Source organism: Bos javanicus, chromosome 5 (assembly GCF_032452875.1).
Source record: "Bos javanicus breed banteng chromosome 5, ARS-OSU_banteng_1.0, whole genome shotgun sequence".
Taxonomy (NCBI): Eukaryota; Metazoa; Chordata; class Mammalia; order Artiodactyla; family Bovidae; genus Bos; species Bos javanicus.
In genome coordinates, this window is record NC_083872.1 from 5580549 (window position 1) to 5724727 (window position 144179).

General features: G+C 40.6%; 1 long non-coding RNA gene across 1 annotated transcript; it reads left to right on the forward strand.

Annotated features, from left to right (window-relative positions):
• Positions 1 to 22913: 22913 nt before the first annotated feature.
• On the forward strand, positions 22914 to 118088 carry LOC133247139 (uncharacterized). Its single transcript, XR_009736274.1, has 3 exons — positions 22914 to 23916; positions 42133 to 42386; positions 116944 to 118088. It is a non-coding gene; the product is annotated as an uncharacterized LOC133247139 (long non-coding RNA).
• The last annotated feature ends 26091 nt before the right edge of the window (positions 118089 to 144179 follow it).

The window sequence follows — 144179 nt, forward strand, 5'->3', positions numbered from 1 at the left end:
TTTCAGTCTTTCTGCCTTTATTGTTGCTGAGAGCATTATGGCTATCAGTGTAAAAATTGTTTCGCTGTAGGTAATCTGTGCTTTTTCTCTGATTGTTTTTAACATTTTTTCTTTGTCTTTGGAAATTTGTAGTTTCATTGCAATGTATCTATATGGGAATTTTTTTCCTTTATTCTACTTAAGGCCTGTGTGTTTTCAGTCTGTAAACTCATATTTTCATTAATATTGACCTCTTCATCTATTTTCTCCTTAAATATGATTTCTTCCCCACTGCTCCTTTTCTCTTTCTTGAATTCCTATTAAGCGTTTTCTGGTTGTCATTCTGTTATCCATTTCTCTTAACTACTCTTTGATACTTGGCATCTCTATTTTAAGCCATTTCCTTAGAAATGTCTTCCAATTTACTATTTCCTTTTTTAGTTGTATTATTTTTATAAGTTTCATTTAGTTCTTTTTCATATTTGTCTCCTCTCTTTGCTTTTGGTTTCTAGGCTTTCTTTTATCTCTTAAATATCAATACATTAATTTATTTTACAGTCTTTTTAGATTGCTCTAATAGTTCAAATTCTTATGAAGTGTTAATCCTCTTAGTGTTTGTATCTACTAACTTTCCCTCATTACAAATGTCACTCGCATAGTTAGTAATTTTTTCCTACTGGGATTCATCTTCATTTGGGAATTTCTGTCTCTTCCAGGAGTCGTAAGTATTCTGTGGTTTTGAACTGTTGGTACAAGCAGTTTTCTATGTGTTCCTACTGGTTACCCCAAAGTGTTCTTTGGTCCAGAATCACATCATTATTATTTTTCAACCTAAAGGATCCTACACAAAGGTAGTAATATATATATTTGGATTCCATTTCTGTGTCTGACACAGGCTTTTCAGTTTTCCAATAGAGCTTTTTTTCCCACTCAGTTCAGTTCAGTTCAGTCGCTCAGTCATGTCCGACTCTCTGCAACCCCATGAATTGCAGCACGCCAGGCCTCCCTGTCCATCACCAACTCCCAGAGTTCACTCAGACTCACGTCCATCGAGTCAGCGATGCCATCAGCCATCTCATCCTCTGTCGTCCCCTTCTCCTCTTGCCCCCAATCCCTCAGCATCAGAGTCTTTTCCAATGAGTCAACTCTTCACATGAGGTGGCCAAAGTACTGGAGTTTCAGCTTCAGCATCATTCCTTCCAAAGAAATCCCAGGGCTGATCTCCTTCAGAATGGACTGCTTGGATCTCCTTGCAGTCCAAGGGACTCTCAAGAGTCTTCTCCAACACCACAGTTCCAAAGCATCAATTCTTCGGCGCTCAGCCTTCTTCACAGTCCAACTCTCACATCCATACATGACCACTGGAAAAACCATAGCCTTGACTAGACGGACCTTTGTTTCCCACTCAGCTTTAGGCCAAAACAAACTTTTCTGTCACCTGTTTAGCATCCTTTCCAATGTTCCATGTACGTGTCAAGGCATTTCAGTCACAGTATTGCAGTTCACAGCAAAGGACTAAACTTACTGTTTGTCTTAATGAAACATGATCCGTCCTAACTGCCGATCAGGATCCTCTGAGGCGTCCGATCACAAGGCTGTCACATTAGCTGTAAGTTTTCTCTTCTGATGACTTAGAATTTCCCTGTCAATTAAAAAATATCAGCGATTTATTCCTGTACATGCACAGGTGCATCCTTAGGCTGTATTTCATTTTGTTTAGCAGCTCCATCTATTTTTAACAAGGGAGGTTTCCATACTAGGTCAGTCTGCATGACTGACAGAAATTTTTAAAGATAGAGAAACTTAAGTTACCAAGAACATTCTGTATTCCGAAAATTTTTGTATTTCTTCCAAAGGGTAGGACAACTGGTATACACGAACAGTCTCAACCATGTACTTCGTGACTGTCCAGACCAATAGATTCACCTCTAAATCCTGGTCCTCAGATAAAAGAAAAAAGCTCAAATAGTCTTTATAGTGTGTTAGAAAGATCATTTATATATTATAATAACACAGTTTTGTCATACATTATAATAGCTATTCATCTTCAGAAGATGTTTGAAACAACAGTCTAAGGTCACTGGAAGTGAAATAAGTAAACCGATAAGAAGTGCTTCCAACATGTCATTATTTTGGGGAGAATAAATGGTTTTGGTTAAATATCATTTATAAATAAGAAACAGACAAGATCTTCTACTGCTTTCATTAACAAAGTATCTATCTCATTAAAACAAAAGTAATGAATGCTTTTTTTAAAAAAAAATCTGATTTCCACAATGATTTTGTGGAAGACTTCATCAGAATTGAAGGCTGATGAGTGAGGGATTAGTACCATTTAGTACTAATTCAGTACCATTTAGCCTAGAGTATGAAGTGGGGGATGGTAGAAAAGAGAGGCTGGGACATGGAGAATAACCTCGAATTCCATGTGAAAAACTTCACATTTTATCCTGGAGGTGGTGGAAAGCCATTGAAAAATTTTAGTGAGGGTAGTGATGTGGTTGAATTTCATTTTGGGTAGATGACAAATGTGAGAAGTCAGATTTAAGAATAAGGAGTCCAGTTAAGAGGCTATTGTAACATTTTAGGCAGGAATGTTCTCAGCCCAGGTAAAGGGCTATAGCAGTGAAGATAAAGGTGGAGAGAACAGAATTGATAAATATTTAAGAAGCAGAACTATCAGAACTTGGAGACTGATTAGATATAATCAAGAATGTGAGGGGAAAAAAGAATTCTCAAGCAACCCACAGACTTTTGGCTACGGGGATGTAATGGGTAGTGGTGTGATTAATCGATATTAGAAAATAGAAAAAGAAGCAGATGTGGGGAAAGTAATGACCATTAAGTACTTAGTAGACTCACGAGCTATACCCTTAGTGCATAGGGAGAAGGCAGGGCTAGACAATATGTGTTTTGCATCATTAATACATTAACCATTAATACGTTAAAACAACAAAGAAACTGAGTGTATCTGAAAGGAGCATGCAGAGTAGAAACGACCTGGGAGCTAGACCCTGGAAAACAGCAGTATTTGAGATCAAATGGATGATGAGATGAAAGGAAACTGTCAAGGGTATGGAAAGAAAGTCGTAGAGGCCAAAAACACAGAATTTCAGACTATGTGTGTGTGGGGATACCCGTACCTTTAATGCAAGTCCCATTTAGGTACTTCTAACATACATCTCAGAGAAGGCAATGGCACCCCACTCCAGTACTCTTGCCTGGAAAATCCCACGCATGAGGAGCCTGGTGGGCTGCAGTCCATGGGGTCGCTAAGAGTCGGACACGACTGAGCGACTTCCCTTTCACTTCTCACTTTCACGCATTGGAGAAGGAAATGGCAACCCACTCCAGTGTTCTTGCCTGGAGAATCCCAGGGACGGGGGAGCCTGGTGGGCTGCCGTCTATGGGGTCGCACAGAGTCGGACACGACTGAAGCGACTTAGCAGCAGCAGCAACATACATCTATTCACTGTCCTCACTCTTTCTAAGAACTCCTGATGGACAGCAGGGACTCTTTGTCTGGAAATGCAAATATTAAAAGTGAACAACTAAAACCGTGAAATTCTTGGGAATTAGAAAAGAATGAGAGTTCCATTCTGCAACTCACTTTCTTATCACCCAGCAGGAAACTACCATTATTATTCACAGTTATTGTTAACAGAATTAAAAAGCTGCGCCTGAAGGGAAAGACATCCCTTTATCTCTACAGTAAGTAAGTAAACATTCCTGCTATTACACAAATTGAAAACCAGTGGGCAAATTTTAATTAAAAATATTTATAGCAAGTAGAAGGGCTTCTCAGACAACTCAGTGGGTAAAGAATCCACCTGCAATGCAAGCGACGTAAGAGACGGGGGTTCCATCCCCCGGTGGGGAAAATCCTCGGAGGAGGAAATGGCAACTCACTCCAATATTCTTACCTGGAGAATCCCATGGACAGAAGAGCCTGGTGGGATACAGTCCATAGGAGTTGCAAAGGGTTGGACATGATTGCATACCAAGCGGAAAACCAGCTGCTAGTTCCTCTTATCACTCATGAAGAGTGTTTTATAGCTGGCCATAATTCTCTTACTTCAATCAGCTTAACCAATAATAACTATTAATTAGGCAAAGGACAGTTTATTATCACCCATGCAGTGGTAAAGAACCCTTTAACTGAATAGTTTTCAAAAGAACAACACTTTGAGGAATCATTGTCTTAAGGATTTTTGTTTCTTTGAAAGTAAAAGTCTCTCAGTGTTGTCTGATTCTTTGTGACCCCATGGAAATTCCCCTTACAGTCCATGGAATTCTCCAGGCCAGAATACTGGAACCGGTAGCCTTTCCCTTCTGCAGGAGATCTTCCCAACCCAGGGATTGAACCCAGGTCTCCCGCATTGCAGGTGGATTCTTTACCAGCTGAGCCACCAGGGAAGCTTTAAATAGGTAAAACGTTCCTTTGACTTCAAAAATGTCCCCGGTTGTCCTAAGGCTCAGATATTTCTACAGATTTCCTCATCGATTCATTTAAAACAGTAAGAAATCTTAAACCACATTAAACAAAAGCATAGCAGGAAAGGGGATCGGGAGGAGATGAAGTATGTATGAAGTGAAGTGTTAGTTGCTCAGTTCTGTCCGACTCTTGCGATTCCATGGACTGTAGCCCACCAGGCTCCTCTATCCACGGAATTCTCCAGGCAAGAATACTGGAGTGGGATGCCATTCCCTTCTCCAGGGGATCTTCCCGACCCAGGGATCAAACCTGGGTCTCCTGCATTGCAGGCAGTTTATTTACCATCTGAGTCACCAGGGAAGAATGTATACAAGAATGAATTTGATGCAATATTTGTGGTGTTTCTTAGGACCACGTTCCTAGAGATATTAGCAATCTTGTTCACGAATGCAAAACACCACTGAGTCAAGGCCTAATCACAGCTTTTTGCTTATTCACTTATTTGTTTTGTTTGTGAAGTTGCCAGGGTTTCTCTGCCTTGTAAGACATTCTATTCTAGTTCGTGGAAAACAGAAAAGACAGACAAGAATTCAATGAAATGAACAGAAATTGCTTAAACCAATGACACACATTACGAAAAGGAATTTAGCAGATCTAAGACATCAAAGAGAGGAAACTGATGACTCAGTAGCAGGGACCTATATTGGCCCTGCTGCTCAGAGCTTGCTGGGTGAGGGCACCACACCCTGGTATTTGCACAGATCTGGTTAGTATGACTTAATAATGGGAAGAAAAAATGTTTGTTTCAAGAAAAATACACATAAAAAACAGATCCTAACAGAGCTCGTGGTCCTGCTGTCAGGGGAGACAAGAAGCAAAAGCTGAATTGAAACTCTGTTCTCATAAACAGATCAAAGGTACCCGTAAGTGGGACACACAGGTGATTTTCAATGTGTTGAGAGGATTCCTGTGATATACTAGTTCTGAAAATATGTCCAGCTTCCACTTATTAGAAACCATTATTTATGGAATTCAACGAGATACAAGAGGTCAACTTAATCCTTTGTTGTATTTTCCAAATGTCTCACAAATTAAACTTCTTTTCTTCCTTGAAGCACTGAATTCTAAAAAGAACATCACCCAAAATGAATAAGTCATTTTTTTTCTGACTTACATGTTCCTTTTAGTTAAAACAGAAAACAATGAAGGATATTTTAAGATAGCTTTGTTTCCCTGCATATTTAAGTATGATGTTTCTTATGTATGAGCAACCTCCTTTTAAACTAAAGGAGGTATACTCTGAGGATGTGGAGGAGGATGAAACGGGTCAAGCCAGAAACAGGGGACTGAGAACTGAGCCCTCTGAGCCAGAAGCACAGACTTCTTACAGATGCTTTTTGGCTTTTTTACAAAGACCCCGCTCAAGCTTTGAGGTGGTCCGTTGCAAAATATCCGATTAAATTTGTAGCCAAGAGTCTTTCTTTTTGCCAGTTTTTATTTTAAGGGAGGGGAAAGAGACTTGCTTCATTTTCTATTTACCAGGAAAATGAAGGACTCTAGATGACTTTAAAGGATTCTTCCTATTCTCTGATTTTCTTCTAAAACATTGAGCACTTCCACTTGACTGCCTGTTCTAAATTTACATGGCAGGCACAGAAATAACCAATCAGTCACTAAGCCAAATTTGTTTCTAAATGGGCTAGAAACTTCATTTTAAAATAGATGATAATTGGAAGGAAATAGTGAAGTCAATGCAATTTATAAGGAAGGGCTTCTGATTTTTTTTTAAAGATGAAAGTGGAAAAACAAAATTAAGGGGAATGAGACAGAGGGAGAACTTGTAACAATGGGACGAAATGGATTACCATGGGGTGTGACAATGGAATAATGAAAGTTATTTCATTTATATGCTAAGAGTAACTGACTTGTTTGAAGCAATCTGACTATTTTTGGTGTCAAGCAAAAAATACAAATTTGGGAGAGCTTTGAGAGGGCAACTTAACAAGCAGAATTCTTGTTAAGAATTCATTTTTTCTATTACATTTCGCTGGCCCTCCCCATTGAGACTATCTACCAGCTGCTGTGTAATCCTCATGTTGATAAAAGAACATGCTCATGATTTGCTGATCCAATCAGGACAGAACAATAAAAGTCTGTAAGTACAAGTGGTTATCCCTGCTCTAATTCCATAAACACCAGGGGGATTATCAATTAAAGATGCCCTCTCAATCTGCTATGAAAAAAATGTATGTGCTGGAAGTCAGTTGAATTTTGATTATATCGAATGCCCTGTTTCTTACACTCCTTCACAAACTGATTTTCAATCTTGGATAAACCTTTATAAATGTGACACACATCTCGATTCATGAAGCAAGCCGCGTAAGCAAACCATGGTATATGTAGCGATGAGGGATATGACTGAATCATAACGCTATACATCTCCTGTTAGCACATTAGTGTTACACGACACTAAAGATCTGTTTTGTTTTGTTTTTTTTCCCTGTCCCTTTATATGTTTATTTTCTTTTAAACTAACTTGGACCTGTGTGACTTGTGTCTACTTGGCTGTGTCACATTCACTCTTTAACTCCATTGTTTCAGAAAATGTAAGCCATACTTTAAAAAGAGTACCATAGTACTTCAAGGATTGTTTTAAAGGTTTGGTAGAAAGAAAGAGGAGGGACAAAGTATTCAGTTAGAAAAAAAATTGCAAATACTCCCTGCTTTTCTTTGTTACTTCTGACTTTTCCTTCTGGCTGTCTTCAGATTGTGGGTGAAAAGACTGGCTACAAGGGGGAAAAAACCCAGTAGTGTAAATTAAACAGTACCTGTGGGGCCTGAAAAGTAGGTCAGCTAACAGAAAGTCAACCGAATAGCTATAACATTACAAATTGATTTATTAGTCTTGGTCTTAGATCTGTTTTTCATGTAATTTATTCTTCCTGAACCTTATATAAGCAGAGAGTATCTTTCACTAGTGGGAAAAATATCTTGATTGATGTTCTTTCATGAAGTATTTAGTGATTTTTATGTTATTTTAATCTATTTAATAACCAGAAGTTCATTGTTTTATATTAAATAAAAACTAAATATTTCTGGAATATTGAATTCCCAAACTGCAATTTTCCTCTCAAATCTATAAAAAGGGAAAGGAAAGAAAAAGGTAGTTAGGGAGGAAAAAACAAGCTGAATGTCACTACAGATCTCAGCATTTACTAAGTTCACGCTGTTTGCCGGGCACAGTGCTAAGCTCTGGGTGACGAGGAGCGAGTTACAGAAAATCGAACTATCAAGAAGTTGACTCTCCAGGTGATGAGATAAATATATCCACATTGATAGGCCGAAACACCAAGGCACTAATGAGAGGTGTTGTGAATAAGGACTTTAGGAATTGAAAGGTTGGGGAAATCAAGAGTTAATCTTGGTGGTATGAGAAGATCACCAAGAAGTATTGAAAAAAGAATGAATGACGGTGACGGAAAGATGATCATCATCTTCCTCTATGCAAAAGTGGAAAGGATGACATTTTGGGTGAAGAAAAGTTAAAATCAAGAGCAGGGCTGACAGGTAACTAATAAGAGCTGTGTATAGCTCAGGGGGACTCTCCTCAATGCTCTGTGGTGACCTATTAAATTCAAACAAAGAGGGGATATATACCTACATACATACAGTTGATCCCCTTTGCTGTACAGGAGAAACTACCCACACTGTTAAGCAATTATACACCAATAAAATTAATTTTTTTAAAAAGAATATGGCTGAATCAAAAAGTTATAAGGATCAGGCTTGGCTGGAGTGGAGAACTTGGGCTAGACCCTCAGAGTAGGTAAGAAAAAAGAGAGTGAAGAGGGATTTTGGAAGACTCTGAAGGTTAGGTAAAGAAAGGGAACCAGGAGAATAGAGTCTGAAACTTGTTTTTCTAGCTGGTGGGCAGTTGCTAAGGCGAAAAAAGTCTTCTGGAGACATGAGATTATTAAACTGGGAGACACGTTGTTTTATTCAGACAAAATTAAGTGAGTTACTCCAAAGAAATTTGGTCTTCTGATTTTCCTCCCTTGCATATATTGAGGCTCTTTTAATACTCAGTTGACCTAAATGTATTTAATCAATAAACATTAATTAGATTCCACAGTAAATTAACATGTGTTGAAGAATCTACTATATGTCAGGATCCTTCATATAGTCCTCCCAACACCCTGGGGCATGTTAGCAGTACACACCCATGTTGTGCTGGCTTTACAGATGCTTAACTGATTGCTGACCCAAGGTCTCAAACACTTAAGGGATGAGCAGTGCTTGGCCCCAAGTCTTCCAAATGAAAATCTCATTCTCCTTCCTCTATTACACTCCATTTCTAGCCTGTGCCAGGCACTGAGCTGGGTAATTTTTCATTTTAAAAACAAAGCAGCATCGATGCAGTTACATATTAATATTTTCATTTAGAAACTTCTCTGTGTACATGGAGACAAACAGTAGTAACTGCAGGATTTTTAGTAATTCCTCCAAATCAAGAATAGGTAAAATTTCAGATACTTAAAAAAATAACCAGAAGAAGTCAAAAGGTTTGATAAATTCACATCTATTGAAAAGTTTATTAAGTGTTTTATAGACATTATGTTTTCACGAAAAATGGGAATTCTGTTGTTTGGCACATTTTTTCACTTCATAAAAGAATTCTACTAGGGTATGCAGTACCCTAGTACTGACTCCTTTTTTTTTTCCTGACTCATTCCTAAGAGTTGGAGTCTACAAAGCATAAAAATGTTATCAGAATTACTTTTATATACACTCAGATAAAATTAATCCAATTTTTCCAAATGTAGAAGGAATATGTAAAATTATGGTAAGTATTTAGTGATTGGCTCCAGGAAAAACAATTACAGTATTTGCCTGTTTTTATAGGGCAATGGCCTGAAGCAGCCACTAGAGGGCTCTCTGTTTTCAAGCCACTAGAGGGACGTCGTTGAACACAAGCTGGGAAGGGTGCACTGATAGGCACCCTTGTTCAGAGTGTTTACCACACAGATGAGACAGACGTCAATAACCTCAGGAGTACAGTAACAGTAAAATTCAGTGAAACAATTATGAAGTATTGAATTTTGAGTATCAAGTTGAAACTTTGAGTATCCAACTTTTACATGTAATTTACTTAATCATATGTTCCTTTTCATCTGGTGGCTCAGATGGTGAAGTATCGGCCTGCAATGTAGGAGACCCAAGTTCGATCCCTGGGTCAGGAATATCCCCTGGAGACCCACTCCAGTATTCTTGCCTGGAGAATTCACAGAGGAGCCTGACAGGCCACAGTCCATGGGGTTGCAAAGAGTGAGACACGACTGAGCAACTGCCACTTTCCTTCTCATCTATTTTTTAATTATTCAGTTCAGTTCAGTTCAGTCGCTCAGTCGTGTCCAACTCTTTGCGACCCCATGAATCGCAGCACGCCAGGCCTCCCTGTCCATCACCAGCTCCGGGAGTTCACTCAGACTCACGTCCATCGAGTCAGTGATTCCATCCAGCCATCTCATCCTCTGTCGTCCCCTTCTCCTCCTGCCCCCAATCCCTCCCAGCATCAGAGTCTTTTCCAATGAGTCAGCTCTTCGCATGAGGTGGCCAAAGTACTGGAGTTTCAGCTTTAGCATCAGTCCTTCCATATTGGCACTATTTAAAAATCAGGTCTTAAAATCCCTAAAGATTTAACAGTTGACTCTTGCAAGCCAGTACAAGCTGGCTTCAACACACCACTGGGAGACCAGGAAAAAGAAAACAGGCATCAAAACACCCAAGAATATTTAGATAAAGACAAAAATTCCATGACTCTATGTGAGTCATGTGTATGGTGGGTCAACGAGACATCCATTAGTACTTACTGGGAACTTACTAAACAGCAGGCAGCTCTTTATGTATCATTTCTTCTTTATTCTTCACAACCATCTTATAAAGTTGTGTTTCTATCATTACTTTTTGACAGATGGGAAACAGGCATGGAGAAGGTTTTGACTCAAATGCCCCTGCTCTTAAATATGTATATAGCACCCTGATGCCCCAGTGAAAGATCTCACACCCTTCAAAGGTTTTCAACCAGGCTTTCAACCCTGAAAGCCACTCAGACCTCCGACTTAAAAGGGCAGTGGATTTGCTCCTCCATCAGGAAAGTCTCAATAAGCAAACATTAGGTGCAGCCTTCCCTGGTGGCTCAGTCAGTAAAGAATCCACATGCAATGCAGAGACCCGGGTTCGATCCCCAGGTCAGGAAGAGCCCCTGGAGGAAGGCATGGCAACCCACTCCAGTATTCTTGCCTGGAAAATCCCATGGACACAGAAGCCTGGTGAACTATAGTCCATAGGGTCCCAAAAAGTTGGACATGACTTAGTGGCTAAACCAATTACACCATGTGCAGGAAGCTGATTACCAAGCTGGAACAAAGTTCACTCTGATCCTCTTCCACCTAAATTCTAGGGGTGCACACACCGCTCATATCACTACATTGTTTACTTTCTGCATGCTTCTATTCACCTGAGATTTTCTTTCTTTTTAAGTTTTTGCCCAGGCCCAGCAGCATGTGGGATCCTAGTTCCCCAATCAGGAATAGAACCCAAGCCCCTTGCATTGGAAGCCTGGAGTCTTAACCACTGGATCCCCAGGGAATCCCCATGTGGGATTTTCAATTTCCAAAGAACTAAATACATTTTAGTAAACTAGATGCTTTTATTTTTTTCCATTTCCTAGATTTCCAACCATTATTCTGGGAACAGAGGGCTTAGTTCTTGTCTTCCTGTCAGGGTGATTAATTAGATTTAATTTCATGCTGTCTTCTCTGCCATCCTGTCCTGGCCCCTGGTGACTAATAACTCGTCTACAAAGTCCAAACAAATGGTCACAGTATCTACTTTTTATTTTTGGAAGTTTTCCCCAGCCAAAACGCATAGAACCTCTTCACAGGCAGCAGTTTAGAAATTCCTGGCCAGGATTCCTGCTCTTAACAGCCGCCCTTGATATGGCTAGATGGCTCGTTGACTGATACCCTAGGTGGCATCACGCCAGCTCAAGAGTTGTCAGGCTATTTGAATCAAGAAGCAGCACAGGGAGGTGATAAATATAGATGGGCAGCCTGCAAAACAGCTCCGCGAGGCGCCATATCTTCTTCAGGAAGTCCCTCTGTGCCAGTGCTAAAGCATTAACACCCCATGTCTTTTTCTACACTTGACGTCTGTGGACACTTAGAGTGTGTGACAAAAGGAGGAAGGAGAGTGGAAAGGGAGACAAGAGAGTCTGTAGGTAAAGCGAGCAAATCTGAGATGGGTGAACGGCATCAGAGGACCAGGAGCTGCCCCCACCGCCCGCCCCGCCTGGCTTTTTCAGTGTGAGGTGTGAGCGCTAACAAGAGGCGGCTTTTTAAAGGGGGGAGCTTAGCACGCCTGAAAGAAGGGGTCAGGAAGGAGCAGGTCACACCTCTCTTCTAGCCATGGCACCAGCCCCTCCCCCCACCCCGACTCACCCAGAAGGGCCCGTGAGTCTGACACACCACCTGGCCCCCAGGGGAAGCCTTAGGACAGGAAATAGCCCAGCCCGTGAGTTAAATCCTGTTATGAGCCCAGATCACTGGCCTCTCGAGGGGGCGAGGAAAGACGGCTGTTCAGACAATTCCAGACATTCAGACGAGCTTGACATAGCTTTAATAAATTCATCAGGGAGATGAAGATGTCTAGCAGCCTAAATATGTGTGTGAGTTTGGGAGAACTTGGGATTCGAGATCTGTGGGACTGAAACTCTGCCCTGTAGATTATTTAAGGCTCAAGAAGGTTAACAACTGGTCCAGTATTATTTTACAGATAATCCTCAATTTCCTCATCTGAAAACTGAGAATAACATTAAAATACACCCTGCCACACTGCTATGAGGCTCAAATGAGATGACTTATGCAAAGCACTTTTTGAATGGCAAAGTCCATATGAATATACCACTGGGTTAAGTTTTGGGAGCAGTTGTAAATGAGTTACAACACTAATCTCCATTATCAGTTGTTTTTAGAAATCATATAAAACACACTTTGGGTCGTGACTCTAGTATTAGTACTATAATTGTTTCTAAATTGGTAGCATTTTAAAAGCCAACTGGGGACCCTATATCTTCAGACTAACAAGGAAGTCACTGTACTTTCTAAAAAGTCACTCACTGAGTTACCTTCAGAACCTATATACAACTCAAAAAGTCAGTCTCAACAATGACTGCTCATTTATGACCCCATATAGTGTCAGACTTTATTTTGGGGGGCTCCAAAATCACTGCAGATGGTGATTGCAGCCATGAAATTAAAAGACACTTACTCCTTGGAAGGAAAGTTATGACCAACCTTGATAGCATATTCAAAAGCAGAGACATTGCTTTGCCAACAAAAATCCGTCTAGTCAAGGCTATGGTTTTTCCTGTGGTCATGTATGGATGTGAGAGTTGGACTGTGAAGAAGGCTGAGCACCGAAGAATTGATGCTTTTGAACTGTGGTGTTGGAGAAGACTCTTGTGAGTCCCTTGGACTGCAAGGACATCCAACCAGTCCATTCTAAAGGAGATCAGTCCTGGGTGTTCTTTGGAAGGACTGATGCTAAAGCTGAAACTCCAGTACTTTGGCCACCTCATGCGAAGAGTGGACTCATTGGAAAAGACTCTGATGCTGGGAGGGATTAGGGTAGGAGGAGAAGGGGACTACAGAGGATGAGATGGCTGGATGGCATCACCGACTCAATGGATGTGAGTTTGAGTGAACTCCGGGAATTGGTGATGGACAGGGAGGCCTGGCGTGCTGCAGTTCATGGGGTCGCAAAGAGTCGGACATGACTGAGCGACTGAACTGAACTGAACTGATAGTGTTTGCTCTATTTACCTAATATGCTTAGGCTCAGATATGAAATCAGGTTCATCCTAAGGAAGATATTTACATTATGCTTCATAGAAACAATGTCATATAACTTTAGAATTTGAATCTTCTTGGTTTTTTAGGTTAGGCGGGGACCATGTTCATAGACTTTCCTTGTTTATAAAGACATTGAGGGCCAGGGAGATGGAGTTCTGATACAAAATCTGGTTCTATCTTATTCTAGGGAGAAATTTTCCCCTATTCTCCGCACCGCCCCCCACCCTGATTCTTAAGGTTTGTTCTCACTGAAGTCCTCTAATCATTGAGTCAGTGACATAGTTGCAAAAAATAATTTAAACAATAGTAGCACTATTGGAATATATTATAAACACCATCCCTCAGAGTAGCCATATCGAATTACTAACATTTCACAAGTGTGTACTGATATATTCATTGAAAAATCAGTCTGTTGGCTTTTTAAAATCTATTTAATGTATTAATGTATTTATTTAGACTTGTTTAATTTAAACATAGATTTATTTAATCTATGAATTATCTACTTCTAAATCTCTCGTTTTTACTCAGAAGGTTTAAGGGTCTCAAAATATTCATTGATGTTTAGGCAACTCAGTATCAAATCATGGGAAAACACAATAAATCCCAATTGGTTTTTTAGAAAACAAAAACAACACAGTGGTTTTTTTAAAAATGCAGCTGTATGTATATGGCATTCTGAGTGTGAGATTATTTTCAAAATTTGAACTTATTTTCCAACATTGAAAATTCACTCTAGATTGAGAATTTCCATTTCTTCTTGACATGTCAACATGAATTCCTACCAACTCAATGTTGCCTCCTCAGGGAAGCCCTCATTCTCTCCTCGAGCCACCATAAATGTATTCTTTCTGTGTGTTCTGACAGCATTTCCAGTTTGCGGCTGTTTTAACATCGGCGTGTCGCCCTCATTGTTCTGTGTCAAACTCCAGTTTACTGGGAGCTTATAAAGAGCAGACATCCTTATCCGTTCCTCTCTCCCAACACCTAGCCTGATGCCTGGTACATAGTAAAGTGTAGAGTTCAATAAATTTTTGATGAATTAATGAATACAAAAAATTTAAACTAAAAGGCAGTGTAAATAAACAAAAAGAGTTTACACTCTGTTAACACAGAAGCAGCTTGGTCAAACGCTTGTCTATTTACTGCCGTCTCCTTATGTCTCAGGAGAGGATCAGGCTGTCTGATTCTGAGTATTCTGAAGAGCATGCAGTCATAGACACTGGAGGACCCAGGCTGCGGACACTGCCAGGAGAATTACGGGAATTATTTTTAGTACTTCTGTTTAGCTGAATGCATTCCTTTGCAGGGAATTTAAAGTGCTTCATTCAGCTGTCCTTTAATTGTCACAGTCCTGCGAGCTGGGGAGGCACAGAATTATCACCTCATTTCATGAATGAGGAGGCTGGAGAAGCTTGACTCATTCAAGGCCACTCAGGTGGCTTTTGGGAGGGAGATCAGAAAATGTTTCCTTATTCTTGATGTTTCTGTTGTGTGGCAGTGCCATTAGCTTCAGCAGGGGAGTAGCCGAGGCTTGGTTGCCCCTGAGGAACTCCAGCATTCACTTGGACGCTGACCTAGGCTGTGAGCAATTCAAAGCTGCCCCAGTCAGGAATATACTGTGTAGGGTTTGTTTTCCCTGACATGCAGGACCTGGAGGTGTTTCTGTAAGTTCCTTTTTCAGAACCAGCTATGGAATCTGTAGGGACTGCCACAAAATAAAAATGGGCTCCTTGCTCAGAAATTTCTAAGAATTTCAAGAATCCTGTAGAGCCTTTAGCCCTTCTGAGGCTGCACACTCATGAAAATTGCCATATCTGAATCTGGGATTGACATACAGTACACAAGACTGTATTCAGAATGGATAACCAAGATGTCCCTGGTGGCGCAGTGGGTAAGAATCTGCCTGCCAATGTAGGGCACATGGGTTCAACCCTGGTTTGGGAAGATTCCACACGCCACGAAGCAACTAAGCCTGTGTGCCACAGCCCCGGAGCCAGTGCTCTGGGGCCTCGTGAGCCGCAGCCCCGGAGCCTAAGTGTTGCAGCTACCGAAGCCATGTGCCTAGAGCCTGTGCTCTGCAAGAGAAGCCGCCACAGTGAGAAGCCCGCACTGCAATGGAGAGGCACCCCCACTCACCGCAACTGCGGAAAACCTGTGCAGCAGCAAAGACCGAGCAGGCACCTAAAAAAATGGAAAAAATGGATAGCAAACAAGGACCTACTCTATAGCACAGGGAATTCTGCGCAATGTTATGTGGCAGCCTGGATGGGAGATGAACCTAGGAGAGAAGGGATACCTGTATATCTGTGGTTGAATCTCTCTGCCGTCCACCTGAAATTATCACAGTATTGTTAATCGGCTATACACCAATATAAAATCAGGTTTAAAAAAATTACCCTATCTTTGCTCTTCTCCTCAGTTTAGTTCAGTCGCTCAGTCGTGTCCAGCTGTTTGCGAACTCCATGGACTGCAGCACGCCAGGGCTCCCTGTCCATCACCAACTCCCAGAGCTTGTTCAAACTCATGTCCATTGAGTTGATGATATCATCTAACCATTTCACCCTCTGTCGTCCCCTTCTCCTGCCTGCAATCTTTCCCAGCAGCAGGGTTTCTTCCAATGAGTCAGTTCTTCGCATCAGGTGGTTCCTATTTTCTTCCAAATCCTCTTAAAGTTTTTACCTTTATGCTGCTCCTAACATCTCCTATCTTCTCTACCTGTTTTCAGTAAGACCCAATTCAGAGTGCCCTCTATGTCTACATGGGGGTGAAATCTGTAAAATAAAACTCTGCTGAGGCCATTACCTTGTCTAAAATCTTCCAACAATTTCTTGCCATCTCCTGGGATAAACTTAACTTCCTGGCTTCCCTTTCAGATTTCTATCGCTGCATGAGGATCCACCCCAAAACCCAGTGCTTTAAAATAACAGCCACACACTTTCTCGTAACACTGGGTCTCCCGGTGGCATCTGCAAGGCTCACTCACGTGTTCTGTGTTTGTCGGGTGGCAGATCAGCTAAGAATTGGCAGGCCCCAGACGACGGTTGCCTGGGGATGCCAGCCAGCGTGCCTCCCTTCTCCTCTTCACAGGCTCTACAGTGCGACGAGGTTGGCTGGGAAATGCTCTAGAGGCAGCTGGATTCCAAGAGAGTCAAAGTCAAAGATGGAAATGCTTCCTGGGGCCTCAGTTCATCACACAGTCAGCCATTCTACACCCGATGGATCAACATAAGTCACTAGAGCAGCCCAGATTTGAGAGGTTGGAGAAAGAGTTTTCTCCTCCTGGTAAAACAGCAGCAGCAGCAGCCTAGAGGGGTATGAGGAATTTGTGGGCAGACAGTAAACCCCCTACACACGAAACTTGAGTTGTGAACTTTCAAAGATGCAAATGTGACCCTGGATGCCAACTATTGTATTGTACGACTGTGCCTTTCCAGGCACGGTACTATAAGATTAAGAATGCTGTCTTTGTTTTTAATGTGCACATTACTTGTGTGAAACCTATTATATTATAAAGTCTTTGTAGTACAGTACTGTATAGCCGATCGTGTAACTTGGGTACCCAGGCTAACTTTGTTGGCGTTATGAATAAATTGGACTTAAAAATGTGCCCTCCGACTTGCTCATATGTAGAAGACTTGCTGTATTTTGCAACTGACCATACCTTGTCATGTATCCTCCCTGACCTACACTTGCTGACCTCTCCTTCCTTGTCTCCATTACTCTCCCGAAACGATGCTCTAGACTTGGTCACATAATAGTGATGATAACCAGTACACAGATACAGTCTTTGAGTACTCTGTCTCAAGCACTGTAGCCAAAGTTCTGCATATGTCATTGTGTATTTCATCCTCCAGATTCCCTATCATGGAGGTATTTTTATTCCCATTTTAGGGTCAATGAAATTGAGACACTCAGGAGCTTAACAGGGCTCACAAGGAAGAACCTGAATTGGGATTCAAACTTAGATATACTTGATTCCAACATCCATCAAGTTTTTACTCTGCCACACAATCACACCAAAATGCTGGCCTTCTTTGTTGTGTACTCACATGCCTGCGTGACCCTCATAGGCCTTTCCCTTAGGCAGAAAAAGCCTCTCTCACTCTCTCTCCTCTTCCTTTTCCTTCCGTCTTCCTCTCCACTCACCATGGAAAAGCACACACACGACACTTCACAACAGTTCTCATTTCCCCAAGCCAAGTTATATGACCCACTTCAGGATCCTATAAAACCCATTTGCTTACTTTTCCCTTCTTCTTGACCATTTGCTCCTTATCTAATTTGCATCTCCCTGACCTAGTATAGTCCTCAGCTTATGACCACTGGTTGATAAGTGATTGTTGAATGGAATTTTCAAAAGCATACTAACTTTACACACTATTATATTTAAAATAAATAAACTGTTATATAAGGACCTACTGAATAGCACAGGGAACTATAGTCAACATCTTGTGATATCCTATAATGGAAACAAATCTGAATGAATACTTATCTGTCTATCTGAATTGTTCAGCTGTACACCTGAAACTAACCCAACATTGTAAACCAACTATACTTCATTTTTTCAAAATGCACAGCAAGCAGACTAGAAGGAAATGTAATTAAACTAGAGTTAATATATGAAGGGGGATTGAGGGACTAAGTCATTTTATTTTCTATGTCTACTTTATTTTTCAAATTTTCTATGATGAACATGTATTGCTTTTACAATGGCTAAATTAAATTTGATAAAGAGAAGAAAACATGCTAACTTTGTCAGTTAAGATGATATTCAGACATATTCATAATTTCCACTGAAAAAAGCAATCAAATGAGTCAAAGGGTCAAAGCAGTTGTTCATGTAGTTTCAGGAAACCTTTTGCAAGTGCCAGTCTCACCAGGCCGTTCATGCATCCAGTTATTGACTTATTCAGGTTCTTGTGACAGGACATTGTGTATTTTGACAAGACATGCATGCATTTAGTTACTTATTAAGAAAATTACCAGATGCAAAAATTAACCAGTCTTACGTTTAAATGTCACTCGACTCCATTATCTACTCTACAGGTTAGCTGGCTCGGCACCTTTCTTGATTACCTTCACCGTCAAGGCTGTGAATCCTATATACTTACTTCCTCAGTCTCTCCTGCAGATATGGGTAGTCATGTGACACAGTTCTGTTCAACGACACAAAATCTGAAGTATGCTAGTACAATTTTTGTGAAAAGTTTCTTATTTAAATAAATCTTAGACACAGCTGGCTTCATACCTGTCTCCCTTCTTGCTGCTGTGAGTAGAGACATAATGGCAGGAGCTCCGGCAACCGTCCTGAAACCATGAGACATGAGCATCATGCTAAGCATGGGAGAGCATGAAGAGAGAGAGAGCCTAAATCCTCCATGATATGTTTGAGCTACTGCATAAGCCTCCAGGCAATCTATATCCAGCCTCTTGCAAAGTACAAAAGAAAACACTATTTGTCTAAACCATTTTTGGTCAACTTTTCTTACTTGTAGCCAAATGTGTCCCTGTATAATACAAATAGAGTTTGACAATACAATGTGGAAATGGCTTAAAAGGAGAAGGGCTAATTATAGTTAAAGAACAATAACAACATTACTGCAACATCAAGTCTTAGAGGGCAGGGATGGTTGTTCATTTTCATTTTAGTCACTGTGGTATCTCCAAACTTTAGAATAGTGACTGGCATGTAGTAGGTATTCAATCAGTGTTTGCTGACTGAGCTGTAGCATTTATGTTTGGGGAGTTGCCCCTTAAATTCTGGGCCCTTCCTTCACTTCTGCAAGATGCATTTTCAGCTGCATGTCTTAATGATTCTCTGAAACCTGACTCAACCACGAAAAGTGTCCTGAAGCAAAAGTTTCAAGTGACCTCAGAAGGAGTCAAAGAAATGAGTCAAGAGGAACCCTCTAAATTTGGTGAAATCTTACATTCACTGTATTATAATATCACAAAGGTCAAAGGATACTGGAAAGGGGACCTGAACTCTCAGCTCTAAAGAGCCATGTCACATGTCTCACCTGGGCTCACCTGCTGCCTGACTGTGTCTGCTTGAATCGCTCATTCCATCTTTCAAACAGGATGGGATCAAATAAGAGGGCTGACCTCAAGCACCAAAATGTGGTCATAAAATTTGCAATTCATTGCCTCCAATCTACCTGTTATCATCAGGGAGATGTTGGAGGTTTGTGAGGCAGAAAAGTATTAGTTGTTGAGTTTTTGGCTTTTATGCATCTGTTCAAAGGTATTTTTCCATCTTTCACATCCAATAGTCCCCAAAGGACCAAAGAGATAAAATGACATTTGGGTGAATTTCCTTCTTAAATAATTAAACATGACTCATCATTCCTCCAGCCATGTGCAAGAGATATTTTAAAGGGAAATTCTTCCTCCTATCGATCTGCTCTAACAAGAACATCATTTTGACTTTTAGCACTCAGTTTATCTGTGAGAAAATACCTGTGGCATGTACAGTTAATCATAAGCTGTCACTGTGAGGATAACAATGCTGATGTAATCAGCTGATTTAAAAATAACTAGGCATGAAATTTGGAGAAGGCAATGGCACCCCACTCCAGTACTCCTGCCTGGAAAATCCCATGGATGGAGGAGCCTGGAAAGCTGCAGTCCATGGGGTCGCTGAGGGTTGAACACGACTGAGCAACTTCACTTTCACTTTTCACTTTCATGCATTGGAGAAGGAAATGGCAACCCACTCCAGTGTTCTTGCCTGGAAAATCCCAGGGACGGGGGAGCCTGGTGGGCTGCTATCTATGGGGTCGCACAGAGTCAGACACGACTCAAGTGACTTAGCAGTAGCAGTAGCAGGCATGAAATTCACTCTATCAATAATTAAGTTGTCACCCTCTGGAAAAATATTATCAGAATCATTACTATTACTATTTTTCCTGTTTAAAGATTTCTAGGATTTCCCTGATGGTCCAGTGGTTAAGAATCCGCCTGTCAATGCATAAGGCTCAGTCCCTGGTCTGCGAAGATTCCACATGCCTCGGGGCAGCTAAGCGCATGCACCACATCTACTGAGCTTGAGCTCTGGGGCCTGGGAGCTGCACCTTAAGCCCACGTGCAGCAACGACTGAAGCCCGTGCGCCCTAGAGACCATGCTCACCAACAAGAAAAGCCCCCAGAGTGAGAAGCCCCGCATCACAACTGATGAGGAGCCCCCACTCACCACGACTAGAGAAAGCCCGCACACAGCAACGGAGACCCTGACAGCCGAAAACAAATTAAAAGATTTCTAACGAAAGATTTACTGTGATTCTTTAAAACTGTACTTTGTTTCTCTTCTTAACTCCCGTTAGTCTACTGAAAGCGATACCAGATACGCGACTTCAAGTGGATTTCGGTGTTTAGGAGTCCTGCCTGTCATGTCCAAGGAAAGAAATCATTCTCTGGAGAACAGTCTAAACTAGTCCAACAATTTGCCTGAGGAAAGCCTGAAGAAATAGGCTACTTTCACTTTGTTTTTAAAAATAGAAACACATGAGGCTGAATGAGTTCAATGTCCCTGAACATGTCACATCTCGGCCAAAAGACATGAAGTCCTAAGTTCTTTCACAAGAATTAATTCCATCAGGCATATCTTACTTTGTTGCTCTGGGCTTTACTGTGTTTCACAGATACAATATTTTGTTACAAATTGAAGATTTGTGTCAACCCTGTATCAAGTAAGTCCTTTTTCCAGGGCATTTGCTCACTCTGTGTCACGCTTTTTAAAATATTATTATTGAGACTATTTTTAAAGAACAGTTTAGGGTTGACAGAAAAATTAGGGGGAAGGTACAAATTTTTCATATATTCACTGCTCTATGTCAGAGTTTGATAATTCTCAAAATAGTTCAACCCCTTTACCTCACTGAAGGCTCAGATAATGGCTTACATTTTTTTTAGCAATAAAGGATTTTTAACAAAAGTGTATATACTTTTTTTAAACATAATACTATTGCATACTCAATACACTATAGTATAGTGCAAAACATAACTTTTGCAAGCACTAGAAAACCAGAAAATTCATGTGACTCACTTTATTGCATTATCCACTTTATTGCAATGGTCTGGAACCCAACCCACAATATCTCTGAGGTATGCCTGTTTGGGGAAGAATTTTTAGTTCTCCATTTCCTTTTCTCTTTGGAGCTCAGGAACTCTCAGAAGTACAACAGCGTGCGTTGACCTTTTTCCGAATAGTGCCAGACTGTTAGTTTTGAGAACCAGATCTGGAAGATGTTTGCCTCATTGAGTCCTTTCCTTTGTCTTCCATCTGGGATTCTCACCACCTTGCACACCAGGCAGATACCTGACTTTGGAGAATTCACACTGGATTTGCTTCTGCAGAGAAGTAATTGGATTCCTATGTTGACTTTTAAACCCTGTTCTAACCTCAACCATCATCCCTTGTCTAGCCCAACGGATGTCTGAGCTTTGTTTATGAAGGAAAAAATGAGGGAGTCAACTGACAGGTCAGGGTCAGGAGGTCATGAGCCACTGGGATCAGGTGGTGGCAGCCTGAGCATTTTTCATAGGACACTGAGCAAGAATGAAGACTCAAGGGCATCTTTCAGCAAGTGCAGAGCTGAGGACTAAATCCAGGGCTTGGCCACTCAGAAGCCTCAGGGGCCATCGTTGTCTTGCAGAAAACGTTCCCAGCTGGGCAACTGGCCTGGTTTATGGAAGGATGAAACTGTTTATGGTAGAGAAGTGCTGAAGATTATTTTATACCCTTGAAAAGGGCATTAGACATAATCTAAGAGGCAATGAAAAGTATGACTATTTCAGAGATTATCTCCCAAGCTTGGCATCACAAGAGTGCCCCCTTTTACAAGCCTGTGGCTTCTGCTCCTGTGGATGTGGAGGTTGGAACACTATTCTGGGAACTGCCAGCAGCAACAGTCAGCTTGGTTAAGTTCATGCTCTTGAGTGTATGGAAGCAGTCATACAATTTGGCTTCTTGCTGTGAAATGACACCTGATCTGGAACTGTCCCCTAAGGAGGTGTCGAACATAAAAATCCAATGGAGAGGAAGAAGTATGAGTCCAGCTGAGTACACACACCAAACTGGAACTGGCAAAAGAGAACTCGTTAATGACCTCTAAATAGTGTCCCTCATGCTCTGCCGGGAAACTGACTTAGAGCTTGGTTAGGGGATAAAGAGCTCTCTAGAGGTATGTCAACAACAACAACAAAAATAATGAAAGATATATAAAAGAATATGTGCGTGTATGCTAAGTCACTTCAGTCCGTATAAAAGAATACCTAATGTTTATTTAGTATTTGTAAAGAGCCAGGCCCTGGGTTAAGTATTTTTCAAGCATCATCTGATAAATAGGTTCACGATTAAATCCTTGGAGGAAGACACAGTTATGAACCCCATTTTATAGTGGAGGAAACTGAGATTTTAAAAAGCCAACTCGCCAATAAATGGCTCACCCAGTTCTGTCTGATTCTAGTGCCCCCAAACCTGAACCTGTTAGACTGTGTTGGATATTCACTTATAATTTCAAAGTCAGTCATTATATTAAATAAAATGAAAGAAAAATAATGTGGAAAATGCAGATAATCATTGAATTCCAAAGGGCAGTAGTTTATAAACACAAATCCTGAGCTATCACATTAGTCATCCAGGAAGACTTCAGTTGCACATATATTCAAAGAAATGTAAATGTTTGTTCCACACAGCAACTCATTTCAGAATAAATAGCAAGTTTGTCAACACGATAGTCAAGTACTGATTTTTAGAAATGCAGGCATTGTGCTCGCTCCATTGTTTTGCACTTTACCAGATGCTCAACGGACCTGTGCTGGGGCACAAGCCCCCTTCTCCCGTCTATTCAGCTGTTTGGATGAGCTGGTACAGACAAAGACACACTTTCTGTCAGAACTTTTCTTACTAAGAGTTATTTTAATTCATGTGAGTAAACGGGTCAAAAATGTCTCCCAGGAAAAGTCCAGGGTGGTTTGGTGGAAGGCAGTTTGCAAATGGTAGATCTTAGCTCAGTTCAGTTGCTCAGCTGTGTCCAACTCTTTGCGACCCCATGGACTGCAGCACACCAGGCTTCCCTGTCCCTCACCAACTCCCAGAGCTTGCTCAAACTCATGTCCATCGAGTTGGTGATGCCATCCAACCATCTCATCCTCTGTCATCCCCTTCTCCTCCTGCCCTCAGTCTTTCCCAGCATCAGGGTTTTTTCCAGGGAGTCAGTTCTTCGCATCAGGTGACTGAAGTATTGGAGCTTCAGCTTCAGCATCAGTCTCTCCAAATCCTAAAGTGTTGATATTTATTCTTCCCACTAGAGGGCAGTGCTTGAAAGGATTACAGTCCTTACCTCTGAAGTTAGTACAACGGACTGGAACAAACCCTAGTATTGTTACTTCCCCTAACCCACGCAGAGAGCACATAAAGATTTTATTTCTTTGAAGGAAAAAGGAGAAAGAAATATGTTTGCTCTAACATGACGCAGAAATCAATGATGATGCTGTCTTAACTTGCTGAGCTTGGAGAAAGAGAAACGCTAGTAAAATTTAATACTCTGAATCATCAAAGGATAAATGGAAGAAGACATCTTTATAAATGTAAGTGAAATCCTTTTATGATAAACTCTTAAAGACAGAATATTGCGACCAAATGCTCAGAAAGATAATCTCTGTTGCTTTGGTTTGATTATCATTAGAATTTACTGGAGTGAACAACTTATTTCAATAAGCATCTTTTCTCTTTTGTCAGTATAATGGTCACACAGGGTGTATGGTGCAAAATACAAGCTAAAAAAATACGTAATATTATGTAATGGTTAAGCTTTGCCCTTTGAAAAAAGGAGGAGTGTTGAAAGGGCAGAGTTGGTATTGAAGATGGATTTAAAAGCTGTAGAAATTTGCTGAGAACACCTTGGGTTACCTGCTTGAATCTTCCAGAGTGTCACTAATTAGAAAGGCTGCCAACGTGAAGCATTGTTTCCTTAAACCATAATTAAAGCCCACGGTTCTTGGGTCTTGACCTCTGCTTTAGCAAGGATGACTGGGACCCTGAGGGATTCACTGAGAATTCTTACTTTTCAAAACAGTCTAGTGGGGATGGGGGGCAGGAGGAATACCCTGAGAGACTAAATCAGCAGTTTATCAAGGGGTTCCCAGTCCAAACCTTCTCATGTTTTTTCTGGTCAGCCCAGGTGATTCACTATCAGCAAGCAGATACTGAGTGCTTACGGAGTCACAGATTGAGCAACTCTGTGGAGAGCCTGGAGCAGTGCTGGGTCCTATAGGAGGTTCCAGATTTTAAATCTTTTTCCTGCCCTGAAGGATAAATGAATATACTCACCTTCATTGTGAAAATGGAAAGAGTTCAGATGTGAGGGTGGGGCTGGAGGGCACTTCTTAATTCACCGAATTCAATAAAGCAGAAGCCCTCCCCTCTATGAGCTGCCAACCTAATGGAGAAGGCACCCTGACACCCGGTTTAACCTTCTGCTTCCCTAGCTGCTGTGTGGCCCTATCTGAAGAGTTTTTATTCAGAGAACACTATGTGTTCATTCTCATTGTTTGCCCTTGACTTAAAGGGAACAGTCCTGAAGACACCCCAAGGAAGATGGTTAACAAGAATCACCAGAGTCTGGAAGATGATTCTGATTCACCCTCCAGAGCTGTGTAGACTCTGATGGGCCTGCCCAAGGCAATAACTACTCTCTGCAACACCAACAGTTTTCCTCTTTGTAGAATGAAATTACAGAAACACCCACGTCACAGGATTCAGCATGTGGATGGACAGGAAATAAGGGTAGAAGCCACTCTGATGAGCCTCACAGAGGTCTTTCTGTTCGGGACACATTGCGATCTTAGAGACTTCACTCATTTCAAAGCAATAGGCTTTATTCAGCCTTCATTTTGGGTGTGCAAACATTTAGCCCCAGATAAATGGAGACCCTGTTATCCACATTTCAAAGGGTTTTTAACTTTAAAAGCCTTAAAGCAGATTTTTTTTCTGGAAATAGGCTTTTTTTTTTTTTTCCTTTTGAAATGAACTAGCTGCAATTGTAGAATGCTGGACCTGGAAGAGATTTCAGAGATCTTTTACATACACACACACTCCCGATTTACAGAAAAGGAAGGAAAAATCAGGCTGGTTTCCCTAAGTCAAGAGCAAATTTTTGGAAGGGCTGGAACCATGTTTTCTGATTCTCAGTCCTGAGGTTGGTCAGCTGAGAGCAACAAACACAAGATTTGAATCAGATACAAAGAGAAACTGACTTTAGGGCCATCACATTGTTCAGAGAGATCTGTTTGTTCATGATTTCTACATTGTATAACTAACTATTCAGAGATACAGCTACAAGAAATATTGAAGTATCAATATAAAGAGGAACGAAAAACCACGTGCATAATTATTCTGTGCAGTCACCAGCCCATCAGATATTTTCAGTCTTATCAAAATCAACATGGCAATAAAATGTCTCCTTGTCCTTCCAACTTCCTTATTAAAAGGCATTAAATTTGTTTTTCTCACACATAGAAAGATAAGGTTGTTAATTGCAGGAACTGCTTATCAGCAAAAATGTAAAATAGCAGGAGAGTCATTTGATGGTTTAGCTAAGAAGAAAAAGGAATGGAGGAAGAAAGGAATACAGAATACAGAAAGGCTCAAGGAATGAACATGAAATCAATGTTCATAATAAATTTAATATCTGTAAATGGAAATATTTCCTAGAAAGTATTCTTTGTATTTTGTAAAAAGGAGATAATGCAAAATATAGAAGTATATATTCTATAGTATATATTCTATTCAAAATATAGAAGTATGAACATATGGAAAACACCAATTAAAATTAAAGGAATAAACTGAGATAGCAAAGGACAGAGGAGCCTGGCATGCTGCAGTCCATGGGGTCACAAAGAGCTGGACATGACTTAGCAACTGAATAACAACAACTCTTGCTAGGACTATTACAAATGAAAAATACCACCCCAACTTCAGGACGATCCTGGCAAGGTTGTGCGTGACTGGAGTGAACACAAGGTATGAGGGAAAAGGGGCCTCAGAGTCTACTCCAAGCCTGAGTCTCATAAATCCTGTCAATAACTGGAGTTTGGAGATGTCTTGGGTTGTGAGAAGTTTATTTCACAGTGGTTAAAATAAAAAAGCTGCACTAGAAAGTGGGAGATTTATCTTCTCACAGAAAGAGACAAATGAGTCCATTTCTATCCACCTTCACCTGCATTAGAGCGCTGATGCTGAATGTGCAGTCAGCCCTTGGCTCTTGTGTTTTCTTCCCTGTCAATCAGAACGCTTGCAAAATGGATTTTCAGTATTAAGGTTTACTCCATAACCTCAGTCTTAGAAAAGACCGCATCAAGCTTGTGGCATTTCACTTCTATGAATTTACATGTCACAGTCCCAGGTTTTTGCTTCCTCCGTAAAATAAGTTAGTGTAAGTCACTGGTATGGATACAAAGACTTTCAGATTAATTCATCTAAAACATACACACGCATCTAATTAATTAATCGTCACTCCTAATTTAGAGGAACAGGTACGACGTTTGGGTATGTGGGGCCATTATTCTTTTACTGGGCTTTCCCGGTGGCTCAGGTGGTAAAGAATCCATCTGGAATGCAGGAGACTGCTAGCAATGCAGCAGACCTGGGTTTGATTCCTTTATAATTTAATTCTTTTACTTTTTTAAGCAGGAAGCAATATTTTAAATATAATTGGGTGTTGGTGAAGGGTTTAAATTCACAAAACCTTATGGCTGGAAGCAGCATTTTTTTAGGTAGAACTGCACTGTTATATGTACACCACCTGTCTAACTCTCCACTTACCAATCGGGAGTAGTTTTCCAAAACTCTTTCAGCTGTAGAATCCTTTAAAAACTCATGTCTAAAAATGTAACATTAAAAAAAAAAGACACTTTGGCTGTGACTGGGGAGAAACCCACATGGGGGCTCTCTGTACACCACCTGTTTGTCTAATTCTCTACTTACCAATCTGGAGTAGTTTCCCAAAACTTTTTCAGCTGTAGAATCTTTTAAGAAATCGTATCTGAAAATGTAACATGAAACAAAGACACTCTGGCCGTGACTGGGGAGAAACCTACTCGGGGCGGGTTCTGTCCCACTGTTTAGACAGAGGATGGTGGTGGCTGAAGGAATGTGTGACCCTGTGGCAGCTGCTTCCGGCAGTCTCAAGGGGAGGTGCTTGCAAGCCAGCCTGTGTGGCCGTCATCAAATAGGCTGCATCAGCCTTTGCCAAACCAGAGATCATTAATAATTCATTGTCATTGATTAATAAAATACATACTCCTCCTTTTTAATATGTACTGACCGGAAACACCGTAGCAAAATTAGCAGATACTCTAAATTATGAATCCTGTGTGTTAACCTCCAAATCATAGCTCATGCATAAAAAAGGACATCTTCTGAGTCCATGATGAGTAGAGAAGTTCAGGAAAAATCTATTGTTAGCTACTTATAAAGAAAGTATCTCGGTTTCTGTTCTATAGTGTGATGGGAGGGGATGGAGTACTCTTGCTTTATTTGCTTGCGTTTTTATTTCAATATAAAGAGCCATATTTTGATGGGTGAATATTCGTATAGTTGGCCTAGCGGTGTTGAATCATGTATTTGAGCCAGTGTTGGCCAGGGACTGTGAGCTCTCAGAGGATGAGACCCACAGCTGCTAGACATCAATTCTCAGCCAACTGCTGTGTGTTTCAGGCACCTAGGGATGAGATGGCCTCGGAGCCAGATCGCTTTCTATTACTTCCTGTTCTTCCTTGTTCTCCCTCCGGTCCCCATTCAGACTTTGTAATAAATGCAAACCGTAAACCTCCTTAAAAAAAAACTGCATCTGCAGAACTTGCCTCTTGAGCATCTGTCATGCAGGATTGAAAACTCCAGAAAATGCAGACGATATTTGGGTTTTAGCTAAAATAATTATAAGAGACTTGAAAGGCATAGGGGCCCCACTAGTTGAACTTCACTGACACAGTGTTGCTTTTTTAAAAAATATTGAACCCTAGAACTAGCTCATCAGATCCTTCGAGTAAGCTCAGCTGATCAGACTGCAGTTCCAATGACAGCATATTGTACTAAGTGCTGGAAACAGATGGGATAGTGGGTAGACAAATTATGATTCTCTATAAGAATGGAAGAGCCGGGGTGAGTCTTTGTAAACACAGGCTCGACCCTCCTCGGAAGCCCTTGAAGATTGCGTCCGATTCCTGGGTGCCTTCTAGATCAGAAAAATAAAACATCTATTCTTTAATTGCTATTTCAAGGTAAGGAGTCTTTGTGCTTTCAAAAAAAAAAAAAAAATCCCTTCTAATTCTCAGAAGAGAAGTTCTTTGAAATGTATATGTCTCTCAGTAAATTTGGATTGGTGCATCAGTCTCAGGCAATCTCGTAGTAATTTTCAGCTGTTGGACAATCAAATCAACCCTAAATGAATGAATCTTTTCACGTATCTGTATTGGAAAGAAAGGGGTAAAAGAGGGGAGAGGGGTCAGAGGCTATGGAAATTGAGTATCACTTATTGTCAGATTCAAAAGTCCTTACAGCTTTAAATGAGCATTTTGCTTGGAACAGTTGGCAGTCCATTCTCTCATTGGCCAGTTTATTCCATAAGTGTTTATTAGGTGCCTGGGATGTCCCGGGCACCGCGCCAGGTTTGGGTTACAACAAAGAGCATCTTCTTTCCTCAAGGGGGTTTAGGTTAGTGCTATAGACACAGGAATAAACAATGAGGACCAGTAATGGATTGACTGAAGACGCACAAGCTTGTAAGGGACCACAGAGAAGGGGGACCAGGACCAAACCAAGTCTTGCACGTGAGGGTGGCATTGAGGTGAGCTGGGCCGGAGAAGGTGGGTGTTAGTGAGTGGCGGGCAGGGATAATCAGGCCCTAGAGTTTGAAGAGCCTTGTGTACCAAATGAATTTATCTGACCTTCCTCTGCCTTTGTGTCTCTCGGGACTTTGATATCTTGGTATGGCCCATATCCCAAAACCACAGGATAAACAAGAAATGTCTTCCTGGAGCATTAGTTCTGCTTAATGGTGAGCACTTTAAAGTATATGTTACTAAAGGAGTAGAAGGCATGATCTACACACATGTGTAAGATGAATCAGGAGATGCTGAAGATATTTTGTGCTTGTGATGGGGAACCTGAGGCTGTACCTGCAGCCCCACTCTCCTCCCATTAGGGGACATTTATAGAAAAGTTTGCAAAGCACATTGTCATGGGAACTACTTAAGTTTAAGCCAACCAATGACAGGAGCCAAGCTGCAATTTGGAAAGACCCGCGGCTGCGAGGTAGATAATGATTCAGAGAAGGGTGATGGTGAAAGCAAGAAAAGCAGCTAGGAGGCTCTTACAGGCCCTAGTCTGAAACATCACTCTGACTCTGACTAGGGGAGTAGCAACAGGGATGAAAAAAAGTGGTTTGCAAGATCATTTCTTGAGTGGCTCTCATGTTCCAGGCATTATTCCAGGCAGGGAAGAACACAGAAAAGATAGATCCCTGCCTTCTTGAGCTTATAAGCTAGTGGAAGAGACAGAAAAAAAGCGGTAAATGAGAAATTAACTTCATTGTATAAATTAGTGATGAATTTTGTGAAGGAAATGAAAGTGGGAAATGTGATGTTGTCTTGGGGAGCGAACAGAGTGGTCGGGAAAGGACTGGGAGAGTGAGTGGGGAATGAAGGCAAAGGTGATGCTTGGATGACAGTGTCCTCCACTGAGACCGCGAACATAAGGAGAAAGGGAAGTTTAAGAGGAGATGATGTCGAGGGCAGTGTGGGAGATCCATGAGAATATGCCCAGAAGAGAACAAAGAAGATAGGAGTATCCACCTCTGCCACACCACACTGCAAACACACACATGCTCAGAGGCATACGTGCATGTGACACGTGAACACACATCCCATGGGATCAGTCCACACAGAGGTGGGGACGTGCCGAACCTGAGCATCAAAACAGCAACAGTGTGAAAATGAGGCCCCAGAGGCCTCCTGAGGGTTCCGATCAAAGATCGATGCTTCTTTATTCATTAAGGATCACCGTCGTGGAGGCACAAGTGGCGTGCTCCCTCCTGTGCAGCAGAGACAGTCAATGGTTTTTTTGTTTTTTTTTTTTGACAGCTTTAATTTTTCAGCACTTTATTATTTTTTTTTTATTTGATTATGGTTTTATTCAGCACATGTGCTAAGCTGCTCTGGTTGGTAAGCAAAAATGTTAAGTGCCTACCTGGGTTGCTCCACAGACTGCCTGAGATCTCCTTGCGGGTGTGCTCAAGACAGCTCTTCCTCACTGTCCACCTGAACTTCAAAAAGGCACCGGTGGGCCCCCCGGGAGACTGCAGGCTCTAATGAGGCCCCTGCCAGCGGCTCAGGAAGCCACGGAAATAATGAAGGAGCCTGCTGCTCTTCCCTGCAAGTTCCCTAGAGCCCCAATTACAGAATTTAAAACCCCAAATTCCAAGGCTGTGTTGACATTAAAAGAAAACCTCATTTTTTCCCTGCCCAGACAATGTGAGACAATAAAACCCCAATCTGAAAAAGAAGCAAGGCCAAGGAACTTTTTTCTGGGAAGAAGTGGAAGAACAGTACGTAAATCACTTTTTTTTTTTTTTTAAATCCTCTGCAGCCTTCCACTGCAGCTGAATGTCTTTCTTCAATAGCTATTGCTTTATAATGTGAGCATTTACATTGACATTTAAATTGGCCATTTGGCTGGAGATAGTTTTCTGTGAGGCAGATTAAACTAGGAAAGCATCCACTGGTTTATACTGAAATCCTTTATAATTATAAAAGTCACAGATCTCATTGGTTCCAACATCAACATTAACAAACACCCCACCTTCAAGAAAGAAAAAGACACGCCCACATGAAAGGGCACTTTGATTACATGGAACTTTCCGACATGCAGCTTTAAATACATCTTTTCACGGGTTATCCTATTACGGTAGAGGAAAATGAATGATATTTTCCCCATCATGGGGTTAGAGACTAAGAGTGAGCTTATAAACCAGAGGGTGCTGGCCAAAGCCTGGAATACAGGCGTTTTGGGAGGCTGTTGCTTGTGGTGATCTGGTAAAGGGTTATTCAGGGAATAGAACTGTAGAGGCTAGGTCTTGAAAAAGAGACCAGGGTATGAGATAGCACACGCTTATCCAAAAACCATATTTCAGAGTTGAACGTGGGCATGTAACTGTCCTTGTTTTTCTGCGTTTTCTTCTCACATGCTCCGAGTCTCAAAAGATTCCTGGCACGCGACCATGTTCGGAGACTGTTTCTGTACTCATACAGTCTGTGATGCCAGAGACACGAAAACACCCCTGATTTTCTAAGTCTAGACACGAGGGGATATCCAGTGACCAAATACACGCGCCCATTTGTTGTTTTTTTCCAGGAGAAAAATCAGCTGGGTTCCATGAATACACTTCTTTAATCAACTTTCCAAACCAAAGAACTGTGTGTATTTGGCAGCCATATTTTAAAGAATAGGCTGAAACCCAATCAGGTGAATTATTGAGGATTCCTGTGTGTTAGCATCATCTTTTCTGGCACTTTAGTTTTAAAAGAACTCCACAATATGACATTTTTGGTTTAAAGAGATGATGGAATTGAAATTAAGAAAAATCATGTCACTTAACACTGGCAAGAAGAATATTTCAACTTGAGGTTCTTTAAAGACTCTTTTGTTCTTACTAGGTTCTCCATCTCCTCAGAGAAAACCATAAAAGAAGATAAATTAGTTAAAAGAAGACCTACAGGAAGAGGGTGGTGTTCTGTGTTGGGAGGCCTGACCGCCGTCAGGAGCAGAAAGGAACCCACCCATGGGCTGGCTGTGGCCTCAGTGAGTTCTGAGCTGCTAGGGCCCTGGCTTCAATCTTGCAAGTTCAAAATTTAATCTGATCTTCATTCCCAAACTGATCCAGCTAGAGTATATTTTTCTCCCTCTCTCAAACATCACAAAAGTATATTTAAAATCACGACAATCTTTAAATTTATAGAATGAGAACTGTAACACCCAAGTGAAATGAACAATCACATTATCCTTCCTGCAATTCTCTTCCCAGAGATAAGCTTTATGAGATGCCAAATTATGACTGGAACCAGACAGCTTTTGTAGAGTATTCGAAAATCTACCACATCAGAGTCTGATAGCCATGCACACAGCTGGGGATCGATTCCTTGGGCCAGCTAATCAATTGGTCTTCATTATGGATCAACATCTCAGTCAGCCTTGAATATTCAGATTTAACTTTCCAATGTGTGTCTCTCCGTGCTCTCTTTTTCCCAAGACCTCTATGGCTCACTAATTTCTTTCTGATTTATTAAATTAGCACAATTAATTAGGCTATTGACAATCCTTGAGGCCAGGGACCCATTTTTATTTTTATTTCATTTTTAGGTCTCTTGAGATAGGTTTGTGTTTAGCCATTCAACAGACAAAGAGAAGCCATTAATTTTATTCAAATCTAGCTGCCTACCCCTATCTTTGGAGAAAAGAACCTTTTGAGAGTTTCAGCTGTATCTGGGACCAAAGGAAGTCCAGTTTTCACCAGGTTGACATAGTAAATCGTATAATAAGATAACAACGATTCTACACACAAAAGGTATAGCTCATTTGGCACAACTGTCCTTTAACCTGATGCCTCATTAGGAGATTTCAAGCAGCTCATTTGCAGCATAAAACCATCATTCTGGAGAAAATTTCTTCATGAGTAATTATACAAAAATTAAATAAACATGCTGCCACCAAGTAAATCCGTTAAATTGTACTCTCACTATATCAGGGCCTCGATTCCATTGTCATCTGTCTGTAAATACTAGGGAAGAATTGGCCATCACTTTCAGAAGATAATGACTGGCAGTTTTCCAGATGTAATTACTCAAAGACAGAACAGCATTGTGTGGACCGCAAATGCTGACACAAAGGCTATAGTCTGTGTCTGAGGTAAAGTAAGGGCATGGAAGAGGAAATACTACTTTTATGCCCATTACAAATATCAGGAAAAGATTGGGAAGAGACAGTGCCGTAGAGTTAATGAAGGTGACATTCCCACATGTAACTACAACCCCAGTTACAGAGAGAAACATCCTTCAGCTGCAAACATCATCAGAACCTATCAAATTTCAGTCAGGTTTATGCTATAAATATTGGAGAGGAAAGACCAGTGAGACATAATTACTTAGAGCAGATCAGTACTTTTCCAGAGATGAGACAAGGATGTCATGGAACCAAATATGGCAGTTTTTCAGTTCAGAAGAAATGGAAGCAGGACAGATTTAGCGTGAATGAATGGGGTGGCGACTCGGAGAGCTGGACTCACAGGTGGAGGAGGCCCTGGGTGTTGCAATCCAAGGAGCAGGAAGGAGCCCCTCCCCCAGAACGCTCTGCCCCTGCCTTGCTGCCAGGGAAATTCCCCCTGGAGTCTCTTCATACAGTGCTGGTTCTATTCACATTCCAAATGCCATTGAGAACGAAAGAACAGCAAGTGTCTGCCAGTTATTTACTTTTTAGTGGGAAATAATTTCACAACATTTATTGCACAAACGTTTATTTATATACCAGGCCCTCTAATAGATGTGAGGGATGCATGGTGGAAATAATATAAGTAATACAGACAGGATTCCTTGTCCAGTGGATCTTAGATTCTAGCTGAGAGGATGACCATTGACCAAATAGCCCCCAAATGAGTACTTAATTGCAGCTGGAGATAAGAGCTATGCAGGAAAGAAAGCTGAGCCCTGAAGTGCATATGACCTCATCTAAGCTGGGGTTTTGGGGGAGTTCCCTGAGGAAGTGTGATCACTGGGCTGACTACTGAAGGCTGGACAGAAGACAATCAGATGAAGAAAAGAGTAGAAAATAATTCTGGGCAAAACAACAGTATGTTCAATGCCCATAAATGGAATATCATTCAGCTATAAAAATGGATAAAGTGCTGATATATGCCAAAGTGAATGAACCTTGAAAACATTATGCTGAGTAAGAGAAGTCAGACACAAAGGCCATATATTGTATGATTCTATTTATATGAAATGTTCCCAATAAGCAGATTCAGAAACAGAAATCAGATTAGTGGCAGGCCGGGTCTGGGAGTAGGAAAGAATGAAGAATGTCTCTTTAATAGGCCTGGAGTCTCCTGTGGGGGTAATGGGATTGTTCTGGAACTTGACAGTGATGATGGTCATGCAATATTGTGAATCCACTAAAATGTCTCTGACTTATCTACTTTGAAATGGCTAAAATGATGAACTGAAGCTGGTGGTGGTTTAGTCGCTAAGTCATGTCCGACTCTTATAGCCCATGGACTGTAGCCCACCAGGCTCCTCTCTGTCCATGGGATTCTCCAGGCAAGAATACTGGAGTGGGTTGCCATTTCCTTCTCCAGTATAACAGCATATATAGCATATATTTATGATGTTAAAAAATGACAATGTTGGGAATTTTTACTGGATTGTTGTTGGTATTGTTTAGTTGCTAAGTAGTGTTCAACTTTTTTGTGACCCCCATGGACTGTAGCCTGCCAGACTCCTCTGTCCATGGGATTTTCCAGGCAAGAATACTGGAGTGGGTTGCCATTCCTTCTCTGGTGAACTGTAAGTTATGTGTATTTTACCACAATTAAAAAAAAAAAAAAAAAAAGAACTGTATGTTCAAAGGCTCTCCCCTGCAGGAATGAGCATAATCCCTTCCTGGCACTGAAAGATGAATGGTTGGCAGGAGTGAAAGCAAGGCCAAAGGGACAGGGGGCTGGAGAGTCAGGCTGGGGCCAGAGCATGCAGGGCATGGAGACCGTGTTAGACTTTGGCCTTTATCTTAGGGGGAATGGCGCTTAAAGTGGGGAAGGGCATTGTCAGACAGACAGACATTTTAGAAGATAATCATATATCCAATCAAGAGTGAGTTTCCACAGCTTGAAAGTAAGATGTGATCGAAGTCAGGACAGAGGAAGGGTACTCTACACAGGTCAAAGGGTGCCTCCTCCCCAGTTTCTATAGCATGGATTCCACCTGCTCCTGCTACATAGACCTGTAGAGAAGTTTCAGATTATCATAACAGCTAAGGACATTTTAGAGCAAGGTAAAGCAGAAAGTGATGCTGAGTGTAATTACTGGGTCTTCAGTGTCAATGCTCTTAATACGGGAAGGCAGAAGAGTAGACCAGCAGACATCTCATGGGGTTCTAAGATGAACAGCCTAGTTGGCGTTCAGTGTGGGCGTGTGTGCTCAGTTGCTTCAGTCAGGTCTGACTCTTTGTGAAACTACAGAACTGGAGCCTGCCACGTTCCTCTGTCCATGGGATTTCCCAAGCAAGAATGCTGGAGTGGGTCACCACGCCCTCCTCCAGGGAATCTTGCCCACCCAGGGATTGAACCAGGGTCTCCTGCGTCTTCTGCATCACAGGCAGATTCCTCACTGCCAAGCCACCAGGGAAGCCTGGTGCTCAGTAGAGGGAGAGGTTTATAGGGCTTCAGGATGAGGCAATGAAGAGGAGACCTCAGAGAGGTCGGGATCGTCAGTGACGGCGGTAATATGATTTCGGTTTTCTAGAGTTACTTAGGTCTCTTGAAGATGGGCCAGAACGTCTGCACTCCAGATCATTTGTGGAATGCTGTAGTCTGGCCAGATAATGAGCACTCTTAGCATCAACCATGGTATTGATTGTGATGGGAATGGTACTGATTGTGGCTAGGTCTCAGTATCAGAAAGGTGCTCTAAGAGTCAATCTGCTAACTGATTTTGAAATGGTAGGGTAGCTAAAAGGGCAAATACAACATTGTGAACATGTTTCACTCATTTGTTCCTTCTATTCCTTTCTCATTCAGCAGGGTTTTTGTTTCTTTGTTTAGTATTGCCTATGGTAGGGTGCTATGCTAGGCATAGATTTATAAGACTAATAAATAAGTTAGGTCATCTTATATGAAAACTAAGAAAATCTTTTTTTTTTTTTTAGTTCTACCAGTTTATTGCTACCAACCCATCACCACCCTCCACCCTCATGCACACATGCTCAGTCATGTAACCCCGGGGACTGCAGCCCGCCAGGCTCCTCTGTCCATGGACTTTTCCAGGCAAGAGTACTGGAGTGGGTTACCATTTCCTTCTCCAGGGTGAAATTATCAATAAAATATCACAGATAAGCTACATAAAAGAAGCTTTCCATTTAGATCAGAGTCCAGAGCCAAGGCCCCTTGTTTGCTTTCTTGTTTTCTATGTTACTGAGCCCATCTTTGCATAAAATGTTCCCTTGGTATCTCTAATCTTCTTGGAGATCTCATTCTATTGTTCTTTCCCATTCTGTTGTTTTCCTCTATTTCTTTGCACTGATCACTGAGGAAGGCTTTCTTATCGCTCCTTGCTGTTCTTTGGAACTCTGCATTCAAATGGGCATATCTTTCCTTTTCTCCTTTGCTTTTCGCGTCTCTTCCTTTCACAGCTATTTGTAAGGCCTCCTCCGACAGCCATTTTTCTTTTTTGCATTTCTTTTTCTTGAGGATGGTCTTGATCCCTGTCTCCTGTACAATGTCACGACCTCAGTCCACAGTTCATCAGGCACTCTATCAGATCTAGTCCCTTAAATCTATTTCTCACTTCCATTGTATAATCATAAGGGATTTGATTTAGGTCATACCTGAATGGTCTAGTGGTTTTCCTTACTTTCTTCAATTTAAGTCTGAATTTGGCAATAAGGAGTTCATGTTCTGAGCCACAGTCAGCTCCCGGTCTTGTCTTTGCTGACTGTATAGAGCTTCTCCATCTTTGGCTACAAAGAATATAATCAATCTGATTTCGGTATTGACCATCTGGTGATGTCCATGTGTAGAGTCTTCTCTTGTGTTGTAGGAAGAGGCTGTTTGCTATGACCAGTGCGTTCTTTTGGCAAAACTCTATTAGCCTTTGCCCTGCTTCATTCTGTACTCCAGGGCCAAATTTGCCTGTTACTCCAGGTATTTCTTGACTTCCTACTTTTGCATTCCAGTCCCCTATAATGAAAAGGACATCTTTTCGGGGTGTTAGTTCTAAAAGGTCTTGTAGGTCTTCATAGAAACATTCAACTTCAGCTTCTTCAGCATTACTGGTTGGGGCATAGACTTGGATTACCATGATATTGAATGGTTTGCCCTGAAAACGAACAGAGATCATTCTGTCGTTTTTGAGATTGCATCCAAGTAGTGCATTTCGGAATCTTTTGTTGACCATGATGGCCACTCCATTTCTTCTAAGGGATTCCTGCTCACAGTAGTATATATAATGGTCATCTGAGTTAAATTCACCCACTCCAGTCCATCTTAGTTCACTGATTCCTAGAATGTCTACGTTCAGTCTTGCCATCTCCTGTTTGACCACTTCCAATTTGCCTTGATTCATGGACCTAACATTCCAGGTACCTATGCAATATTGCTCTTTACAGCATCAGACGTTGCTTCTATCACCAGTCACATCCACAACTGAAATTAGAGATACGAAGGGAACATTTCACACAAAGATGGGCTCAGTAAAGGACAGAAAAGGTGTGGACCTAACAGAAGCAGAAGATATTAAGAAGAGGTGGCAAGAATACACAGAAGAACTATACAAAAAAGACCTTCATGATCCAGATAATCATGATGGTGTGATGATTCACCTAGAGCCAGACATCCTGGAATGTGAAGTCAAGTGGGTCTTAGGAAGTATCACTATGAACAAAGCTAGTGGAGGTGATGGAATTCCAGTTGAGCTATTTCAAATCCCAAAAGATGATGCTGGGAAAGTGCTGCATTCAATATGTCAGCAAATTTGGAAAACTCAGCAGTGGCCACAGGACTGGAAAAGGTCAGTTTTCATTCAAATCCCAAAGAAAGACAATACCAAAGAATGCTCAAACTACCACACAATTGCACTCATTTCACACACTAGTAAATTAATGCTTAAAATTCTCCAAGCCAGGCTTCAGCAATACTTTCAGATGTTCAAGCTGGATTTAGAAAAGGCAGAGGAACCAGAGATCAAATTGCCAACATTTGCTGGGTCATCAAAAAAGCAAGAGAGTTCCAGAAAAACATCTATTTCTGCTTTATTGACTATGCCAAAAGCTTTGACTATGTGGATCACAAAACTGTGGAAAATTCTGAAAGAGATGGGAGTACCAGACCACCTCATCTGCCTCTTGTGAAACCTGTATGCAGGTCAGGAAGCAACAGTTAGAACTGGACATGGAACAACAGACTGGTTCCAAATAGGAAAAGGAGTCTGTCAAGGCTGTATATTGTCTTCCTGCTTATTTAACTTATATTCAGAGTACCTCATGAGAAATGCTGGGCTGGATGAAGCATAAGCTGGAATCAAGATTGCTGGGAGAAATATCAATACCCTCAGATATGCAGATGACACCACCCTTATGGCAGAAAGTAAAGAAGAACTAAAGAACCTCTTGATGAAAATGAAAGAGGAGAGTGAAAAACTTGGCTTAAAACTCAACATTCATAAAACTAAGATCATGGCATCCAGTCCCATGACTTCATGGGAAATAGATGGGGAAACAGTGGAAACAGTGGTTGACTTTATTTTCTTGGGCTCCAAAATTACTGCAGATGGTGACTGCAGCCATAAAATTAAAAGACACTTACTCTTTGGAAGGAAAGTTATGACCAATCTAGACAGCATATTAAAAAAACCGAGACATTATCTTGTCAACAAAAGTCCATCTAGTCAAGGCTATGGTTTTTCCAGTAGTCATGTATGGTTGTGAGAGTTGGACTATAAAGAAAGCTGAGCACAGAAGAATTGATGCTTTTGAACTGTGGTGTTGGAGAAAACTCTTGAGAGTCCCTTGGACTGCAAGGAGATCCAACCAGTCCATCCTAAAGGAGATCAGTCCTGGGTGTTCATTGGAAGGACTGATGTTGAAGCTGAAACTCCAATATTTTGGCCACCTGATGCAAAGAGCTGACTCATTGGAAAAGACCCTGATGCTGGGAAAGATTGAAGGCAGGAAGAGAAGGGTATGACAGGAGGAGATGGTTGGATGGCATCACTGACTCAATGGACATGAGTTTGGGTGGACTCCGGGAGTTGGTGATAGACAGGGAGGCCTCGCGTGCTGCAGTTCATGGGGTCTCAAAGAGTCAGAAACAACTGAGCGACTGAACTGAACTTTCTATGTTATAGATGTATGGATGTGAGAGTTGGACCAGAAAGAAGGCTAAGCACCAAAGAATTGATGCTTTCGAACTGTAGTATTGGAGAAGACTCTTGGGAGTCCCTTGGACTGCAAGGTAATCAAACCAGTCAATCCTAAAGGAAATCAACCCTGAATCTTCACTGGAAGGACTGATGCTGAAGCTGAAGCTCCAATACTTTGGCCACCTGTTGTGAAGTGCCAACTCACTGGAAAAGACCGTGATGCTGTGAAAGATGGAGGGCAGGAGGAGAAGGGGACAACAGAGGATGAGATGAGGTGGTTGGATGTCATCGTTGATTCAATGGACATGAGTTTGAGTAAATTCTAGAGATAGTAAAGAACAGGGAAGCCTGGTGTACTGCAGTCCATGGGGTCAGAAAGAGTCAGACACAACTTAGTGACTGAACAACAATAATGTTATAAGAATTATTTCCCAATAGTCATAATCTTTGAATGACTAGATTTTGAAAAATAACTAAAATAACTTCTTACCCTGATGCCATCAATTGCTGATTTCTGCCCCCATCATAATGTTTTTAGAATACCAGGAAGTATGGACATCTCAGGTAAAAAACTAAAAATGGGTAAAGAGATGGGCTTCCCTGGTGGCTCAGTGGTAAAGAATCCACCTGCCAATGCAGGAGATGCAGCTTTCATCCCTGGGTTGGGAAGATCCCCTGGAGAAGGAAATGGTAACCCACTCCAGTATTCTTACCTGGGAAATCCCATGGAGAGAGGAGCTTTATGGGCTATATAGTTCATGGGGTTGCAAAAAAGTCAGATATGACTTAACCACTAAACAACAACAAGAGATAAAGATTTCTTTCTTTATTATTTATGTACATGTAAACTCGTGTCATCATAGTCCACTGTAAGATGTGAGATTCTCAGAACCAGCTGACAATGAAAATGGAAATGTTCAGTGAAATCTCACGAAGCAGTTTCTTTGTGAAAACAACTCTCAGAGAGTTATCCACGTTCCCATAGCAATAAAGCAGCACCGCATTAAACCCCCTACATCTTGCTGTTATTGTCTAGCTCTGTAACAGACAGCCTTTCCACTGAGCAGTGAGCAGATCAGAAGGGGCTGCTTCCTTTCCTTTTTGTGGAGCTGAACATTGGTCAAAAGATCAAGAGACCATCTAATTAAAATGTTTCCTATTGACTCAAAACCAAGATGCAAGGGTAGGCATGAAGAGGCACCCAATAGTTAAGAAGTTGAAAAATCCAGAAAGAATAACAGTATCTTCCACAATCCTATGGCTTAAAAATATCAGAAACATTAGATATCAAAGAAAAAAATTTATTTTTTTCTCATTTATTTTATATAATTAATTTTATTATACTCATTTATTTTATATAATTAATTTTAACTAACGTCCATGGCACATATAATAAACCTGTAATAATATGTGCATGTGCTTAAAAAATTGGAAAACAAAGCTTACATTTGAAAAAGAACAACCATTTTTAAGAATGTGACTGTTTAGTATCAAAGAGGAGACTAGCAAACTTCTAAAAATTCTTGCTCTGGGATAAAGAGAAAATTATAAAGGCAACAAATATGATACACCCTTTGAGTTATTAAAACTTATTGACACTGATAAGCCTAAATTTGAATGGCAGTGTTTTCTTAATTGAGTCATTGATACAATTCATATTATCATGTACAACTAAGAAAGGGATTTGTAGTAATCCAGGATTTTTATAGCACATAGGCTATCTGTCAATGGGCTTTCAGGCATCTGTGAACTCCCCATCCCACCAAATTTTATGATGAATAGTATGTGATTGTTCTGTATGATGTCAACTTGGCTACATTGGAACTATGTTTTCCAGAATTCCCTTCTCTACCCACGGAGTTAGGCCTCAAGAGAGATTTTGCATGAGATTAAGAAAGTAGAAGAGGAGCAGTGGCCGACTGGTTTCCTTTATGCTTGAAAGGTGGGCACAGGACAAAAATGTGGAAACAATGACAGATTTTATTTTCTTAGACTCCAAAATCACTACAGGTGGTGACTGCAGCCTTGAAGTTAAAAGACACTTGCTCCTTGGAAGAAAAGCTATGACAAACTTAGACAGTGTATTAAAAAGCAGAGACATTGCTTTGCTGACAAAAGTCCATATACTCAAAGCTATGGTTTTTCCAGTAGTCATGTATGGGTGTGAGAGTTGGACTGTAAAGAAGGCTAAGCACCAAAGAATTGATGCTTTTGAACTGTGGTGTTGGAGAAGAGTCCTGAGAGTCCCTTGGACTGTAAGGAGATCCAACCAGTCCATCCTAAAGGAAATAATCCTGAATATTCATTGGAAGGACTGATGCTGAAGCTCCAATACTTTGGCCACTTGATATGAAGAGCCAACTCACTGGAAAAGACCTTGATGCTGGGAAAGACTGAGGACAGGATGAGAAGGGATGACAGAGAATGAGGTGGTTGGATGGCATCACCAACTCAATGGGCATGAGTTTGAGCAAACTCTGGAAGATAGTGAAGGACAGGGAAGCCTAGTGTGCTGCAGTTCATGGGGTTGCAAAGAGTTGGACACAACTGAGCAACTGAACAGCAGCAACTACACCAACAGGGCACCAAGAGCTGTTGGCACTAAAGTGTGTTGTTACTTATCTACAGGCTCACCATGTTGGCCTGGGACAGCAGCTGGGCCCCTGCCAGATCCTTCTGCTGGCAGCTTCCCTGATTCCTGGACCAGATGCATAGTTAGCTCCATGATGGAAGACACCAGCTTCACCTTCATCCAGCCTGTCTGTTCTGACCCTGCTTCACATCCTTCTTTTCCCAACTGCCTGTGGAGTCAGGTGCCAGAAGCAGACACAGAAGCAAGTGTGCACTCTTACCTAGACCTCTTAACCGGCTCCCAGAGTACAGTAAGTTTAAGTCCTTGTAATTAATATATTATTAATAAACATATTTAAATAAATGTACATGTGGTTTTGCTTAAACCCTAACTAATACATTGTATGCAAAAGCATAATTTTTGAAAAGCTGCAACTATAATTCAATGCAAATACATAGCAAGCATGGGAAAGATTAATTTATGAGGAACCCAGCAAGGTTTCATATATAGTTCAAAGAAAGATACTAAACATTGATGTCAGTCAAAGAAAAAATTCTGGAATATGATTGGCTAAATTAGACTCAAAACTGGTTAATATATTGCATGACAATCAGAGCATAATCTTTGGGATTATCTTCTCTTTTGGAGAGAAATCCCTGCACAATAAGCATTTGTACAACTTAGTACACATTTTTCACTTAAATAGAAATTTTAAGGAAAAACTTTTAATGCTACAAAATAAAAAAACCCTAGAAATCAGTATCACTTGCTTTAAATAGAAGTAAGCCTTATAAATTATAATTATTAACATAAGTATTACATATCAGTTCAGTTCAGTTGCTCAGTCATGTCTGACTCTTTGCGACACCATGGACTGCAGCACGCCACGCTTCCCTGTCCATCACCAACTCCCGGAATTTACTCAAACTCATGTCCATTGAGTTGGTGATGCCACCCAACCATCTCATCCTCTGTCGTCCCCTTCTCCTCCCACCTTCATTCTTTCCCAGCACCAGGGTCTATTCAAAACAGTTCTTCCCATGAGGTGGCCTAAGTATTGGAGTTTCAGCTTCAGCATCATCCTTCCAATGAATATTCATGATTGATTGCCTTTAGGATGGACTGGTTGGATCTCCTTGCTGTCGAAGGGACTCTCAAGAGTCTTCCCCAACACCACAGTTCAAAAGCATCAATTCTTCAGTGCTCAGCTTTCTGTATAGTCCAACTCTCACATCCATATATGACTACTGGAAAAACCATAGCTTTGACTAGATGGACCTTTGTTGGCAAAATAATGCCTCTGCTTTTTAATATGCTATCTAGTTTGGTCATAACTTGTCTTCCAAGGAGCAAGCATCTCTTAATTTCATGGCTGCAGTCACCATCTGCAGTCATTTTGGAGCCCAAGAAAATAAAGTCTCTCACTGTTTCCATTGTTTCCCCATCTATTTGTCAAGAAGTGATGGGACCAGATGCCATGATCTTTTTTTCTGAATGTTGAGGTTTTTTTTTTTCTTTTTTTTTTTTTAATTTCTCATGTGTTCCCCATCCTGAACCCTCCTCCCTCCTCCCTCCCCATACCATCCCTCTGGGTCGTCCCAGTGCAGTATACCCCAAGCATCCAGTATCGTGCATTGAACCTGGACTGGCATCTCATTTCATACATGACATTTCACATGTTTCAATGCCATTCTCCCAAATCTTCCCACCCTCTCCCTCTCCCACAGAGTCCATAAGCCTGTTCTATACATCAGTGTCTCTTTTGCTGTCTGGTATACAGGGTTATCGTTACCATCTTTCTAAATTCCATATATATGCATTAGTATACTGTATTGGTGTTTTTCCTTCTGGCTTACTTCACTCTGTATAATAGGCTCCAGTTTCATCCACCTCATTAGAACTGATTCAAATGTATTCTTTTTAATGGCTGAGTAATACTCCACTGTGTATATGTACCATAGCTTTCTTATCCATTCATCTCCTGATGGACATCTAGGTTGCTTCCATGTCCTGGCTATTATAAACAGTGCTGCGATGAACATTGGGGTACACGTGTCTCTTTCCCTTCTGGTTTCCTCAGTGTGTATGCCCAGCAGTGGGATTGCTGGATCATAAGGCAGTTCTATTTCCAGTGTTTTAAGGAATCTCCACACTGTTCTCCATAGTGGCTGTACTAGTTTGCATTCCCACCAACAGTGTAAGAGGGTTCCCTTTTCTCCACACCCTCTCCAGCATTTATTATTTGTAGACTTTTGGATCGCAGCCATTCTGACTGGTGTGAAATGGTACCTCATAGTGGTTTTGATTTGCATTTCTCTGATAATGAGTGATGTTGAGCATCTTTTCATGTGTTTGTTAGCCATCTGTATGTCTTCTTTGGAGAAATGTCTATTTAGATCTTTGGCCCATTTTTTGATTGGGTCATTTATTTTTCTGGAGTTGAGCTGTAGGAGTTGCTTGTATATTTTTGAGATTAGTTGTTTGTCGGTTGCTTCATTTGCTATTATTTTCTCCCATTCTGAAGGCTGTCTTTTCACCTTGCTAATAGTTTCCTTTGATGTGCAGAAGCTTTTAAGTTTAATTAGGTCCCATTTGTTTATTTTTGCTTTTATTTCCAATATTCTGGGAGGTGGGTCATAGAGGATCCTGCTGTGATGTATGTCAGAGAGTGTTTTGCCTATGTTCTCCTCTAGGAGTTTTATAGTTTCTGGTCTTACGTTGAGATCTTTAATCCATTTTGAGTTTATTTTTGTATATGGTGTTAGAAAGTGTTCTAGTTTCATTCTTTTACAAGTGGTTGACCAGATTTCCCAGCACCACTTGTTAAAGAGATTGTCTTTAATCCATTGTATATTCTTGCCTCCTTTGTCAAAGATAAGGTGTCCATATGTGCGTGGATTTATCTCTGGGCTTTCTATTTTGTTCCATTGATCTATATTTCTGTCTTTGTGCCAGTACCATACTGACATGGTACTGAATGTTGAGTTTTAAGCCGACTTTTTCACTCTCCTCTTTCACTTTCATCAAGAGGCTCTTTAGTTCTACTTCACTTTCTGCCACAAGGCTGGTGTCATCTGCATATCTGAGGGTATTGATATTTCTCCCAGTAATCTTGATTCCAACTTGTGCTTCATCCAGCCCAGCGTTTCTCATGATAGACTCTGCATATAAGTTAAATAAGCAGGGTGACAATATACAGCCTTGACGTACTCCTTTCCCGATTTGGAACCAGTCTGTTGTTCCATGTCCAGTTCTAACTGTTGCTTCTTGACCTGCATACAGATTTCTCAGGAGTCAGGTGGTCTCGTATTCCCAACTCTTGAATAATTTTCTACAGTTTGTAGTGATCCACACAGTCAAAGGCTTTGGCATAGTCAATAAAGCAGAGGTAGATGCTTTTCCAGAACTCTCTAGCTTTTTCAGTGATCCAATGGATGTTGGCAATTTGATCTCTGGTTCCTCTGCCTTTTCTAAAACCAGATTGAACATCTGGAAGTTCATGGTTCATGTATTGTTGAAGCCTGGCTTAGAGAATTTTGAGCATTACTTAACTAGTGTGTGAGAGGAGTGCAATTGTGCGGTAGGTTGAGCATTCTTTGGCATTGCCTTTCTTTGGAATTGGAATGAAAACTGACCTTTCCCAGTCCTGTGACCACTGCTGAGTTTTCCAAATTTGCTGGCATACTGAGTGTGGCACTTTCCCAGCATCATCTTTTAGGATTTGAAATAGCTCAACTGGAGTTCCATCACCTCCACTAGCTTTGTTTATAGTGATGCTTCCTAAGGCCCACCTGACTTCACATTCCAGGATGTCTGGCTCTAGGTGAGTGAACACACCATTGTGATTATCTGGGTCATGAAGATCTTTTTTCTACAGTTCTTCTGTGTATTCTTGCCACCTCTTCTTTATATCTTCTGCTTCTGTTAGGTCCAAACCACTTCTGTCCTTTATTGAGCCCATCTTTGCATGAAATGTTCCCTTGGTATCTCTAATTTTCTTGAAGAGATCCCTAGTCTTTCCCATTCTATTGTTTTCCTCTATTTCTTTGCATTGATCACTGAAGAAGGCTTTCTTATTTCTCCTTGCCATTCTTTAGTATAAATATTACATATATACCACTTGAAATACATATTCCACTGGTAGCAAAAACTGTTCCATACTTTGGGAAATATTAGTCTAAGATATTTATGAAGATTCTAGATTACAGATTCAGTTCAGTTCAGTTCAGCCACTCAGTCATGTCTGACTCTGTGACCGCATGAATTGCAGCACGCCAGGCCTCCCTGTCCATCACCAACTTCCGGAGTTCACCCAAACTCATGTCGATTGAGTCAGTGATGCCATCCAGCCATCTCATCCCCTCTTGTCCCCTTCTCCTCTTGCCCCCAATCCCTCCCAGCATCCGAGTCTTTTCCAATGAGTCAACTCTTCGTATGAGGTGGCCAAAGTACTGGAGTTTCAGCTTTAGCATCAGTCCTTCCAAAGAACGCCCAGGACTGATCTCCTTTAGAATGGACTGGTTGGATCTCCTTGAAGTCCAAGGGACTCTCAAGAGTCTTCTCCAACACCACAGTTCAAAAGCATCAATTCTGTGGCACTCAGCTTTCTTCACAGTCCAACTCTCACATCCATACATGACCACTGGAAAAACCATAGCCTTGACTAGACAGACCTTTGTTAGCAAAGTAATGTCTCTGCTTTTGAATATGCTATCTAGGTTGGTCATAACTTTCCTCCAAGGAGTAATCATCTTTTAATTTCATGGCTGCAGTCACCATCTGCAGTGATTTTACCCACCCCTAAACTCAGAAGGGACTGTAGAAACTAGCTCATTTTAGACATGAAAAAATGGAAAGAGAAAAGGTTTTAAGTGACATTCCCAGCCATTCAGTGATGACTATGGTCCTCCTCCACCCTACTGCATAGCTCTCCATGACATATATCTGCTTATCTCTATCTGCCGTTTGCAATTAAGTAAATCTTCTCTAAGCATTTACCTAACTCTGAACATTTCCTTTTGCTTTTCTGGCCCACCCATCAGATTCATCTTGAGTGCTACCTCCTCCATGAACGCTTTGTTTGTATTTCTCTTTTAGCATTTATTTGTCCCCTTTTTTTTTCATTCAACTGCTCTCTTTTTGCACTTGCTTTGTGTTTTCTACTTTTCTTGAACCTCAGTACAGAGCTCGTACCTTCCTCTCATGGTGCCAGCATTATACCTGTAAGAGTTCGTGCTCCATAGGCTGCTTGCAATGAACTGTCTATTGAATCTCACTACTATTTGGGAACAAAGCAGTGGAAAATGTGATGCTGGTGGTCTTTCTATATTATGGGGCCCATCTGTTTGCTATTACCTGTTTCCCACCTGCTGTTCTTACCAGCATAAAACTCCATCTGCTACTTTCTCTTCGCTTCCAAGCCTGACTTGGCACTAAATCTATCAGACTCTGCTTTAGGTGTGCCTAGTCAGCATTACTTTTCCTTAATGATTTTTTACTAATTAATATTAAAGGTCTGCTTTATTTTATTCGCCTCTTGAGAGTATTTAAGATGTGAGCAAGGTAAGCAATACTGAATTCAAGACAATCTGTCTAAACTATTTGTAAAAATAGTACTAAGCAAAGCCAAAGGAGGGGGGAAGTATTAAGCAAGCATCCAGATTTGGAACTGAAGAAAGGGTTACAGATGAGAGCGAGTGACCTTGGGAAATAAATTAATGTTCTTTAAGATGAGAGAATTAGGTTCAAAGTCTCTAAGGTCTTTTCTGAATGAAACATTTTCGATGGCAAATATTCATCCTTTAGGACAGCTTTAATTCCGTCTCAATTCCATTTCCTTTATGAATCTTTCCTGACCTCTATCTTGATAAAAATGCATCCCTTCTTTTAACTCCTACATGGCTTAGTTCTCAACTATGTTACAGAAATACCTTACCCTGAATCGTGGTCAAGTTAGCTCTTCAACTTGACTTTGTTTTACTCCATTACACTGACCCTTCCCTTAAGCTGTGGGTTCTTTAATGTATTCATAGAGACTTTGTAACTCTCCCAAATGCCTAGCCAAGTGGATTATAGCTAGTACCTTACAGTGCAGGCTGGATCACTATTTATTGAATAAATTAATGAATGAACTTGAAAATGACTGAATAAGTGAATGAATGAATAACATCATAATAGTTCTGTTCTGAAGGAAATAAAAACCAAAAATGCTACTGAACTAACTGAATAATGAAAGAAATTAATGCCAGAGCTATGAATTTTGGTCACCATGGAAAGAAACTCCAGAAGGTAAATATAATAATTATTTAATGGCAACATCTAGTGTGGGTAAATTGTAAATACAGTAGTGTATGTAGAAGGAGAGGCCATGCTACAGAGTGACTGGGAGCACAGATTCTAGAGATAGATAGTGGCTTTTGTTCTGGCTATTAGATCTGGAATGACCTTGGGAAAGGTACGCATGTAACTCTGTCTCAGCTTTATGATCATCTGTAACATGGGAGTAATTACTTCATAGAGTTATTGTGAAAATTAGATGACTACCTGGCAACCTGGCACATATTAAGTGCTCAATAAATGTTAACTTATTGTACAATTAGTACTGATATATTTCAATATGTCTGTTCTTTAGTACATAAAATGAAAGTAATAATGAAAGCTTTCTCCAGGAAGATTGTGAGGATTTTTTTTTTTTTTTTTTGCTCTTATGGCCATTGAATATGTTCTACTTACATCCTTATATTGAACAAAAATAACTTAAAAATACCTAGAAAGCACAGAGGTATTATTAAGGTGATCTGGATTCTTACTCATCTCCGGACAGTTTATTTTTCCAATCTAAGAATCCTACAATGTGTTCTTGTTACAAAACCAGCATAACATAAACTGCATTCTGTACTTATCTTATTATATACACATCAGGCACAAAACTAACAAGCATGAATATTTCCCCTTAATGCTTCAGAAGAAAATTCTACAACATTCTTGAAAGCTACCAGAACCCTTTGGGGTCCTCCCAGGCACAAACCCTTTCTGTGTCCCCCATTTCCTGTTTGTAGGAAAATAAGGTTTCAGCCTCCTAGATCTTCCCTGAGTTCCAAACAGCAGATTCAAACAGTTACTAACTAGGGACAGGAGGTAATGCAGAAACAAAGGAGAAACAGTCAAGAAAAAGGAGTGCAGGATGGGGCAGAGTCCTGGGTCCCCCTCAAGGGATATACAGAGCAATATTTTCGAGATTTTCTGCTGGAACTCTGCCCCACCCTCCAGGTAGAGGATGGTACATTCAGGCTGAACACAAGATTCCTGGAACACGCCCTGTTACCTCACCACAAAGCCATCAGAAGAAAGTTAGACTCCCTGCAGCCCTCAACCCAAATTTTGCCTATAAGAACTTTACCCTGAAAACCATAGCAAGCCCAGGGTTTCTAAGCACAGGTCACGCATCTCCTCGTATAGCCCTGAAATAAACCTTTCTCTCTGCTCCAGGTGGTGCAGTGGTAAAGAATCTGCCTGCCAAGGCAGGAGACATGGTTCAATGCCTGGGTAGGGAAAATCCCCCGAAGAAGGAAATGGCGACCCACTCCAGTATTCTTGTCTGGAAAATCCCATGGACAGAGAAGCCTGGTGGGCTACAGTCCGTGGGGCCGCAAAAGAGTTGACACTAGTGAGCAACTAACCGTTTCACTTTCTGCTCCAAACACTGATGATTCTGTCTGTTTGGCCTCACTATGTATTGGTCCATGAACTTGCATTTGATAACATTCTTACTTCAAAAACATCTTCCTCTTGGAAGCAACCAAATGCCTTCCCCAAATTTGTCAGTTAATGTTAATTCTGTGAGGATGAAATTTGTAATTAGGGCCCAGATGCCAGTTTCCATTCTGGCTTTACCAACTTCCTAGCCATATAAATGTGTTATTGCATGCTCTCTAAACCTCAGCTTCTCTATCTGTAATACAAGAGTAATAGCAATCTGTACTTAGAGGGTTATTGTAAGGATGAAGTAAGATTGCATAGAAGATACTAAGCTCTGAGTGTGTGGTAGATAATAACTGATCAATCCGTGGGACTGATACTTTTTTTGGATGAAATACACTTGCAATTATACCAACAAAACAGTAAAGTAAGTCCATTTAGGTATACTGCATTTCATAAAGAGGTTCCAGGTTTCTACAATACCAACTGATTGAACAATTAGAGGAATTTTATTTTATTTTATTATTTTTTTTTTAATAATTATTATTCTTTTTGTTGTTGTTGTTGATATACCCTTTTATTTATTTATTTATTTATTTATTTTGCTTTTGTCTTTTTTTTTTTTTTAATTTTTTATAACTTTAAAAATCATGTGTTCCCCATCCTGAACCCTCCTCCCTCCTCCCTCTCCACACCATCCCTCTGGGTCGTCCCAGTGCACCAGCCCCAAGCATCCAGCATCATGCATTGAACCTGGATTGGCATCTCGTTTCATACATGACGTTTCACATGTTTCAATGCCATTCTCCCAAATCTTCCCACCCTCTCCCTCTCCCACAGAGTCCATAAGACTGTTCTATACATCAGTGTCTCTTTTGCTGTCTCGTATACAGGGTTATCGTTACCATCTTTCTAAATTCCATATATATGCGTTAGTATACTGTATTGGTGTTTTTCCTTCTGGCTTACTTCACTCTGTATAATAGGCTCCAGTTTCATCCACCTCATTAGAACTGATTCAAATGTATTCTTTTTAATGGCTGAGTAATACTCCATTGTGTATATGTGCAACCGACAAACAACTAATCTCAAAAATATACAAGCAACTCCTACAGCTCAACTCCAGAAAAATAAATGACCCAATCAAAAAATGGGCCAAAGATCTAAATAGACATTTCTCCAAAGAAGACATACAGATGGCTAATAAACACATGAAAAGATGCTCAACATCACTCATTATCAGAGAAATGCAAATCAAAACCACTATGAGGTACCATTTCACACCAGTCAGAATGGCTGCGATCCAAAAGTCTACAAATAATAAATGCTGGAGAGGGTGTGGAGAAAAGGGAACCCTCTTACACTGTTGGTGGGAATGCAAACTAGTACAGCCACTATGGAGAACAGTGTGGAGATTCCTTAAAACACTGGAAATAGAACTGCCTTATGATCCAGCAATCCCACTGCTGGGCATACACACTGAGGAAACCAGAAGGGAAAGAGACACGTGTACCCCAATGTTCATCGCAGCACTGTTTATAATAGCCAGGACATGGAAGCAACCTAGATGTCCATCAGCAGATGAATGGATATTTTTTTTTTTTTAATGAGAGGCAAAACTTTGCTTGAGCTGTGAATACTTTTTTTTTTTTTTAACAAGGCCTTCCAGATCCTGGGATGACGTCTTGCTATCATCTCTCTCATTGCTGAAAGACTGACAGTCCACAGAATTGTTTCCCTAAGTGTAGGCGGTGAGTAACAGGGAGGAGAGAGAGGTGTTAGAGCAGGGATATAGGAGTGTTTTGAAGCCGTAGGATCTCTCGCATCTTGCCCAGTGGAAGAGACATAAGCCCCCGTAACATCCCCACCTGACAGCACCCAGAACTGAAGGGCTGTCTCACGGTCAGCACATGCATTTACATCTACCTTTTCTGCCCCCATTCTCCTGACTTCTCACTTCAGTGACCACAGTAGGAGCACGTATAGGAAAGCACATGAAAAATTCAACAACACAGCAGAATTCAGTGATACAACAAGGTGACTTTTCAGGAAGCTTTAAACCATAAGAAATGTCTCTTGGGAAAACAGAAAAAGGAGTTAAAACCTAAGCAGTTTGACACAAAATATTTCTCTAAGATATTTCAGATCAATTGGTGATTTAAGATGATACAGTGCCAAGGTGACAAACAACCCCAGATTTAGTGATGAGCAGAGAAATGCCCTCTAATTTCCATGACCTTCTTGAGCTCTGCTCTAATTCACAGCATCTCCACTGACAGCTCGCTGAGCTATGTATGTACATCTTTTTATTTCCACACAGGAACCATGCTCAGAAGCCCATGAGCTGTTCAAAAATGCCAGGCTCCTAGCTGCCATTCTCCTAAGACACAGAAGATCCATAATTTCTTCGTGTATTTTTATAAATGACTCCGATGTGTGGGGAAGACTTTATGAGGCCATCCTAAACTTCTGATTTGAAACAACCCATTACCTATTACCATCCTCTGTCACCGGTCTGAGCATAGAGAAGGCAAGCCCATAGAAATGTCATAAAAGAAAAATGAAATAGTTCAAAAAGATGAGGTGAAAGACAATTGCCTAGCTCTAAAAATGCAAGTACTGGGTATAACTGTATATCATCCATATTAGGTCATTAAACCAGGGGACGCAGAGAAGGACTGAAAACCCTGGTACTGAAAATACTATAACCATTTGATTCTTTCTCATCCCCTTCTCCCTCTCTCCTTCCCTCCATATCTCTCAGTCTTCCTCTGTCCCTCATGTGAAAACCCTATTATTCAAAGAACAAAAGCAAACCTGTTTGAGGAAACAAAAAAAAAACACTAATATTTCTCTCTTCTTTCAATCCATTATTCTTCTACAACTGTGAAAGCTATTAAGTGATCCTTGCACCACAGAATACCATTGAATAATCTGAGCACTCTAATGAGGACATTTCATCAAATAGTTGCTTCAATTATAAAAATTACCTAGATTGGATAATTAGATCTTTACTGAGAAGCTGTTTCTAACCCTCTTGTACAAGAAGGTATGAAAATGGATAGATTTGAAACTGCGTTTATTCCAGAACTTGTTTATCCTCAGCTCGAAATGTTGAGATCTGGGGTCAGCTGGTCAGAATCCTTTTTATCAAAGAACAGAGGAATCATGGAGAATGAGCTCATTCTAAGAAGAGAAGCTGGGACACGAGGTAACTTCCAGGAAAATGGACCAGAGTGTCAGGGGGAAGATGATTCTGGGGAAGTCGGTGCTAGATTTTTAGCCTATCATTTTCCAACCACTCACTGACTCTCTTCCTGAAAGCAGCTTTCTTGAGTCCACAGCAAAGACTGTACTTCCATTATCATTCCCCCTCACAGCATCTGTAGTCTTCCTCCTAATAAAATTACATATTTGTTGTTATGTTTACCAGCTCAATGCCTGTTCTTTCTACTTCATTGGAGGCTCCATGAGGCCAGGGATCATTACTGTTTTGTTTCCTATCTCCTTATTGTTCCGGGTTTCCCAAGTGGCACCAGTGGTAAAGAATCTGCCTTCCAATGTGGGAGATGCGGGAGACTGGGCTTTGATCCTGGGGTCAGGAAGATCCCCTGGAGGAGGAAATGGCTGGCTGAACAACTGAGCATGTATTGCTCTGCTCTGATGCTCTCAGTTGCTTGGTCATTTCCGACTCTTTGCAAATCCATGGACTGCAGCCCACTAGGCTCCTCTGTCCATGGGATTTTCCAGGCAAGAATACTGGAGTGGGTTGCCATTTCCTCTTCCAGGGGATCTTCCCAACCCAGGGATTGAAACCACATCTCCTGTGATTCCTGCACTGGCGGGCAGAGTCTTTACCACTGAGTCAGCTGGGAAGCCCTGTCCCCCTATTACTCAGCCTATGTACTTATTGAATGAATGAGCAGATGAATGCATGAGTACCAGGAGAAAGAGGGAGAGCTTTGATATAAAGAGAGAATAATGAACAAAAAACCAGATACACTAAGAACAGAAATCACATCGCCATTAGCTTCGATTACATTCATAGGGGTAGGACATGGCACACATAGTGCAGATCTTCGACATCAAGCATTGGCATCTTTCTCCCAGACACTAGATCACTAGATGCCACAACCAGTAGCAAAGACGCTGTCTCTAGGAAGGGAAGGGGAACACAGTTACACTGTGCCCTAAACAGCACTAAGAACAGGCCATGAAGGAGAGAAGTTGACGCTTTATAGAGAGAAAAATAGCCCAGAAGATTATTTTTAGGGTCCACACAAGTTACCTCAGGAAATTCTCTGGATTATTTGGGGAATATTTGAGAAAAGCTCAAAATTTACATTTATAAATTGATTTTGAGATGTTATAATCACACTTATAAACATTAATGGAGGTACTGCTAAGAGAAGAAAGCAGTCTGTAGATGAACATTATAAAGTCATGTTCCTATATGCATGCATATGTTGGAAAGGACAGGAAATTTATTTACAATACATTCATAGTGTATTATATAGTATATATTATTTTGAAAAGTGACATAGATAGTTCTATTTATCTTTTTTTTAAGGTTTGTCTTTAGTTTGTTAAGTGAAAAATCATTGTGCAATCTTAATGAGTCTTTAACATATTACATTACACTTGAAGTATATTGTAGTGTGCAGCCCCAGGGAACATGGTGCAGTGGGAGTTACGTGCCACAGAGAGACACACTGATCTGTGAGTTCATAGTGCTGCAAAATTAGCATTTATTTGTATTTCTAATTTAAGAGTTTTAAAGATGTGCTTTTTTTTTTTTGAAAACTAGTAAGAAAGGAGAAACAAACTGCTCATTTCAGCGTGCTAACTTGAGAACAGAGAAAAAAAGGTAAACGGGTACAGGGTCACTTATGGAAGCAGGGACACGATGACCCCGCCAGATAACGCGATGGTGCAGCTCCTCTTTCTTACACTCTTTTCTGCAAGTGATCACTTCCACTCTTAGACCATCTATGAGAAAATAAAGGTGTTTTGGAGGGAACAGAAAGAGTGAATATGATAGTAGACAATGGGATCAGAGAGTGAATAATATGAAGTTCTTATGTAGATCAGGTAGGAATAACCGTATTAACCGCCGCCCCCCCCCCGCCCCGCCCCCCCGCCCCGCCGCCCCCAGACACACGCTGGGCAAGATGGGACACGGCCCACAGGCACCTCTGTGTCTTTGCACAGAGCAGCTCCTCTGCCTGGAAGATGCTCTCTGCAGTTTTCCTCCTTGCTCCTTCTCATCTATCCAAGAGGAGTCAATATCTGATAGCTTTTGATTATGCCCTGAGGAATCTGTTACCATCAAGTGGGATAACAATTTGAAGGGTTGAAAAATTAAGAAAGCTACTCAATGGCTGTTTTCAGTACAAGCAAAGCCAAAGATGGATTGCTGTTCCCCACTCCACCTCTGGTTTTGGCTTTCCATCCAGTTGTTTCAGCTTCACTGGCACAATTAAACAACAGCAGTGACCACAACAGGACCTACTGACCCAAAGAAACAAACAGCGCACCTTCTCAAGTGCCCGTTTGTTACTGCACCGGGCTCTGGAGAGATGACTAGTTTGGGATTGTGATGGCAGAGACTTGGGTCTTTTAAAATGCAAAGTGAGAGTCACAGGAAGAAATGAAGTTGGCTTTAGCCCAAGTAGTTTCCACATCTGACACTCCGGTTTCTCACTGTGCCCTATGGCCTTATTCAGAGTATTTCCTCCGCCCACAAAGCGGCTCAACATCCCTGCACATGTCAGTGTGCCATCTGTTGATTATTTCTTAACAATATCTCCCCTTAATAATGGCTGAAGACCTAAAAAATTGTTCTTAAAGCCACCAGTCTCTGTGGAGAAGAGGATAGGGAAAATTTTAAAGTACACAAACATGGTAGAGAGCACACCAACCACATGTGCTTGTCATGCAGAGGGGCTTTGTAACAAAGACCAAATCTCTCTTCTACCTGAAGGTTAAGTACTTCACCAAACAAGTTTCCCAGCCCACTGCAACCATCCCAGGCAGACACCATCACCCCAATTATAGAACTCCCATAATACTTTGGTTTGCACCAAAAACAACAATGAAAGTTAAACCTCAATATGAAAGTTAGATGTGGTCTTGCTATGACTCCAGGTAAGGTGCAAGCTTCTCCACTAGGGGAATGTCTCATACATCTTGGTCTTCAGAGCTTCTAACTTAATTTTTGGTACTTGGGAAGTTTTGATAAACAATTACAGATAAGATAATCCAAAGAGAACTTTAGTACCTCTTACTTTATAGAGATATATATTATTATATAGCTGAATAACAATGTTTGAATTAAGACGAAGGACCCACATCTCTAATTCTTTCATACACAATTTCATGGATACCTATTGTCTCACTGAAGTATAATTCTAGTCATGCCATTTTCCTGCTCAAAAAAAAAAAACACATAAAACTTAAATAAGCTGCTCCCCATTACCTGGAGAAATGTGGGTTCCCCTTAAAATCATCTCATCCCCAGTCTTCTCCATCTTTACCCAGTCATCCAACACCTGGGAGCCATTCTTGATGTCTCTCTTTCCCTCTGATCTCATGATCAACTCCTATCAAATCTGCCTCCAAAATACACCTAAAATCTGTCCACTTTACCTCCTCTGTGACTTTCCTAATCTCAAGGTACCAGTACCCCTTACTCAATTCTCAAAATAGCTTTACTAGTCAGTAAAACTGGTCTCCCTGTTCCTAGTCTTGCCCATCTCTAATCCACTTTTTACATAAAAGGGCAGTGGAATGAACTTTAAAAAACTGTGCATTCATACTTCAATGCATTCTAACTCAAACATTTTATTACCTTCCATTGTACTTAGGGAAATACAGAAACTCCTTACCATCACCTTGACAGTGCTCTTTGACCCAGCCCTCCCTATGTTCACCTCACTTGACCACATCATCCATGACTGCTCCTGTTCCTTGACCATTACTTTTCAGCCATACTACTAATTTCAACCTGAAGCCTGTCCCCTCCCCGCCCCGCAGACAATTCTTCTCAAGGACCTTCTCATGCATGCTTCCTTCTTGTCTCAGCCTTAATGTCACTTCCTTAGGTCTTCCTGGACGACCTAATGGCTGCCCCATCCACGCTGTCATCTCACTGTCCATTGCACTTTCTTCCCAGCACTTATCACCACTTGATATTGCCTTGTTTGTTTTCTTGATTTTTTGGGGCTCCCCTGATGGCATCTGGTCCCATCACTTCATGTGAAATAGATGGGAAACAGTGGAAACAGTGTCAGACTTTATTTTTGGGGGCTCCAAAATCACTGCAGATGGTGATTGCAGCCATGAAATTAAAAGACGCTTACTCCCTGGAAGGAAAGTTATGACCAATCTAGATAGTATATTGAAAACCAGAGACATTACTTTGCCAACAAAGGTCCGTCTAGTCAAGGCTATGGTTTTTCCTGTGGTCATGTATGGATGGGAGAGTTGGACTATAAAGAAAGCTGAGCGCCGAAGAATTGATGCTTTTGAACTGTGGTGTTGGAGAAGACTCTTGAGAGTCCCTTGAACTGCAAGGAGATACAACCAGTCCATTCTAAAGGAGATCAGTCCTGGGTGTTCATTGGAAGGACTGATGCTAAAGTTGAAACTGCAAAACTTTGGCCACCTCATGCGAAGAGTTGACTCATTGGAAAAGACTCTGATGCTGGGAGGGATTGCAGAGGATGAGATGGCTAGATGGCATCACCGACTTGATGGATGTGAGTTTGAGTGAACTCCGGGAGTTGGTGATGGACAGGGAGGCCTGGCGTGCTGCGATTCATGGGGTCACAAAGAGTCGGACACGACTGAGTGACTGAACTGAACTAAACTGGTGGCTCAGATGGTAAAGAAACCGCCTGCAGTGTGGGAGACCTGGGTTCAATCCCTGGGGAGGGAAGATCCCCTGGAGGAGGGCATGGCTATCCACTCCAGTATTCTTGCCTGGAGAATCCCATGAACAGAGAAGCTGGCAGGCTACAGTCCACAGGGATTGCAAAGAGTCGGACATAACTGAGTGACTAAGCACAACATCCACTTCCAGTGAAATAGAATGTTGGACCCTCTTCCATCTTGCTTGGAAGATGGAATCACACTGAACTGCATTGCCTGGAACAACTCCTGACACATGGTGGATGCTCCATAAATATTCATTGAGTGAATAAAAGAATGTGGTCCAAATAACTGGACAGGCCATTCAGAACCCTGCTGTTAAGATACCACATTATTCTTCCAGCCACTGCTCCTGCTGTGTTTCTAACCAAACACAACAGTTTGTTCCCTCTACACACTTAGGATTTCCCTGAACTGTTCAAGGATGGAAGGGTATTCAGGATGAATTCATGACCAAACCCAGCTAAATGTGTCGAGTCAGTCACATTTGTCTTTTGATCCTTCCAGCCCTCTGCTTAGATTTCTCCCTTTGCCTTGCTCACTATGCAGTGTTACTACTTTGAGGGGAATTCTGTAAACTTATTCGCCGTGATGTGAAGGGCTATAGATAACCAGATGGGTTCATACAGTTTTATCTACATTTCACTCAGGTTGACCAAGTGCCTCAAAATGATCTGGATAATTGAGGGTAGAAGTTTCTGCTCAGGAAACAAACAAACAAACAAATGTTCTATGAAATTTTGATTTCCTAATTAAGCAAATTGTACTGTTATTACTATCTGACATGCCTCAGGGACAGATATTTCATAGGAGAGGCTCCACACTTACTGTCTAGGCCTGCACCGCACATTCCAGGGCCAATGTGCTCTTTATGTTAGCCTGGTATCTCAATCCAGGTGTCTCTGTGCAGAACAGCCTGGAAAGACATATTCCCAATTCTTAGGACTGCAGGGTGGTGCTAAGCTGTTCTAGTTCATTGACACATAATTCAGGATAGTGTTATCTCATTTAAAAAAAAAATTTCAGAAAATATAATATAGGCAGTTGGGCAGTTTTATCAAAAACCTTACAAATAAAATCTTCAGTCTTAAATTCTCACTTAGTTTGATATCTCTATTTTCCCTTTGCCTCTTTTTTCTGATATATACATATATAGTTTCTATAAGAGTGTCTGGCACATTATAGACACTTTAAAAAAGCATTTGTTGGGTTTCCCTAGTGATTCAGTGGCAAAGAACCCTCCCTCTCGCAGGAGACACGGGTTTGACCCCGATCCAGAAGGGCCCCACATGCTACAGACCCACTAAGCCCATCTGCTGCGACTATTGAGCCTGTGCTCTTGAGCCCAGGAGCTCCACAACTGAAGGGCACGCCGTAGAGCCCTTGCCCTGCAACAAGAGAGGCCGCGGCAATGAGAAACCCAGGCACCACACTAGAGGGTCGCCCCAGCTCACCACAACTAGACAAAAGCCTGCTCAGCAACAAAGACCAATCAGAGCCATAAAGCAAAAGTAAGTAAATAGAATTTTAAAAAATAAATAAGAAACACTTGTTGAGTAAATTTTCTTTTCAAAATATTTTGAAAAAAGGAATTGATAAAAAGATTGTCACTATAAAAATGTATTCCTGCGTCACAGAAAGACTACTTAGAGGTTCTAATGTCTGAAGTGCTGAATGTATAGAGGTCCTCAAATAGCCAGAGAACTTTCCGACTGAAAATTTCCTTGTAATATCCTGATTTGGGCTTATCCTGAGAACTCTGAAGAATCACTACTCTTGGCCAGACACAGAGAATACATCACCTCTCTTCACTGCTTCAAAGTTAGTCAAGCATCATGTCTATACTTATGTACATTAAGTAAGCCCTCCAAGAGCCCACAGCCAAATCTGGATGATTTTGTCCTTTGCTAGATATGTGCTTCCTTGTATGAAATGTTCATTTCCCCTGAGGTAGGAGCACATCTTGATAATTCATCATAAGTTTCCCCCATGCCTACCCCCATCCCCAGCAAAGACACTATCTCTCTAACATTCTGTGTCAGTTTGGGGAAAAATGCTGGAATGAAGGGAACAGATTGTAACCTGAGTAGTTCATCTCTCGATGACTTCAGCAGATTAAGTTTTGATTCAGTAAGAAGGGAATTTTTTTGATTTTTAAAAATTTACTTTGAAAAAAAACTTTTAGTTGATAAATGTTATATAGTCTAGTATAAACTGCAAAATACAGTGTAGATGATTGTCAAGATTTCAACATTGTATGTATGTTTTTCTGCACATTTTAATTTTATGTCCAAGGTTTTCATTGAGACCATCTGGCAACATTCATTTCCTCTTGCTTTTACTCCATGCTAAATTATACTGCTTCCCATGTCCTGGGCCATGTGCCCCTTAATGTACTAATTTAAGGTCTCAGGGCTTAACGTGATGCTGCTCCTAGATTACACTTGTGTTTGACACAGTTGACTTTGGTGCTACAAAAACTTCCGTGCTTCTGATTAATCAGAAGAGGAAATTACCCACAAAACCTGATATCACTCGGGAAAGTGTTTCCTGGGGCCTCTCAATTCCACCAAGATAGATAAATGGAGAAGACATTTGTTTTTTGTTTTTTTTTTAAACACACTGTATGTGTGTGGAAAAGCCATGAGAGAAAAGTTGAGTTCCATGGAGTATACACGCCATCCCTATCAGTTGTAACCCTGATGCTCTCACTAACATGTAATAGACTAAGGAGGGGGGAATACAAATTAAGCTTTTCTGAGTTACTATACACAATTTTAAGAAAAATGTCCCCTGAGGATGTGTTTATACACACACACGATCTTGAACACAGATTCCCTAAAAAGGTTTCAGAGTAACACCACCAGATGGTGGTGAGAGGGGGAGACTATTCAACACAACCACAGGGAAAGCAGTTCAAAGCTGAGGTCAGGTTGGCCTTCTGGTCAACAGATGCATAGTTTAAATGATTGCTATGTTTGTAAAGGAGAAGAAGGAAGGAAGGGGGACAGTAGAAAGGAATGAAGGAAGAAAAAAGAAAGGAAAAGGAAAAAAAAAGGCTATCTCCCATTATAGAGCATGTCTCCTACTGGTAATTTAATGTTTTAAACATGCATTATTGTAACAACCTCTTAAAGGGAAAAAACAACACATATGAGGCGTTACCCAAAGTAATAAACTCAATAATGACTTCAACAGATTGGGTTCCTGTGACCCCCTTTGAAGTTCAGTTCAATTCAGTTCAGTTCAGTCACTCAGTCGTGTCTGACTCTCTGAGACCCCATGAACCGCAGCATGCCAGGCCTCCCTGTCCATCACCAACTCCCGGAGTCCACCCAAACCCATGTCCATCGAGACGGTGATGCCATCCAGCCATCTCATCCTCCATCATCCCCTTCTCCTCCCGCCCTCAATCTTTCCCAGCATCAGGGTCTTTTCAAATGAATCAGCTCTTCACATCAGGTGGCCGAAGTATTGGAGTTTCAGCTTCAACATCAGTCTTTCCAATGAACACCCAGGGCTGATCTCCTTTAGTATGGACTGGTTGGATTGCCTTGCAATCCAAGGGACTCTCAAGTCTTCTCCAACACCACAGTTCAAAAGCATCAATTCTTTGGCGCTCAGCTTTCTTCACAGTCCAACTCTCACATCCATACATGACTACTGGAAAAACCAAAGCCTTGACTAGATGGACCTTTGTTGGCAAAGTAATGTCTCTGCTTTTTAATATGTTATCTAGGTTGGTCATAACCTTTCTTCCAAGGAGCAAGCGTCTTTAAATTTCATGGCTGCATTCACCATCTGCAGTGATTTTGAAGCCCAGAAAAATAAAGTCAGCTACTGTTTCCACATCTATTTCCCATGAAGTGATGGGACTGGATGCCATGATCTTAGTTTTCTGAATGTTGAGCTTTAAGCCAACTTTTTCACTCTCTTCTTTCACTTTCATCAAGAGGCTCTTTAGTTCTTCTTCACTTTCTGCCATAAGGGTGGTGTCATCTGCATATGAAGTCACAAAACATACAGCAAACTCTGAAATTTTAAAAACAAAATGGCTGAATGAACTGAGCTTTACAGCCTGTGGCTTGGTCAGCGTCTCACTCTCCTCACATCTGAACATTGTTAACGTTCCTTTACCAAGTTCTCACCCATTTACATATGTACTTTTTCTTAATTTTTTCCCCCAAACTAACAGATCATTGACATTCCAAATTCATACTGATACAATTAGATTATTAACCCAGTGAAATGTTTTTGTCACAGATGTAAGTACACAGATGAGCCAATGAGAATTGTGTGCTTGAGTTGCTTAAGGACCGGTGGGAAATACATGATACATTCACACCCACATATACAGGCCGAGGTGCCACGTATGGTTGGTTAAGTTGTGCAGTGTACAAGCTGCATGGTCGACTAGGCAGTCTGTAAGTAAAGTGATAGACTGTGGGAGTACAAAGGGGAGAGGCTTCCTTCGTCTGAAACATTAGGAAAGGCTTCCTAGAAGAGATGATATCTAAGGGGCACATTGATGGAAAGGGTTTAGACCAACACACATGCTGTAATGCTGGTGAGAGAAATTTAGCTAGGAGGAACTGGCTGCTTCGGACCCCGTGGCCCAGAAGCCGCTCACTGGCCTTGGTCCCCTGTGCTGTGATCAGTGTGTATCACTCTGGCCTGACTTCTTCATAGGACTCCTTCATGGGGATTCTTTCTATACCTGCTGAGGCCTTTGCTTCATGCCTCCCACCCTTTTTCCTGCTTTGCTAACTCCCCTGCCGATCTGAGGTTAGGCTTTACTGTCCATCACCCACTCTCCATCCCAGTCTAGACTAGGCCCTCTCCCTGGAACTCTGGACAGATCTGTCATCAAACTTATATATGTTCTGAATAGAGTCTCTGCAAAACTACAGGCTCTTTAAGTGCACAGACTATGCTTACCTTGTTCACAACTAATTCTCCAGTGACAAACATAGTCACTGATACTGACGAGCTCAGTAAACAATTTTTGAATTGCTAACAAAGCAATACTTTGCTACATCAAATTAAAATAGGCTTTGTGAGAAAGGGAGACTGAAAATACTAGGTTTTCTGTACAATTCAACTTCTTTCAAAAGTACCTGGAGATTTATAAAATTAATTTAAGGTAATAAGATTCCATATTTCTTTAATTTTTAAAACTCTGCTCTATGAACATTTAGAATTGTTATCCGACTGAATAAATAAGTCCTATCCATTTGGAGGCAAAGGAGAAAGGGAAAGATATATCCATATGAACGCAGAGTTCCAGACAATAGCAAGGAGAGATAAGAAAGCCTTCTTAAGTGAACAATGCAAAGAAAGAGAGGAAAACAATAGAATGGGAAAGACTGAGATTTCTTGAAGAAAACTGGAGATATCAAGGGAACATTTCATGCAAAGATGGGCTCAATAAAGGACAGAAACAGTGTGGACCAGAAACAGAAGAGATTAAGATTGCAATGGACTGGTTCCAAACTGGGAAAGCAGTACGTCAAGGCCGTGTATTGTCACCCTGCTTAGTTAACTTCTATGCATAGTACATCATGTGATGCTAGTCTGGGTGAATCACAAGGTGGAATCAAGATAGCCAGGAGAAATATCAACAACCTCATATATGCAGATGATACTACTCTAATGGCAGAAAGTGAAGAGGAACTAAAAGAGCCTCTTGATGAGGGTTAAAGAGGAGAGTGAAAAAGCTGGCTTAAAACTCAACATTCAAAACACTAAGATCACGGCACCAGGTCCTATCACTTCATGGCAAATAGATGGGGAAACATTGGAAATAATGACAGGTTTTATTTTCTTGGGCTCCAAAATCACTGTGGATGGTTACTGCTGCCATGAAATTAAAAGATGCTTGCTCTTTGGAAGAAAAGCTGTGACACACCTAGACAGCATATTAAAAAGCAGAGACATCACTTTGCTGACAAAGGTCCATATAGTCCAAGCTATGGTTTTTCCAGTAGTCATGTATGGATGTGCGATTTGGACCAGAAAGAAAACTGAGTGCTGAAGAACTGATACTTTTGGAATTTTGTGCTGGAGAAGACTCCTGAAAGTCCCCTGGACAGCAGAGAGATCCAACCAGTCCATCCTAAAGGAGATCAGTCCTGGGTGTTCACTGGAAGGACTGATGTTGAAGATGAAACTCCAATACTTTGGCCACCTGATGCGAAGAGCTGACTCATTGGAAAAGACCCTGATGCTGGGAAAGGTTGAGGGGAGGAGGAGAAGGGACGACAGAGGATGAGATGGTTGGATGGCATCACCAACTCAATGGACATGAGTTTGGGTAAACTCCAGGAGATAGTAAAGGACAGGGAAGCCTGGTGTGCTGCAGTCCACGGGGTCTGTCCAAAGAGGTGGACTCGACTTAGCAACTGAACAACAACGATCCACATGGCACTAATCTCCACATGGCAAGAATATTAAAACACATGAATTTCAGTTCTTTTGAAAGTATAGAACATATATGACAAGCTAAGGATAGATTTCATCCACTGATTCATTCATCCAATAAAACATTCACTCAATGCCAGAGCTATTCTAAGCATCGAGGATACAGTTAGAAATAAGACAGAAAAGACTGCATGGGGGTGCTGGGTGGAGGAGATAAACGTGTAACCCAACAAATAATAAAAAACACTTGGAGATGATGAGTGCTACCTGAGAAAATAAAAAGGAGCTTGTGCCAAGAGATGGGAACGTGAAATCACTTACTTTATAGATGATCAGAGACGGCATCTCTGAGGCGGGAGTATTTAGGCTGAGACGAGAAGGAAGCAGGCCTGAGAAGAATTGGGGAAGAATGTACTGAGGTCTGTTATAGGAAGTTGTAAAGGACGCAGTTCAGATATTTCACTGTAACGAAAGGTGAATCCATTGAGGGCCGGTGATGAGTACTGTCCAGGCTTCTGCAGAGATCTTCTTGCTCCCCGACCCCACTCCTCCCCCACCCCCAGTAGAATTACCTTTCATGGTCAGAGGAGCAAGTCTTTGAAATGTGGGAGGTGAGAGAGAATTTTTTATTTTTATTTCAAATGCCATTCTCCATTTTCTATTTAAATAACTCTGAGGAGGTATCTTCGCCTTCCAGCCCTGAACTGGTTAGGCTTCTTACTTGTACACCACTGACACTAACCCGACTGACTTAAGATGAAAAGGAGTCATTGGAAGGATATGAGGATTTTATTCATCCAATGAAAATGCTGGAGAGTCAGCTTAAAAAGCTGTCGGGAAACAAAGGTCCTAATCAGCAAAGAACAGGGCCAATTCCCTGAGAAAAGCATCTGCTTGGAACCCGGAGCCTGGCCCTGCCCCTACTCGATCCACACTGCCAGCCCTGCCCCTACTCGATCCACACTGCTGGCCCTGCTCCCACTCGATCCAGTGCAGGCTCCACTGTCGGTGGGAGCTGGCCATGCAGTTCCCTATTCACTCCATCCCCACTGCTTCCAAAATCATCTCTCAATAGCCTTTTATCTTTGCAGTTGTCCCTCCAGCTTCAGAGTCCTTGGCAGACACCAAGGAACCCAGGTGGCCAAATTCAATATGCTTACACCTTGGTTTTCTCATCTCAAAAATGGGTACGCTTGTATCATATCCATTTCATAATGTCATAATTGTCAGGATTAAATTAGACAATATGACAGTAGCTGTGCTTTGTGTTATTTTCATGCCTATTTGGACAGATTCTTTGGGATAAGCAAAGTAGCTACATAGGCCTTTATTCTAACTGTTTTTTATTTCTTTTATTTTGTTTTTGGTCATATGCAGCATGTGGGATCTTAGTTCCCTAATCAGGGATTGAACCCACGCCCCCTGCATTGGAAGAGTCTTAACCACTGGACCACCAGTGTTGCTCTTTCCATTTTTGGTTTCTATTCCCTCTTCCCTTGTTATTTCATCACTCTTTTTTTCCCCTTGATTTTCTCTTTTGTCTCGCATTTCATCTTCCTTAATGAATCTCAGTTTTCAGAATTATACATTGGTCTTTCATTGCTATCACTGGCCAATCAGAGAATGTCTCTCATTTTATGAAGGAAAAGAATGTTTCAAGCAGGACCGACAGGACTTTGATTCTTCTCCATATTTTAAAATGATGTCTTTGGTTGTTGAGGACAAAGAGGTATTGTATTCTTGCTTTTCTTTTCTAAGTCCAGGGTCAGCCTAAAAACTGGAGGCTGCAAAATGTTATTCTCTAGAGCAGAGTTTTCAGTCTTAGCACTCTTGACGTTGTGGGTTGAGCAGTTCTTTGTTGTGGGGTCTGTCTTGCATATTGAAGTATATTTAGCAGTGTTTCTGGAAGCCAGTATCTATCCTCTCCCCTATTTCAGTGTCACAATAAAAAAAATGCCTCCTGGAGGTTAAAACCATCCTGGTTGAGAATATCTGCCAGGCATGCAATTAGGTGATTTAGATCTATGTTACTCTTGACTTCACCAGGGGGCTTTTTTCTAAACAGTATTTAAATATTTTGCCCCAACTTAGATGACCTGGACCACTTCTTGAATAAACTGACTGACTTTTTCCAGTCCTAACCATAAGTTGTGTCTTGAACTTCCCACCTTGGCAATAAGAGTGACTTCATTCAGAGGGTACATATGGATCATGACTGTATGGTCCATCAAGAATATTCATAAAGCAACTCAAAAGTGTCTTTTTTTCCTACATGACTTATAAGCTCACTGTTGCTGAAATATAGTTGTTTCATTGTCAAATGCCATTGATTGTAGGATTCACCATTATCGTTTTCTTCTCACTTAAAATACATTATGTTAAAAGTTCACATCTTATTTTTAGCTTAATTAACCACAAATGTTACATATATTTGCATTCCACTTTATTTCTCAGGATTATAGTCAAACTATGAGTCTAAGGATAGTTTTAAATGGTAAGGTACATCAGAATTATCTTGGGACTCTGTTAAAATGTATCTTATTTCTGTCCCTGCCCTTCATATTATAACTTTGAGGATGAGCGGCAGAGTCTAAGGACGCTCTAAACAAGCATCTCGGCGAATTCTGATGCCAATAGCCAACCAACACACATTGAAAAAGGTTGGTTTAAGTTTTCTTCCCTGTTAGAGTATAAATGTTTTTCTAAATCACTGTCGGACCTCAGCAGTCATGTGTACCATCACAATAACACACTGTTTCATAGGCTCGCTTGTGATCTTAGGAGATGTTCTAAATAGTACCAAGGGTTCGTTTGAACTTTCTATTTTGCTAAATTTGCAGTTTTGCTTTTAGTAATTCAGGGATGTACCACTGGGAGTTGAATAGCTTGTTTTATAAGCCAGCTGGGACCTTTCAACAGATGAATGTTTAATCCGTGATACCCCACTTTCCTGATGCTTATGTTGGCTACACTAATCTTTGCTGTCTTAGAAAATCCTCTAACTATTCCCCAAATTTTGGCACTTTCTACTGTTTTTCCCTTGGGACAAAACAGATGGTCTTCTGGATATAAAATAATTTTTATTTCAAGACTGCATAATAACATCAATTTTACAAGAAATGTTAAGTGATGGTTAAGGATTGGAGTTGAATTTAAAATTCACCAGAATGCTTTGTTACTAATGCAAAGCTGTTAATTGGGGTGACACCTGAGTGATCAGCACCTTGTCCACGTGTTACATCTGTCTGTGTCCAGTCACTGACAACTACTTATCAACTCGCCTTCTCCCTGGCGGCTGGCGATTTTTATTTGTCATTTATTACATGTTCAGGTTTTAGAAGCAATCAACTATGATAAAAGGTATTTCACAATAAAAAATGAAAATTTTTAAGGCTAAGTTTTGCATTTGCTAATCATCATACTTTTCAATAATATTGATTAGGCAGACTTATCCAAATAGGGGAATTGTGTCCTACATAGAATTTTTAAAACAAGAAATTTTACTATTGCCCAAAATAAGAAGCACAATATTTGAGTCAATGGGGCTCCTTTTTTATATCACACATACTAGTATTCATAAATAATTAGCAGGTTCTTAGTAAATGTGCTTTTTCCCAATTAAAAAAAAAAAAAGCATAAGCTAATTCAGCAGTTAAGGCTTAAACTCCTTTTCCCAGACAAACTACAGAATTAGAAGATGTGGAAACAGGTTTATCAGACAGAAAACTACAGGATTAAGTCTTTAAACAGAGTTAATACAGAAATGTTTTGGCTCCATTTAATTTCAGAAGGCCATGGTCCACATGAACGACCCTAGAACACGCTCCAAAATTGGCTGTTTCTATCCGTAAAATGTGCTAGTTAGTCATTCAGTCATGCCTGATTCTTTGCAACCCCATGTACTGTAGCCCATCAGGCTCCTCTATCCATGGGATTCTCCAAGCAAGAATACTGGAGTGGGTTGCCATGCCCTTCTCCAGGGACCTTTCCAATCCAAGGATTGAACCTGGATCTACTACATTGCAGGCAGATTCTTTACCATCTGAGCCACGAATGAAGCCATAATATGTGCTGGGATCCGTTTTATTTGATGGGTTAGAAACCACTTGACGAATTCTGCTTACTCTACACAGACTACACAAAGCAGAGAAGTGAACGGAAGTCCTAAAGGTTCCTTACTGGGGGCTACTCATTGTGTAAACAATCATCGTTTACTCACCAAAGCTCTCTAATAGAGTTACTACAAAACACAGGTAGATGGGAGAGCTGAAAGCAACACTCCGTACTAAGAGAGTGCTAACAGGGCATCTCTGAAGGCTGTCAAGAAACTGGTATCTTAGCTTCATTAAAAACTCCCCCTCTACATTGGACTTTTATTTTGATATGGCCAAATTACAAGAAGACGGCCGGACCTCTGCCTTGAAGAACACCAGCAACACCAAGAAATCCTTCCTGTTGTTTTAACAGTCAGTCTGGCTTCTGAGATGTTAGGACAAAGTAAACATGGGATTGGGAGAAGACGATGGCACCCCACTCCAGTACTCTTGCCTGGAAAATCCCATGGACGGAGGAGGCTGGTGGGCTACAGTCCATGGCGTCGCTAAGAGTCGGACACGACTGAGCGGCTTCACTTTCACTTTTCACTTTCATGCATTGGAGAAGGAAATGGCAACCCACTCCAGTGTTCTTGCCTGCAGAATCCCAGGGATGGGGAGCCTGGTGGGCTGCCGTCTATGGGGTCACACAAAGTTGGACACGACTGAAGTGACTTGGCGGCAGCAGCAGCAAACATGGGATTTTGTCAAGATCAAAGTCTCCTAAGATTTATTCCCTGGAAATAGAAAGCTTTGGTGCATCTTCACTGACTGAATCATGGAAATGAGAGCCATGGTAATCAAGGTGAACTGTCAGCCTTAGCCTCCACAACAGCAGTGAACATCCCCCAACAACTTGCTTAGTCTAAACATAAGCTAATGACGGCCAAAATTATGGTGGTAAAAACTGCATTAAAAGATGGAACAAATGAGGACTGAATTGCCAAGAAAGGCTAGGCAAACCTTGTCAGTTTTTTAAAATGGGAAGGGAAAGAGAAGGCAAAATAAAAAGCCACTTCCATTTTTAAAACCCAGAAGACTGAATACAGCAGTGCCATTAATAGCACTTGCAAAATCAGGATAAATATTTGAGGGTTCAAAGATGTGTGAGGTTTGCAATTTATTAAATTTGAAAGACCAATCCAGTTGCAACTGTCCAGTTGGCATGTAGAGGAATCGAAACAAAATTCAAGAGGGGATTTGGGAAATTGCACAAAGATGTCAGCGGACATGAAGTAGTATATAGGAACTAAGGAAGAAGTGGCTGAAGATACATGTCTTCAAAATATTTACAGTTAGCAGATAGGGGAGGGCAAACCGGCAGCTGAGAAGACAAAATTCTGAAAGTGTGCTCAGAAAGCTCTGTGTCAGAGAGGCACATCTCAGGGAAAGGGCTGATCAGCTGCAGAGATGGAGAAGCCTGAGCCAGGTTACAGGACGGTGAGCACAGCAGAAGAGGAACTGAAGCAGCCTGGGACACGTTGCGGCCACACTGGAAGGAAGTGCTGTAGAGACTGCGCCCATGACACCTGATATTTCATCTCCAGCTCAGCCTGAACAGATGGCACAGATGACACTCTCTTCATGTGAGAGTTCATCTGGATTTATAATCTAGTCAGTCCCATTTCCTTATTCGCCTCCAGAAGGACTGGAAGCAAAGCCCCATCTGTATTCCCAGAGGACGCAGAATAAGGCTCATTAACAAGATGTTTGAGACAGCTCTGCTTGCAGTTTTATGAAGAAACTTTATGAATTAGCACATAATATGTAATATAGTGTACACTCTCACCATTGCAGACCAAGATTTCAGTGCCTTATATTACAGCTATATTTTCAATGAAATGTAATCGGTTTCTTAACTGACAGATTTTAGCATCTTAAAGTTAGTATTAAAAGTAAGATTGATAAAGTTATTTTCATGTAAAATATTAAGAGCTGGATTCCTGTGAGAAATAGAAATATGGCACTTTCTTAATTTCCAAATTTAGCAAATCCCAAGCCGAACCTTTTCAGAATAATAAATCTTTGTTGTATTACACTGAAATCCCCTCAAGTCTATCCCAGAAGTGGGAAATAAAGTATGAAATTAACACTTGTTTCATTTCTGCAAAATACTTCAAGTTTCCTTTTTGGTATACAGTACTTGTTCAGATTTTATGCATATGTTTTGAATTTCACTAATGCCATTTCAAATACTTTATCATATTTTGCTATACTGGATGATGTATTAGGAGTTTAGTGAAGAAATAAAGCCACAATTTGATTAATTACAGTCCAGTGGTTATAATTCTGCCTTTCAAGTAATTGAAGTAATTTCTTTTGTCGTAACATAAGTAGTCCTTTTACGGACATAATTTTTCACCGACCACTAATAACTACATTTTATGGAGTTACATCTGGTTGTAAACAGCAGAACACTTCCTTGAGCTAACTTCAATATTGTCATAATAACAAAGGCCAGTAACCAGACAAAGCACCAGAGCGTAGCTGGGCTCCGAGAGTGATCTAGACTCAGCTTTGTGCTCCGTCTGCTCTTCTGCTTCAGTTTTCCTCCAAGGACTAGCTGTGTCTGCTCCTTTGTCAACAGATAGAACATGGGGACCAAAAGCTGATTTATAGGTCATAATTCAGTCATCCATGGGGAGACTGATCCTCTCTCTCTCGTTTCAAATTTTAAAATTCAGGGACAAGAAAATGACTAGTTTTCATCAGCTATCCATTCTTAAATGAATCAACTCTGGCTAAAAAGTGGTGTCTCCAGAGAGGAGAAGGGGATTTTTTTGACCCAGCCCATCAACTGTGGACAGGAGCCATGGACATGTCAGACAAAAAGGCTGCCCAGAATTTCCAACCATTGTGATGAAAGGAGAGGTGAAAAGTGGCAGGAGCTACAGAGGCTCTTCTTCTTCTTCTCTCTCTCTCTCTCTTTTTTTTTTTTTAAATACAAGAGGCTCTTCTTAAGCGTTGAGATAACATATTGATTCCATCACTTACATTTTTTTTTTAATTGACTGATTTGCATAGAAAACTACAATCATAACTATTGTTTGGGTCTGTTTAAGTAACTTTATTGAAAAATATTTGGTCTGGGTGCATGTGTAAACACTGTTTATTTTTAGTTGCCTACTGGGGACTCTGGTGGAAAACTGGGTGAGCAGGAGAACATACTTCAAATAACACAAGACAGCTGGTTTTATCCAGTCACTGATTGGTTAGGTGTGGGGGCGGAGGAACATAGAGGCTTGGAATTCCCCTTGGTTAATAGAGACAATACTCAGGTTGCTGACTCAACTCCCTTCATGCTTGCTTTCCTCCAGTGCAGAGATCAAATGGTGAAAATTCATCTTCCCAGCCTCCCGGGAAGGGGGGCCTTGCTAGTCAGTTCCCATGATCAGGACACAAGTGGAAGTCCGTTAGTGCTGCCCCTTCTGCTTTCCTCCCAGCCTGGAAAGCGGGGAGGACACCTGAGGCTCATGTTACCCCTAAGGATGACAGAGCAAGAAAACAGGAAGAAGACAAGAAACCATGAAGTGCCCATGTCTGAACTTCCTGTTGCCAGGAAGATAAACTTCCTGAAACAGATAAACCCCCTGCCTTATAGAAGCTCTCTGCAGAATTTTTCTTTGACTCAGAGCTGACACAACCTAATGGATGTAGCTATTACATCAAGAAGTAGAAAATAGTACGAGTCTGACCTTGGTAGCCAAAGGTCGCCAATTTTTTCTGCAAATCATGTTGCCCTTTCAGGAGGCATAGAAGCATCAATATTGATCCCTCAAAGCTGTTCACATCCTATCTCCAGAACCTGTGAATTGGATATCTGTGAACATGATATCTTTCCTAATAAAAGAGAGCTTGTGTTATGATTAAGTTAAGGATCTTGAGCTATGAAGGTGAGCCTCGATTATCTAGGTGGGGCTAGTAGTAGTTACTATGTTTTTTTGTAGTTACAAGGGTTTTTATATAAGGGAGACAGGAGTGTCAGAGATGTGAGGACGTAAGCAGAGGTTACGAAAGAAGATACTACGCCACTGGCTTTGTAGACAGAGGAAGGGATCACAAGTCAAGGTTTGCAGATGACCCCTAAAGACTGGAAAAGGCAAGAAAATGGATTCTCCCCTAACACTCCCAGAAGTAATGCCACTCTGTGGACCCACTTTAAACATCTGACCTCCAAAATTGTAAAATAATAAACTTTTGTAGTGATAATACTTAGTTTATGGCAATTTGATACAGAAGCAGTAGTAAACTAACCCAGGAGCATTTAATTCACAACAACACTAACACACTGGACTCCTACAAGACTTCCCAATAGATCACTCAGCCCCCAAGCACCCCTCAGATCCGTACAGGACGCTTCAGGGGCAGCAGGAGACTGTGCTTTCGGCAGATCTCTGACCTAATGAGATGACATTGCAGACTTGAAGGCAAATCTGGTTTCTTTGATCCATAATTGGTTTTTTGAACTCAGTTTCCCAGAGGTTTTTGTGACTAGGTTGTATCTATTGAGTTGGAAATCTCATTCATGTGACATGTAATATAGAACTCTCTGAATGCATGATTAATTTTTGCAGATCAGATATTACCTCATTATCAGATTTACAGAAAGCAGCAATGTAATTATAAAGCAGCTATTTTCAGCACACTCTGCCCAGGTTATTTCTCCGCCAAATCATTTTGCCCTGGGAAATCACACGTGGCACTATCAAAAACAAGTTGAATCTTGGTGAGCAATCTGTTCAGATAATTGCATCTTTATTATTGATGGTCCCCCTTAGGATTTGGGGATCTCAAGATCTGCTCTGCCCTTGTACTGCAATTCATTAAGCTTTCCATCCTGAGCCAGTTTTAATTAAACTGTCCTCCTTTTCTCTTTAGTTTCCCATAGCTCATCTTTCTTAGCAGGTCACAGTTGAGAAATCCAGCTGCTGGGTTCATCTGAGTCCTGCCTCCCTCCTATTTATCATTTCAAGGAGTCACCTCTCAGTTTACAAGTTCAGCATTTTATTGAGCTGAACAAGCATAAAATGTACCTGCTTCCAAAAAGAGAAAACAAAAACTAAAAAGGAAAGGAAAAAAAAAGACAGGCATCTCAGTCTGCATCTTATAGAAAATAAAACAGGTACTATTTTATTCATAAGCTGACCCTGTGTTTGTGATAGTAAGGTTAGGTGATAATTTAATGTCCTTAAAAAATCAACTTCTGGCTTTCTTCATTCTGAAATTAAACTGCCTTGTGATGGATTAATGTGACATGACAGGGTATGACATGAGATATGATATACAATAGGCAGATTTCTGGAAGATTTATAACTTTTCATCCCCTTTCCAGTAGAATTCTCCTGAATGACTGCAGTCAGTTTTTTAATCTCATGTACAAAGTGAAATAGACTTGATTGTCTGTTACTTGTTTATTTTCACTGAGAAGCAATAATATAACTGCATTTCTTGTCAGTTGTCCTTATACGTTTTCACAGTGATGACTTTGTTTCCATAACACGGGTTCTCCTTCATTGTAGGTAAGGAAAAAAAGGAGTTTCTTTGTTCATCCAACAGTCTAATAAATATTCATTGAGAGTTTTCTTTGTGCAAGGCTTTGTGCAAGGCAATGCATAGAATATAAAATTGTCTAAGAGAGGCTCTACTTGAAGGCAGTTCACTGAGTTAGGTTTTACATGTTGACGATCATTCGCTACCTCAAAGAAAAGCAAAGGACTCTTCATTGCCACCCCATTTCTCGTTACACTATTTGGAAGAAAAGATTTGAGAACATAGCCTGGAGGAAAGGTTAAGATTAGTTACGAGCCATCAGTTTTTCATTAGATACTGTAGGGACAAATAGAGCAATAGAATAAAGAGAAAAGTAATGTTATAAAATACATTTACAAAGGAAGACTTGAAAAAAATGTAGTAACTGGTCAGCCATTAGGTAAATATATAGTAAATATAAAACATTTTTTCTTTTAACTTCTTTAATATACATATCTAAGCATTGTCTTATGAGGTTAAGATAAAACAATATATGTAGTACAAATGAAAACTACAGCATGAAGGATTGAGTGAAGTGGAGATAAATGGAAATACACCCTATTACAAAACTGCTACGTGATGTGAAGCGGTATAATATTTACTTGATATGTGTGCTGTGAACAGTTAAGGATGTGTGAGTGTGTGTACGTATATACACAGGCTGCGTGGGTCCGAGTTGTAGCATACAGGGTCTTTGTTGCCCCACGGCATGTGGGCTTCTAGTTCCCTGACCAGAGATCGAACCTGCACCCCTGCAGAACTGCAAGGCAGATTCTTAACCACTGGATCACCAGGGAAGTCCCAAGGATATATGTTTTAATTCCTACAGCAACCCATAAAAATAAATGCAAAGAAGTATACCCCAGAAGTCAATACGTAAATTCCAGCAGAAATCTAAAAGTTACTCAAGTAAGCTCAAGAAAAGCAGGAAAAGAACAGAGCCAAACATACAGAAAACACAGAATAAAATGGTAGACCTAAATCCAACTATATCAATAACTGCAGTAAACGTTAAAGACACTCACTGGGTGATGAAACACTTTTCACCAAATAGTGCTAGAACCAAAAGTCCATATACAAAATACTGAACACTCTTCCCTATTCCATGCCATACACAAATATTAATTTGAGGCATATCATAAACCTAAAGGTAAAACCTAAAATCATAAGGCTTTTAGGAGAAAAGAAAATGGGAGAATACAAGTAAGCCACAGAATGCAATATTAACTAAATAAAACTGGTAAATTATATTACACCCAACACTTCTGCTTATCAGCAGAGATTACTAAGAAATGAAGAGGTGACCTATGAACTGGGGAATAGCATATGCTAAACTAGTATCTGGAATACACAAAAGGTGGTCTCAGTAACAAGAAGACATACAACCCCATTAGAAAAACAGACAAAGGATTTGGAATTTACTCAGCGTTTAAATGTTCTTTTGATGAATTTGTGGGGGAGGAAGTGTTCTCCCTGTCCTACTCCTCCGCCATCTTAGCTCCTCCTAGACAAAGAATTTGGACAGACAGTTCATAAAACAAGATAATACAAGTGGTCAATAAATATATGAAAAAGCTTTTAACTTAATTATTCAATAGAGAATGCAAATTAAACCCACAATTAGGTTTCATTATGTGGCCATCAGAATGGCAACATTTTTTAAAAACTGAGAACAGCAAATGTCAATGAAGCTGTGAAACAACTATAAGGTTCGTGGGGATGTAAATGGTATAACCACTGAAAATCATCCAACAGTTCTTATAAAATACACATACCTATGCTACAACCTAGCAATACCATTCCTAAGTATTTACCCCAAAGAAATGAAGACTACCATCTACATAAAGACACGAAAGAATACTTATAAGAGCATTTATAACATCTCAAAACTGGGAACGGCTCAGGTGACCATGAAAAGGAGAAAGGATAAACATAATATATTCATGGGGTATTATTCAGCAATAAAAAAAAGCAATAAAAACTACTGATACAAGCAATAGTGTGTATAAATTTTAATTTATGTTGGAAGAAAAAAGCCTTAGGCAAGAGAGTACTGTATGACTTTCATTTATATGAAATTCTAGAAGATTTAAAATTAATCTACTGTAGAAAAAAAATCAGAACAGAGATCCCTCTGGAAGTATAAAGTCAGAGATTGCTGTTTCAGGGACATAAAGCAACTTTTTGAGGTTATGTTAACATTTTATACCTTGATAAGACTTTGGGTTACTCAGATGAATACATTTTTCAAACCTCATTAAAGTTTATAGTTAATATTTGTGCATTTTATTATATGTCGAACCAAAGAAAACTGTGAAAAACCAAAAAGCATTAAACTCTAATTGTTGATATGTAAACTAAAATCTTTAGAAAGAAGTCTATGAATCTGAAAGTTACTTTGAAATTCATAAATAAATAAGATGGGCTGATGGACAGATAATGGATGAATCTAATAAAGCAAGTTAGTGAAATGTTACTGGTCATTCATGGCAACACTTTCCACCTTCTCTGTATGTTTAAAATGTTGGAAAAAATTTTTTAAAGTCAATCAATATAATGCCCAATGAACAGAATAAGAAAAATAAAGCAATTCAACTCAATAGCTGCAGAAAAACACTTTAAAATTCAAAAACCCATATATTATAAAACTCTTAGAAAACTAGGACTATAGGTTATTTCTTAAACTGAAATAAATTACACAGACACATGAGCACACAATTTACAGCAAAATCTACCTAATGGTGATTACTTTAGAAATTTCCTTTTGAGATAGAGTATGATACAAGGTTTTCCAATTGTCATTAATTTTATTCCACACTTCTGAAAGTCTTCAGTTTAGTTCAGTTCAGTTGCTCAATCGTGTCCAACTCTTTGCGACCCATGAATCGCAGCACGCCAGCCCTCCCTGTCCATCACCAACTCCCAGAGTTCACTCAGACTCACGTCCATCGAGTCAGGGATGCCATCCAGCCATCTCATCCTCTCTCGTCCCCTTCTCCTCCTGCCCCCAATCCCTCCCAGCATTAGAGTCTTTTCCAATGAGTCAACTCTTCGCATGAGGTGGCCAAAGTACTGGAGTTTCAACTTTAGCATCAGTCCTTCCAAAGAACACCCAGGACTGATCTCCTTTAGGATGGACTGGTTAGATCTCCTTGCAGTCCAAGGGACTCTCAAGAGTCTTCTCCAACACCACAGTTCAAAAGCATCAATTCTTCGGTGCTCAGCCTTCTTCACAGTCCAACTCTCACATCCATACATGACCACTGGAAAAACCATAGCCTTGACTAGATGGACCTTTGTTGGCAAAGTAATGTCTCTGCTTTTGAATATGCTATCTAGGTTGGTCCTAACTTTCCTTCCAAGGACTAAGCATCTTTTGATTTTATGGCTGCAATCACCATCTGCAGTGATTTTCGAGCCCAAAAAAATAAAGTCTGACACTGTTTCCACTGTTTTCCCATCTATTTCCCATGAAGTGATGGCACCAGATGCCATGATCTTTGTTTTCTGAATGTTGAGTTTTAAGCCAATTTTTTCACTCTCCTCTTTCACTTTCATCAAGAGGCTTTTTAGTTTCTCTTCACTTTCTGCCATAAAGGTGGTGTCATCTGCATATCTGAGGTTATTGATATTTCTCCCGGCAATCTTGATTCCAGCTTGTGCTTCCTCCAACCCAGCGTTTCTCATGATGTACTCTGCATATAAGTTAAATAAGCAGAGTGACAATATACAGCCTTGACATACTCCTTTTCCTATTTGGAACCAGTCTGTTGTTCCATGTCCAGTTCTAACTGTTGCTTCCTGACCTGCATATAGGTTTCTCAAGAGGCAGGTCAAGTGGTCTGGTATTCCCATCTCTTTCAGAATTTTCCACAGTTTATTGTGATCCACACAGTCAAAGGCTTTGTTGAGCCTAAAAAGATAAAAAAAAATTCAGATGAAAAGAAAAAAAAGGCATTATCATTGGATTAAAAATAAAATTTACAGACTTCCCTCGTGGTCCAGTGACTGAGAGTCCGCCTGTCACTGCAGAGGACAGTTTCACCCCCTGGTCCAGGAAGGCTGCACAGGCCTTGGGGTAGCTGGGCCTGTGTGCCGCAACTACTGAGTCCATGCACCTAGAACTCGTGCTCCACACAAGAAATGAAGACCCAGCACAGCCAAAAAATAAAATAAAGTAAAATTTTACTATTTGCAAGTTCAATTCAGCCACTCAGTTGTGTCCAACCCCCACTGGGACACGGGGACGGAGCAGCTGAGCGAGTACCAGCACCGCTTCTTCCTCCGTGTACCAGCGAACCCTGCTTCAAAAATATAAACAAATTGAACGAAGGGCTCTAGATAAATCAGCTGATTGCATTTCATGCCTTTGGGGAGATGGCTGTTTCAACCAATAAGACTGGTATTTTTTTGCTACACCTTTTGCATTTCCTCCTTGTCCTAGGGTGCCCCTTCTAAGTGTTTTACACATGACAGAAAAGAAATCCTATTTTACACTCAAGTGTAACCTTTAGTTTAAATTATGTCCACTCCCCTTGATTGTCCCATGAGGACAGAGAACTGTTTTGTTCCCTCCTCATCAGTTCAGTTCAGTCGCTCAGTTGTGTCCGACTCTGCAACCCCATGGACTGCAGCACGCCAGGCTTCCCTGTCCATCACCAACTCTCCGAGTTTACTGAAACTTGTGTCCATTGGTTCACTGATGCCATCCAACCAGCTCATCCTCTGTCGTCCCCTTCTCCTCCCGCCTTCAATCTTTCCCAGCATCAGGGTCTTTTCCAGTGAGTCAGTCCTTCGCATCAGGTGGCCAAAGTATTGGAGCTTCAGCTTCAGCATCAGTCCTTCCAATGAATATTCCGGACTGATTTCCTTTAGGATGGACTGGTTCGATCTCCTTGCTGTCCAAAGGACTCTCAAGAGTCTTCTCCAATATCACAGTTCAAAAGCATCAATTCTTCGGTAATTAGTGATAGTTTGAACATTTGCAAGTTTGACTGTGTAAATAAAAAATCTGAAATATTTATAAATGCTTTAGAATTAATAAGTAAATTTATCAGGTTTGCTGAATTTAATGTCACTATTCAAAAAGTAATTGCATTTCTATGAACGAGCAATAAAAGTTTCTTAAAAAGTAAGATTTTAAAATTATAACATTTAGAGAAAGGAAAAATAACAATTCCCTTGGAATAAGATGTGTGAAACATTTTTTACAGAAAATTACAAAATATTGAGGTAAATTAAAAATAAAAATTAAAAAAAAGATATAAATGGAAACATACACACTGTGCATGATCACAAGTTTCAATATTACAGAAACATCTACTTTCTCCAGTCAAGACACGAACAGGACCTTTTGTGAAACGTAACAAGCTGATTCTAAAATTTTAATGAAAATTACCATAGGCCAAAAAACATCAATGCAATCTTGAGGAAGGGAAACAAGATCAGATGATTTGGTCTACTGGGTATAAGACTTACTATAAAGCTACAGTAATAAAGAAAAAAAAAAAAAGCATGGACAAATATAACTAAACATAATGGAAAAGAAAAAATATCCTTGCATTTATGTACCTAATACTCAACAAAGCAGGCATGAAGAACAGTAAAGAAAGGTCAATATTTTGAAAAAAAGATTCTGTCTAATTTGGACATCCATTTGGAACAAAATAGAATCTTAACTCTGTCTCCCACCATACACAAAAATCAATTCCAAGAAGACCGTAGCTCAAAACAGGACAGAATAATAAAGTATCTAATATAGGAGAATGTTTTCAGGATACAGGCTATTTATTTCTTTTCAAAAATTAACTACTTCTTCTTCCAGTTTCATTGAGATACAACTGACATACAGCACTGTAAGCTTAAGGCATGCAGCAAAATGATCTGACTTACACACATCATGAAATGATTACCACACAGTGAGCATCCATCATTTCACACAGATACAAAAAAGAAGAAGAATGTTTTCCTTATGATGGGAACTCTCAGGGATTACTCTCAGCAATTTTCATATGTAACATACAGCAGTGTTAAATATATTTATAAAGTTGTACATTATATCCCTAGTGCTTATTTATCTTATAACTAGAGTTTGTACATTTTGACCACCTTCATCCAGTTCCTTCTCCCCAACCATTTTCCTCTGGTAACCACAAATCTCACCTCTTCTTTTTCTATGAGTTTCTTTTTGATGTATAATTGTCCTTCAACACTATATTAATTTCTAGTGTACAACAGAGTGATACAGTGTTTCTATAGTACAAAATGATCATTATGATAACTCTAGTTCTGTCATCATACAAATATACTACATTATTATTGATTATATCCCTATACCACACATTTCATCTTTGTGACTCATTTATTTTTTAACTAGAAGCCTGTACCTCTTAGTTTCTTAATCAGGGAACAATACTAACCATGTAGAAATAATTTTTAGAAATTGTAATATATTAAAATTAATAACTGCTTTTGTAAAAAAGATTTCAGAACATGAAAGTTAGAGAGGAGATTTGTAAAGCTTATAACTACTAAAGGGTTGTAGCCAGAATAATCAAGAACTCTAAATCAAATAGAAAAAGAACAGGCAACAAGAAAAATGAACAAAGAGATTTAAACAGGTAATCACAAACTAAAATATCCAAAGTGAAAGTGAAGTCGCTCAGTCATGTCTGACTCTTTGCGACCCCATGAACTGTAGCCTACCAGGCTCCTCTGTCCATGGGATTTTTCAGGCAATAGTACTGGAGTGGATTGCCATTTCCTTCTCCAAGGGATCTTCCCAACCCAGGGCCTGAACCCAGGTCTCCCGCATTGTAGACAGACGCTTTACCGTCTGAGCCACCGGGGAAATCAAAATATCCCAATGACCTTATGAAAACATAATGACCTCATCAGTAATTAGGAAAATGCAATTAGTATCATATTGTAGTACCACTATAAACCCATCAAAATGGTAACATTAAAAAGAATGATAAGACCAGGTGTTCACAAGGACATGGAACAATGGAAACACTCATCCACTCCTGGTGAGAGTGTAAATCGGTACAAGCATTTTGAAAGACAATTCACCATTATCTACTAAAGTTGAAAACAGGCAACCAATGACTAAGCACTTCTTTTCTAAGCTAAGCTTCAGTAGTATGTGCATGGAGAACTTCCAGATGTTCAAGCTGGATTTAGAAAAGGCAGAGGAACCAGAGATCAAATTGCCAACATCCGGTGAATCATAGAAAGAGCAAGAGAATTCCAGAAAAACATTGACTACTGCTTCATTTACCATGCTAAAGCCTTTGACTTCATGGATCACAACAAATTGTGGAAAATTCTTAAACAGATGGGAATACTAGACCACTTTAACTGCCTCCTGAGAAATCTGTATACAGGTCAAGAACCAACAGTTAGAACTGGACATGGAATGATGAACTGGCTCCAAATTGGGAAAGGAGTACGTTAAGGCTGTATATTGTCACCCTGTTTATTTAACTTCTATGCAGAGTATATCATGTGAAATGCCAGGCTGGATTGAAGCACAAGCTGAATCAAGATTGCCAGGAGAAATATCAATAACCTCAGATATGCAGATGACACCACCCTTACAGCAGAAAGCAAAGAGGAACTAAAGAGCCTCTTGATGAAAGTAAAAGAGGAGAGTGAAAAGCTGGCTTAAAACTCAACATTCAGAAAACGAAGATTATGGCATCCGGTACCATCACTTCATGGCAAATAGAAGGGGAAACAATGGAAACAGTGAGAGACTTTATTTTCTTGGGCTCCAAAATCACTGCAGATGGTGATTGCAGCCATGAAAGTAAAAGACACTTTCTCCTTGGAAGAAAAGCTATGACAAACCTAAATAGCATATTAAAAACCAGAGATATTACTTTGCTGACAAAGGTCTGTCTAGTCAAAGCTATGAATTTTCCAGTAGTCATGTATGGATGTAAGAGTTAGACTATAAAGAAGTCAGAGAGTGAAAGAATTGATGCTTTTGAACTGTAGTATTGGAGAAGATGCTTGAGATTCCCTTGGACTGCAAGGAGATCCAACCAGTCCATCCTAAAGGAAATCAGTCCTGAATATTCATTGGAAGGACCGATACTGAAGCTGAAGCTCCAATACTTTGGCCACCTGATATGAAGAACTGACTCGTTGAAAAAGATCCTGATGCTGGGAAAGATTGAAGGCAGGAGGAGAAGGGGAAGACAGAGGATGAGATGGTTGGATGGCATCACCAACTCGATGGACATGAGTTTGAGCAAGCTCTGGGCATTGGTGATGGACAGGGAAGTCTGGCATGCTGCAGTACACGGGGTCACAAAGAGCTGGACACAACTGAGCGGCTGAACTGAATGCACTAAAGGTTAAATTATGAAAAAAAACAATATCTGGTCTTTGTGGCTTTTGTAGTATAGGGTGGACCTTGTCATCATCAAATCATAAAATGTGAAAAGCAAATCATTGCTTTTTCTAGTTTGATTAGATGCGGCCTGGAAATTCATTGATCTCACTATGCCATGGCAGATCTTTCAATTTATTCAATAATTATATATCAAATAACTTCTGTTTCCTTTTGTAATAGTGACTGAGTGAATGAATGCCACAGAAAGTTGACCACACTTTTCAAGATTTTTTATAATAACCTTGTAAAATACAAAGAGCTCTACACAATCTTAATGGTCTCATAAAGTAGCTCTGAAAAGCTGGTGAAAAGACATACCTCTACTCCAAGCCCCAGAGTGTATAACCATGCATTGTTACAATAGAAGCATTAGCAGTTTCGGACTCTACTCTAGAGGCTGCACATCCTGAGTGACTACAGACAGGTGTCCGAGCCTTGGTTTCTTTACTTACAAAATGAAAATATCAATAAAATTATAATAACCTTCTATTACTGCCTCACCAAGTTTTTCTGAGGATCACATAGGACAATATATGAGTATACCTCAAAGAATAAAAGATATGCACAATACATGTAAAGTATCAATATTATTATTATATAAGTAGCTGCTGCTGCTGCTAAGTCGCTTCAGTTGTATCCGACTCTGTGCAACCCCAGAGACAGCAGCCCACCAGGCTCCCCCGTCCCTGGGATTCTCCAGGCAAGAACACTGGAGTGGGTTGCCATTTCCTTCTCCAATGCATGAGAGTGAAAAGTGAAAGTGAAGTCGCTCAGTCGTGTCTGACTCCTAGCGACCCCAAGGACTGCAGCCTACCAGGCTCCTCCATCCATAGGATTTTCCAGGCAAGAGTACTGGAGTGGGGTGTCATTGCCTTCTCTGATATAAGTAGCAGGACTCTATTTTCATTGGAGACCATTTCTATCCTAATCACAGGATACTACCATTTATTTGTCTCTTGCTATGTCCTATAACTGCTTCCAAGGTGGTTCAGTGGTAAAGAATCCACCTGCCAATGAAGGAGACATGGATGCCATCACTGGGTCAGGAAGATCCCCTGGAGGAGGAAACGGCAACCCACTCCAGTATTCTTACCTGGGAAACCCCATGGATGGAGCAGCCTGGCTGGTTGCAGTCCACGGAGGCGAAAGAGTCAGACACGACTTAATAACAACAACAATGTCCTGTAAACAGGCCTAGCCCCTTATTCTCTCATTCTTTTTTCTCCTGCCACCTGGCTGAGCACAAACATCTCAACTAGATCTCTACCAGATCTTAGAGATCCTGACGAGGGCCCCTTCCTTCTCTCTTGACCTCATGCTTCGTATGAAGAGGTTTCAGCTAAGCCAGCTAAACTCATGGTCTCCCTCCCCAAAGAAGGGATTTATTTGATTAGAGAGTTTAGGGTAAGAAACCGACCTTCCTTAAACTAATAAGAAATAATAAGTCATTTTTGCCTTATAATTATATTGGCCATTTTGTCTTATACTTGACAATATCTCTGCAGGGAATGAAAGTTTCTTTATAACATCTAATAACCATTCACATTACTTCATTCATTGTAAAAGCTTAGGTCTTCAAAATTTGGTTAGTTCATGCTATGGCTGGCTATATAACACCTGGAGTATTTTATGTATATTCATTCTAGGCAATTTTACCCTTATAGTTCTTGGCAGTTTTGCCTCTATTCATAATCAAAGACATATAGATTTGCCCCTTGTAAACACTTTAAAATATTCATTCATTTTAACTTGCTAACACGGAAAATGTGATACTTAAAGAACAAACGCAAGTCACAGTGCTTATAACACAAAAGTAGCAGAGTGGACAGATTTTTAAAAGGCTCAGCTCAACAGGGAATAGAAGAAAAGAAAACACAAATGTCTCTGCCCTGCATGGAAAAGCCTTGCCTTTGTGTGCTGTTTCCAGGCAGATGAAAAGGCAAAGAGAAGCCCCCGCCTGCGTTGCTCCCCTGGGATTCGAAAGAACAAAAGAAAAGTAAACACTCCTTTGCTTCCAAGAATGACATTTAGGCAGGAAGCCTCCATCTTTTCCTTTCTCCTTTTTCCTTACTGTTAAACAAAAGATAATGGGAAGGTAGGAATCATTTTTATAATTATTTTTGATTAGGGGTTAAGCGTGTGGTACCTCTTGTGAAAATGACAGCAGAATTTATTTTGCTTCTCTTCTTCACATTGTCTAATACAAAATCCAGTTGTTAATTTCCAAGGGATTTCTGATTGCTTTATGATATAGCTGAAATGTAAAACCTCTGATTTTTTTCAACGATCTTTATTCCAAGAACTATAGGGAACACCCTCAGTTCAGTCTTCCCTGGTGGCTCAGTCGGTAAAGAATACATCTTCAATGCAGGAGATCTGAATTCAATCCCTGGGTCAGGAAGATCCCCTGGAGAAGGAAATGGCAACCCACTCCAATATTTTTACCTGGGAAATCCCATGGACAGGGGAGCCTGGTGGGCTACGGTTCATGGGGTCACAACAGTTGGACACAAACTGTGGTTTAACGACTAAACCACTACCACCAACAGTTAATGGTGATTGTAAATGACTTCCTCATGTGACCTAAAACCTTCTCAAAGCCCCATTCTTAGGACTTCAGCTCATCTTATATGTTCAGTGATGTGCCATGATGGTGAGCAGCCACCAGGATGAACTCAACGCTTGCCACGCTTCCGACCTTATAACTGTCCCAAGCTCTTGAACCAATGAGTGGGAGATGATGTGAGACTCTCCAATGGATGGTAAGAGTTGTGCTAGTGTGCTTACTTCCAATCCACACTGAGACGAGGGGCTTCCGTTACTGCCTCTTTCTCATGAATCTTATTCTAAATAGCAAGATGTGTGTGGAAAACTCAAGTTTTATTGAATTCAAAAACATCGCCATCAAAATAATCGCTGGCTAATGCATTCAGTATCCTCATCCTCTAAATCCTGGAAGTTGTAACAGGTCCTGTCTATGAAATCCTTTGCATTTCTTCCTGACACTGAGGATCAGATACTGAGATGAATCACATAAAGAGAGCAGAATCTTCTTGGGCAGCTTTTGCCAATTAAATCCACAAATATCTTTGACTTAAAAAAAGACTGTACAGGGAATTCCCTGGCGGTATAAAGGTTAGAACTCCATGCTTTCACCACCAAGAGCCTGGGTTCAATGCCTGGTTGGGGAACTAAGATCCCACAAGCCACTTAGTGTGGTATTATCATCATAAAGACCTTACAGCCTAAAGTGGATGCTCTTGACCTCCAATATTCTTCACATCCTATCCTTATGCATTTACTCCAAATCCTCTGGTTATTACTTTTCAGAGCCTAAGGCTCTTTGTCCGCTTTCTTTTTTTGTGGATCTTGTTGAGGCTTCCATCCTTGGTACAATGTCTTGGACACTCGATAGGACTAAGGATCACAAAGCCAAGTGAGTACATGACTCTGAACATAAATAAACGGAACAGGCCATGATAACCCTCGTCCAAGATAAGGAGCAGCGGCTCCACTTTGCTGGAGCAGCCGTGAAGAGATACCCCAAGTCCAAGTTAAGAGAAACCCAAGTAAGATGGTAGGTGTTACAAAAGGGCATCAGAGGGCAAACACACTGAAACCATAATCACAGAAAACTAGTCAATCAAATCACACTAGGACCACAGCCTTGTCTAACTCAATGAAACTAAGCCATGCCCGTGGGGCCACCCAAGACGGGCGGGTCATGGTGGAGAGGTCTGACAGAATGTGGTCCACTGGAGAAGGGAATGGCAAACCACTTCAGTTATTCTTGCCTTGAGAACTCCATGAACAGTATGACAAGGCAAAATGATAGGATACTGAAAGGGGAACTCCCCAGGTAGTAGGTGCCCAATATGCTACTGGAGATCAGTGGATAAATAACTCCAGAAAGAGTGAAGGGATGGAGCCAAAGCAAACACAATACCCAGTTGTGGATGTGACTGGTGATAGAAGCAAGGTCCGATGCTGTAAAGAGCAATATTGTATAGGAACCTGGAATGTTAGGTCCATGAATCAAGGCAAATTAGACGTGGTCAAACAGGAGATAGCAAGAGTGAACGTCGACATTCTAGGAATCAGTGAACTAAAATGGACTGGAATGGGTGAATTTAACTCAGATGACCATTATATCTATTACTGTGGGCAGGAATCCCTTAGAAGAAATGGAGTGGCCATCATGGTCAACAAAAGAGTCCAAAATGCAGTACTTGGATGTAATCTCAAGAACGACAGAATGATCTCTGTTCGTTTCCAAGGCAAACCATTTAATATCGCAGTAATCTAAGTCTATGCCCCAACCAGTAACGCTGAAGAAGCTGAAGTTGAACAGGTCTATGAAGACCTACAAGACCTTTTAGAACTAACACCCAAAAAAGATGTCCTTTTCATTATAGGGGACTGGAATGCAAAAGTAGGAAGTCAAGAAACACCTGGAGTAACAGGCAAATTTGGCCTTGGAGTATGGAGTGAAGCAGGGCAAAAGCTAATAGAGTTCTGCCAAGAGAATGCACTGGTCATAGCAAACACCCTCTTTCAACAACACAAGAGAAGACTCTACACATGGACAACACCAGATGGTCAACACCAAAATCAGATTGATTATATTCTTTACAGCCAAAGATGGAGAAGCTCTATATAGTCAACAAAAACAAGACTGGGAGCTGACTGTGGCTCAGATCATGAACTCCTTATTGCCAAATTTAGACTTAAATTGAAGAAACTAGGGAAAACCATTAGACCATTCAGGTATGACCTAAATCAGATCCCTTATGATTATACAGTAGAAGTGAGAAATAGATTTAAGGGACTAGATCTGATAGATAGAGTGCCTGATGAACTATGGACTGAGGTTCATGACACTGTACAGGAGACAGGGGTCAAGACCATCCCCATGGAAAAGAAATGCAAAAAAGCAAAATGGCTGTCTGGGGAGGCCTTACAAATAGCTGTGAAAAGAAAAGAATTGAAAAGCAAAGGAGAAAAGGAACGATATAAGCATCTGAATGCAGAGTTCCAAAGAATAGCAAGAAGAGATAAGAAAGCCTTCCTCAGCGATCAATGCAAAGAAATAGAGGAAAACAACAGAATGGGAAAGACTAGAGATCTCTTCAAGAAAATTAGAGATACCAAGGGAACATTTCATGCAAAGATGGGCTCGATAAAGGACAGAAATGGGATGGACCTAACAGAAGCAGAAGATATTAAGAAGAGATGGCAAGAATACACAGAAGAACTGTACAAAAAAGATCTTCACAACCAAGATAATCACGATGGTATGATCACTCACCTAGAGCCAGACATTCGGGAATGTGAAGTCAAGTGGGCCTTAGAAAGCATCACTACGAACAAAGCTAGTGGAGGTGATGGAATTCCAGTTGAGCTATTTCAAATCCTGAAAGATGATGCTGTGAAAGTACTCAACTTGCCAGCAAATTTGGAAAACTCAGCAGTGGCCACAGGACTGGAAAAGGTCAGTTTTCATTCCAATCCCAAAGAAAGGCAATGCCAAAGAATGCTCAAACTACTGCACAATTGCACTCATCTCACATGCTAGTAAAGTAATGCTCAAAATTCTCCAAGCCAGGCTTCAGCAGTACGTGAACCATGAACTTCCAGATGTTCAAGCTGGTTTTAGAAAAGGCAGAGGAACCAGAGATCAAATTGCCAACATCCGCTGGATCACGGAAAAAGCAAGAGAGTTCCAGAAAAACATCTATTTCTGCTTTATTGACTATGCCAAAGCCTTTGACTGTGTGGATCACAAGAAACTGTGGAAAATTCTGAAAGAGCTGGGAGTACCAGACCACCTCATCTGCCTCTTGTGAAACCTGTATGCAGGTCAGGAAGCAACAGTTAGAACTGGACATGGAACAACAGACTGGTTCCAAATAGGAAAAGGAGTACGTCAAGGCTGTATATTGTCACCCTGCTTATTTAACTTCTATGCAGAAGTACATCATGAGAAACGCTGGGCTGGAAGAATCACAAGCTGGAATGAAGATTGCCGGGAGAAATATCAATAACCTCAGATATGCAGATGACACCACCCTTATGGCAGAAACCGAAGAGGAACTAAAAAACCTCTTGATGAAAGTGAAAGTGGAGAGTGAAAAAGTTGGCTTAAAGCTTAACATTCAGAAAACGAAGATCATGGCATCCAGTCCCATCACTTCATGGGAAATAGATGGGGAAACAGTGGAAACAGTGTCAGACTTTATTTTTTAGGGCTCCAAAATCACTGCAGATTGTGACTACAGCCATGAAATTAAAAGACGCTTACTCCTTGGAAGGAAAGTTATGAGCAACCTAGATAGCATATTGAAAAGCAGAGACACTACTTTGCCAACAAAGGTCCGTCTAGTCAAGGCTATGGTTTTTCCAGTGGTCATGTATGGATGTGAGAGTTGGACTGTGAAGAAAGCTGAGTGCCAAAGAATTGATGCTTTTGAACTGTGGTGTTGGAGAAGACTCTTGAGAGTCCCTTGGACTGCAAGGAGATCCAACCAGTCCATTCTAAAGGAGATCAGTCCTGGGTGTCCATTGGAAGGACTGATGCTAAAGCTGAATCTCCAGTACTTTGGCCACCTCATGCGAAGAGTTGACTCATTGGAAAAGACTCTGATGCTGGGAGGGATTGGGGGCAGGAGGAGAAGGGAACGACAGAGGATGAGATGGCTGGATGGCATCACCAACTCAATGGATGTGGGTTTGAGTGAACTCCATGAGTTGGTGACGGACAGGGAGGCCTGGCATGCTGCGATTCATGGAGTCGCAAAGAGTTGGACACGACTGAGCGACTGAACTGAACTGAACTGAATTGAATGCTCTTTTACTTTTTGATACAGTAAAGAACTACCTTTTCTCTTATAAGAAAAACAAATCACAAGCACGATGTTAAATGGCAGCTGAAATTCAGCATCAGGGCAGTAATGAGTCAGTAGAATCACTAAGCCTACAAGGAACCAGGAAGCAGCTACTTCTTGGCTTCAGTCAACGTCTGCCAATAAGTAAAACAACTATTAGCAAATATTTTCATTTCTCAAATGAATCCAAAAGCCAGATTTTTATATGAAACCTCCAATATTTAAAAAAGATTAGATATGTATATGTATAATTAATCACTTTGCTGTACACCTGGAATTAATACATTGTTAATCAACTATATTCCAATATAAAATTTAAAAATAATTTTTAAAAATTAATACAATAAAATAAAATTCTGCTCAAGACTAACACATCTGCCTACCAGAAACAGCCAGCCAAACAGAACATATTTTCTTGGCAGATGTGATCATTTGGTCATCAGTTGGTGACTTCTTTGCTATCAATTACTATAGGCAGTTGTTTTCAAACTGTAGAGCAGTCTAATAGTCTAATGGACTATTAGACTGTGTAATCAGTTCAATGGATTGCAAGAAGCAATTTTAAATGAAGTCAAATTGCTTTGAAGAAAATAAAAAATAAGGAAATATATCACACTGAATAAGGATAGGCGTTATTACGGGAGACCAACATGCATCTGTGAGAGTGTGTGTGTGTGTAGTTGGGGATTCCCTGGTGGCTCAGACAGTAAAGAACCGGCTTGCAATGCAGGAGACCTGGGTTATGATCCTTGGGTTGGGAAGATCCCCTGGAGAAGGGAATGGCTATGCACTCTTGCATAGCCATGTACTTTTGCCTGGAAAATTCAATTTTTAACTGTCATCAAAAAGTTTGAAAGTTACTACCTAGTTATGTCATTCCAATCCTTTATCTTCAATTGCAACTTAAATGCAAATTATTGTGAAATGTTCATCTGCATGCTAGATTTTTCTCTTGAACTTCAGTCATTTACTTTCACTTATCTGCTGGATATTATCATTGGATAACTCACAGGTCCCACAAATACAATCTAACAGAATGAAATAATAGCCTCTATAGTTAGAGCTCAGTGTGACTCCAGATTTCTTAGCCTGTTTTCTCACCCTTAACATTAGGATAGCTGAGCTGTCTGAATAGGGCCGACTTTGTCCTTACAACAGTGCCTGACACATACAAAAATAAATATTGCTTGAGCACCAATCATAGACATTGCTCTGGGCACTAGAGATTAATGAGAACAGTTAGCCCTTCCGTAATAAGATAGTGCTGCTTTTCAGCAGTTCAATAAAGAAAATTAAATCAACAAAACATCACTTCAGTATTTACTGGGTACATACTGTAATCCTTTCATAACGTAACCTCTCAATACCCTTTTCAAATCACCTCTTTGAGGATTACCAACTTGTGACCATAAGGATGACCTTTTCCCTCTGGAGTATCATGAGCCCACCCCTGCCCTGCTGACCAGGAGGCAGTTTTCAGACAGGTCTTAGCTGCACTCGGTATAGGACACAACCTGTCATTCTGCTGTGTTACAGAGCTTGGGTGTATGTTCCACAAGTTCTGGGGAATAAGATGGTGTTTGTCTTGGTCCCTTAGGGCTGCTGTAACAAAGCGCCGTAGATGGGTGGCTTATCTCCAGCGGACATTGACTTCTCACAGTTCTGAAAGTGGGGAAGTCCAACAACAAGGTACCAGCACATTCAGTTTCTTACCTGGTAAGGGTCAGCCTCCTGGTTTAGAGAGTCTTCTCACCGTGTTCTCATAGGCAGGAAGGACAAAGGATCTCTCTGGGGCTTTTTTTTTAAGGGCACTAATCCCATTCATGAAGAAGACTCCACTCTCATGACCTTATCACTTCCTGAAGTCACCAAGTTCAAGCAGAATCACATGGGGGACTAGGTTTCAACATATGAATTTGGGGGGTGGGGGACACAGACATTCTGTCCATAGAAATGTCCTTCGCCTTGAGAAGCAGTGAATACAGGAGCGATCTCTGTTAATCTCCTGATTGGCCTTCCTAGCCCCTTTTAATATATCCTTTACTCTGAAACTACAGACTACTTCTAGAATGGACTCTGATCATGTCCCTTCTCTTTCTTACCCTTTCATGATGTCTCATTGCTATCTGTAGAAAAGTCTAAACTCCCAGTGAGATTTACCAGGGCCTTTCTGATCTTATCCTCATCTCTCAAATTCTATCTTCCTTTCAATGAGAACAACCTGTAGTTTTCAATACTTGTAGCACTCTCTGTCACTTCTGGACTCTTACATGGGCTACTCACCTCTTGGAAAGATTTTTGCTGCCCTTGGTTTCATCACTTCTCCCATCTCCTCCCCGCAAACTTTCAAAAGTCAATTGAATATCCTTTGAAATTATTGTTTTCTTATTCTCTCTCCTTGAAGGAAGGGGAGCATATCTTTATTCATTGTTATATTCCCAGGAACTACAATGAAATGCCTAGCACATAGAAGGCTTCTGTGTTTATTTCCTATTGCCTTGGTAATAAATTATCACATAGTAGCTGAAAATAATCCAAATTTGTTATCTTATAGTTCTATGGGTCAGAAGTCTGACAGGTCTCATTAGGCTAAAATTAAGATGCCAGCAGGGCTCCATTCATGTCTGTCAGTTTCTGATGGGATCTGTTTCCTTATCTTTCCGGCTTCTAAAGGCCATCATACTCCTTGGCCTGTGGTCCTTTCCTTCCACTCTCAAAACTAGAATAGGCAAGGCAGGCCCTCTCACGTCCTCTCCTGTCTCCCTCTTCTGTTTCTAAGGACAAGCACAATTACAATTTACCCGAATAATCCAGGACAATGTACTGATTTTAGGTTAGAGCCTTAATTACTTTTGTAACCTTAATTCCCCTCTGTCACGTAAGGCAACACTCAAATGCGTCAGGGATTAGGTTATGGACATCTTGGTGGTGGTCCTTGTTTAGCCATTAAGCCGATGCCCTGAAATGTAGCCCACCAGGCCCCTCTGCTCATGGGATTTCCCAGGCAAGAAAACTGGAGTGGGAAGCCATTTCCTCCTCCAGGGGACCTTCCCAACCATGGGATGGAAGCTGCGTCTCCTGCATTGGCAGGCGGATTCTGTACTGATGAGCCACCAGGGAAGTCCGTGGACATGTTGGGGGCTATCATTCGGCCTGCCACAGTCCCCGTCAATGGTTCATGAATGGACAATAACTGAGTGTCCAGTGGACCAACTGGCGGCTGTAGTAGTGGATGACTACCATGCCTGCCCAGCGCGTGTTCTCTTTTTCCTGACAAGGCACTCTCATATTTCCAGGGCAGCTCCTGCCTCCTTCTCCCATTTCATACCATCTTAGTGGGTATGAGTTAGTTAAAGTACTGCTAGTTGCTATAACTTATAATGCCTTTAGTTTCAAGGGCTTCAAAATATAATTATTTCTTGCTCACATAAATGCGCAGTGAGTATTTCTGATTTAGCTGCTGTCTTTCAAGTGGTTCAGAGGACTCAAAGACCCAGATTACTTCCATCTTGTGACTTCACCATCAGCAACACATAATTGCCAATATCATCTGGGAATCCTCTTCCATTCATCCAGCTGGAAAAGGAGTAAATTTGAGCATTCAGGAAACGTTTCTACAGGTCACATCAGGAAAGTGGCATCCATCAGGTCTGCTCACATTCTGAGGACTGTGACTATCCCTAATGACAAAGGAGATTGGAATTGTGGTCCAGCCATGCCCAGGAAGACCAGGAAATGAGCAAGCTAATCATCTTGCCATTTCAGCCACAGTGAGAATGTTAAATAACAGTGCCCAGGACTCCCATGGCCAAGGACTGTGCTAGTGAGCTAAGTCAATCAGAAAATAAATCTTAAATGACTCTCAGTTAAAATGTGTTCAGGTACCAGAACCAAAAGCACAATTCAGTGGCATAATCGAATAAGGTATATTTTAGGTCCAAAATAAGAAGTCTGGGGATGGCAGGCCATGGCAGGAATGCCAGCTCATTGAAAGGATCAGGAAGCCAAGCCTCGTTTTATTTCCCTGCATCACCATCCTCAGTATGCTGTGGTTCTTGCGGTTAGAGGTTGGCTACTGCGCTTTCAGGCCTCGCGCCCACCGTCCAGACAGAAAGAAGCAGAGGACTAGAAATACTGGCCAGGGCTTGAACTGCGTCACTTAGACACGCCTAAGTGGGAGACTGGAAAACTGAATACTTTCATTTCCTAACTTCCACTACTGGCAGGAAGGAGAAGGGTTTGGAATGGGTGCTAAGCAAACACCTGTTTGCATAATTGGAATCTTTGGAGCTGATTCATCTTTTATAAATCTTAATTCTTAAAGGTATCTGTTCCTGCACCTAAAACCCCCCAGAATCCTGAGCTGCTCTGTTTCTTGCTATTTCTTACACTTAGCTCTTAAAGCTTCTCTTTTACTTCCATGAGCTATTATTTTTCCAATAAATTTCCTTTACTATTTTAGTCATTAAGAGTTAGTGTTTGTTGGTGACAAACAACGTAAATTAACTGATAGCACCCAATGAAGGATTCTGGGTATTTAAGGGTCCAGGAAGTATGAGTTTTATGCATATTACTCTTTTATAGTTTAGAATCTATTGGGTACTTAGCCCTGTGCATGAAATATCCTAGCAACAACTTGGAACAGAAATTTTAACAGAATACTTGGCAGTTTTGTTAAAGTACCTAAAATACATTTATTAGAAGTGAAAATATTCACCTAATGGAACATTTAGATAAAATGAGTTTTTCTGTCTCCATTTCTGAGATCAACTCTTATCTGTGCAGATTGGCTAGTGAATGGAGATGGGTAAAAATGGTGCAAATGGATTACTAGCACTTTGTTAATGAAATATCACTATTTAAATACAGTAATTTCATTAAACAATTGTCATTATCCCTAAGATCCTTTTGATGATTTCTTCCATATAACTCTACCAGAAAAGCACTTGAAAAATAAAAAAGAAATATCTACCAGCTAAAATGCTTTCAGAATATAAAATGGGACAGAAGAGAAAAATAGTAGACTAGCATAGACCCTCAGTAACCATTACAGTTGCAAAATTGATGATAAATGACAGCAGGATGAGAATGATGTCTTTAACAATATATGAGTACTACTCACCTACAGGTGAATTTTGGATCATATTTAATAGAATCTACTGCCTCATTTTAGAGATGAGAAAACGAGTATCAACAAGGTAACCAACACAAACACTGTCACTCAGGTAGTAGACAGAAGCACCAGGATGCAAATCTAGGTATGAACAGAAGTGTAAACTTTGTGCTACGAAGGAAAGAGCTCTACATCTGAACAACAAAAAGTAATAATAATTGGAACTTATTTTCCACCTTATATTGAGGTTAATCTGCAAAATATCTATCATTTATTAAATAATTTACATAAAAATTGAATAACAAATTAAAATTATTTCAGGTACAGAATATTTAGTAAGGAATGTGTCTTTTGTATGTATCCTTCTATATGTGTGTACATGTATAGGGTTATTATTTATCATTAAAGTCAGGGCATTCTCCATAAAACTGAAGTTTAAGCATATGACACTGATTAAAAATATTATTATGGCAGACATAAAATAAATCAGTAAATTCTAACCAGGCTTAAAGGATCTGAAAGAAAATGCAACATTTTTGCCTAATCCAAGTTTGTTTATAAGACACCTGCAGCTATCAACCTTTTCTCTTGGAATTTAGAATGCAATTAATCATACACCATAAACCCAAACAGAAAAACTGTGTGTAGTAAAAATGCAGATTATGTACAGTTTTGAAACTGTGAAGAAAAGCTTCATACAAGAATCCTGCATGGACAATTAACTTGTTGCCAGTCACCATTAAACAGATGCAAGTACATTAATGGGAGGAACATTTCCAAGCAAACTCTAGTCAGTTTGATTGATGATTGTTTAATGCCTGGAGAAGATAGCACAAAATTGAGTAATAATGATTAATTTGTATCTCTTAAGGGTATTGGTGTGATTGAGGGAAGGGAGGTGGAAGGTGACATGAAATGAAGGGATATTGAGGTAAGATTTAAGTCATGCATATAATTCAGGCATAATTATTTTCACATTGGTTTTATAAAAACTTACAGGTCCCCTATAATAAAGTAATTATGTCCCAGAAAATGTAAATAAGGTAATAGTAAAGAAATAATAGACATGAAATACTTCTCTAGTAAATCAAAGACTTATTTTGCAGCAGGGAAAAATACCTTAACGGAATCTTACTGTATTAGAAAGACATTATTTCCTCCAGAGTCATAGGATATACATAAAGAATATTAGGAGTTGTATCAACTTGGGCTATTAGTTGTAAGCAATACAATCTACTGCACCTAATGTAGGTATTAATAGAAAATGAACTTATTGAGAGCTAACTGAGTCTATCTAATAAATCTTAAATTTATTAGATAGCTCAGAGAATCGTTGGGTGGGTTGGAGAAACAAGCTCAAGACTAGCCTCTAGGGTGAATTACTGGAACCACACCATAGAACTCACATCAGCAAAGTGAATGAGACAGCCCTATCCTGCTTCCTCCTATAGTTCATTTTCCCACTTAAGTCTCACTTAAGGGCATTTCACTGCTAATACCAAGGTCACATGCCTGCAGCTTAACCACAAGGGACTCTGAGAATATAAGTTTTTTGTAAACTGCCTTAGAAAGATGGAGGTTTATACCGACTTGCCAATGGACTTCCCTGGTGGCTCAGATGGTAAAGCGTCTACCTCCAATGCTGGAGACCCAGGTTCAATCCCTGGGTCAGGAAGATCTCCTAGAGAAGGAAATGGCAACCTGCTCCAGTATTCATGCCTGGAAAATCCCATGGACTGAGGAGCCTGGTGGGCTACAGTCCATGGGGTCACAAAGAGCTGGACACAACTGAGCAACTTCACTTTCTTTTCTTTCTTTCTTGAGGAAGACGGAGCTCACAAAGTGGAGAACTATCAAATAGAGAAAAGGTGTTCAAGGCCTTCTGGGAAGTGTGGTAGAAGAATTCTAAGACGGGTATTATGGTTACCATATCCTGGCATTATACCCATGATCACTCATACAGTAAAAGGGATTTGCAGATGCAATTAAGAATCCTAAATAGTTGATTATGAGTTCATCAAAACAGTGATTATCCTTGTTGGGTCTGTGCTAACTAGGTGAACCCTTAAAAGGAAATGTGCCCTTTCTGAGAGGTGGTTAAACTAATACAATTATGTAAAGTTTAAAAATATAATAAAATTAGAAAAAAAAAAAAAAGAGGAGTTTTTCTTCTGGTCTTAAAGACACAGGGTCCACAAGTTTGATATATGTAAGGAAATGGATCCTGCCAATGACCAAGTAACTTGGATGAGGACCCTAAGCCTCAGATGAGATGGGAACCTCAGCTGACACTTTAATTTTAGCCTTGTGAGACTCTGAGCAGAGAATCCAGTTAATACCCACCTGGACTTCCAACACATAAAATCATGAGCTACTAAAGGGTGCTGTTTTAAGCTACTAGCTTTGTGACACTCTGTTATGCAGGTATGAAATTAATATAGGCAGCTACAAATGACAGGAATCTCCCACAGGTATCAAACATCAACATCAGGATGGTAGATTATTAATAATCTTGTTTCACAGTTCCAAAATACAAATGATTGTTATAAAGCCAATTTATATTTACATTTAAAACCACTGTTAACTGCTGCTTAGCTGTTGTTAAAAAGTTATTCTCTGGTATAAACTGAAATTTAGAAATTAAAAGGAAAACAGTTATTTAACAATAAGGGGGTTTGGGTTTTTTTTTTTTTTTTTTTTTGGCTATGTGGGTCTTTGTTGCTGTACAGGCTTTTCTCCAGTTGCAGTGAGCGGGGGCCACTGGCTAGTTGCAGGGCATGAGTGTCTCTTTGCAGTGGCTGCTCCTGCTGCAGAGCATGAGCTCCGGGCACCCGGGCTTCAGCAGCTGCAGCACGTGGGCTCTGGAACACAGGCTCAGTAGCTGTAGCACACTGGGTTAGTTGCTCCATGGCACGTGGGATCTTTCCAGACCAGGGATCAAACCCATGTCTCCTGCATTGGCAGGCAGATTCTATACCACTGAGCCACCAAGGAAGCCCTAACTAAGTTTTTGTATTGGATGTATTATCTCAGTTTACTGTCTAAGAGTTTATTATTATGGTGAAAATTACACTTAAGTTTGATTTTATAAAACCCACAATGCAAATATTTACCTTGAAGGAAGGGTAAGAGAAAAAAAGAGAAAATGAACAAATTATTAGGGAGGCTAATCAACTCCCTGACTTAGGAACAATGGTATAAATGTATCAAATCATATGATTTTATACAGCCTGTGCTGTGCTATACATCCTGCTACTGCTGCTGCTAAGTCGCGTCAGTCGTGTTCGACTCGGTGCGACCCCAGAGACGGCAGCCCACCAAGCTCCCCTGTCCCTGGGATTCTCCAGGCAAGAACACTGGAGTGGGTTGCCATTTCCTTCTCCAGTGCATGAAAGTGAAAAGTGAAAGTGAAGCCGCTCAGTCGTGTCCGACTCTTAGGGACCCCATGGACTGCAGCCTACCAGGCTCCTCCATCCATGGGATTTTCCAGGCAACAGTACTGGAGTGGGGTGCCATTGCCTTCTCCTAGCTATACATCCTACCTGGGGTTAAAAAGATAAATTATCCTAGAATAGGAAGAGATGTGTTCTTTTTCTTCTCCCTTAGTAGCTTATTTAATGACATGTAGAAAATGAAAGCATAAGTCTTAGAAAAATAAAGTCCATTTTTACAATTAGTTGAAATCAGGTCAGTTTGTCTCATTAAAAAAAGAAAATAGATCAGTGGTTTTGATATGAAATGGTTTAAAGCTCAAAACAAAGCAAGATAAAATAGAAAAAAAAATGGTATGAATGAAGTCCCGAGAGATATTAGAGATCTATGGAATATCTGCTCTCCCCCCACATCCCACTTGCCCCCCTCCAACTTTGAGGTCTGAACATCAACCTGACATTTAATGACTTCTTTTGAGAACAGAAACATTCATGACCATTGTTCCTAAGCAAGACATGCTAAAGATTTCTGCATCTGAGATGCATGAATATCTGCATAATTTCTCTTTAGGATGATCTGTCTGAGACTACAGACAATACATTGTCATTGGCAACACGTGGCTATGGAGCACCTAAAGATTGGCTGGGCCAAATTGAGATTGGTTCTAAGGGTACAGTGGAAATGAATCCACCTGCCAACGCAGGAGAAGCAAGAGATGCAGTTTCAGTCCCTGTGCCGAGAAGATCCCCTGGAGGAGGAAACAGCAACCGACTCCAGTATTCTTGCCTGGAGAATTCCAAGGATTGAGGAACCTGGTGGCTACAGTCCTTGAGGTTGCAAAGAGATGGACACGACTGAGCCTGTATGTATACATATGTGAAGAGACTCTTCGGACTTTGAACACTTGGTACAGGAAAAAAAAAAAGAAAAAACCCTCATTTATAAGTTTTACATCAATTATGTGCTGAAAATGTGTATTTTTTAAGTGTTAGTTAAATATATGGGCTTCCCTTGTGGCTCAGCTAGTAAAGAATCTGCCTGCAATGGGGGTTGACCCTTGAACAACTCAGGGGTTAGGGGCACCTACCCCTGCTGCACAGTAGAAAATCTACATACAGCCTTCCCTGAATATCCTAGGGCACCGGTTCCAGGACCTGCCATGGATAGCAAAACCCAGTGATGATCCTGTTCCATGTCAGCCCTCCAAATCTGTGGTTCCTCAGCCACGGATTCAACCAACTGCACATTGTGTAGTACTGTTCTGAACTGGGAGGGGGGATACCTGTATAAGTAAACCTAAGCACTTCAAACCTGTGCTGTTCAAGGTCAACTGTATTAATAAAATTAATTTCACCTGTTCCCTTTTTGAATGTTGTCATTCTTGATATCACAGAGAGATGCATGCTGAGGGCCAATAAGAATCAGAATTGGCATTTGTTCCTAACTGTTGGGAAATTCTCTTTTCTAGTAGAGCTGTTGAAAGAGCTAGAACAGAACACCTGAAATCTTCAAAAACCACTGTTCAATTATGAGAGATGAACTCCTTGGAGAATGCGGCCAACTGATTAGGTGGAACATTGAAGTCATTTAAATCCCCAAATTTATGTGAAAACTAGCCTTACTTCTGATCTGTTTAGGAAAGGGAATCAATAAATACCCTAGGCCAGTTAAGGTCCACTTGCTTTTACCATTTGCAATTGACAACATCCCAACCAACGTAATTATTGAGCCATCTATAGGGATCTTTTTCAGTGTATTCAAATCATCACCAGAAAGATCTAGGAAGAAAAGTCCTTCTAGGAGCTGCTATTTAAAACTTATACACATAATTTATTGTGAACATTTTGAAAAGAAAGCAGTCTCCAAGAACTGAGAATATACTCTAAGCCATAAAGCAAAATTTGTCAGTTTTGTTTCTGTAGTTATCACTGGATGGTCAACACCGAAATCAGAGTGATTATATTCTTTGCAGCCAAAGATGGAGAAGCTGTATACAGTCAGCAAAAACAAGACGGAGCTGACTGTGGCTCAGATCATGAACTCCTTATTCCCAAATTCAGACTTAAATTGAAGAAAGTAGAGAAAACCACTAGACCATTCAGGTATGAACTAAATCAAATGCCTTATGATTATACAGTGGAAGTGACAAACAGATTCAAGGGTTTAAATCTAATAGACAAGAGTGCCTGAAGAACTATGGACGGAGGTTCATGACATTGTACAGGAGGCAGTGATCAAGACCATCCCCTAGAACAAGAAAAGCAAAAAGGCAAAATGGTTGTCTGAAGAGGTCTTATAAACAGCTGAGAAAAGAAGTGCAAGGCAAAGGAGAAAAGGAAAGATATACCCATGTGAATGCAGACTTCCAAAGAACAGCACGGAGAGATAGGAAAGCCTTCCTCAGTGATCAGTGCAAAGAAATAGATGGAAAAAATAGAATGGGAAAGACTAGAGATCTCTTCAAGATAATTGGAAATATCAAAGGAACATTTCATGCAAAGGTGGGCACAATAAAGGACAGAAATGGTATGGACATAACAGAAGCAAAAGATATCAAGAAGAGGTGGCAAGAATACACAGAAGAACTGTACAAAAAAGATCTTCATGACCCAAATAACCATGACAGTGTGACCACTCACCTAGAACCAGACAATCTGGAGTGCAAAGTCAAGTGGGCCTTAGAAAGCATCACTACAAACAAAGCTAGTGCAGGTGATGGAATTCCACTGAGCTATTTCAAATCCTGAAAGATGCTGCTGTGAAAGGACTCAACTTGCCAGCAAATTTGGAAAACAGCAGTGGCCACAGGACTGGAAAAGGTCAGTTTTCATTCCAATCCCAAAGAAAGGCAATGCCAAATAATGTTCAAACTACCACACAATTGCACTCATCTCACACGCTAGCAAAGTAATGCTCAAAATTCTCCAAGCCGGGCTTCAACATTACATGAACCGTGAACTTCCTGATGTTCAAGCTGGTTTTAGAAAAGGCAGAGGAACCAGAGATCAAACTGCCAACATCCGCTGGATCATCGAAAAAGCAAGAGAGTTCCAAAAAAACATCTATTTCTGCTTTATTGACTATGCCAAAGCCTTTGACTGTGTGAATCACAACAAACTGTGGAAAATTCTTCAAGGGATGCGAACATGAGGCCACCTGACCTGACTCCTGAGAAATCTGTATGCAGATCAACAACAGTTGAACAACAGTTTAAGTGCTGCAACAGTTAGAACTGGACATGGAACAACAGACTGGTTCCAAATCAGGAAAGCAGTACATCAAGGCTGTATACTGTCACGCTGCTTATTTAACTTATATGCAGAGTACATCATTTGAAATGCTGGGCTGGATGAAGCACAAGCTGAATCAAGATTGCCAGGAGAAATATCAATAACCTCAGATATGCAGATGACACCACCATAATGGCAGAAAGTGAAGAAGAACTAAAAAGGCCCTTGATGAAAGTTAAAGAGGAGAGTGAAAAAGCTGGCTTGAAACTCAACATTCAAATAACAAAGATCATGGTATCTGGTTCCATCACTTCACGGCAAATAGATGGGGAAATAATAGAAACAGAGACAGATTGTATTTTCTTAGGCTCCAAAACCACTGCAAATAGTGACTGCAGCCATGAAATTAAAAGATACTTGCTCCTTGGAAGGAAAGTTATGACAAACCTAGACAGTGTATTAAAAAGCAGAGACATCACTTTGCCAATAAAGGTCCATCTGGTCAAAGCTATGGTTTTTCAGTAGTCATGTATGGATGTGAGAGTTGGAACATAAACAAGACTGAGCACTGAAGAATTGATGCTTTTGAACTGTGGTGTTGGGGAAGACTCTTGAGAGTCCCTTCGACAGCAAGGAGATCCAACCAGTCCATCCTAAAGGAAATCAGTCCTGAATATTCATTGGAAGGACTGATGTTGAAGCTGAAGCTCCAATACTTTGGCCACCTGACTCAAAGAACTGACTCATTGGAAAAGAGCCTCGTGCTGGGCCAGACTGAAGGTGGGAGGAAGGGATGACAGAGGATGTGATGGTTGGATGGCATGACCAACTCGATGGATGTGAGTTTGAGCAAGCTCAGGGTGTTGGTGATGGACAGGGAAGCCTGGCATGCTACAGTCCATGGGGTCACAAAGAGTCAGACATGACTGAGTGACTGAACTAAATTCAGTTGAATTGTTAAAATATCAGTGAATGATAACTTATTATTGAACAACTCAAGTGAATAGATGTAGCACATTATTATTTAAGCAATTCTAGTCATTTATAGTAGGGACTTTTTGAGTTTTTAAGCCATAAATTACTTTTCTCAAAATAAATGTTTATGAAAAGTTAGGTATGAACACAAAATGAATGTTAGTGAGACCAAAAATCTCCTACAACAGAATTTTATTATGTTATGATTTGCAAGTTCAAGTTGGACTACCACATGCAATATGTTAGCAGTAGCTAGGAAAAAAATAAGCCAGAAGTCTTTTTGCAAGACTTAGCTTTAAGTATTAAGGAGATTGTAAATTAGAAAAGTCAAAGCAAGGATAGTAGGTAAACAATTCATATTATAACAGAAACATGAAGCCAATATTCGGCTAACTACACCTAAAGAAGGAAAAGACACAAATTTAACAAAGCAAAAGAAAATTCCCAGATCACTTGCCTTTGACACAAATCCTCTTCAACCAATCTGGCTTTACCCTAATCTCAACAGCCTAATCTCAATCCCCAAAGTGGAGCGTTTGAGATCATTTCAGAAGACCAGTAGCGGGTGAATAAAGAGGTGACCATTCATGTTGATGCTATCTTATAATTGCAGAACTGAGGGCTCCTGTGATCAGAATGCTCATGTTCATTCTATCTCTCCCCAGCTCCATCTAGCCCTGTCCGCAATCCTCATCCCCTGCCGTAATTACTTCCTCTGTTACTTTCGCCACCCTCATCACTACGCCCTTCTCTCCCTAAACTATTTTGGCTAAGATAGAGCAGCTATCACCATCACATCTGACTTAAGAGGACAAATGACCCTGCTGCCTGCCTCAAATTAAAGGAAGCCTCCAGAAATGCTTTCAGAAACTGCACACTCCCCTGCGTTGTCGGAGAGCCTAAAGATTCTCTGTGGGCTATATGGACCTGTAAGCAACCTGCCTGCATCACTAACTTTCCCCCTGCCTCCCAGCACTAAAATATTTGCTAATGCATAGGAAGGAGAACCATGGAGTCAAATGTTAGATGATGAGTACATTTGAAACATCCTGAAATTCACCACATGGGCTCCTAGTTATCAATCATTTTCTTCTAATAATAAAGCTTTTGCATTACTTCTAAGTCAGAATTACTAACACAAATGCAAACATTAAATGCCTCTTAAAAATGTCACTTGAAAAATTTGCTTGTTAAGCAATTTCGGTATTATTTGTACAAATTTCTCAGTTGGTTAGTAACAGTTGATTATCACCTAATATTCATTATTAAGCCAGAATATACAAAATACAAAGGAAGGGAACATCTGAAAACATCCATTCCAAGGAATGAACATAAGCCCATGCAAAGCAGAGAATGCAAAGCAGAGAAAAGCTATTCAGTTCCACATTCAATCAATAGTATGAACTGAGGACCCTCTACAAACCAAGCATTACACTGGGCATTGAGAATGCCCACACAGGAACAAGAATTTCTCCAGAGGGCATACAAAAATACAACTCCCTGGTGGTCTAGTCTTGGGATTGTGTTGCATTTAAATCAATAAAAATGTTGATCTTTGCTTGCATTACTCACAAATGTTCTTGACTGTTGGAATACGTGATTTGGGAGAGTCTGCATTACTCTTGGCCCTTTGCAATATTCAGGCACTTGGGACCTTCTGAGAACATCTCACACTTTGCCCAAGTAGAACCCTCTCTCATTCTTAGTTCCCCACCCCTGCCATTTGGTCCCTTGATTATTTTCTCTCCTTGTTGATAATTTTCATCCTGTTATATGTTTAAATAGATCTTGACTTCAGGGACCCTCTGATACAATGGAGAAGTAGGAAATGTACATGAATATTTCAATCCTGAATGACATAAGTTTCCATGGAAATATAAAAGAGAGAACAACTGCTGACCTGGGAAAGGAGGTGGGGTCAGGGACACAGTTAGGAGGACTTCGTGATGAAGAAATAGCCCTTCCCCAAGTAAATCTTTCCTGAAAAAAACCTAGATCAACCCCATGAAAACCCAATGTTAAAAAAAAAATTGTTTCATTATTTTTTCTTAAAAAAAACAAACAAACCTTTCCTAAGTTCTTGACAGTATTCAATAATTACTGTACACATAGTTCCCTTGAGTTCTATTTCACTGGCATGCATTAAGGTATCCTTTTCCATTTGCTGCCACTTCCTCCACAAATATTAGTAAAAAAAAAAACCCAAAAACTGTGTTTTGTTAAGAAAAACAAAAAGACAAAAAGCCATAAAATCTATCACATCAAAACTCAGAAGGAGCTACAGCAAAATATGAGAAGATGACTATAACTTCAATTTATAAATCTTCAAGCAGTATTTAAGCTCACCTTTTTAGACTGTCACCATTCTCTTGGTTCATATATTTGGAAATTAGAAAAGGCAGAGGAACCAGAGATCAAATTGCCAACCTCCACTGGATCATCGAAAAAGCAAGAGAGTTCCAGAAAAAACATCTATTTCTCCTTTATTGACTATGCCAAAGCCTTTGACTGTGTGGATCACCACAAACTGGAAAATTCTGAAACAGATTGGAATACCAGACCACTTGACCTGCCTCTTGAGAAACCTATACGCAGGTCAGGAAGCAACAGAGCTGGACATGGAACAACAGACTGGTTCCAAATAGAAAAAGGAGTACGTCAAGGCTGTATATTGTCACCCTGCTTATTTAACTTCTATGCAGAGTACATCATGAGAAACGCTGGGCTGGAAGAAGCACAAGCTGGAATCAAGATTGCCGGAAGAAATATCAATAACCTCAGATATGCAGATGACACCACCCTTATGGCAAAAAGTGAAGAACTAAAGAGCCTCTTGATGAAAGTGAAAGAGGAGAGTGAAAAAGTGGCTTAAAGCTCAACATTCAGAAAACGAAGATCATGGCATCTGGTCCCATCACTTCATGGGAAATAGAGGGAAACAGTGGAAACAGTGTCAGACTTTCCAAAAGTCTGATTTTGCAGTTTCCAAAATCACTGCTGATGGTGATTGCAGCCATGAAATTAAAAGATGCTTACTCCTTGGAAGAAAGGTTATGACCAACCTAGATAGCATATTCAAAAGCAGAGACATTACTCTGTCAACAAAGCTCCATCTAGTCAAGGCTATGGTTTTTCCAGTAGTCATATATCGATGCGAGAGTTGGACTGTGAAGAAAGCTGAGCACTGAAGAATTGATGCTTTTGAACTGTGGTGTTGGAGAAGACTCTTGAGAGTCCCTTGGACTACAAGGAGGTCCAACCAGTCCATTCTGAAGGAGATCAGCCCTGGGATTTCTTTGGAAGGAATGATGCTAAAGCTGAAACTCCAGTACTTTGGCCACCTCATGCAAAGAGTTGACTCATTGGAAAAGACTCTGATGCTGGAAGGGATGGGGGCAGGAGGAGAAGGGGACGACAGAGGATGAGATGGCTGGATGGCATCACCGACTTGATGGACATGAGTCTGAGTGAACGCCGGGAGTTGATGATGGACAGGCAGGCCTGGCGTGCTGCGATTCATGGGGTCACAGAGAGTCAGACACGACTGAGCGACTGAACTGAACTGAAACATGTATAAACAAACAAAAAACCTCTAGAAGCCTTGTTCCCATTCTGAAAGTCAGGTCCTAAAAGCTCTGAAATTTCACCTCATCATGGCTATGGAAGGACATAGAATAAGGGATTTTTTTCATTTATTTATTTTAAGTTGGAAGATAACTGCTTTACAATGTTGTGGTGGTTTCTACCATACATCAGCATGAATCAGCCATAGTTAAACACATGTTCCTCCCTCTGGAATTTCCCTCCCACTCTCTCCCACCCCTCTAGGCTGTCGTAGAGCAGCAGGTTGAGCTCCCTGTGTCATACAGCAACTTCCCAGGAGTGATATATTTTCCAGTCAGTACTGTATATATTTCAGTGCTACTCTCAATTCATCCTGCCCTCTCCTGCCCTCGCTGTGTCCATAAGTCTGTTCTCTATCTGAGTCTCTATTCCTGTCCTGCAAATAGGTTCATCAGTACTGTTTATAAGACTCCAGATATGCATATTAACATACAGTATATATTTTTCTCTTTATGACTTACTTAACTCTGTATAACAGTCTCTAGTTTCACCCACCTCACTAGAACTGACTCAAATTCATTCCTTTTATGGCTGAGTAATTCAGAATAAGTGATTTATCACACATAGTAGCTTTACTTTAAAATGCACCAAAAACAGAAATTCAAGGTGTAGATTGTAATGGAATTCTCAAGACTATTTAAGAACCCCTTCCCTCCCTACCATAGAACTACATAGTTATTCAATTAATCCAGGCGAATAAACATTACCCTTTAGTGGATATCTCATTAGCCTGATACAAGCTGGAGCACACTGTTCTTTGTCACACAAGCTGCATTTCTTGCTATGAAATGATAAATTTTAGGAAATAAGGTGCATAATGGAAAAGTCATGGTTCCAGAAGAGATGTGTGCAACATATAATCTTGTAAATTAATTCTGCCTGGGCTACATTCCAGTGTTCCAGAACAATTACTAGCAAAGGAAAGCCATCAAAGGACGGGGAAAAAGTCTGCCTCCTGCTATACATCCCCTCCAAGGCACAGCCCAGAATTTCATCATAATCCCACAAGCAGTCTTTTTCCCTTCTAAGTAGTAATTTCATTGAAATACTTGGTGCAAAGGAAGATAGGGGTGGGAAAATGAGCAGTAGAAAGAGGCAATAATGGAGTTCTAAACCATGTGGTAAACAACTGCTGATAAATAGGAACATTCTGGTACAGTTAAGGATGCTTCTCAGCACAGAGAAGATTATGTAGGACATTTCTTTAATATCCTTTTATTAAAGTTACAGATGCTGAAAACTAATTCTTCCCTAAGTTTTTATGTTCAGTTTGTTGCTCTATTTATAAACCAAGCAAATATTTACAACCACTTGTCAAGGAGACTGGAATGATGCTGATTGGTTCCCACTTATAACCTTGGTAACCTAAATACTTTAAAATGTTGTAAACATTATTTATATACTTAATATATTCTAAGTAATAGAATGGGGAAGACTAGAGATCTCTTGAAGAAAATTGGAGATACCAAGGGAACACTTCATGCAAAGATGGGTACAATGAAGGACAGAAATGGTAAGGAACTCACAGAAGCAGAAGCTATTAAGAAGAGGTGGCAAGAATACACAGAACTATACAAAAAAGATCCTCATGACCCAAATAACCATGATGGTGTGATCACTCACCTAGAGCCAGACATCCTGGAGTGCAAAGTCAAGTGACCTTTAGGAACTGTCACTAAGAAGAAAGCTAGTGGAGGTGATGGAATTCCAACTAAGCTATTTAAAATCCTAAAAGATGATGCTGTGAAAGCATTGCACTCAATATGCCAGCAAATTTGGAAAACTCACCAGTGGCCACAGGACTGGAAAAGGTCAGTTTTCTTTCCAATCCCAAAAAAGGCAATGCCAAAGAATGTTCAAAGTGTTAGTCTCTCAATCATGTCAGACTCTTTGCAACCCCATGGACTCTAGCCTGCCAGGCTCCTCTGTCCATGGAATTGCCCAGGCAAGAATACTGGAATGGATTGCCATTCCCTTCTCCAAAGAATGTTCAAACTACTGCACAATTGCAGTCATCTCACATGCTAGCAAAGTAATGCTCAAAATTCTCCAAGCCAGGCTTTAATAGTACATGAACTGTGTATTTCCTGATGTTCAAGCTGGATTTAAAAAGGGCAGAGGAAAAAGAGATCAAATTGCCAACATCTGTTGAATCATTGAAAAAGCAAGAGAGTTCCAGAAAACAGCTACTTCTGCTTTATTGACTATACCAAAGCCTTTGACTGTGTGGATCACTAAAAACTGTAGAATATTCTTAAAGAGATGGGAATACCTGACCACCTTACCTGTTTCCTGAGAAATCTGTATGCAGATCAAGAAGCAACAGTTAGAATTGGACATAGAACAGTAGACTGGTTCAAAATTGGGAAAGGAGTATGTCAAGGCTGTACATTGTCACCGTCTTTATTTACCTTATATACAGAGTACATCATGTGAAATGCCAGGCTGGATGAATCACAAGCTGGAATCAAGATTGCCAGGAGAAATATCAACAGCCTCACATATGCAGATGATACCACTCTATTTGCAGAAAATGAAGAGGAACTAAAAAGCCTCTTGATGAAAACAAAAGAGGAGAGTGAAAAATCTGACTTAAATCTCAACATTCAAAATATCTAAGATCATGTTTTCTGGTCCAATCACTTCATGGCAAATAAATGGAGGAAAAGTGGAAACAGTGACAGACTTTAGTTTCTTCAACTCCAAACTCACTGCAGATGATGACTGCAGCCATGAAATTAAAAGACACTTGCTCTTTGGAAGAAAAGCTATCACAAACCTAGACAGTGTATTAAAAAGCAGAGGTATTATTTGTCAACAAAGGCCCATATAGTCAAAGCTATGGTTTTTTTCCAGTGAACGTATGTGAGTGCTGGACCATGAAGGAGGCTGAGTGCCAAAGAATCGATGCTTTCAAATTGTGGTGTTGGAGAAGACTCTTGAGAGTCCCTTGGACTGCAAAGAGATCAAACTAGTCAATTCTAAAGAAAAAAATCAACCCTGAATATTCATCGGAAGGACTGACGCTGAAGCTGAAGCTCCAATACTTTGGCCACTCAATGTGAACAACTGACTCATTGGAAAAGACGCTGATGCTGGGAAAGACTGAGGGCAAGAGGAGAAGGGATGGCAGAGGAACAGATGGTTAGATATCATCATTGACTCAATGAATGTGAGTCTGAGCAAATTCCGGGAGATAGTGAAGGACAGGGAGGCCTGGCATGCTACAGTTCATGGTATCATAAAAAATCAGACACAACCTAGTAACTGAACAATAACAATTTTTCTTTTAATTTAAAAATGTCTGATTGGCAAACCCTTCAAAATAATTAATTCATATATATCAGACTAACTTTATGTCTATGATGAAATTTGAGGTTTTTTTAATATAATGTATATAACCTTATTAATATTCACCAGAATCAATTATTCAGTTACACATTTGAAACTGAAATTGTAAGTCTGTCAATCTAAGATTCCAGATTTCCTCAAACATATAAAATTTAAATTAGGTGCAAAATCCTACATAACAGAACACTACGGTTCTGATTCTTTAAAAAATTTTTAAACTAATCTGAAATATTCTGAGTTAAATGATACTTAAATCTCAGAAAAACATTGCATTTTCAGTTAACTTAGGTAACTTTTGACTAGTAATTTTATCTGACTGTGAGATCTAGAAGTTTAGACATTCAGGGCAATTCTTACCACCTGCTGTTTAGATGGTTATTATTTAAGGAGTTACCTATCCATCTCTGGCCATAAGGTCATTAGGCATGCTTAACATCCCTATCGCCAGAGATTTTGACCAAATGTAACTTTCAGTTTACAAAGGTTCAAAAGTTCCACTTCTTCCTGATGATCCAAGATACCAATAGAGTCTTTCTAATCATCTATGCAACCCTATCTGAACGCCTATACCCATTCCCCACCCCCCACCACCACACACACACCAATTTCCTCTCTCATTCCTCCTACTCCCTCCCTTACTCCATCCACTCCAGTTTTCTAGCTGCATTTGTCTCAGCACCATTGCACTGCCTCTTCCTTCTGCCTGAAATCATCATCCAGAAGTATACATGGCTTGCTTCCAAGCCATCTTCAGGTCTTTCTTCAGGCATCACCTTCTCACAGAGGCCTATTCCAGCCACCTTACTGACACCTTCTCACAGAGGCCTATGCCAGCCACCTTCCTGACACCTTCTCACAGAGGCCTATTCCAGCCACCTTCCTGAAAATTCCAATCTTGCCCTCTGTTTTGGGCTTCCCAGATGGCTTAGTGATAAAGAATTCGCCTGCTAATGCAGGACACGCAGGAGACGCAGTTTCGATCCCTGGGTCAGGAAGACTCCTGGAAGAGGAAATGGCAACCCACTCTGGTATTATTGTCTGGAGGTTCCCATGGACGGAGAAGCCTGACTGGCTAGAGTCCATGGGGTTGCAAAGAGTCAGACAGAGCTGAGTATGCACATACCTTCTCCTTACCCTTCTCACTCAATTCCTTTCTCATCTCCCGCTCAGTCACTCAACACATCGAACAGACTATGTGAGAGTTGCTCAGTCATGTCTGACTCTTTGTGACTCCATGGACTATACAGTCCATGGAACTTTCCAGGCCAGAACACTGGAGTGGGCCCTTCTCCAGGGAATCTTCTTAGCCCAGCAACATTTTAATTATTTACTTGTTTATTCTCTGTTCCTCCAAAGCTCCATAAGGGACAGGATTTTTTCATTTTTTATTCAGCACTGAGTCCTCATGGCCAAGAAGAGTGCCCGATGCATAGACAGTTCTCAAAAAATATTTGTCAGATGGATGAATGAATGAATGAGTATAATGAAGAAGTTGGTTGTTTCCAGGTACCAGGAAGAGAGCCCATGATGCTTTTGGAGAGAGGAGCATATCTTGTAAAGATGCAAAGCAGTGCAAGCACTTCAGCAATGGCTTTTGCAAACAAGACACAGATTGACATCCAGTCTTTCCTGCTTCCCCCAATACCCTGGGACTACCTCTGCCTACTTCCAACAACTACTGATGGTGATTATTCATGTTTGAAAGTCAGGTTACATTTCTTTACAAATGTTGCTTAATCAGCCTTATCCCTTAATCAGCCCAAGTGGTAACTGAAGTTTACACCATAATGCAGTGTGTTTGGCCTCTCTGTGGCAATCTCCTTTTCACTCAGTTGTTCCATTAACCATGAGCTGGGCTGTGCTGCGCGCTAAGTTGCTTCAGTCGTGTCCGACTCTTTGCGACCCCATGGACTATAGCCCACCAGGCTCCTCTGTCCGTGGGATTCTCCAGGCAAGAATACTGGAATGGGTTGTCATGTCCTCTCTCCAGGGGATCTTCCCAACCCAGAGATCGAACCCACATCTCTGACAAGTCCTGCACTGGCAGGCGTGTTCTTTTCCACTGGTGCCACCTGAGAAGTCCCAAATAAAACCAGAGGATGGATGTTGTTGTTCTTTAGTTGCTAAGTCGTGTCCAACTCTTTTGCAACCCCGTGGACTGTAACCCACCAGGCTCCTCTGTCCATGGGATTTCCCAGGAAGAATCCTGGAGTGGGTTGCATTTCCTTCTCCAAGGGATCTTCCTATCCCAGGATTGAACCTGGGTTTCCTTCTTGGCAGGTGGATTCTCTACTGCTGAGCCACCAGCAGGGTTAAGCAGGGCTGAGAGAGGACTAAATTGTTTTCTCATGACTGAAGGTCTGTATAGAATAATTAGGCCAGTCCACCCCAGGGTGCAAAGGCTAAATTTTCTTTCTTCTGGATATGCGCCACGTATCTGCAAACCACAACACAGCTAGTTATCAAGTGTTCTGCAATGTTCTATGTGGAACTCCCTCTGAGGTAGTCAGAGAGGCTTGGTACAGATCAGAAAGGATTTCACCTACATTCTTATTGCACAGGAGGGAATTCTGTGAGGGAAAACGATTCCTCAACATCAACTTCTTTTATTACACTTAATACAGGAACAGAGAAAAGAAGAGCCAACTCTGGCTTTCCCTGTTCTGAGTGTCTGGCTAACTGTTTATCTTTCTTATGGAAAGTACTGGGTGGGAGGGTGAGGGCTGAAACCACTTGTCATTTATCTTTCTGTATCAACGTGTGGGAGTAAGTAGGTCTTGCTCTAACTTGTACCACCCAGGGGAAGACCAATTAAACTCCTTTAGTAAAGACAATCTCAAATGGCCTATGGAGCAGGGGTCCCTAACCTCTGGGATCTGACGCCTAATGATCTGAGGTGGAACTGACGTAATCACAATAGAAATAAAGTGAACAATAAATGCAACGCACTTTAATCATCCTGAAGCCATCCTCCCACCAGATCCTGATCCATGGAAAAATTGTCTTGTGTGAAACTGGCCCCTGGTGTCAAAAAGCTGGGGACTGGCCCTTCCGCCACTGAGCTGTGGGCAGTGGGAAACCCCGAGAAACTATATACCTGGACTCAATGCAAGGACTAGTGGCACCAGTAAGGAAAAAGTAAGGCAGAATTTGGGGGCTTTCAAAGCCATGCTTCCTTTGAATTCCGTTTTACTTAAACTGAAAAGGTAAACAAGTACTGTTTGAAGGTCTCTGGATGCTGAATTTGGCGACAGGAATCTCTCCATTCCCACAGGAAGAGACAAACCAAAGAGTGAGGTTTAACCCATAGATTATTCTTTCCACAGTGGGTATTACCCAGTGTATTTAGGGGCAAAGAGACCCTTGCATTTTGAGACTAATCCTAGATGAGCAAGAGATTTTCTAGCCCTTATGAGATCACAGTTTGACTTTACATCTAGACAGACCCACTCTTGTTTTGGAAAAAACCAATTGAATGGGCCCTTCAGTTTTGCTGATGTAAATAAAATACAGATCCGTAGCTTAGAAAAGAACAGTCAGGTCGTGACGAACCTGAACGCAGATGATGAGTGAATCAAACACTGCATCACTGCTTTTCTGTCTGCTTTATGCTTTTATATAGTGTGGTTCAGGATAGCTGTGTCTTAGTTTTACTTAAAAATGGAGTTTCTGTTTCTTTCTTTTTTTTTTTCTATAATTTTCTATAAAATTTTCTATAAAATAATTTTCTATAAAATTTTCTATAAAAAAAAGTTTCTGTTTCTTGTTACCATTTTTTTCTTGTTTTAGGGTAATTTATGAAAGGCTAATGTGGCAAAATAATTTTATTATGTCATTAAAAATCAGAAGTGATATGTGATAGATATCATTTTAGATATTTGTCTTATCACTATAGCAACTCTATAAAGTGGATATAATGAGAAAGATAAATTGTATTACAGTAAACTGAACTGAAGAGATTTCTGCCTTTTGGGACTAGACATGCACAAACTAATTCAAAATGATCAAAGCCCTAAATGTAAGAGCCAAAACTATAAAACTCTGAGAATAAAAGACAGAAGGAAACTTTAATGGCATTGGATTGGTAATGATTTCTTGGCTATAACACCAAGAGCAAAGGCAAGAAAAGCAAAAATAAATAAGTGGGACTACATCAAACGCAAAACCTTTTTCATATCAAAGGAAGCAAGCAACAGACGGAGAAAGGAACTTACGGAATGGGAGAAGGTATTTGCAAATCATATATATGATAAGAGATTCGTAACCAAAATGTATAAAGAACCCCTGAAACTCAACAGTGGAGAAACAGCCTGGTTTTAAAAATGGGCAAAGAATTTGAATAGGTATTTTGCCAAACAAGATATGCAAATGATCAGTAAGTACATGAGAGTTGCTCAAGGATACTAATCATCAGGAAAATGAAAATGAAAACCAAATGAGGGGACTTCCCTGGTGGATCAGTGGTTAAGAATCCTGGCAATGCAGAAGGCATGGGTTCTATCCCCGTCCAGGAAGATGCCCACGTGTCACGGAGCAAGTAAGGCAGTGTGCCACAACTACTGAGCCAGCGCTGGAGAGCCTGCACGGAGGCGACTGAGCCCGCATGCCCTGGAGCCCGTGCTCTGCAACAAAAGAAACCACTGAGATGAGAAGCCCCTGCACCGCAGCGAATAGCACCCCCACATCCACACCGGGGCTCCCAGGCTCAGCAGTGAAGACGCAGCACAGCCAAAAACAAGTGAATAAATAAAATGTTAAAAAACGATCTTTCTTAAAAAAAAAAAAAAAAACCCACAATGAGATATCATCTCACACCAAAAGTAGCAAGTATTAGGATGTAGAAACATTGGAACGCTTGCGCACTGCTGATAGGAATGTAAAACAGTGCAGCTGCGGTGGGAAAGGCACGGTGGGTCCTTGACAAACTAAACATAGAATTACCATTGTGCTGCAATCCCTCTTCTGAATACATATGCAAGAGAGCTGAACCAGGACTCAAACAGATATTTGTATACACATCCATGTTCATTGCAGCATTATTCCCAATAGCTAAAAGGTGGAAGGGCTTCCCTGGTGGCTCAGATGGTAAAGAATCCGCCAGCAATATGGGAGACCTGGGTTCTATTCCTGGGTTGGGAAGATCCCCTGAGGGAGGGCATGGCAATGCACTCCAGTATTCTGGCCTGGACAATTCCATGGACAGAGGAGCCTAGTTGGCTACAGTCCATGAGGTCACAAAGATTGGACATGACTGAGCGACTAAGCACACAAAATGTGGAAGCCACCCATGTGTCTACTAATGGATAAATGAATAAACAAAATGTGGTGTATGCATGCAGTAAGACAGTGGTTAGCCTTAAGAAGGAAGGAAATTCTGACACCTGTTCCAGCATGGATGAAACTTGAAGACATTACGCCAAGTGCAATAGGTCAGACACCAAAGGACAAATATTGAGGTTCTTCAAGCAGTCAAATTCATAAAGACAGAAAACAGGATGGTGGTTGCCAAGGGCCTGGGTGAAGGGGAGAATGGGGAGTTATTGTTTAATGGGTATGGAGTTTCAGTCTGAGAAGATAACAAAGTTCTTAGAGGTAGATGGGGCTTATAGTGGCAGAATGTGTATATACTTAATGTTACAGAACTTAAACATGGTTAAAAGGGTAAATTTTATGTTATCTATATTTTGTCACAATAAAAAAAAAAATCCCTTTCAACTATTCCTTTTTCTTTCTCCTCTCCTTCACAGTTAAGCATCTAAAGAGTATTATCTTTTCTTTCTCTTTAAAAGTTCTCCTCCCCATTCACCCTATAACCTACTTCAGTCTGACTTTCATCCTTCCACACCATCAAAACTAAATGTGTAGGTTGTCCATGACCACATGACCCTATACCCATTAGGTATTTGTAAGACCTCATTTGATTGACTCATAGGCACTTGATATATATGATCAGCTCTTCTTTTTCGAATTCTGTCTCCCTTCGGCTTCTATGTAGCAGCCCTATCTCAGGGTTTCTGGAGGCTCTCCTGGATCCTGTCTCCTTTGCAGTGTCTTTCTCAACAGTGTCATCATATGCCACATTCCTACTTTCTCTCTGAGGTACGATCTACAAGTCTCTTTTTAGTACCCATCATCCTTGTCACATCCCTTGACACATGCTATAATCTTAAATAATATTCAGTGTAATTATCACTCCTTTAGGAAGGCCATCTTTTAAGTATCCAAATAAATCAAGTCTTCCTAGTTATTCTTACTGCTGTCTATACTTCTTCTTCATAGTATTTCAGGATACTCCATCTCTATCTGCTTTAGATAGAGATTTTACAGATATTGGGCGGCCAAAAAGTTCATTTGGGGTTTTCGTATGATTTTATGGAAAAACTCAACTGGACTTTTTAGCTAACCCAATATTGTTATGACTGTGTTCAGTCTCATCTGACTCTTTGTGACTGCATGGACTATAGCCCGCCAGGCTCCTCTGCTCATGAAAATTTTCAGGCAAGCACATTAGAGTGGGTTCCTACTCTGGGGATCTTCCCAACACGGGGATCAAACCTGCATCTCCTGCATTGGCAGGCAGGTTCTTTACCACTAGCACCACCTGGATATGTCTCATCCAACTGACTGTATATTTCATGAAGGTAGGGATCATATTTGCTTGTTTGTTTTATCATTTCTGACTGTGGGGAGATTACATTCTCTTCTCAGTGCATTGCCTGCCAGAGAATGATTCTCAATGCATACTTTAATAAACATCAATCCCAACAGTTTCTTGTTAGCATTGTTGAGCAAAGGAGGGAGAAATGAGGACACCACTGTAAGCTCCAGGGACAGCTGAAGTCTGGAGAGCTTGGAGAAAAAGGCCCCAGCGTGGAAAGACTCAGGCTAGCACAAGTGTCCCCTTGGGCACTCTCAGAGGTGTGGGAGAGACTGCAAGTCATTTCACTTGGCCATGGAGAGAAAAGATGACTCCTGCATGCTTGGGGACATCCAGTGACAATCTTCATGTTTGCAAAGGTGTTACTACTATACTCTCAAGGAGAAGAAATAGGGGTTTTCAGACTCTAGATGTCAAAATTCATTTGTGGGTCCCAAACCTGGCAGCTCAACAGAAACTGTCACAAAACAAACAGATTCTCATTCAGTTGGTCTGTAGTGAAGGTCAGAAAACCACTTTCTAAAGTTACCCTGCCCTAATCCACCCTTACTTGATTCTGATATATGGTCACACTTGGGAATCGTTAGATCAAATAACTCTTAAGATATTTTTTGCTTCTGAACTTCAATGACTTTTTAAACATATAGGTTTTTCCTCAACAGAGGCTATAAAAGCTTCAAATCAAATCAGAATATGTAGATTAATTATTCATGCTTTTCTGCAACAAATTTGTTGCACACATTTTTATCCACACACAACCTTTGAGTACATTTGTGCTCATTAGGAGTGAGACAGGATTGGGTGGATAAAAATACCTTTGCCCATAATGAATGCAGAAGGCAATGGCACCCCACTCCAGTAAACCCCATGGACGGAGGAGCCTGGTGGGCTGCAGTCCATGGGGTTGCTAAGAGTCGGACACGACTGAGCGACTTCACTTTCACTTTTCACTTTCATGCATTGGAGAAGGCAATGGCAACCCACTCCAGTGTTCTTGCCTGGAGAATCCCAGGAACGGGGGAGCCTGATAGGCTGCCGTCTATGGGGTCGCAGAGTCGGACACAACTGAAGTGACTTAGCAGCAGCAGCAGCAGCCCATAATGAAATTACAATACAATGCAGTTACAGAGATAAGACATTCAAGAAATAATTAGGAACACATAGGGCATTATATGAGCTAAAATTCCAGCTACCTGTCCATCAGCACTGCCAAGCAACCAGAAAATTTCTGAAACCACACGTAAAGGGGACGTATTCTCGACCTTCTCTGCCTTCTCCTCCCCACCACCTTGTGGGATTTGACCTCTTTTCTGTTTCTTCTAAATCTTCTACAGCTCTTCTACAACTCTATATTGTAACTGTTTCCTAGGACTTTGCACAAAGTACTTTTTCCAAGTGGATATGTAACAAATACATGCACTCTGCATTCAGTAGGGGGTTAATAAGAAGTTTCCAAATGAATGAATTACCAAGCAGAATCAGAATGCCAATTAATGAAATTGTTTTCATTTTGTGCCCAAACCAAGAGGTGCCAACAGGGGACAGAAAAGACAAGAAAAACTGAAGCAGAGAAAAGGAAGTTTCAGAGATGAGCAGCAGGCACAGAGTCAGAAGGGACAGAGATCAACCGCGGCGGCGCGGGATAAAGCAACAACATCGGCGGTAACAGAGAGGCAGTAGTTGACTTGCAGAAAGGTAAGGTAAGAGACAAAATGTTCCAGCCAACATGATACGGCAGTGACCTTTGAAGGCCAAGGCATTGGCCATTTCTAGCAAATGCAGAAAGTGGGAAGAAAAGGAGGCAAAGAAGAGAGGTGGAGGCTAATGAAGAAACCCCTAAGGAAGTTACTGCGGGGCCGGGAGCAGAGTGTGGCCTGGATGGTGGGCTCACTTATCACACAGGAGTCAGGTAGAAGCATCGTTCTATCCCATACTGCACAGAGCTTTATCTCTTCCTATAACTTTACCAATCTCACCATGTCCTGCTATTTCATACTCCTAATGATTACCCTGAGTCAGACCTTAAAGATCATATGATATTAAATATATGTTATTAACAAGGCAGGGAAAGCAATAGTCATAGCCAAGAGCCTTAAACTGGTTTACCCTGAGCTCAATCCTTTGTGTGACTTATAACCTCTTATCAAGCTAGCAACATAGATAAAGATATCATTCTTGTTTTACATTTGGAAAATGATCCATTGTGCTGGTAAATGCTTAGTAACTAAAAAAATCCCTGATTTACAGTGTCTGCCAATTTCTACTGTATAAATACTCTCACACTGGCCAATTTTAAGTTTTCAACATTACTTCACTGAATGCACAGTTGGGGAGAGTTGCAAATAGTACACTATTCTATTGTACAGTATGATTCAGTATATATATTGTACATATGTGGATAGTATAGTATATACAATGTTTATATGCACAATAGTTAGAAATAGCTTCAAGAGCCTATACGACAGCAAAATATAGTAAAACAATTAGGAAACCATGAGTTTACAGTGTTCATTGGCTTCTCTGGTGGCTCAGACAGTAAAGAACCTGCCTGCAGTGCAGGAGACCTGGGTTTGATCCCTGGGTCAAGAAGATCCCCTGGAGAAAGGAATGGCAGCCCCCTCCAGTATTCTCACCTGGAGAATTCCATGGACAGAGGAGCCTGGTGGACTACAGTCCATAGGATCGCAGAGTCGGGCACGACTGAGCGGCTAACACTTAATTTTAAACATTATTTAATTGTAAATATATTTAAATTGTAATTTTAATTTTTAATGACCGTGTTTAACAATGTGTTTACAAAGTTCCTGCAAATTTAATAGTTGACTTTGATGAGAGCAGGAGCTGGCCCCAGCATGTCTCCCTCAGCCCTCTGTCACTTGGAATGCATTCTCAACTTCTAACCATTCCTAGAAAAGTGTGGATTGTAAAAAAGCTTGTCTCTTTAAATCAGAGACTGAATCCTGCATTTTAAACTCTGTCCTCAAGACCTTCTGGAAATCCAGATAGTAGGTAATCAGAATCCTATTGCAGAAAAGTCTAGAAAATTAAGATAAGCCGAGGATAAGCGGGTCACCAAGAAGCAGATACTAGTGTGAGCATCAGTACATGACTACAGAAAACAATCACTTTAAGTAGATCCAAACAAATATATAAAGATATAAAGACATATATACAAATATATACAAAGCTATAAAGACAAATCTTGTATATCTAGACAAAGCTGATATTAAGCTTGGAAATGGAGAGTTTTGAGCTTACCAGGCAAGGGAGGTAGATGGTTGCACTTGACTGATGAAACACTTGCCTCTCCAATATCCAATACCCTTACTCATATTTTTGTCATAGAGAGCAGCCCACGAGCTTTGGGAATGTTGACTCCAATTTTGACTCTAAGGATAGAGCATATTTTTAGGACCCAAGAAAATCAGACTGTTCCTACCACCTAGCCCCAGATACATGTTTGGGCCAGTAAGACAGCAGGGAGGGTTTGCTGGAACATTGTAGTAAATAGATTTACTCTTTGGGAAATGGAAGTATGTAGAACTAGGAGTTATTACCACCCATACTGGGCCCACCACAGCTCAGCAGCCTTAACACGAAGCTGATAATATTGCATATAAGAGAAAATAAATGACACCAGGTCCTTGGTGATACTGTTGTGTCCCTGGATCAGACCAATCCTGATATCCACATACTTCTGGATGCACTTCCAGTTCTGTGAGCCAGTCATTCTTTTTGGCTTAATTCAGTTTGAACTGGGTTTTCCAATATCAGTGACTGAATGCATTATAACCGAGACAACCTTCAATGTGATCAATGTAGGTTTCATTGAGAGGGGAACCTAGCAAAACATGTCAGAGAAACCAGAGAAGTAAACCAGAGAGGGCTGGAGTAGTAGCAGAAGTGCCTTTGAAGGAAATGTAGATATGGCAGATAGGAAAGAGAGAGAGCAGGCCTTTTCATCTACAAGGAAGGGGTGGCCGGCTGGGGAGCAACCAGCTAGGACCTGCTGAGTGTGACCCTGCCCTTTCCCTGTCTGACAGTTATGGAAAGGAATTCACTCATTTCCTGATGAGCAGAGGCTCTGCGCGTTGCATCAGCTTGCTGTGCCAGCCTGGCCGCTGCTCCTAATCAGATAGAGTAGCTAGAGGAAATGAATGCCAAGTTGTAAAAATAGAAAATGGGTAATGGAAAGTTCTCTCCAATGTGCACCTGAAGAAATAGAGAGGAGACAGACGTGAGAAGGCCAAACTGCTCGGGAATCCATGCATCAGGCGTAGATGATTACATAACCGCGAACAAACTTCTCTGGAAAATTCGCCTTGACTGCCAGATGGGATCTGGGGAGGTGGGGAGGTTAGATATTCCGTAATCAGTTAAGAAAAATGTCTAGAATCCAAATCAATGTACATTAGAAACCAACCAAAATCAGAGCTCTGTAACACCCTCAGACTGGAGATACTACTCTTCCACAATTCAACAAATGGGAATTCGCCCCATACTCTCAATGGCTCCACTGCTGTGAGTACATAGAAATACAGCTAATGGAATACAGGGGAAAGCAAAATGAATATATAACAAAGAACCTGGAACTTAGATGGTAAACTCCTCAGAAGCATGCCCTCCTCCAGCTTTCAAGAGGAAATAGGGAAAAGTATCTGAACTGTGCGACTCTAACATGCCAGCCATTCGGCAGGTTTTCCTGAAATAGTAGTTTATGATTACAGACAGTCTAGCACCACAGCCTCTGCTGACACTTTTCAGATGTTTTCCTTTTGATAAGTTTCTTTTGTTTCTTATTAAATTTACTGCTCTGGTCTCCTTTCCCCTTCTTCCAGGAGTTTGAAAATCCTCCTGCAAGCCTACATCAGAATCTGAGCCACATGCTATTCTTCCCTCTTGCCAAGAACCTGGAACGGGGCAAGAATTCATCCTTCTGTGCACCCCAGAAGACTCTCAGATATCTGGGGTCTGGGAGTTTCAAGGCCAAAGCCAGGCAGAGTTGAATGAACCTAGATTAGACACAGAGCCCCTTCAATCATGGAGGCTATCCCAGTAGCCAAGGAGCCTCTTTGCACATATGGGAAAGACAGGAAGTGTTTCTAGTCTACAAAATATAAAAATGGGGGATTATTGTTGTTAACCTGGTTACTTTATGACCTGTCCTTTTCTAATAAGAATTTGGGGCAAACTTGTCATCAGAAGTTTGGGTTTCCCTGGTGGCTCAGCTGGTAAAGAATCCACCTGCAATGTGGGAGACCTGGGTTCAATCCCAGGGTCTGGAAGATCCCCTGGAGAAGGGAATGGCTACCCACTCCAGTATTCTGGCCTGGAGATTTCCATGGCCTCTATAGTCCATGGGGTCGCAAAGAGTCAGACACGACTGAGTGACCTTCACTTCCCCTTGTCATCAGATAACGTTTTCAAGGCTTCCCTGATAGCTCGGTTGGTAAAGAATCCACCTGCAATGCAGGAGACTCCGGTTCGATTCCTGGGTCAGGAAGATCTGCTGGAGAAAGGATAGGCTACCCACCCCAGTATTCTTGGGCTTCCCTTGTGGCTCAGCTGGTAAAGAATCTGCCTGCAACACGGGAGACCTGGGTTCGATCCCTGGGTTGGGAAGATCCCCTGGAGAAGGGAAAGGCTACCCACCCCAGTATTCTGGCCTGGAGAATTCCATGGACTGTATAGTCCGTGGGGTTGACTGTGCCACTTTCACTTTCAAACATTTCAAAGAAGCTGTGCCTTAGGGAAGTAGTCTAGATGGTGAGTATGTGTGCTTAGTTGCTCAGTTGTGTCCAGCTCTTTCCAGCTCCATAAACTATAGGGCTTCCCAGGTGGATCAGATGGTAAAGAATCTGCCTGCAGTGCAGAAGACCTGGATTCGATCCCTGGGTCTGGAAGATCCCCTGGAGAAGGGAATGGCTACCCACTACAGTATTCTTGCCCGGAGAGTCCCATGGAGAGAAGAATCTGGCAGCTACAGTCCATGGGGTTGCAAAGAGTTGGACACAGCTGAGTGACTAACACTTTCACTTTCGGACTGTAGACCCTGAAGTTGGACAGAAATGGGTACACATCCAAATTCACTCAACAACCAGCTCTGTGACTTTTGGCAAGTGACTTCATCTCTCTGGCCCTTGTTTCCCATTGCCATAAGAAGGGGCTCTTGCTACTTGTATTTGGGCATGTGGCATGGATTAGAAACAATTTATAAGACATAGCACAGTGGCTGGTACAGAGTAGACAGTTAATACATCATATGTATTATTATTTTCAAGGTAAACTAGTTGAAATACTTGGGATTACATGAACCTAAAAGATTTTTCCCCCCATAGAAAATTTCTGTGAATCAAATTATGAATCAAGGACAATATATTTAAATAAATCCTGTTCCAGATTGAAAATAAATTCTAAAAACTTCCCTCAAAAGAGAAACAGTCAAGGTTCCCATTAAGACAAATTCAGTAACCACAAAAAGCATACAGAGCTAGACAAAAGAAGACAGGACCATTCTTTTCATGAGTGTATGACTCATTTTCAACTCAACGATGGCATATAGGAAACAAATGCTCACTTACCCATGAGGCTGCCCAGAGCACACAGGAATACAGACTACACCACACTCATTTTTTGCATATTCAGGAAAATGTTACGTCCTTCCTTACTGGACTCAGTCCCATTTTTGCAGGTGTAACTTGCATAAGCAACTGTGAAAGAAAGTGTCACATGAGAGTTCATTCAAAGCCCATTAAAATGGCACATCCACTTGGATTTCTCTTTAACCTTTGGGCTGCAGGACTGCCTCTGAACCATGCTTTAGAAGCAAGTGCAGAGGGCCAAAAACCTCAAAAAAAGGACATGATATTTTAAATATATCTGAAAAAAAAAATCAGGTGTGTTTTTCAAGAAGCCTTTCCCTCAGTGGCTTTAGCTTTTGCAAGTAGCCCAGAAGTAGCTGAGAAACTGAGGCTCTCTAGCTTTGCAGCCTGGTAGATATAATTTTCTTACTGTAAATAGGGAGATAACATACACAAGGTATCAGACAGTTGTCCCCGTTATCAAGCAGGTGTCTCATTTCACTAACAAGTGTGCAGACAAACGTATATTGTGCAAATGCAAGGAAATAACTAGCCTGTGTCTGAAACTTGAGCCTCCCCATTCTTTAGCGTGTAGCATGACTCAGACAATAGGGATCCGTGGTACCAGCATTAGCCTTTCTCTCCAGACTCCTGTAAGACCCTGGCACATGAGAGTGGATACGTTTCAGTGTATGAATACTTTTGATTGAAGACAGATGATTACTGTGGAGGAATTGTCATGATAATAGATGTCTCATTAAAAATAAAAAGGCTTCTGAATAGAATAAAACTATTCAAAATGGACACCCATATTTTGGCCCTAGAGTAGAGTGCTAGTAAATTGTTATCAACAAATAAACACAAAGAAGAAGACATGTTTTCTGTGGATTTTGATGCCTTTCTAGAGAGACAACCGCAATCTCAGCGCATCTTTTTGAGATGAGAATATGTAGACATAGTTATGATAATCCACCCATGGTCATAAAATTAAGAGCGGATTCAGGAACTCTCTTCTTGTCCCTTCATGCATTTCCTCTCTACTTTTTGGGAGAAAAAAACAAAACAAAACATTCCTGTCTTCCTGCTGTTTCTACCAATGAAATACTTACAGTCTGATGTTCTCTTTAGTCATCATTGAACAGAGCTGCAATCTTTTCATCATTTCTCAGAAGTCATTTTCTCCCTCTGCTTAATCATATTATTTACTTCTGACTCCACTACTCCACCCAATGTGCTCACATCTCTTAGACATAAGATTCCAAAAATGGAAGCTAGCTCTCCAAGGAAGCAGAGGGGATCATGGCAATATGGAGCCCCTTGATAATAGAACATGTCCTCACATGTGACTTGCCTGTTGTGGGATTCTTTGAAAGTGAAAGTGTTAATTGCTCGGTTATGTCTGACTCTTTTGCTACCCCATGGACTGTAGCCTGCCAGGCTCCTCTGTCCATGGGATTCTCCAGGCAGGAATAGTGGAGTAGGTTGCCTTTCCCTTCTCCAGGGGATCTTCCTGACCCAGGGATCAAACCTGGATTTCTTATATTTCGGGCAGATTCTTTAAGGTCTGAGCCAGCAGGGAAGGCCATTCTTCACCTCTCGCCTTACAGGCAAATTGCAGTTTTGGGCCTTCAGTTGTGCCATCCTTGATCCTTGAGCTCCATGAGCTGTGCTATTGCATAGAAGAAAGCGCACTGCTTTTGATACCTGGGTGTACATCTTGGCTTCCCAATTTGCTACCCACATGACCTGAGGCAAGTTATTTAGCCTCTCTAAATCCCACTTTCTTTGTCAGAAATAGCTTTGGGGAATACTAGCTACATTATAGGACTCTGGTGAGAAACAATATGTCTGTGGCCTGTATAAAGTATGCAGAGGTCTATGAATACACCTCAGGTGTGCACAACATTCCCAACCTCTTCCTAGATCCAAGAGTTAAATCAGTTCTTACCAAAATCAATTTATCAGATATTTTTGTCCACTCTTCCCCCATTTTTTTCTGAACTCATCCACTTCTCTCCAGTGATCTGAGTCACAGCTGGGTCGGCTGCCACCTGATCTGAACCAGAATGATTTCTCACCAGGACAGGGTAAGAGCCTGCCCCTGACTCATCTCCCTGCTTTCATTTTTGCCCCTTGAAATCCGTTCTCTATACAGTACTGATGTTATTTTTTAAAAAGATGAAATAGATCAGTCTGCTTTGCTTAAAACTCCACCTGGGTTTCCCATTACACTTAGAAAAAATCCAAACTCCTCTGCATGGCCTATAGGACCTCATGCGATCTACTCCTGCCTTCTCTGAAGTTACCCCTCTCCACTCTTCCATGGGTCACTCTGCTTTTAGCCACATAAGTTTTTTTTTATGTTTCTGGAACTCACTAAGCTTAGCCTGATCCTGGGACCTTTGCCCTTGCCATTTCTTGAGACTTGAATGTTCTTTCCCCCAGAGCCTCAGATCTTCACATGGCTGGTTCCTTCTCATCATTCAGATCTAAGGCCAGACCTCACCAGCAGGCAGGCACCCTCTGGTCAAATCTCATCATCTTCTCCTGCCCCACCCCAACCAGACGCCAACCAGTCTCTCTCTAGCACATTACTTTGTCTTATTTTCTTCATAGCACTTATCACCATCTGAAATTACCACACTTATCTGTTTACTTATAGAATGTCTGTCTCCCCCAGCAGAATGTTAACCCCATGAAAGAAGGACCCTTGTCTACCTTGCTTATCTCTGTATTGTCATCTTCTAAAATAGGGTCTGACAGGAAGTAGGCTCTCAATAAGTATTTGCCAAATGAATGAGTGAGTATTTTTAAGCCTGTCCCAGAAGAACTGATCTCTGCCATACTTTCCATAAACATGAAATCATGAAACAAGAAAACGAAGTCACAACAATTTAATATCTAGGTCCTAAATGTTACAAGGCTGGAAAATTCTGGACCATTATAAAGTGGTCAGAACACAGAGCATATTTTAATCTAGCTGGGTATTCCTATCTATGTGACCTTGGACATGTTAGTTAACATATTCTTAATAAAACTGATTTCCTCATTTAAAAAAAAAGGATAATAACACATACATTAGAGGGTTTTGTGAGGATTAAATGAGCTAAGCCTTTAGCCCAGTTCCTGGAACATTGTGCAAACTTAATAAATGGAGGTTATTATTATGGTTATTGTTATTATGGCAATTAATTTTGGCACCATGCTTTACAAAGGACATTGACAAACTGGAGCTTATCCAGAAGAGAGCAAACAGTCTTGTGAAGGGCCTGGAAACTGCAACTTGTGAGGAACGATTGAAACTGCTGAGGATGTTTACATTGGAAAAGACAAATTTTAAGAGGAACATGATAGTTTTTTTAAAAAACACTGAAAAGAACTGTCTCATGAAAGTGAGATTAGATTTCTCCAATGCTGATCTAGAAGACACAATTAGAGCCAAGGAATACAAGTTAAATCTTGACCTCTTTATGGTCTAATAACCAAACTGTCCAAATCAAAGTCAGATTGTATTCTGTGTGTAAAAGTAAAAAATTAAAGCAAGGTTATACACATTTTGGTTAAGGAAGTTATACAGAATATGAAGATATTTATAATTGCCAAAATGGAGGTTTTGTGTCAATATGAAAAATATCTGTGGCATGTCAGTTGCAAAAAGGAGACTATGAAATATATGCATATATATTATTGTGCTCCCAACTCTTTAGGGATGAGAGAAGAGCATAAAAGTACAAACACACATTAAAGTGAAATCTTTTGCTTCATGAAGTAGTATTTCCTGCCACTTCAAACGTTGAAGCAGAGGCCAGACAACCTCTTAGAAGGAATGGCTTCAAGAGATGATATGTCAGGGGATGGGGTGGGCAGGGAAAACGCTGAAGAGATTTGGAAGCTCTATGGGTCAATGATCCTCTAATTATATTGCTGAGTTGTGGTAATGTAAGACAGTGCTTCTTTTTAAGAAGTAAGGAGGACATTAGGTCACACAAATCTCTTCATTTCCTCCCCATTAAAAGAGGAGAAAAAAGAGTCCAATCCCAAGAGACCTAAAGCGCTTGGCTCGGTCATCTCTGGGACACGGCAGAAAGCGTTTCTCACCACTATTTCTTCTGCCCCAGCAAAAGCCTGTCAACCTCCCTGAATCTCATCTTCTGGATCCTTCCCTAAAAAGGAGGAAGTTTCAACCTTTCTAGTTCTGAAAGTCTGTGATTCATCTTATTTTAATAAACATGAACTTGGCCAACAATCAGAAACCACCTGAACTCTGTACATAAGCAAAGCGGACTGAGAGTCAGACAGGAGAGGCCACTTTTCATTCAAAAGCAAGGGAAGCGAAACAAACGCGAGCAGCGTAGGACCGTGAGGTCCTCCGTCGGCCACAGGAAGGAAGGGCGCTAGTTAGAACTCTTAGCCGCGAGTCCCAGAAATCCAACTGATAGTCTGACCCTTGACGCTCCAAAAGGAACACCTATCGGGGGTAAGCGGGGATGATACGTGACACGCGGTGAGAGAATAGAGCCTGGACTCAGAAGAAAAGCTCAGGGGGGCCCTCTCGCATGTTGGCGCCTTCATGCACTTCGGCCTCAGTTCATTCTCTGCTCTGCTCATGTGGGCAAAAGGCAGCCATCCCAGTTCCCACGTTTCTCTCTTTGCTATTTAACAGAGACCATACTGCGTAAAAGCTAAGATCATGGGCTCCAGGACCGGACAGAAATGAACCTAAATCCTAATTCTGCCATTTAGGCTTGTGTGACACTGGACAAGTCATTTCACCTCTCTGACCTCAGTTTCTTCCAAAAAAGCACTTACCTCATAAAGTCATTGAAAAATTTAACCAAGAAAACATATTTAAATATCAATACCTTGCATGTGAATCTTCAATAAATATTAGCTTATATTGCTGTTATTATTATTAAAGAAACCAACTCTGAGTGGGTCTCAGTCACAAATCCAGATTTCTAGGAAGGAGACTCTGAATGAGCCAAGTTGGGTCAGGGGCTCACCTTTACTCCATCAGTCACAGCCAGAAGGGAGGGTCCCCAGGGACAGAGATGCTACCAAGAGACACATTCCTATGGAAGGGCAGGGAGACCAGGAGCCACAGAACTGGAGAAAAGTTGGCAGAAACCAGACAGAAGAGGTATGAGGGGAAAAGTCAGGGCCCCTCCTGCTCAGAGGGCCACTGCATGCCAAGGTCAAGCCATAAAAGGAGAAACGCGTTGCAAGTTTTTCAGCTGCAGCCTAAAGAAATCTCAGGCTGATCTTTGGAACATATGCTACTGCTTACTCAATTCGACTGGTTAGCTGAATTTAGCTAACCTTTTGGACTTTGAAATCAATTGTTTACTTAAAAAAAAATCACTTTAGCTTGTTCCGGATGTTCTTTTATTCTCTCTGACCTTTAGTTTTAAATTTTCTTTTAAATTTTCTTTTAATTGTTCTTAGTTCATAGTTTGCTTGCTGCCTTCCCCTTTCTTTTATCTTATTGTATGTTCTTTTTTTTTTTTTTGCAGTGGGTGTGGGTGGGTGTTGTAGACAACAGATCAATAATTTAACCTGGTTTCCAATATCATTTAATCTTTACTGAACTTCCCAATCTTATTTTTATTCTTTTCATTACTAGTTTTTAACCTTTTTGTTGTCTATAACTTCTAGTTCTCTGGAATACTGCCAGAATAAAATGTAGATGTAGGAGTTCCCCCAGGAAGATGGCTCTTTATCCCTAAGAAATGGATGCATCTTTGTTTCCACTTCAGCCCCTGAAGCTGATCTTTATATGAATCTTAAGCCACTCAGAGTAATTCACCATTACTGGTTCCTCTGCTGAGGGTTTTGCCTCCAGCTCTTTCTCACCATGCTTTATTCCACTCTCCCAGGAGAAAGTACCTCCCATCAGCAGACCGAGTAGGCAGTGAGCCCTAGTCCTCTGGAGAACAGAAAGCGTGCAGCTCTGCCAAAGAATTGGTGAAATAGAACACATTGTTCCAGATGAAGGAGGCTTTCTTGGCACTGGGAGGCTCCCGGACTTAGCCCCAGGACTGCTGCTCTTCTCTGTCCACATCTAGTCCTGGCTTGACCTCTTAGATACCATCCATATGCTGATGACTCTCAAATCTGCTTCTTCAGAATGCAACCTCTCTTTCAAACTCCACAAAGCTAAACTCCTATTGGAAATCTCACTTTAAATGTTCAGTAGAACCTCAAACTTAGCATGTCCAAGATGAAACTGTGAATTATCCCCCACCTTTGAACCAGTTCCTTCCAAAGTCTTTTCCATCTCAGACAATGGTGACACCATTCTTCTAGGCCAAAAATCTAAGGGCCATCTTTTACTACTCTTGTTCTTTGACAGCCCATATCAAACCAATCAGAAAATCCTGCTCGTTCTACTTCATTCAAATTTTCATCCTCTTTCACTGGGAGTAATGCAATAGCCTACTTGCTTACTGGTCTCTCTCCTTCCATCCTGCTTCCTAAATTCTACTCATTATATGACAGCTAGAGAGATCCTTTAGAAATACTAATATTTGACCATGTGAAGAGGAACTAAAAAGCCTCATGATGAAAGTGAAAGAGGACAGTGAAAAAGTTGGCTTAAAGCTCAACATTCAGAAAACAAAGATCATGGCATCCGGTCCCACCACTTCATGGGAAATAGATGGGGAAACAGTGGAAACAGTGTCAGACTTTATTTTTGGGGCTCCAAAATCACTGCAGATGGTGACTGCAGCCATGAAATTAAAAGACGCTTACTCCTTGGAAGGAAAGTTATGACCAACCTAGATAGCATATTCAAAAGCAGAGACATTACATTGCCAACAAAGGTTCGTCTAGTCAAGGCTATGGTTTTTCCTGTGGTCATGTGTGGATGTGAGAGTTGGACTGTGAAGAAGGCTGAGCGCCGAAGAATTGATGCTTTTGAACTGTGGTGTTGGAGAAGACTCTTGAGAGTCCTTTGGACTGTAAGGAGATCCAACCGTTCCATTCTGAAGATCAGCCCTGGGATTTCTTTGGAAGGAATGATGCTAAGGCTGAAACTCCAGTACTTTGGCCACCTCATGCGAAGAGTTGACTCATTGGAAAAGACTCTGATGCTGGGAGGAATTGGGGGCAGGAGGAGAAGGGGACAACAGAGGATGAGATGGCTGGATGGCATCACTGACTCAATGGACGTGGGTCTGGGTGAACTCCGGGAGTTGGTGATGGACAGGGAGGCCTGGCGTGCTGCGATTCATGGGGTGGCAAAGAGTCAGACACGACTGAGCGACTGAACTGAACTGAACTGAGACCATAATATTCCACCGAGAACCCTGTCTTATTGAGGCTAAATGCCCTAGTCTTGACCATAAGGTACAGGATCACACGTGATCTGCTCTACCACCTCTTAACACCCAAGCTACCTATCTAAATTTATCTCTTTCTGTTTCCTCTGGTTTATCCTATTCTAACTCTACTGGCTTCCTTCCTGTTCCTCCCACAACAATCAAGGTTTTTGTAATTGCTTTTCCCTCCTTCTGGAACTCTCTTCTACCAAACATGCACATGTTTTAATCCCTCACTTCTTCCAGGTTTATACGTAAATGTCACTCTATCATCCTGTATAAAATGGTACCCACCTTGTCATTCTATCTCCTTCCTCACTTTTTCTTCATAGTACGTGTCATCATCTGTCACAATTGGTTAATGTCTGTCTCTTTACTAAAATGCAAGCTCCATTTCTAGAAATGATATTCTTTTCCATTTACTAACTTATGTATCCCTAATGTCTAGAATATTGCCAGGCACTAGAGATGCTCAATAATTGTTTGAAAACTTCTTGAAAGATTCAATCAATGATTTAACAAATCCTGATATTATAATTCAAGCATCATTTTCAAACAGAGTACATATTAGGAGGGGGAATATCAGGAAGGGGGAAGAGAAAATTAAAAAGGAAAGCACCAACCATTGACTGAACTCCCTCTAGTACAGATGGGTCTAGATGGGTCTTCTGGGTTATTACTTTTAATCCTAAATTTTGTTAGATACATGTAACATTCATTCAGCTCTAATAGGTCCTCTGAAACTTATCTCCCATAGCTATTATCTTTTAGCTCAAGCTATAGTACTATAGACTTCCCTAGTGGCTCAGACTTTAAAGCGTCTGTCTACAATGCAGGAGACCCGGATTCGATCCCTGGGTTGGGAAGATCCCCTGGAGAAGGAAATGGCAATCCACTCCAGGACTATTGCCTGGAAAATCCCATGGACAGAGGAGCCTGGTAGGCTACAGCCCATGGGGTCGCAAAGGGTTGGACATGACTGAGCGACTTCACTTTTAATAATTCTTCTGATCCTGAATTCTTCCATTCTTTCCCTTGTCTATAGGAAACTAATTATGGCAGGCAAAGGTGAACTGACTATATTTATCCTGGTGAATTCAGAATAAAATGTAAGCCATAAAAGGGATACAAAGTATAATGGGTTGACAATGAAAGGAGAAGCCAAAGAAGACCTTAGTTAGAAGGTAGTATTTGATTTGGACCTCAAATATTGACACGCTTTATAAACTCAGAAGTTTGATATAAGGCAACCTATAGTATAAGGAAGGACAAAGAACTCTTAAAGTGCCTAGTATACGAAACAATCTTTCAGTTAATGTGGTAGGCAACTTCTAAGATGACCCCTGGTACCCCCTGTCTTCCAGTATTTAGGCCATTGTGCCATCCTCTCCACTTAAATGTGAATGGGACCAATGACTGTCTTCTAGCCAATAGAATAAGCAAAGGTCAGTGGGTGTCACTTTTGCAATTAGGTTACATGAGATTGTATCTTACTAGCAGATTCTCACTTTTGCCTTCTCAGTTCATATGCTTCCATGAAATAGGCTTTCATGCTGGAGGAACCCACATGGCAAAAAAGTGCAGGAGTCTCTAGCCAACAGACAGCAAGGACTTGAGGGTCTCAGTCCAACAGCATTTCCCAGTCAAGTTTTCAGATGAGGTGTCAGTTCTCACATAAAACATATAAACATATGAGACTTGCATTTTTCCCCAAATCCTTTTTGCAACAGATCTTTTCATTTTAATTCAAGTATTCATTGAATACATATTTATGAGGAGTCTTCTGTATGTAATTACTGTTATAGTTCCTACAGAGACTGGAAAGGTGAATCAGAGAAAGACTTTACCTTCAAGAAGTCTAGTGTGGGTAGGTAAGGTGTGCTCAAAAATAACTGTAAAACAAGGTGGAAAGTGCTAAGTCACTAAAGGTAACTGGAGAGATCTATCAAGGACTCCTGGTAGAGAAGAATTTGTGCTACATCTTAAATAGGTTTGGCATGCTGAAAAAGGCAATGAACGACATATAAGCAATTACATGGAGGTGAAGATTATGGGGCATGTACGACAGACAGCAAACAATTCCTCTTTGCTACAGAATAGGACACATGCAGGCTCTAGGGACATGCAGCTGAACAACACTGATGAAGTAGGCTGGGACCTCATTGTGAAGTTCCTTGAGCACTGAGTGAAGGGCTAAAAATTATTGCATTTTTGGAACATTTATTCAAACTCCACTGCCAAGCACAATACAGTTCCAATATCCCTATGAAACTTTCCTCATTCCATAGTTAATACTTTTAAATATTGGGCCAAAAGTCAAAACTTCCTTGTATTTTATCATGTCCCAGTTCATTCAAGATTACTTATCCATTGAGTCTCTCTGAAGTGAATGGCTTGCTGAATTTGATGATGCTATTTGAAGACCTGAGTATCACTGAAATTGAAAAATTAACACCATCTATAAAGTGCCGTATGCATTTTTACTATGCATGAATTTTTTTGGTCAATGTCTTCATTTGTTTCTAGTGTAAAAAAAACTCTTCTAACTCTTCCCCACTTACTTTAAGTATTCTCATTTATTCATCAGGGTTTGGAGACAGAATATATGGTTGCCAAATGTGTACTTATGTCTAATTTGTACACAATTTTTATTTGTAATTTAATCAAAGGCAGCTGAAATGATGTTGAAACAGCCAGTTTTCACTTGCGCATTTACCACATGCAATCACTTGGAAAATCCACCCCAGAACATCTTGAAATTAATCTTCATTGGTTGTTTCTGTTGTCCAGTCACTAAGTTGTGTCTGACTCTTTGTGACCCCATGAACTGCAGCATGCCAGGCTTAATCTTCACTGGAGGCTCTGCATGATCTTAATCTCTGCTAGCTACAAAATGCTTTGTAGAGGTTCCCAAGGTGTTTCAAAACCATTCTTCTCACCCAGCAGGACGTGGCTCATCTTTCATATATTATTTTTTGGGTTTCACTGGTGGCTCAGCAGTAAAGAATCCGCCTGTCAAGCAGGAGATGCAGGGTCAATCTCTGGGTCCGGAAGATCCCCTGGAGAAGGAAATGGAACCCACTCCAGTATTCTTGCTTGGGAAATCCCATGGACAGAGGAGCCTGACAGGCTACAGTCCACAGGTTGCGAAAGAGTCGTACACAACTTAGCGACTAAGCAACAACATCCATCCATCCTCAGGTTTTGTTTTAGAAGATAGCACACACCAATGTGTTCCTCTCATAGTAAAAGTTTCTCGCAAGTCTCTGCCATCACACACCAATATATATTTAACTGCTCCAAACAATACCTAACTATGTATTCCCCAGGCTTTAACAGTATCAACAAGTAGTGATTCAGATTCTGTCACAATTTCGTGTTGTAGCATGTGTAATCCTGTGGCAGCTACTTTCCAACGACCATATTACCATCCCCAAGTTTTCCCAGATGAGAATAGTTTACTGTTCAATGTCACGATTTTATTATTATTATTTTGATTGATGATGTTTAAGTCTTGAGAATTAATGGAGTTCAGCAGAGGCCACAATCTTAACCAGGGTTTGTAATTGATACTTGGGAGGCTGCAGCCTTTTCCTTCTTGAGAGGCCATGTAATTAGCCAGGGGTGCCTGTTTGTGTAAGGGAGGAGGGGAAGGGGGATTGAAAGGTTGGGGAGGAGTGGGAAGGGGGTGGGGAGGGGAGAAGGAGAAGGTCTGAAGTTCCCAGAGGGTTTAGAATTGCAGGACCCTTTCCATAGGCAAACACCTCCAAAGAAACAAGAGAAGTAGAGTGCTTCTAGAAAGGAAACGCTCTTCAAATTTAGTATTTGCAATTTAGTACAGTCATAATTCTCCAATTATTATTCAAAAGAGCTTAGTGGTTTACTCCTCTAAATATTGAGTGTATAAAACATAAATTGATTCACTTAAAATTATTTTAAATTTCTAATACAGTTCATGTTGCTGTATGTTTAAATAGCAATTTCCTTGATTCTCTTAAAGTTACTTTAATATATATTGGGATTAATTTTAATAAGAAGTTGCTTTAAGGACTACAATTTGATTTTTAAATTATGATTTATATCCTTATATTTTAAATTTTGCATATACTTAATAATATGATGGACTTCCTGGTGGTTCAGACAGTAAAGAATCTGCCTGCAATGCAGGAGATCCGGGTTCGATCCCTAGGTCAGGAAGATCCCCTGGAGAAAGGAATGACTACCCACTCCAGTATTCTTGCCTGAAGAATTTCATGGACAGAGGAGCCTGGCGGGTTACAATCCAGGAGGTCACAAAGAGTCAGACACGACTGAGTGACACTTTCACTAATATAATTCAATGTCTGAATGTTTCAAGGATCCTCTTTATATCATTTATGTTATTTGGTGCAGACCAGACTTGGGAAAGAAGTAGAAGGGAGAGAAATTTTTGAATATGACATTTAATATAACTCAAAGAGTTATATTAATTTTTTTTAAAAAATCATTAATATTCTTTAATTTTTCCAATTTATCAAACAGCTGATTTTATGAGTCTTACTTTTTATAATCTTTTTCTTCTTTATACATATATCTCAAATTCTGTTTCCAAAGGTACTGCTTAAAATAAAAAGATATACTTTAGACATTCTGTGATCTTGGCTACTGCAATTCTCTTTTAATTTCAGTCTGTCAAGGTCAAAAGAAATTGTTTTCATTTTTGCCATGGCAATACAGACCTCATATCTTTTGAATGCTTTCCTTATAATTTCTCTGTATTTTAAATTAAAAATTCATTCATAATATTCATACAAGTCCCTCCTTACATTTTACTTACTTCCTGGTACTTCCCTGGTGGCTCAGCTAGTAAAGAATCTGCCTGCAATGTGGAAGACCTGGGTTTGATCCCTGGGTTGAGAAGATCTCCTGCAGAAGGGAATGGCTACCCACTCCAGTATTCTGGCCTGGAGAATTCCATGGACTGTGCAGATCATGCGGTCGCAAAGAGTCAGACATGACTGAGTAACTTTCACTTCAGTTCACACAATATGCTCACTTTCTAACTTCAATCTCATTTTCTGTTTGTTTTTCCCCTTATTATTATTATTGTTTTTTTTTTTTTTTTTTGGTTTTGGTTTAGCAATTAGTAAAAGTTTATTGTGAACACACCAAAAGGACAGTTTGCAAACTAGGATCACTCAAACCAAAACATGTAATAAGGCTCCGGAGTATATTGGGATTTTGTTTTGTTTTAGTTTATACACCCATTATTCTTCAGTTGACATCCTACTAGACCATTCGATGTAGGTGTAAGTCATCTTTTCTTTAACTTTTACTTAACATGGAATGTTATACTAGTTTCAGGCGTACAACACAGTGAGTTTAAATTTTTATACATTATTAAATAATCACCACGATAAACCCATTTACCATCTGTCACCATATGATGCTACAATGCCATTGACTACACTGTTTATGTGCACATTACAACTCTGTGACTTATTTATCTTACAGCTGGAAATTTAAGTTTTTACACATTATTCCACGCAACCTGCTGCTGCTGCTAAGTCACTTCAGTCGCATCCAACTCTGTGCGACCCCATAGACAGCAGCCCACCAGGCTCCCCCATCCCTGGGATTCTCCAGGCAAGAACACTGGAGTGGGTTGCCATTTCCTTCACCATCCACGCAACCTCCTGCATAATAAATCAGTGTATTCATATCCATTCACTCTAAGCACTTTAATCTGTTATTGATCACCAGTCAAAACAACTAAGCAAATCTAAACTCACTACTAAATTTAAAATAAAACCAAGTAGACTGATTATCAGGACATAATATCTCTATACAAGACTGTAAATTCCAGAAAAGCAATAACCCTGTTGTGTTGCTAATTTGTATTCTGGGTGATCAGCAAATTTCCTCGAACACAGACTGTGTACAACAAGTATTTGTAGAATGAATGAATCCGAGAGGTGAATATGATCATTTTCCTAATTTTATTGCTGAGACTACATCATTACTATGTGGGAAAGCCAAGGTCCAAACCCAAGTGGAGAACTCTGAAATTTACATTCTTCTTATTTTTTTTTTTAACTTTACAATATTGTATTGGTTTTGCCATATATCAACATGAATCCGCCACAGGTATACACGTGTTCCCCATCCTGAACCCTCCTCCCTCCTCCCTCCCCGTACCATCCCTAATTACTATGCAATTCTGCCTCTTTTAGCAATAAAAGATAGTCACTGAAAAGTCTTACTCTTAGAATGAGGTTCTGTTAAATATATGAGAAATTAACTAGCAGCCTAAAAGAAGAAAATAATTTTATGCCATTACATGACATTTTTAAAAAGTGATATAATATTCTCCTACAATCTCATTCAAGTGTAGAAAATAAAGACAGAATATAAATATTTAGATCTCAGAAATCATTAACATATCATTTCTGCTACAGCATTACTTTTACCCAAACGTCAAAGCCTTGTAATTGCAGGCTTGCAAAAACAAGAAAAGAATAGAAGGGTCCTCTCCTAAGGGTATAAAAAATTGAGATCAATATTATGTTTTTACTGCCTGGTTTGTCAGAAGAAACATATGAGACAAATGCCAGGGGAACACAACAGAGATCAGCACACTCAGCAAATGGTTGGATTCATCTTTGAATGGCCTTTAAGTCTTATATTTTCTCTCTAGCAAACCTGCATAGCTAATTTTCATTTCAAAAGCTCAAATTTAATTTTTCGCACCCTAGGTTGGGTTGCAGATTGCGTAATGACCCATTATGTACTGTCAGTCAAGAGTCTGGTACCAGTTAGTTGCTTCTGAATACCCTTGGCTTCTAAGACTCGGCATTATTCTGTACAAATAATGTTTGGTCAGGAAAGCCCCCAAAGGTGATGACCTACAAAGTCAGCAGGAAGCCCTACAGAGAAAACATATGACAATCAGTTACTGTTCCAATAGGCTGCATTTGGTTTCACATAGATTTTGTTCAAGATTTGTAAGTCTTTTCAATAATGAAATCCTAGGACTCTGGCACGGGCATAAATTGCCCCTCACTAGAGTTCAACCACAGGGTGTGGCAGCTTGTGAGAATGCATCACTGAGCCCTGGCATAATCCTGCACAGTCATGACGCTTAGCTGAACCACTACCACCCAACCAAAAGGTACAGATAAATAAAAATCCAATTTCATCTTCTTAATAGTAAGATGATTTTAAATGCATTTTTTTAACCTATGATGATTATCAAGTACAGAAAACCTTCATGGATTTAATAAAAATATTTGAAAATTAAGTTGAAATGTATCTTTTTTATTTCTTATGAAAAAACATGCTGGCATTTTAAACAAAAAACGTAGAACTCTGCAAAGCAAGTGGTGACCTATTTAAAAGAGCAAACTATTTTTAAATATCAGAGAATAATTTACATAAAATAACCGTTTTGTAAGTAGAAGGTAGCACTGGTTTTCTTAATGGGGTTACCATATTCATTTTATCCAAATCAGTGGAGATTTATGATTATTGTTTATACTCATTCTGTGTTTATTAAAATATCTCTGGTTTAATATGACTATCATTGCTGTCACTTTGTACTTTTAAGTATTATGTACATATTACAAATATTATGTTATATTTTATATGATATATTACATTACCATTTTTATGTTCTTTCTATGTGTGACCACAATGGTCATTAACTTGGAGGGTCACCTAACTCCCCGACTGTACCTCTGGGAAATGAGAAAACGGTTAATCAAGGACAGTAGAGCATGGTATTCTCTCATAGGCAGGGAAGGAGTCAGGTTTTACAGAAGAGCTGCATTCAGAAGGGTCTCTCACAGCCAAGGAATAGAACAGGTCATTTCTCTCTGTCACCAGATCAACATTTCTTTTACTACCCAGTGTGATCAGTGAAACAGAGATGAATGTCCAAACCAATCTGATAATGAAAAGTCAGACTTGAGGGGCCGCTTCTTCAAAAGACAGGTTGCCACAGTTTAAAAAAAAAAAAAAGAAGACAAGTTATAAAGAAAAGGCCTTCACCAAGAAACCCTGTAGACCTCCACTGATCACAGTGCAATGTGGATGACCCTCTTGAAATCCGTTTTTGCCCTTGTTCCTTGTTCAGAGACTGAAGTGCTAGAGTCAGCAGCTGTATCCTGAGCACTAAGTGATGACTTCTGAATCCCTGTAAACTGACTGCTTTGTACTTTGTCTGCCAATTCATTTAATAAAGTGTTGTCTCTTGTTTATGCACACATTGTATGATTAGCACTCTGGGCTAAAAATTACATTTCTATAAATAATAATAGCGATGATGATGCCTTATGTTTATGTTGATAGCTTACAAGTGTCAGACATGAGCACAACCAGAACAGAATGTTAAATCAATTTTCTTGTTCTCTTAGAATTGTAGTGGGGGCCCAAAAGCTGAGTAAAATCAGGCCAAAGCCAGTTTGAGCGGAGCTTATTAATTCAAGGCTGAAACACTGTAAAACCTGATCCATACAAAGGTGGCGTCTGGCTCATCACCTCTGTGTAAAGAAAGTGGGTGGTGAGGATTTCCTCAGAGAGATCTGTCAGCGGGTTCTGTGTCCCTCTTACCCAACACACAAGGGTGCAGAAGGAGGAAGTGCTTCTACTCCCCACCAGCCCAACTAAATGAGGCAGCTTCAGAGTCAACCAGGAGAGCTGCCCCAGGGTCTGCTCAAAGTTAGGTGACACGGGCCATTATATCTGACTTGCACCAGAAAAAATTTAAACATGAACTCTTGATTCCCCTGAGAGCAGAGTGACTGTTCTTGCCTCAATGGTGGGACAGAAGGGTACGTATTCTGAAGACCAAATATGGATTCTGTCTTGGGGTGAAATGTCCTATACATATCAATTAGGTCTAACTGGTCCGTTGTATCATTTAAAGTTTGTGTTTCTTTGTTAATTTTCTGTTTAGTTGATCCATCCATAGGTGTGAGTAGGGTATTAAAGTCTCCCACTATTATTGTGTTATTGTTAATTTCCCCTTTCATACTTGTTAGCATTTACCTTACATATTGCGGTGCTCCTATGTTGGGTGCATATATATTTATAATTGTAGTATCTTCTTCTTGGATTGATCCTTTGATCATTATGTAATGTCCTTCTTTGTTCACAGCCTTTGTTTTAAAGTCTATTTTATCTGATATGAGTATTGCTACTCCTGCTTTCTTTTGGTCTCCATTTGCATGAAATATCTTTTTTCCAGCCCTTCACTTTCAGTCTATATGTGTCCCTTGTTTTGAGGTGGGTCTCTTGCAGACAGCATATATAGGGATCTTGTTTTTGTATCCATTCAGCCAGTCTTTGTCTTTTGGTTGGGGCATTCAACCCACTTACATTAAAGTTAATTATTGATAAGTATGATCCTGTTGCCATTTACTTTGTTGTTTTGGGTTCGAGTTTATACACCCTTTCTGTGTTTCCTGTCTAAAGAAGATCATTTAGCATTTGTTGAAGAGCTGGTTTGGTGGTGCTGAATTCTCTCAGCTTTTGCTTGTCTATAAAGCTTTTGATTTCTCCTTCATATTTGAATGAGATCCTTGCTGGGTACAGTAGGCTGTAGGCTATTTTCTTTCATCACTTTAAGTATGTCCTGCCACTCCCTCCTGGCCTGAAGAGTTTCTATTGAAAGATCAGCTGTTCTCCTTATGGGAATCCCCTTGTGTGTTATTTGTTGTTTTTCCCTTGCTGCTTTTAATATTTGTTCTTTGTGTTTGATCTTTGTTAATTTGATTAATATGTGTCTTGGGACGTTTCACCTTGGGTTTATCCTGTTTGGGACTCTCTGGGTTTCTTGGACTTGGGTGACTATTTCCTTCCCCATTTTAGGGAAGTTTTCAACTATTATCTCCTCAAGTATTTTCTCATGGCCTTACTTTTTGTCTTCTTCTTCTGGGACTCCTATGATTCGAATGTTGGGGCATTTAACATTGTCCCAGAGGTCCCTAAGGTTGTCCTCATTTCTTTTCCTTTTTCTTTTTTCCTCTCTGTTTCATTTATTTCTACCATTCTATCTTCTACCTCACTTTTCCTATCTTCTGCTTCAGTTATTCTACTGTTGGTTCCCTCCAGTGTTTTTGACCTCATTTATTGCATTTTTCATTATTGATTAACTCTTTTTTATTTATTCTGGGTCCTTGTTAAACATTTCTTGCATCTTCTCAATCCTTGTCTCCAGGCTATTTATCTGTAACTCCATTTTGTTTTCAAGATTTTGGATAATTTTTACTATCATTATTCTGAATTCTTTTTCAGGTAGATTCCCTATCTCCTCCTCCTTTGTTTGGTTTGGTGGGCATTTATCATGTTCCTTTACCTGCTGAGTATTTCTCTGCCTTTTCATCTTGTTTAGATTGCTGTGTTTGGGGTGGCCTTTCTGTATTCTGGCAGTCTGTCAAAGGGAGCTGAGCTTTAATCATCTTTATATGAACCCTAAATATAAAGTTTACCTGGAAGGCTGCAATGACACCCCCAAGAAGAATTTGAGGAGACTCTGGAAGTCAGAGGCTGGGGAGGAAACTGTCCATGACTGACTGCAGGAGACATCACTGTGTCAGGGACCCACAGATGGACAAGCCACAGCTGTGGGGCACTCTTAATAATTCATAAAATCTCACCACAGGCCAGTAAGGCATGTCTGCAGTAGCAGAGAGAATGGAGGGCTCAGAGAATTAGGGGAGACCTTTCTAGTGCGTTATTTTCTCCACCCACCGCCCCCACTCAACCCCAGAGAATCTTGATGCAGCCTTGTAAATGACGAAGGAGTGCCAGAACTGAGAAGGGCAAAACAAGCCACCAGAGCCCACCTTTTCATTTCAGAGTGTTAGCCAGAACTGAGATGAGCTGAATGAGATAAGAAATTAGAGCTTACGTATTGAACTGTTAGACTGCTTAATTCCCTGTAAATGATACTGATGTGACATGCAAAGCTATGGTTGTTGCTGTTATTCAGTCTCTAAGTCATGTCTGACTCTTTGCAATCCCGTGGACTCCAGCACACAAGGCCTCCCTGTCCTTTACTGTCTGCTGGAGTTTGCCCAAGTTCATGTCCATGAAAACTTGAAAGAGAAGAGTGAAAAAACCGGCTTACAACTCAGCATTAAAAAACTAAGATCATGGTATTCAGTCCCATCATTTCATGGCAAACAGAAGGGGAAAAAGTAGAAGCAGTGACAGATTTTCTCTTCTTGGGCTCCAAAATCACTGTGGATGGTGACTGCAGCCATGAAATTAAAAGATGTTTGCTTCTTGGAAGGAAAGCTACAACAAACCTAGACAGTGTATAAAAAAGCAAAGACATCACTTGGCCAACAAACGTCTGTATGGTCAAAGCTATGGTCTTTCCAGTAGCCATGTATGGATATGAGAGTTGGACCATAAAGAAGGCTAAGTGCTAAAGAATTGATACTTTGAACTGTACTGCTGGAGAAGACTCTTGAGAGTCCCTTGGACAGCAAGGAGATCAAACCAGTCAATCCTAAAGGAAATCAACCCAAAATATTTATTGGAAGGACTGATGCTAAAGCTGAAGCTCCAATACTTTGGCCACCCGATGTGAACAGATGACTCTTTGGAAAAGACCCTGATACTGGGAAAGATTGAAGGCAAGAGGAGAGGAGGGCAGCAGAGGATGCAATGGTTGGATAGCATCACCTACTCAATGGTCATGAAGAGCTATGGAGTCAACCTCAATCTCACCCAAGGGAAGGGAAGAACAATTCAGCAGAACAGGGTTAAAGGGACAGGAATGGGGAAGAAAGGCACTGCTTTCCATTTGCTTGGTACCAAAACCAGCTGATTTAATAAAGTCTTAGATTATGTTTATGCACACATTCTGTGATTAGTACTTTGAGCTAAAAATTACATTTCTATACAAAATAATAGCAATGATGCTTTATGTTTATATTGATAGATTGTAAGTATTAGACATTGTATAAAGTATTTTTATAAGCATTATCTCATCTGAGCTTAACAATCACATTAAGAAACTTACGCATTCTGTTTTACAGTTAAGGAAACTAGGGCCTCAGTTAAACAACTTGCCAAAGGTCACTTAGCCAGAAAATGATGAAGGCAGGACCTGAACTCGGACGGCTTGTCGTCAATGCCTGAATTCTTAATTACTACGCATCTCTTGCAAAACACTGGACCAGATATTATGTAATACAACAAAATAGTTAATGTTAGACATGTCTATGCTCAGGTCCATTTCATCATATTATTTTCCATTTTCATAATAAAAAATTCTCATATATGCTATTGTTTATCTAAGTGGCATGAATGAAGCTCAAGGGCAGCACCATCCAACAATATTTTCTGCAATGAAGGAAATGCACTGTAGCTGTGCCATCCCAGACAGTGGTCACCAGCCACATGTGACTGTTGAGCACTTAAGTGTGACTAATACAACTGAGGAACTGAATTTTTAATTTACTTTGTTTTTAATTGCATAATTTAACTTCAAGTTTAAATGGACATATGTGGCTTAGGGAAAGAAATGGCAACCCATGCCAGTATTTTTGCCTGGGAAATCCCACAGACAGAGGAGCGTGGTGGGCTATACAGTCCATGGGGTCACAAAAGAGTCAGACACAACTGAGCAACTAAAGAGCAACAACATGTGGCTGGTAGCACAACACAGGATTGGTCAAAATTAATACTACAGGCATATCTTGGCCTGAATATCATAGCATTCAGGCAGAGCCGGGTATATTATATAATTCGGACCATAATGGACTCCAGGTCACCTGAAGGAGAAACTCTAGATCAAGGAGGAGTTAGGCTATTCATTTGAGCCAGAAAATCTCTCAGTGAAATCTACCTAAAGTCTGAGATGATGAGGAAGCTTCATAGATTCCTTTGGATTAAAATTCCCTATAAATTTGGGGATGTTCAGAAGAATGTGTTTAAACCACAAAGTAATTGTCATAAAAATATTTTCTTCAGCATTAAAAAAATAAACCCTCACTTCTAGTGGTTAGACTCAGATCAAGCTAACCATTTACTGTCTGAAAATCAAGGCATTTCTCTCAACAGCTAGAACATTATCATTGTTCTGGGCAACATTTTTAAAAAGACATTCTGAAAACGATCCTGAATATCAATTTCAAAGCCAAGAATGAGCGCCTCTGTGTTCCATGATGTCTGAGGTCTCAGCTGGGAAGATTCAAACCTTGTGTGCTAAGTTGTTTCAATCGTGACTGAAACAACAGTCTTTGCAACCCTGTGGACTCCTCTGTCCATGGGGTTCTCCAGGCAAGAATACTAGAATGGGTTGCTGTTTCCTTCTCCAGGGGATCTTCCTGACCCAGGGATTGAACCCAAGACTCTTATGTCTCCTGAACCGGGAGGCAGGTTCTTTACCACTGGTACCACCTGGGAAGCCCCCGGGAAGCCTCTAAGGCTGAGAGTAAGTCAGTGACTAGGGCTGGAATCAGTTGAAGACTTGTTCAGTCACACGTCTGGTGATTGGGTGGGAATGACTCAAAGATTAAGGCTGCCAACCCAAGTACGTATCTGAGGCTTCTCCACGTGGCTTGGTTTCCTCACAACACGGTAGCCTCAGGGAAGTCAGCTTCCGGCACAACCATTCCAGCCAACCACGTGAAGCCTGTTTTGCTGCTTCCAATATTACAGTGTCCTTCCCTCACACTGGTTAAAGCACTCACAAGACTATTCAGAATCAAGGGAAGAAACTAGAGACCCCATCTCTTGGGAGGAGTGACAAGGTCACATTATCAAGCAAAATCAAACAAATAGGATGGCAAATATTGTTGCAGTCATTTTGGAAAGTATAAGCTACAGTCTTTAAATTCTTTGCCAAATGCAATTTTTGAGTCAGTTCTAGGCTACAATGGACTACACAGTCTTTGGCTCTGCTCAGTCTGTGACCAAATGCTCTGGATCAATCAAGCCCGTGCCAAGGTACAACCTGCTAGTAACAACAGCAATAAGAGACACCATTTATTGATGTGTACATTAAATACTTTCAATGTGCCAGGCAAGCATTATCTAATCCCATTCTCAGAATGACAGAAAGAGCTTATTATTACCCCTATTCTATGAACAAGAAAATTGGGTCACAAAGGAGTCAAGTAGATTGCCCAAGGTTTGATATCACTCAGGCCTGTCTGACTCTGCAGTCCAACTTCTTAAACCCGAGGGTGTTCTACTTCTTTAGAGGAAATTGCTCACTGTAAAGGTTTGGAGCCTCTCAACTCCACAGCTGTCTGTAAAGACTTCAGTCTGCCTGAGGAGTGTCACTTTTATCACTGAATCCTCCTGTAGCGTGTTTCATTGTTCCTGGTTGTGTGGAGCTTGCACAAACCCTCCTGGAAACTTTGTGAAATTGTTTCTCAGTTTGTTTTTTGAAATACCATTTGGTCGTAATTGCTTCTGGCATCTGTTTTCACCAGCTCAAAGCATCATTTCTTCCCTTGTTCTTGCCTACAATAGCAGCTGCACAGGAGCAAGTAAGAACAAATCTACAGATTGAAACTAAATCCCCTAACAGAAACTTTCGTTCCTATGTTTGAATCATACTGTAGGGCTTGTACCCAGATTATTGCAGGTTTATTTTTTTTTTTTAAAGGAAGATTTATCCAAGCACCTGAGTAATGACTTTTTCTGATTTCATGGGACAGAAGAGGGTTCCTGCTGCCGCCTGAGAATTTTTCCCATCTAGTTAAACACAGATTGGTGAAGCCTGAGATACTGCAAGGACTAATTAAACAGAAACTGCCAAACCATGGGGAAAAAGAATTTCCACATAGATTTTCCTATAGCTATGCTTATCAATTTGTAGGAAACCAAGAACAAATATCCCAAATAGTGATTAAT